This window comes from Ruditapes philippinarum, unplaced genomic scaffold (assembly GCF_026571515.1).
Source record: "Ruditapes philippinarum isolate M1 unplaced genomic scaffold, ASM2657151v2 ctg2283_1_1_1_1, whole genome shotgun sequence".
Classification (NCBI taxonomy): Eukaryota; Metazoa; Mollusca; class Bivalvia; order Venerida; family Veneridae; genus Ruditapes; species Ruditapes philippinarum.
Window position 1 is genome coordinate 1 of NW_026866577.1, and position 102,363 is coordinate 102,363.

General features: G+C 33.7%; 3 protein-coding genes across 3 annotated transcripts; all 3 read right to left on the reverse strand.

Annotated features, from left to right (window-relative positions):
* Positions 1-1,196: 1,196 nt before the first annotated feature.
* On the reverse strand, positions 1,197-11,135 carry LOC132732960 (uncharacterized). Its single transcript, XM_060719500.1, has 10 exons — positions 11,011-11,135; positions 8,868-8,980; positions 8,156-8,255; positions 7,569-7,712; positions 6,535-6,689; positions 5,938-6,031; positions 4,173-4,316; positions 3,199-3,365; positions 1,762-1,861; positions 1,197-1,361 (listed from the first exon to the last, which is right to left on the reverse strand). Exons 1-10 carry the CDS (start codon positions 11,041-11,043, stop codon positions 1,212-1,214), a joined length of 1,200 nt encoding a protein of 399 aa, XP_060575483.1. The 5' UTR covers positions 11,044-11,135; the 3' UTR covers positions 1,197-1,211.
* Positions 11,136-15,651: 4,516 nt separating this feature from the next.
* Positions 15,652-40,361, reverse strand: LOC132732959 (26S proteasome regulatory subunit 7-like). The gene is made up of 11 exons (XM_060719499.1): positions 40,200-40,361; positions 27,916-27,953; positions 24,318-24,399; positions 23,200-23,274; positions 22,627-22,783; positions 21,655-21,823; positions 20,921-21,004; positions 19,971-20,058; positions 17,500-17,702; positions 17,048-17,144; positions 15,652-16,299 (listed from the first exon to the last, which is right to left on the reverse strand). The coding sequence occupies exons 1-11, from the start codon at positions 40,267-40,269 to the stop codon at positions 16,142-16,144; spliced, it is 1,221 nt and encodes a 406-aa protein (XP_060575482.1). The 5' UTR covers positions 40,270-40,361; the 3' UTR covers positions 15,652-16,141.
* Positions 40,362-59,758: 19,397 nt separating this feature from the next.
* LOC132732961 (uncharacterized) lies at positions 59,759-92,829 on the reverse strand (the record flags this gene model as incomplete). Its single annotated transcript, XM_060719501.1, is given in 6 exon segments — positions 59,759-63,746; positions 63,928-64,640; positions 76,666-76,789; positions 80,350-80,466; positions 85,825-85,894; positions 92,713-92,829. Coding segments are annotated over 6 exon segments (1,338 nt in total), but the record flags the coding sequence as incomplete, so codon positions are not given.
* Between the last annotated feature and the right edge of the window lie 9,534 nt (positions 92,830-102,363).

The following is a 102,363-nucleotide window of genomic DNA, read 5'->3' on the forward strand; positions in this document are numbered from 1 at the left end:
TCCCCATTTACCGAAGAAAATGTGTTACGATTCATCTGAAATACTACAAGCTTATTGCACAAAAAATAATTTCAAACACAGAGTTTTAAGTGACATTATGCTCATATTTTTTGTTAAGCTGAATTGACTATACTTTTCAAAGGATTGCCTGTTATAACGCTGACTGACCCAACAGTTGATATTGGAAAATGTTTAGGATAAAATATATAACTGCCTAAAATATAAAAAAGACTGCCCCACTCTTTTTATAAATTGAACGTTACAGGTATATTCCAACGAATATTTACAGAAATTTCTTTTGCAATGTGAGTTATTTATCGTTCACTCAAAGTAAATTATAAAATGGAAGGGAATTATGGCAAAATGTAAACTTATTTTGACTTTCATTTGTTCATGTTTGTGGATGGGCATATCACTTTAAGTAACAAATATATTTTTATTTATAACTTCAAATAAGTACTCATCTACCATTATGTATTATTTAATGTAAACAGGCATCTGAGTAGAACCATTGACTTATCACAAGCTACCTTAATTGTATTCAATATCAAAGGTGGAATTCATACCTTCAGTTAAGTAAGATTACAAAAGCTAAAAGTCAGTGATCTTAAGCATAATATAACAGAGACCCCATCAAATAATATACAAAACATTGACATGTAGGTAATTAGAGTAAAATATAGCAAAAACAGACTTTGTAAACTGCTTTGACCCTTTCTTTGTGGCTAGAAAGAGTCATTACACATACTTATAATATGCAGCATACAGCATATACAACTTTTCAAGATTTACAACTCTATATATTTAGTACAGGCAATTCTTGAACATGGAAAAAGTATATCCTAAATGACAGCTTGTTGGTCTTTGTTTTAAACAACATCTTATCATTTCAACAAACATACACACATATATTGACATACAATATTTAACTTTAATCTGCTGTAACCAAAAATGTCTGGCCTTTGCCACAAGTAAAGATCAACACCAGTCTGCACATCTATGCAGTCTAACCAGGCTCTATACTGTTGGGTGACTGTCTACAGTTTGTTTTTGATAACCCCAAAGTTGATTTTGGACTGTTCCAAAAATGAAAGCTGAACAAGTCTATAAATGAAATTTAGTTGGTTAAGGGTTCATACATTCATGAACAATCCAGAACTGAATAATCTCCTACTTGATCCTTACATAATCATGCTTAGTTAAACTAAATATTACCCATGATCCTCTGCCACAGCATGTCTGTTTTCATCACTCTGACATATGGTGTATAATGCTCGTGCTGATTCTTGAATAACTCGTGCACTGTTAGAGTGAAGAAGTGATGTCAAATTACGTACCCCACCTACTTCAACAAAGTTGTCCTGAAAATACAGTGATAAAAGATAATTATGAATTGTCAAAAATCATGTAGGATTATTAATCATATATTAGGATATGTATAGAATAGATGAAGCAAACTGAATGGTAGAATCAAATATTAGAATTTTGACTGTGCATTTATCAAACAATACTGTAAGTTTCTGCCATTTTTCTATCATTAAATAGCAAAGTACGACATAGGAATGAAAACATAAAATAAAACTTTTTAGCCACAGAGGCATCTTATATATTTTTTTTGCAAGACTATTATCATTCTTGGTGGCTATAGGCAAGTGATTTTCATCAACAAACTTATGTTGTCATTGATTTATATTTACCTACTTTTTTGTCACAAAAAGGCACAGATTTATTATGATTATACTAATTATCTGACAGGTATACCTGAATGGATTGTATGGTGATAAGTTCAGACAAGGCTTCCACAGCATACTCCTGAGTAGGTTCATCATTGGAGATGATCATGGCTATTAATACATCTAACCTGTAATGTATGGTCTTAAAATCATTACATCTAAACTGTAATGTATGGTCTTAAAATCATTACATCTAAACTGTAATGTATGGTCTTAAAATCATTACATCTTACCTGTAATGTATAGTCTTAAAATCATTACATCTAAACTGTAATGTATGGTCTTAAAATCATTACATCTTACCTATAATATATTGTCTTAAAATCATTACATGTATCCTGTAATGTATGGTCTTAAAATCAATACACCTAACCTGTAATGTATGGTCTTAAAATCATTACATCTAAACTGTAATGTATGGTCTTAAAATCATTACATCTAAACTGTAATGTATGGTCTTAAAATCATTACATCTTACCTGTAATATATTGTCTTAAAATCATTACATGTATCCTGTAATGTATGGTCTTAAAATCATTAAATCTAACCTGTAATGTATGGTCTTAAAATCAATACATCTAAACTGTAATGTATGGTCTTAAAATCAATACATCTAAACTGTAATGTATGGTTTTAAAATCATTACATATAACCTGTAATGTATGGTCTTAAAATCATTACATATAACCTGTAATGTATGGTCTTAAAATCATTACATCTAACCTGTAATGTATGGTCTTAAAATCATAACATGTAATCTGTAATGTTTGGTCTTAAAATCATTACATCTAACCTGTAATGTATGGTCTTAAAATCAATACATCTAAACTGTAATGTATGGTTTTAAAATCATTACATATAACCTGTAATGTATGGTCTTAAAATCATTACATCTAACCTGTAATGTATGGTCTTAAAATCATAACATGTAATCTGTAATGTTTGGTCTTAAAATCATTACATCTAACCTGTAATGTATGGTCTTAAAATCAATACATCTAAACTGTAATGTATGGTTTTAAAATCATTACATATAACCTGTAATGTATGGTCTTAAAATCATTACATCTAACCTGCAATGTATGGTCTTAAAATCATAACATGTAATCTGTAATGTTTGGTCTTAAAATCATTACATTTAACCTGTAATGTATGGTCTTTAAATCAATGTGTACATTTTTCAAGTTGTGTTTGTTCTTCTTTAGATTAATTCTTTTATCAGTTTGTACATGACATAATTTAATTGAGTTTTAACAATAATTCTAAAATCAGAATTTTTTTTAAAGGAAGCTGATTTGGAAATCTTACAGCTGAACCGGCGGTGCGAAGTAGGAAAATGTACATTCCGTGTAAGTTGTACTGTATCTATCTAAATTTTTCACTGATGCTATCATTATACAATCATGAGATTTTAAATTAGAGTAAAGGAAATCAACAAATTTCTTAGCAAATCAGTTCGACATACCCTCCTTCTGCAACAATTCTGAACTTGTTGTCATCACCTGATGCGGCCATTGTGGCCATCTCATATGCTGCAGTCCGCTTGTCCTTCAGTTTAGAACTGCGAGCAAGTTTCATCACATCCTCAATATCACGTTCTTGTACTAGATAACGCTCTATAACATCTCCAACCTTTAACATAATACGTTAACAGTTACTATAGTAACATTCCAAACTTAACATAAGATTAGTAATCATGAACATTTTTACTTTCATGTACATGTATTTCTTCTGGATACTTTGCTTAATGACTATAATGCCTATTCTATAATACTAAAAACATTTGTGAATTTACTTGTAAATTTATTGCATTAAACATATAAACTTGTTTATTGCAAATATATGTTCCATCAAAAATTATAGACTACACATTATACACTATAGACAGGGGAGGCTACAGTACTCGTATATAATTAACACATAGGTTTGTTAGTAACAGTGAAAATATAATCCTGAGGTAAATACTGTTACCTGAAAGTATTTTTACAAGGGATGATATTTTTGATGCTACTCACTAACCTGTGTGTTATTTACTTTATAACCCTAAACAAATACTTCATTGGGACACTGTTTCTATTGGTTTTCAGTTTTCAGATTTTTACTGTGAAAAAGTGCTATTACTTATTGTTTCAGTACAAAATTTTTAGTCACATATTACACTGGAATTAACAGTAAGAATATGGGAAACTAAAATTGCAAAAATAATGAGGTGAAATAATGCAGATTGGTCAACACTATGTTAGTTTATTCTGTCACATCTCGAAAATTTAGCATACAAACATATAAAAGATAAATTAAAGATCATGATTTTCATAAAAACCAAACATATCACTGGAAAGAAAACTATCAATATTGAATTTGAATCTAATGTGGGATCGTAAAAGGTAACCAAAGTATAAAATGAACTAAAATTAAATTACATAATAATGTTATACATACCTCTATTCTGAAGCTGTACAATACAAGCCCACATGTAATGTTAGAAGCCAGTAGGATGAGAGCATGTATTCCAAAAATAAATGTTGAGTAGATATTTTGTCTGGAACATCCGTTTGTAAACTCTCCATTTGTACAACCATCACTCTGTAAAATATTCAATATCAATACCACTGACTTTGTATTTATGGTAAGAAAAAGATATGTATAGAAAAGCGACATTCACAGAATGCAGAATAAGGCACTCTTTTTCATTGTGAAGTGTTGAGCAGAATGAAGAAAATTATCGAATTTCTTGTGAAAAAAAATCTAAATTTTTTTCTTTTTGCTTAATCTCTCAAAATTTTCACTGCAATTAAAATTTTCAGGATATGCCATTTATCTATAATTTTATATATGATCAATAAATGATATTTCATATTTCCAAATTCACACAATAAATAATTGTTTTCATAATTATAGGCTGTACAGATCAAAATATTTTAGTTTCCTTTGATAAAACATAACTGGTGCAATTTAGTATCAAATACAAGACAACTTAAGCTTTTTTACTTATCAAAATCATCAGACTATATTCAAGAAAGGAAATCCAAATTTAAAATAAACTTTGAAACTTAATTTAATTTACCATTTTAGGTACAATATGAAAGCTTGAAAGATATTTAATTAAAATATCAAAACAAAGACAACTATGGTCCATAACAAACAGTATCTCTAATGGAATAACAGGGGCAACCATGTAACAATCAATGGAAACATTCCCTTCACTTGTGGATTCCATTCTTTCAAGTTTGTGGTTATTCTTGGATACTATTCAATACCTTTGATAAAATTGGAAAGTCACCATTTATTTCATGCTTTCCAGTGTTTTATTGTAATATATCAGATGATTATATTCTGATAAACCACTAGTGAAATTTATAAAATATAATTTTCACTGTAGCCGGACTATATCTGAATGCGGATGAACAGATAATCATAACTAAATGGAATAACAGGCAGAAATAAATGCCGTCATACGTAAATTTTGCTTCTTTAGGAAAAGAAAGTCCATGTCATCATACATCATGTTAGAAATTTAACAAAATTAGAGAAATTTAACGGAACTAGATTTCAAAACTGATGATGTGACGTCATGATAATAATGACGTCACAAAGGAGATGCGAGACGTTACGCGGCAAAATCAGTAAAAAATAGCTTAAAATCACTTAAAAAGCATAAAATAAAAAGAAAATTTATTTGTTTTACATATAAGATTGAAATATATTTCATTCGTGAACACCAGCTATTATATTTTCACTCGTGGCTACGCCACTCGTGAAAATATTGCATCTGGTGTTCACTCAGTGAAATTATATTTCAATCTTACATGCAAAACAAACAAATATCCTCTATATAATCAATTACAGTGTTGAAGTGATATACAACCCTATAAAAATTCACTTTTATGTCTAAGTCTTTGTCCTACATCTTTCATCCTCATAAGAAACCCTTAATTGGAATATTTCTGACTTTCCATATACCTAAAACTGTCTTTATTAGGGTTTATTTATCCATTTAAACGCTGTGTCAATTTGGATAAATTGTGTGCATCTGCAAAAAGTAGGTACAATGGCTGAGTAAGTTAGAAGTTGATAAGAATAAAATACATGTACATTGTAAATGCTTTACACAGCTATAGTTGGTCACTCTACTTCTCCTAATAGCTATTTAAATTGTTTATTTTATCCTTCTTATTATATAATATACAGCAAAATTAATACTGACCGCAATGTCCGTGATGATGTCAACAGTAAGAAATATTGCCACACTCATTATTGCCAATCCTATGATTCCCACAATTCCACAAAACCAGAAACGCCTGATAAAAATATATATAAAGTCTTTGTCATCCATCAATGGCTGACTATACTTTAAACATGAAAAACTGTTCATTCTGTTACAAATACCTACTATTTTACAGTTCTTAATGATCATAACTTAATTTTCTGCTTTAGCATTTGTAGTGCATTGTTTTTAATTAATACAGGTCAAGTAACAGCAAAATGACTTTTGCAAGACTTCTGTAAGACGTTCTTTATATACAGGTATTCATATGGTATGATGAAAATTAAGTGATTAAAGACACCATTAATATTCAAAGATTTTATTTTCTTAAAAAAAAACTGGTTTCTACAATCTCACAAATATTTATAAAAATATTGTCAGAGAAAATAATGTTAACATAAATTACAGTGGCCTATATACCTGTATTCATACACATATTGGGCTTTTACTGAAGATAATATGTGTTGAATGATAGGTGTAACAAAGTTACATCAACATATGACCTATTTTGACCCTGAAACATACATTCATACTGACCTGTGAAAAGTATTTCCAATATAGCCACCAATACGAGTAAAGCCGGGTACAAGGTACCAATATGGTAACAGGTAAGCCAATAACCAGAAAATCGAGTACCAGTGTGATGTCAAAAGATACAGGAACAGTGCCAGTGAGTGCATGTACAGTAAAGTCTACAAAATATTGAGAAAAAAACTGTCAAAAACATCCAGTCTTACACTGCAATCTTAAATAATATTAAACAAGGAACATGGCAATGCCACAAAACCAGGTTTTCAACAAGAGCAATCACAAACTAGTGCCATGTTCTCTACTTTTATTGTTTTGATTACAAATGATGCTTTATTGGTTTTAGGTTATTTAACGGTTAAACCATTTTTCTTCTTTTAGTAACAGTGACCTTGACCCTTTTGGAGCCAAAACAAACTGTAAGCAAAGTCTAAAAAAGGCTTGCATTACAGCTGCTTTGATTACAAAAGTCAATCTGAACTCTAGTTTTGACCCTAAAACAAAAACCATATGTTTGAGGCTGCCGGCTTGACCAAACACCATGCCATACCCCAATCTAATAACAAGGATTTTCAAAAATAACAACAGGATTGTGACACTAAGTATTAGATTAAGCTCAATCCACACTTGCCTGAAGTCTGACAATACTCTATATTGTTGGCTGGATTTTGATCTTATCTATAAAATCCTTTGGTAAAATAATGGACTGTTAAAAATTCAAAACACAATCAACTAAATCAAATAAAAAGGCATTTAAATCAGGCCTTTAAAGTAGGTTTCGCAATGATTTTGTGAAGGATGAACCTAGTTCATGAGGAATTTACAAACATAGGTCTTTCAGTTCAGGTACTTTTATACTTCAGGATAATTCTGATGAGAATACAAACAAATACACCTCCCATTACAGATTTATACCCATTAATATCCTTATCATGATAAAACTTACAATATGTGAGCTGTTGAAAGCAATACATATATAATCTATATAAATAATTTCAAGTTTAAACATAGATAAATTCTGTTAAGATTAACCTTCTACATACATGCATATCCCTCACAAGACGTTCCCTCCAGTTCAGGTGCTTTATTTCATAGTAGAGGGCAGATTTCACAGATGGTATCTTTTCTTTCTCAGGGTCAAAGTTCATGGTCAAACTGCTGGACATTGACCTCAAATCTGACATGTCCTAGAAATGTAAAATTATCACAACTACAAAACCAATTAATTTAGTGCCACTAAATGCTGCTATGATTAGTTAAAAAATCCAGGAACTTGGGTAATATTTTTACACATTACATCCAGATAATGCTTGTGTCATTGAAAATGTATAAGGCAGAATTAAAATGAACATTAAAATGTAGCACTGAACCATATAAGACAATAGGCAATGACCCCAAAACCATTTTATACTGTCTACTATTCTTCCAAAAAAAAAGTCCAATGTTTTTTCAAAAGAAGTTTGTTTTTTTTTAAATATATACACAATATTTTTTTGTTAAGAAATGCATCAATGATTTTTTCTAGTTTTCTGTTAATTTAGACAATTGCAAAAATATTAATACAACTTTTCTGCAATGAACATGAGGAAATAGTTTAAATCTGCATTAAATGTGTCTATAATTTACTCACGTCTCTGCTTTCTGAAAGAGGAACCATTTGCACCACTGAGTTGGGTACCAGCTTGTAATCTGTAAGACTGAACACATCCCTGAGATATTGGCCATTATACCTGCAAAAATATCAAATCTATAACTGATCTCTTCAGAACGTACTTGCAAAACTATATACTTCATTGCATGATTTAAATATTGAAAGATGTAGATACATACTGTGACAAAGTCATGTAGAGAGATCTGAGCGTTTATGTAATGTATGTAAGGTTTCTGTAGGAACAGAGTATCATTTTGTGATGGTATGTACAGCCTGTGAAAATTTAAGAATAAAATATGTACCAAGCAAATTTTTTCGTTTAAACATAATTTTTCTTGTACTATATTTAATGTATGTAAATGTATTGATATCTCTATTTTGTTTTGGGCTAGAGGCCTTCTATCAATAAACATTTTGTCATTGTCAGAACTGATACTTTCATAAGCCTATGATTGTGTAACCAGACTGTAAGCTGTTTAAAATATTATCCCTCAACCTGCTGGAAACAAATTGACTTTGCATCATCTGTAATCTGACATGGCTCCATACCATTTACTGAGTAAATTAAATTTTCAACATAATATCCCAAAAATTGATAATTGACAGTTCCAAAAAGAAGCTGGACGAGTCCATTTAAGATACTTGGTAGGTTAAGGGTTAAATAAGTTACAATAACATTCTGATTTTTTACCTCAGTCTAAACTGAAAATCTTCTCTGCCAATCTCATACAGTATGTGGAGCATTTGAGCTCGCACCCTGGCAACCTTGTCATCTGGCTTCACCACAGTGATGAACGACTTGTACTGAAAATAAAGAAAATTAGTGGGGAAATAATGAATATAATATGTAACAGAGGACATCTTAATTTTACTGTCAGTTGTTTTTTTTAAAATGATGTTCATTTTCAACTTCACAAACATTTATATGCAGAAAATATGTTCTTCCAGTGAGAGTATTTCTCGTTTTCCAAAAAGGATTGACTTGCATTAAATAAAAGAGTGTAAAGCAAAACTCCTTCAGACTTGTTTTAATTTCATGAAAATATGAATTTTAGTAAAATATTGTCAACAATACAAATTTGATTATGTATAGTCATTTCCGGTTGCAGTATCAACTTGGTAGTATCGTGGTAGTCCCCTTTCATATGCAATTTTTTCAATAGCTTCCTGCTGAGGTTGCAGAGGTGACTTTTATTGGAACTACAGTTGCTTTTTTTTGTTAACAAACACAAATTGTAAAACATCAATATGCGGTCAGGTCTTTGTCGAGTTACACTTGTGGTGACTTCGAGATTACAGTTATCTTCTTTAAACTTGAAATGATTGTAATGACAGCTTTAATTCCTTTAAGAGTAATCAATTCCCTACCATTTGGTACCAAGATATTGAAAATTGGTGAAAAAATGTTGGAGTTATGGAGTTCATATTAAGACAAGTGCTGAAAAATGAGCTGCAAGTCGCGGTACAAGTCAACCCGGCCCCAAGTCAACCCGTCCCCAAATTGGTCAACCCGGCCCCAAACCAATGTTATTTCTGGTCAACCCGGCCCCATTTTTTTTATTATTTATTTTGCTTTAAATATAAACACTTATATTTTACAAAGTATTATTTTTATTATTTTTTCTTTGATACGATGTTTTAGAATAATAAAATGATTTTATATGCAAAATATCGTTAAATTTTGTCCATAAATAAAAAAGTTATAATTAAGTTATATTCGAATTACGTTCTATAAATTCATATTCGTAGCGGACAGAAGATACCGAATATGACTATTATTTTTGTAAATTGATTATTTTTTTATTAACTTTTCTTGATACGATGTTCTATAATAATAAAATGACATAACATGCAAAAATCCTTAAATTTGGTCCATAAATAAAAAAGTTATAAGTTATATTTGTTTGCGTTTTTTTTATATAAAAATCATATCCGTGAAGAACAGAAGATATCAAATATCATTATATGACTTATATTTTATAAAGTAAATGGTTTTTTTTGTGTCTGGATTACAGTGAAATAACATGCAAATAATCGTTAAATTTGGTACAATTAATAATAAATCATTTTTATTCCATCATACAACAAGATGACTTAAATAATTTTCTTTGAAAATATATATTTTGGGGCCGGAATGACCGATTTTGGAGCCGCATTGACCAATTTTGGGGCCGCATTGACCAAATAAAAATACTGTGGGGCCGGATTGACCAATTTTGGGGCCGGGTTGACCAATTTTGAGGCCGGGTTGACTTGGGGCCGGGTTAACTTGGGGCCGGGTTGACTGTAATTCGCAAGTCGCATACCTTTACTAAATATATATAATTATATCATTTTTTATTTTTTTGTGGGAGATATAGGTAATTGAATAAAAAGCATATAACAATTATTAAAACATATTTAAAATGAAAAATACTGCATTTTACATGGTTTTGAGAGGTAGGGGGGTTGAAGAGTAGGTGAGAGGGGATTTGGGCCGAGGGTAGTGGCCAATCAACGCGCCAAACACCTATTTGGGATATACATGTGTGTCCTGTAATTCAGAAAAAAGGGAATTAATTCTTCTTGCTGAAAGATGACAAGTTATTTTTATTCTAATTTGTATATATAATGACCAGTATCAACCAACTTAAATGAAAAGTCTGAATTATTTTCATGAAATATTAAAGTATATTGGAAGAAGACTATTCGGGCACTTTGCCAATTAATTTCCAATTACGAACCAGAGGAAAATATATTTATAAATTATATGGTGTAACGCGCATTATACTTTTGAAACAAGTATATATATTGAAAGAAATATATAAAATAATATAACATCTTTATTAATTTACATGGAATTCCTTGCTTTCGACGTAAATAATCATTTTTCCAGATTTTTTGTTAATTTACAACTTGGTAACAATGGACGCCATTTTACGTCATATCCGCCTAAATAATATATTGACCTACATGTAAATCGCTGTCGTCTACAAAAAAAACAACACTGTAGGTTGGACACTATCTGAATCTGAATGTGTACACTGCAGAACCTTCCGGTATATACGCAGCGGGAGAGAGGAGCTAAGTAATTTAGTAGCACTGTTGGAGAGCTGTTTTAAAGCTCTGTACTGTATCTGCGCACACAACGGCACTATCTAAGTTATTCCAATCACTAATAGTCTTAGGAAAGAATGATTGTTCAAATTGGTCACTTTTTGAGATAATAGGTTTATAGCACTTATGATGGTTTATAGCTTGTTTTTCTACAATGTTTTTAGTTATATAATTGTCTAGTTTCTTAGGTTTAATTAGGCGTTTACCACGAATAGGGGTCAGATAGGTATCGGTGGGCATGGCTGGCACCAGCCCCTCAGCCACCTTGAAGAAGAATGTCAATCGTGCCATTTTCCTTCTGTCTTGTAATGGAGATAGCTCAAGTTGCTTCAACATCCTGGTAACGCAGCCTTGATCTCTTGATTTGTAATCCCCAGAAATAAATCTAGCAGCCTTCCGTTGGATCGACTCAAGCTTGTCTATATCTTTCTGTAGGAATGGGTCCCATACAATTGAGCTGTATTCAAGAGTGGATCTAACAAGGGATAAGAAGGCTGTTTTCCTGCAGAGTAGTGGGCAGTGTTTAAGGTTTCTCTTGAGGAATCCGAGAGTAGAGCTGGCTTTGTTGGTAATCTTCGTGATGTGGGTACCAAATTTTAGATTGTCTGTAAAAGTGACACCAAGGTATGGATTTTCATCAACTTTTTGTAGGATATGATTGTCTAGTTGGTAAAAATTAGTGGATCTGTTGTTGATACTCATAACATAACATTTTTTGGCATTGAATTTCATACCCCAAGTAGATGCCCAAGTTTCCAGTGATTTCAGGTCTGTTTGTAGTTGGAGATGGTCTTTTCTGGTTTTAATTTGCCGGTATAGGAGACAGTCATCGGCGAAGAGACGGACAGTTGATTTAACGCAGTCTGGTAAGTCATTTATATGGCAGAGGAAGGCTAGTGGTCCGAGGACAGTACCTTGCGGAACTCCTGAGTCTACTGTGACTGGTTCGGATGCTTCACCGTCTACCACTACTCTCATGGTTCTGTTGGTGAGAAAGTCTCGAAGCCACCGGTTAATGTTTCCGTCAATACCATATAATGACATCTTGTGAAGTAAGCTTTCATGAGGGACGGTATCGAATAACCGCCGTATGAACACATCTGCGGATGTTTCTAAATTCAAAATTTTACTATTTCATGTTTAAATGTTGAATTCTGCTTAAGCCGGTGCTAGGGGGCGTGGACGGTAACTTGCACTTTCCAGTACCGTCCATGAACAGGCTCAATCAAACCGAGCCTGCAACATTTTCAATTTTGCCGTGTTGGGCTTTCTTTAGGGATTCTTTATTTATCTATTTTATGATCACATCCGTGTTATTTGTGCCGTGTGGCGGCTGTAAAAAGTCTCCCCGTACATTTAATCAATGATGTTATATTTTCGATCCTTGAAGATCGTTCAGCACGACATTATTGTTGTGCTTGTAGTATTTTTAGTTTCAACTTTTCGGCATTTTCTAGTTGGGTGGTTCCAATATTCCTACTTGAATAATGTTGAATCACCCTTAGGATATGTTGCCTGCTTTTTAAATTTGTCTTTTGACGTCTTATCTGTGATACGCAGGCTTCATAACCTCTGATCCCCTTTCAAAATTCCATTTTATTTAGTTCCGCCCATTGTTTTCTCGTTTAGGGCACACGCTTTTTATTACTTGGGGACCATACGCCGCTTTTCATGGAATGGCACGGAAGTGTCACATTGAAGGTTCCATGATAACCGCCGTATGAACACATCTGCGGATGTTTCTAAATTCAAAATTTTACTATTTCATGTTTAAATGTTGAATTCTGCTTAAGCCGGTGCTAGGGGGCGTGGACGGTAACTTGCACTTTCCAGTACCGTCCATGAACAGGCTCAATCAAACCGAGCCTGCAACATTTTCAATTTTGCCGTGTTGGGCTTTCTTTAGGGATTCTTTATTTATCTATTTTAGAGAAGTCCAGTATCATGATATCTATCTGAGATTTATTGTCATGGTGTTGTAGTAAATCATGAACTGTGGTGAGGAGCTGGGTTTCACATGAGTAGCCTGATCTGAAGCCGTGGTTTAGTGAGGTGAGGATGTTGTTTTGTTCAAGGTGGTCAAGGATGTGCTTGCAGATTATATGTTCTAGTAGTTTACAGGAGACTGATGTGAGTGAAACAGGACGATAGTTTTCGGCAAGGTGTGAGTCGCCCTTCTTGAAGACAGGGGATATGTTTGCGCTTCGCCAATCTGAGGGTAGTTTACCACTGTCAATTGATGTTTGGAAAATATGTCGTAAAGTTGGTGCAAGGGTCTTGGCACAGGTTTTAAGGACAATGTTTGGAATTCCATCTGGACCTATGGCTTTGCTGGTTTCTATATTGTTAAGTAGTTTCTCTATGCCTTTATTTTCAGTGGAGGTATTGGTGCTTTAGCTCTTAATCTTGTCGATGGTTTATTGTTGTTTCCTTTGGTAAAGACGGATCTGAATTGTTCTATAAGTATTTCTGCTTTTTCTTTGCTGCTATTGAATAGTTGTCCTTTTTTCTTTAGTGGTTGTACGCCAATATTGTCTTGTCTTCTTGATTTAATTAGCCGCCAGAAAGGTTTACTGTTTTTTTCTTCTAATCCTTTGATGATAGTACTGTTTATGTGTCCGATTTCAGCCTTCTTGAATTCTTTTTTACATTCACGTTGAAAGGTTTTAAAATGAGTCCAGTTTCCAGTCTTCTTAGCATTATTGTATAAGCGGGATTTTCTTTTGACCATACGTTTAAGTTTATGATTGAACCATAAATATACTACTAAATATTTTTCTTCTTTCTTTACGTACATAACAAATATGTCGAAGTACTGCCAACCCTTCTCGCGAGTTTTATTGGCAGGAATAGTGCGCATCGGATGTGTTAGTGAAAGGTGTGAGAGGAAGAAAAAAACCTGAAAATGAACTTTATCAGCACAGTGAGAGACACTGAAAACTTCAAGTTATTGTTCAAATGTTTTTATTAGTAAGGGTGACAAGTAAAAACACAACAGGTCAACTAATACTGTATCTTAATCACTGCCTGTTTGTATTAGTTTAGATCAGGCAGGATGACAATGTTCCTTTGGAGTTGGTTCCAAAGTGTGATACAGTGGCAGGGGTGGGGGACGAGAGCTTATGTTAATCTCATGTAACCTGTATTTTCCGTAGAATAAGCTTTAAGACAAGGTAGATTAGATTTTAACAGCTACATGTACCAACCCAACAACTGATTTCTGATTATGACTGGGTTGTGCTCATTGTTGTAAAACTGTTTTTATTAAAAGTGATCTATGTAAAAGTAAAACGTAGAAATACAGTACTCAGTTAACAGATCTAAACAATGATAAATTTGCACTGCTAGTAAATTTTTCTGAGACTTGTGCTGATCTGATTGACCGTGTTTAAAAGTTACAAAAGTCTTATAGTCATTTGAAATGAATTACAATGATTGTTGGTTTGGTATTGGGAAATGTTCTATTTCAGGTTTCTGGTGGGGATAAGTTGGCTATAACACATTGTGTTACTAAGTCTCTGATATTGTAGAAGAGTATAAGGGAATTTCGTAACCTAAATTATTGTACCCAATTCCATTCTAGGATATTTAGCATGTAAGTAACCCTACTCCTGTACATGTAACTATATTCTGACAGGTTATACCATGCTACTGATCTTTGGATTTCTTGATACTCTCCGAGAATATTTTGCTAGGGATGCCAGGCACACAACTAGATGAGTATTCTCTAGTTGAGGACATACATGTACAGGTATAGGAGTGGTAGACTGCAGTTTTGACATATATGTTTATTCTAAAATTTTGTTGAAAGAACCAGATAGTGGGTGTCCCTTTTTAGGTAGTATGTGTTTTTACACCAGTTCAGATATGGGAGAGATGATGACACTTTTAAATAACATTTCAGCTGCAGACAAGCACCTGGATAGATCCACTGATCTCCCATATTTTACAGTTGCATGTGGCTGTAACAGTCATATGACAACTGTCATGGTTCACAGAGAGGTCTCAGCTTCTAATTTGCATTACTTATAGAAAAGTGGAAACCAGAGTAGACCATTGACCTTCCATTAGCCTGGCAAATAGCTTCTTCATATGTTAATTTTGGGATTTAAACCAACAGTGTTATCACAACATGTCAACCAGAGGCTCCAATCATTAGCATATAGCCTTGTCAGATAGCAGAATAGTCATTTAGATGCCATTGTAAGCAATTTAATGTCTGCTAGGACAGAATACACACAAGACGACATAGTAATTAAAAGTACACAGGAAAAGGACAATACTGTTGAAATCAGTCCAATTTTAATCTTCACATTATCTATTCCATTGTGTCCAATATACAGTATCAAAATTATAAAACTAAGCAAGAATACAGACAATTGAGTTTAAATAAGCTTTTATTTCATTTTATTAAATGAACAATGATAACTTTTCAATCAATTAAAGAAGAAGCACTATGTTAATTTCAATCCAATAACACTCTCAAATAAGATTTGTGATATCCATCTTTTTTGTTACTTTACCAGAGATTCTATTCATCACTGAAGTTATTTTAAATGTAATTTTGTATGAAAGTATATTTTCTGGCTCATGTAACTGAAGCCAATATGAGTCAGAACATGATGATGATGAATGAAATATAAACTGGCGATGAAATAAACCTTTTTATCATTTCAATGTATACTGCATTATATGTTTTCTTTTTAGTTAACTTCTAAATTATGTCTAACTCCAAAATCTTGTACACTACTGTTTCTTTTGACATTTGTATTAGCTTTTAAAAAGAGATAAATATAAATTGTATTATAAAGTTCAGAATGAGAACTCGCTTTGATGCAGCATATTATATAGAATGTTTCCCGAATCCTCTCAGTTGTAGGTCATGTATCTAGGTGTTGAACTAAATTTAGCATAAGCCTTGATAACTTTGTTAACTGCTTCTAAAAAGTCTTTTTCTGTCGCCATTTTCCTACGAGCCCTGATAGCAAACATTCCAGCTTCAGTACACACACTACGAATCTCAGCACCTGAAAATGACATAAAATTCATTTTTTGGATGTATTTTTACCACTATTTTGCACTTAAGTGTCAACCTTTGACCCTCTATAAATAAAGTTACATTCTTTTAAAGAGATCGCATTGCTTTTGTTTTCAATATGAACTTATCATTTACATAAAACTGTTAACTCTGTAAGTGATATCAAAGTACCAAAGTTCAGCATCAAACAATTTAGTCTAGTCCAGAACGAAGAAAGTGCCTGCAGGGCTAGTGATATTCTAGAGGCACATGCCCTATATCATTGCCTTAAGGTCACAAACTTTTCCATTTTAAGAGCAGAAATGTCAATACAAAAATTATTATTTAACCTAAGAAAATAACTTTGTTCAGTAGCTGTTACATCACCTTTGAACAGAAGTAAATTTCTTAATATACACCTATATTTTCAAGTCATAATTTTCTCCTAAAAAAATACCCAGTTATATACACAAATATGGCCTAACAATGGCAAATTACTCAAATACTTAACTCAATCAAGTGTGTTATACAGAAGTCTAGCTTTTTTACAATTAAGCAACAGTTAACCTTAACAGTTAACCTACTTAATCTGTGTAATGAATTTGTCCTGCTTTGAATTTGAAACAACATATTTAAGTTTGTTCAGATTGCATGTAAGCCTGGCCCTATACTGGTGGCGAAGGCTAATCACCTTTTGTTTCAGCAGGTGAAGGGTTAAGAAGGTAAATGTTTATTTCAAAGTTTTTCAAGAATCATACCTGTACTGTTAGGACACAATCTAGCAAGAAGCTCGTATCTGATGTCTTTTTCAACACTCATAGAGCGTGCATGGATCTTGAATATATGTGCTCTACCCTGTAAAAAATGATTGGTTCATGAATACATGATTCATTATCTAGACAAGAAATTACTTTACACAACTATGACAACAAATATGTCAGTTTGTAAACCAAACAAATCTTTAATAAAACAATAACTGGTTCCTATAAAACATTTGCTTCACATGAAAAGGTTCATTTTATAAAGAGGCAATCACAAACACCCCACACCACTTCCGTGACAAATTTTAAAAGGTTAACTTTTGTATGAAAAATATTTTAGTTGAATAGCTCAGATGTTCATTTGAGTCCAAATAAAAGGTTAATTACAATGGACCAAAAAGTAACAGAAATAAACAGTGTTTTAAACAGCCTTAGAATATATAAATTACTTCTAGATCAGGCAGACCAAACTCAATCTTTCTATCTAGACGACCAGGTCTCATGAGGGCGGGATCAAGAGTATCTGGTCTGTTTGTTGCCATGAGAACCTTGATGTTACCACGAGGATCAAACCCATCTAGCTGGTTGATAAGTTCTAACATGGTCCTCTGTACCTCATTATCACCACCAGCACCGTCATCAAACCGAGCACCTGTATCATAAATTGTTAAATAATTCCTGGCCAAAAAGTTTAAAAGTTCATTTATATTATGTCATCATATCGTAGAACTAGTATCGTTTGTTTGTTTCATTTTACGCCTTTTCCCAACAGAATTTTAGTCATATAGGCGGATAGTTTCCTAACCATCATTCCTGGAGAGTTACACCAGTACTAGACTACCTTCCTCCTAGCTAAACTACCAAAGCATCTCCCGGGGATCGAACCCATGCCAACGAGGTAACTGGATTAGAAGTCACTGACTCTAACCCCTCGACCACGGAGGCGGTAACTAGTATCGTAAACAAGAGCTGTCGGTAGGACAGCACGCTCGACTATTCTAAGTGCTTGATAGTAAAAGAGCCTTGATAATGTTAAATTTTTTAAGATCACAAAAGGTCTAATTTTTTTTTAATAAATTCATGTTATAGGCCTTAGAGAGTCTAATTATACAGTATTGGCTTGACTATTCGGAAGGTAATGTCACAAGGTTGTTTTATTGAGTATAATAATACTAATTACCTATGAATACATAAATTTGACAGAAAAGGTACAAAGGCTTCTAATTAAGATGTTTTATCAAGTAAATCACTGCTTTATTATTATGAATGCATAAAATTGTCCCAAAAAAAGGCACAAACCCTTCAGTAGTAATTGAGATAACAGCTTACAAGCAAAACTTTACCATGAAATTTCTAAGTTGAAAAAGGGGAGAAAAATCAGCCTAAATGCAAGATAGAATTATGGATCTTTGTCAGTGACCTACAATTATGACCCTAAATTCATATGTGAAGTTTTAAAATAAATATCTTTAATAGTTATTGAGATATGTAAAACTTGCATGTAAACATTAACCAAGAGACTAAGTAGAAAAGGGGATATGAATCAGCCTTAATGCAAGATAGAGTTTATGGAACTTGGTCAGTGACATACAATTATGACCCTCCAATTAATGACCCTAAGTGCATGTGTAAAGTTTCAAGTAAATATCTTTGAAGACCTTTAACCTTTAACCAAAATTTCTAAGTTTCAAAGGGGCAAATAATTCTTCAAATTTTGCAGGCAGAGTTATGCAATTTTGCAAATGATGTACATTGTTACTATAAAAAAGTTATTTTTAAATTTCAATTGAATATCTCAAGCAATAATTGAGATATTTGGCTTTACAAAAAAACTTTAACCAAATTTCTAAGTTAAAAAGGGGCATAATTCTGTCAATATTGTAGGCAGAGTTATCTAACTTGTCAATCTGATGTACCTTGTTACTTATAATAAGTATTGTAAGTTTCAATTGAATATCTCAAGTAATTATTGAGATATTTGACTTTACAAAAAACTTTAACCAAAATTTCTAAGTTAAAAAGGGGCATAATTCTGTCAATATTGTAGGCAGAGTTATCCAACTTGTCAATCTGATGTACCTTGTTACTATAAATAATTGTTGTAAGTTTCAATTGAATATCTCAAGTAATGATTGAGATATTTGACTTTACAAAAAACTTTAACCAACGCAGACGCCGACGCCGGGGCGACTACAATAGCTCTCATATTCTTCGAATAGTCGAGCTAAAAATGCAAAGTTTATAAAAGGAAGCTTTCAAATTAAGAAATTTAACCCTTGATAATAATGCTGCTTCTTAGATTTTATTTTCTTTGTGTGTTTAAATTTTCTTAATGTTTGTTATTTGGTGATTATATATTATTCAAAGATTATTTGTGTAATATTTATGTAAACTATATGTCTTGACCATATTTAGTATGTGTAAATGGTCAAAGTCATTTGAAATGCTGATTTACCAATAAATGAAATGAAATGTTGATCTAGATGATATTTCTTCAACTAAAATAGAACTAACATGCTCATTTTGATAAAACTTCAATTAATATCATTTGGAAAAGGTTTAAAACCTATTAATGAGAGCTTTGTTGAAATAATAACCTTCAAAAACAATAATAATATCTAATCTTAGCATATTTCACTGATTATCTTCTACTTCTTGTTTCTATATTGCATATTGTTAATAATACATGAAAGGCAAAACCTTTCAAGTCAATGCTGATTATTTTATGCCTTATTTTATGCCTTTTTATATTTTGTTGTGGATTTAAATTATTCAGTATTAAATTGACTCCACTGAGGTTTTTTGATGTGTTAGGACTCGAAATATTTGAACAAATTAATGGAGATCTGGCCCAATAACTTGTGTATCAATTTTCAGGTTAAATATGGCCATAAATAAAACTCCAAAAAACTTGACCTACCTCCAACAGCATCAATTTCATCAAAGAAAATAATACAAGCTTTCTTGTTCCTAGCCATCTCAAACAGTTCACGCACCATTCTTGCTCCCTAAAATATATGATATAATTTTTTCAGAACTCATACATCTTTACAGGTTATAAATTTGAATCCTGCCAGAGAAAAGTGCATTGGGGATATCCATCTTGTATGGACAAAGTTGGTGGTTATACTCATGGGTGAAGGGGAATGTGGAGTTTTCATCCACTTATGAATACTGTGATTTATAATGACCTATTCAATATCTATGTGACTTCAAAAGTAAGAAGATTAAGAATAAGTTCTGTATACAATTAAATTAAAATATAGAGTGTTACACTGATATTTTACACTGATCGTCAAAAGAATATTTCATTATAATAACTGACTTTCCTCTTAATCTGTAATTGAGCATAATGTTGATTTCCTTTAAAATTATATATAACTGACATTATAACAGACTGACAGTAACTCAATGTTTATAGTAAGTAATCAGTGCCCAACCAGGATACTTGATACAAATGTAAAGTTTTGTTTTAGTGTATATAATCTAGAGATTTATCCTAAGGACCAGTTTGTTCTAGTTCTTCGGACCTGCAAACATGTACACTCCAGTCCTTATGTATCTACATTTCATATCCTGAAGTCAATCTCATAATTACTTTCTAGAGTTTCTTCTAGAGCCATTTATTGAACACAGAAACCAAATGAAGACACAAAATGTACCAGCAACAACCTCCAGAAGACTCGTATATAAACCAACTTAAAAATTACATATGGCAGGCATAATAAAAAGTCTCGGGTAAATTGTTTTTTTTATTTTAAAATTCAAAATATGAATATTTGTATACCTCCCAACATAATTTTTGGGCCCAACCCCCGGATCCATAAATCTGATAAAAGGGGATTTGGTTTTTGTTTTTTACAGTCGGGCACACAACGTCTTGCCAGTACCCGGTGGTCCAAATAATAAAACCCCTTTAGGAGGCTCAATACCAAGATTCACAAATTTTTCAGGCTGTAAAAAAACAAAACAAGAAAAATATATATTAAATCAGTATCAGATCAGTGATGTTATGAGCATATAAAAAGAAAACACATATAAATTTATACTCTACAGAAATTTATTTATTCATATTATCTATTTACAAGAAAAGTTTTTTTTGTAAGTCAAATTCTTGCAAGGCAAATGAAAAGAAAGCAAGATAATACATGCCTTTTCCCAAATAAATTTTCATGAACTTATAGAAATAATGCTTAACATAATTGTTTGTTTCATTTTACGCCTTTTATCAACAGTATTTCAGTCATATAGGCGGGTATTTTCCTAACCATCGTTCCTGTAGAGTTACACAAGTACTAGACTAACCCATCTCCACCTAAACTACCAAAAATCTCCCGGGGGGTCAAACACACGCCAAAAGGGGTAAAATTGATTTAAAAAAAGTTTCGATCAACCCTTTAACCCCAAAAAGGCTTAAAACTCTTGCCCAAAATAGGTCGGGAAAGGCATTTTTTTGTAGGGGTAAATTTTAATTTTTTTTTAAAATTTTTTTTTTTACTCTCAGTAAACAAAAATTTTTTTATAAGGTGAACCCTCGATTGTAAAAATTAACCAATCACTTCTAAAAATATAACAAAAACAACAGAAAATATCTCCCAACTTACATGAAGCAATGGTGTTTCTACAACTTCTCTTAATTTTTCAATCTGTTCCTTACACCCACCAACATCACTGTAAGTTACATCTGGTTTCTCCTCTACCTGCATCATTGTTACTGATGGATCAATCTTTGGTGGCAACGGAATGTGAATCTGATACTTGTTTCTGTCAACTCTGTCAAGTAACAAGAAAATTTTAGATTTCAAAATCAAAAATGTTATGGAATAAATAGAAAAATAGAGGGAGATAGTGTAATTAGCAATGACCAATGGTGCAAAGATATGCTTAAAGGCAAATTATGCCTCAGAAATGCTTTAATTTTTATTTTTCAAAACAATTTTAATTTTGTTTTACTTTTACGGTATCCAAAAAGTTACTCATTGCCAGAATCCTCTTTTTCATCTGTTGCCTTTTGGCAATAAGTACAGTTAAAGTAAATTAGTATTTTGAATGAAAATGAAAATAATACTTTGTTAACTTAAATTTGGCTGCTTTTATGATAAATTATTTGACATTTTATCATTATTTTTTTCAGGTAACAAGCTCTAACATTTCTCTAAAACCAATTTTTAAACATTTTAAAATTCATGTTTGCCTTTTGTAAAGAACTAAAAATGTATTTTTGTTGAGGCATAATGTGCCTTTAACAAAGGAACATGTACTATTCAAACAAGAAGCCTAACATTTCTTTTTTGCACCTGAACATTAATCAACTCAATTTTTCTGTTCTGTATATTTAATTTCATCTCTTAATAATCCAATCTTGAAAACATTAAGAACATTTCTTCTGAGTGTGTGATGTTGTCCAAAAAGTTGATCAATTCTTAAAATATGCTTAAATTAAGAATTCTCCAGCTTGTGTACACTGAATATTAGAAGGGTTTCAGCATTTTTATCAGGGCAAATAATAGTTCCAAATTCAATGTCTATGATATAACTCAGCAAAACGTTAAAAACAGAATTCTTCAACAACTTACCCCACTCTCATTCCTTCTTCTATGTCAGTTGGAGCCACTTGATCCCCCAAGTCCACAACAAATTTAGCAAACTGTTTCACATTGATAATGTATTTTGGGTCATCAGAATCGGCATTTATGATTTTTGTACATCTTGCTACCTGTAGTGGTTGCTCACCTGCAGAAATGGGAACAAATTACAGCAATTTAGTTACTACGTAATAAAGTTACTTGTAACAAGTACATGACTCAAAGCCAAATGTAAAATGTAACATACATGTATAATCGAATGCCTGATTAACAAACCATGGTTCTATATACTGTACATGCATGAACATACTAGATTTATTGGGATCAGAATGTTAACATCAGCATAAACCCGTAACCTGCTCAAAACAGAAAGTTACTGACCTTTGCCACCAGTATAAAGCCAGGCCAGCTTGCACATCCCTGGGGCTCTATACTGTTGACTTCTTTATTTAAAACTTTCATCTAAATATCCCAAAAATTGATAATTCCAAAAATAGAAGACTGACAAGCCTATTTAAGAAATTCAGCAAACTACAGGATCAGAATTTTACAAAACAAACTTACTCTGTAAGGTCTGCTTGTCGGCAGCTAAATCCCATAATGCAGGTGGTCCCAAACCTGTGTCTGACTCTTTGATACCTTAAATGACAAATAGAATACTGGATATACTATGAACTTAAAAAATAAAACCCAGAATATTAATACAGTGTTTTCTTAAGAAATTTTGTGATTTTTCAATTCTGATATATTTCAATTCTGATATATCTCAATTCCGATATATTTCAATTCTGATATATCTCAATTCTGATATATCTCAATTCTGATATATTTCAATTCTGATATATCTCAATTCTGATATATCTCAATTCTGATATATTTCAATTCTGATATATTTCAATTCTGATATATCTCAATTCTGATATATTTCAATTCTGATATACATGTACACTGTATAAGGTTGAATACCTCATATGACTTTGCCTATTTTATGGACAAAATTTTATGTATTATTTGCCAATCAGTAATATCAACCAAAGAAATTACCTTTTAACCTATGTTTGGGTATTAAAAATAGACTGACATTTTAATATTAAACTTGCATCTCAAAAATAGGGAAATTACATTTCTTTGTCAAATAAACACCGGTATGTTGAAAAAAAAACTCACTTCAAGAACTTACAAAATTACTGTTATATCAAGTTATTAAAATCCAACTATTTCTCCTCTTATCATATCAGGTTACTATAATACGAAATTAAACTTGATAACAGGAAGTGCCGCAATGCAACAAAAACCAGGTTTTCAACCACCAAGAATTGATATGACAGGATTTAGGAATGAAATATGACAGTGAAGACAACATGATGTTGTTATTTGTACCAACACAGACAACTGGGTTCAGAAGTTCAAAAATATAACTATACTGGATACCAGAGTATCAATTCTCATCGAAATTGATGAGAATTTCGTCAAATAAAATTAAATTTTCATTTTTTTAGAGATTTCTATCAATTCCACAGCTACAAGCTATCTTATTCAAATCTATATAAAATATTCAAATACTTGTTATCATAAAATTTACCAATTTAATGTAAGAACATACATTTATATTTATGTAAATGATTAATCTATAAACTGTATGCTTTCAATAAAAAAACAAAAAAACAACAACAATTTATTACCTGCAAGTTCATTGACTTTCTTGAGACAGTTTTGAATGTCCTCCTCCACCTGTTTGATGGATTTACTGTACTGTCCTACACCCTGTATAATAGACAAAATAATTAGCATTGTTATACTGTCCTCTCCCATGTATCTCGTAACCACAGAAACATTGTCAATCAGAAAATGAAGTAAACATCCTATCTTCTTTTTGTCATTACATTTTCACAATCTTAGAACAGTTTTACTTGAATTAATAAGAAAATTAAAACAAGTGTAAAAAGTAAAGTCAAATCCCAGCATATAGTTTAAAATAGTAATTTTTATATAAAGAACTCAATTCTGGTAGTCAGGGTGATGCAATTCACATGCATATAACTCTTTCTTATCTGTGTGGAGATAAACAATACAAAACAAGCAATTATCATAGTATTGCAAGCAATCCATAAGTCCCCTACCGATAAGAGCCCAAGCAACATTCTGAAGGGCCATTGGCCATTCACTTAGGTTCCTATTTTAAGTAAATTTGTTGAAAAAGTTCTTTAAAAGTGATCACAGGAAACAGTTTTTATGTACAGACAGACAGACTGAAGGACACTCTAAAGTTATTTTTTAAACATCCCTGTTATCAAAATATAACATTTTTAAAATCCTATCATGATTGAAGAAGTTGGAGTAAAAATTACCAATTTCTCAAGTTCAAAAGGGGCATAATTCTGGAAATAGTCTTGCTAGAGTATTGAACACTCACAAATGTTGAGTGATAATAAGAAACATTTATATGAAGTTTGAAGTAGATACATTCAGAAAAAGAAGTTATTAAAACAAGAGCTGTCGGTAGGACAGCAACGCTCGACTATTCTTAGTGCTTGATAGTAAAAGAGCCTTGATAATGTAAAATTTTCAGAGTTAATAACAAAAGGACAAAATTTTTCTTTAAATCCATGTTAAAGTTATAGGCCTTGGACAGAGTCCTATTATGTTCTCAAAGTATAAAATATCAACTTGTTTCAATAGAATATGAAAATATCTGAGGTGGAATGCAAACCTAAAAGTAAATTCTTAGTTGAAAAAGGGGTATAATTCTGTCAAAATGCCTGACACAGTTACCTCCTCCTGTCTACAGGTTGGGGTTATAATGGTGAACAAGTGTTCAAAGTTTCAAAGCCATATGTCAATGGACTTTGAAAATATTTGAGGTATTACAAAAACTTAAAACATAAATTCTAAGTCGAAAAAGGTGCATAATTCTGTCAAAATGCTGGATACAGTTACCTCCTCCTGTCTAAAGGTTGGGGTCATGATGGGGAACATGTGTGCAAAGTTTCAAAGCCATATGTCAATTGACTTTGAAAATATTTGAGATATTACAAAAACTTTAACATAAATTCTAAGTCAAAAAGGGGCATAATTCTGTCAATATTGTAGGCAGAGTTATCCAACTTGTCAATCTGATGTACCTTGTTACTATAAATAAGTATTGTAAGTTTCAATTGAATATCTCAAGCAATAATTGAGATAATTGACTTTACAAAAAACTTTAACCAAAATTTCTAAGTTAAAAAGGGGCATAATTCTGTCAATAATGTAGGTAGAGTTATCGAACTTGTCAATCTGATGTACCTAGTTACTATAAATAAGTATTGTAAGTTTCAATTGAATATCTCAAGCAATAATTGAGATATTTGACTTTACAAAAAACTTTAACCAACGCAGACGCTGACGCCAACGCCGGGGCGACTACAATAGCTCTCATATTCTTCGAATAGTCGAGCTAAAAACATGTTTTTTTCATGAAAATTTTAAGTTCAAGGGAGGTTATTCTAATAAATTTTGTGCTAGAGTTGTAAACCTTGTCACATATGATGTGGTTGATGACAAGCAATTTATATTTAAAGTTTGAAGAAAATACCTTAAGAAATAAAGAACTTATAGTGAAAAAACTTAAAAACTAGAATCAGAAATCTTGAAATTCAGTCTATTTGCCATAGCAACCAGAATTTTCAACATAGGAAGATAAGAAAAGGATGTGCATAATTTCCATACTGCCATCTACCCATATGACAAATTTCAAAAAAATATTTTCAGTACTTTTTGTGTTATCACTGGATCCAGGTTATGTGTAAAATTTGCCATATTTTCAGTCTATTTGTTGCCATAGCAACCAGAATTTTCAACATAGGAAGAAAAGAAAAAGACGTGCATAATCTCCATACTGCCATTATCCATATATCAAGTTTCATAAAAATATTTTCAGTACTTTTTGCGTTATCACGGGATCCAGGTTATGTGTAAAATTTGCCATATTTTCAGTCTATTTGTTGCCATAGCAACCAGAATTTTCAACATAGGAAGAAAAGAAAAAGACGTGCATAATCTCCATACTGCCATCTATCCATATACCAAGTTTCATTAAAATATTTCAGACTTCCGGAAAGTTGAAAAAAACTGTCAGACATTCGGTCTGACAAACCATGAAAATCTGACGGACCGAAAAGAAATCTGTCGGACCAAATAAAATTGATCAAAATCAAAGATTAACTTGTGTTTGTATTTCTAAGACACTTTTTGTTTTTAATTTTTTCGCTGTAAAATCGGCACATTCCTTACAACGCATTTTCATCTCCTCCCTATCATACACCAACGATTCACTGTCTTGCTTCTATTTTTCATTAAATTTTGTCTCATGTCTATTCTTTTTATCCTTTTACTGCTGTTCTGCGCGTTCCTCTGACGTAGATTTTTGATTTTTCCCAGGTTTGGCACCTTTAGCGACGTCATTTTGTATACATGCTGCTTGGATAAAAGCCGGACAGTCGGACCGATCCGTAATAAAAACTGGTCAGACCTGATCAAAATTTATCGGACATGTCCGTCGGACCGACATATTTCGGGAAGTCTGATATTTTAAGTACTTTTTGCGTTATCGCGGGATCCAGTTTTGTGGACAGACGGACGGACTGACGGACGGACAGACAGACGGACAGACTGACGGAGGGTAAACCTAAAGTCCCCTCCGGTAAACGGGTAGGGGACTAAAAAGGTCCAGGTAGTGTTTTCCTCTTTAATTTTTTAGATGTTTCATTATTCTATATGTAATAAAGTATTGTAGTAAGTAAGCATGTTTCTTACGGATAATCATCATTTTACTTGTAAAAAAATAAAATTGTTCAAAAATGAAAAAAATACCAATATTTACTCAGAAAACATTTTATGCATTGTTCACTAAATAGAATAAACAGATAAATTGTCTATTCAATGATAAAGAGGACTGATATAATGATATTGGCATAATATAATTATGTTGGGTTATATTTTGTGTACTGGAACTGGCCTGCTTCGTATAACAGAATGGATAACAGTATTTTGATGCTGCTTCTAGCGCCTATCTGTAAAAACAGGTTTAACTGCATGGCTAAAAATTGGAAAATCCGATAAGGAAAGCGAAATATTTACTGTGGTCATCAAATCTACATGGAAGAATAAGGTATATCTGAACTTCAGTGAGATTGCACCTTGTCATGACTACATGGAAGAGTTAGCTGGCCTAACTTTACACTGATGTTATAGGCCAACTACTATTGCTGATAGTAAAAGGTTAAAATGCTGATTACTTACATAAGTTTTCAGTAAAGCAATATCTCCCTCATCAAGAGCTGAAATAAATAAAACAGTAATACTGTATCACATGAATTTATAATTAAGTCTCTGGAAGAAAGTTAAGATAGTGGTTAGAACAAGGGCTGTCATTGATATGATATATTTCAAGCTTAATATCAACTATATTGATATAGCAATTGCATAGCTCTCATCAGACAAAAATGATATGTGTAAAATATGGCAGAAATGGGTTTTAATGTGTACCAGTGTTCCAAATTATGAATCAAATGTTGAATATAAATGACATTAACAATATTAGATAATTCAATGAATGACAGCCCTAGTTAGAACCAATGCTGACTGGACTGAGATAAACAGATACTAAAGTACAGAGTTATTGCCATATCATTGTGGTGGTTATATACAATATAGACCCAATCAAGCAATCTTCAGATAGCTGTTTTCATACAACACATATGTAAACTATGCATACACAACATGTATTTAGTTATTAACGTGAATTATGTTGGAAAAAATTCTAAAAATAGCAACAATTTCTAAAAATAGCAACAATGACGCAATTTCTAAAAATAGAAAAAAATGACGCAATTTCTCAAAATAGAAAAAAAATGACGCAATTTCTAAACATAGAAAAAATGACGCAATTTCTAAAAATAGAAAAAAATGACGCAATTTCTAAAAATAGAAACAATGATGCAATTTCTAAAAATAGAAAAAAAATTATGGAATTTTCTAAAAATAGAAAAAATGACGCAATATAATATATGTACACACACACACACATTTATATATATATATATATATATATATATATATATATATATAATATATATATATATAATACATATACTATACATGATATATATATATATATTATATATACACACACACAATAAATGCACAAATCTGAGAAAATTCAGTAATATAACCTTCAAGGTCAAGGTCATTAAAGAGCCCAACCAAATTTGGGTTTGATAAACAACAAGGTCTGGTCCTTAAGAATGTTCTGTTATAATATGAAGTAGGGCTGGGGCGAGTATCCGAGTACTCGAATAATCTCGAATCAAAGTGAAAAATCGAGTTTGAATATTCGTAAGCCCAGAGATCGTTGATCGCGATCTAATTTGTTTATATACATTCACTGTTTCTCACATTCTTTAAATCGAAAATAATACGATATGAGTATAAATTATATGAAGTTAACCTAAATACAATTTGCCGGTTAAAGACCATGTACCATGATGCTGAGCTAGGAAGTAATTGGTTTCAAAAAGACAAAACAAAAATACTCATCCAAAGAATAAAAACATAAACCTAGTTTATATTTTATATGTTTAATGTTTAGTATTGTAGTTGTTTTTAAATATACATGTTTTTATATCTAATGTACATGTTTTATGGGTGTCTTGATAACAAAATATTTGTGGTTCGATTTGTGAATCGTAAGTGCGGAATCGAGGTTTGGATCGGATCGTACGTCACTTATCCGACGATCCACACCCCTAATATGAAGTTTATCCCTTCAAAAATAGCAAAGTTACAGTTAGTTACCGCCAAAACAATGAAAATTTCAATAATTTGACCTTCAAAGACAATGTCATTAATGAGTGAAGGTCAAGGTCTTTCGGTATATTTTTAACAGTTATCTTTGAAGATTATTATGTTCAAGTTTCAAGACAATCCATTCAAAAATAACAAAGTTACAGCCAATTATAGCCAAAAAAATGAAAATTTCAATCATTTGACCTTCAAAGTCAAGGTCATTTATGAGTGAAGGTCAAGGTCTGACTGGTTATTTTTAAGGGATATCCTTGAAGATTATTATGTTTAAGTTTGAAGACAATCCATTCAAAAATAACAAAGTTACAGCCAATAACAGCATGAACAAGCAAAAATTGGACTTTTAACCTTGAAGGTCAAGGTCATTTATGGATGAAGGTCAAGGTTAGTGTGGTCTACTGAAAGGTCTTGTCCCAAGGGTTGTTGTGGCCAAGTATGAAGACAATACACCAAGAAATAAAAAAGTTATGATCCAGGTACAAGTTTTCGGACGGCAACGGCAACGCCGACCTGACTATAACAATACCTCTACTTTTTTTTCAAAAAAAAAAAGTCGAGCTAAAAATTATAGCAGCATCTGCTTTTGCAATAATATTCCGAGTATTTTTTTGAAAGCTACCACGAAGAGGAATTGGAATAAGTATTGTTTTACTTGTTTTCCAATCCAGTCTGAATTACATTATTGTGCAATGTTTGTAAATGCCATTTTATGAACAATTTATTGAATAAATAAAGTTCTAACTAAAGCTATGACGGTCATTTTAAAACAAATATGGTATATAATACATGTACGTCATAAAAACATTTATAAATAAATACACAGTACTGTACATAGTGCATTTTGCTACACATGAAAGTAGAAACCTAACTTTATTGCATATACTTATAAGTTCAGTCTAACCAGTATTCAAATATACACAGTTTCAACATTTCAAACAAGAGCTGTCGGTAGGACAGCAACGCTCGACTATTCTTAGTGCTTGATAGTAAGAAAGCCTTGATAATGTAAAATTTCCTAAGTTAACAAAAGGGCAAATTTTTTTCTTTAAATCCATGTTACAGTTATAGGCATTGGAGAGTCCTATTATGCTCTCAAAAAGTATAAAATTTTATCTTGTTTCAAAGCCATATGTCAATGGACTTTTTTTTTAGGTATTACAAAAACTTTAATGAAAATTCTAAGTCAAAAAAGGGGCATAATTCTGATAGAGTCACCTTCTCCTGTCTACAGGTTGGGGTCATGATGGTGAACAAATGTGCAAAGTTCCAAAGCCATATGTCAATGGACTTTGAAAATATTTGAGGTATTACAAAAACTTTAACATAAATTCTAAGTAAAAAAGGGGCATAATTCTGTCAAAATGCTTGATACAGTTACCGCCACCTGTCTACAGTTTGGGGTCATGATTGTGAACAAGTGTGCAAAGTTTCAAAGCCATATGTCAATGGACTTTGAAAATATTTGAGGTATTACAAAAACTTTAACGTAAATTCTAAGTCAAAAAGGGGCATAATTCTGTCAAAAGGCTTGATACTGTTACCTCCACCTGTCTACATTTTGGGGTCATAATGGTGAACAAGTGTGCAAAGTTTCAAAGCCATATGTCAATGGACTTTGAAAATATTTGAGGTATTACAAAAACTTTAACACAAGTGGTTACCAAACGCTCGGGTGACTACAATAGCTCTACTTATTCTTATCGAATAGTCGAGCTAAAAACTAACATCACCAAAGAAGTCAATTAGATATAATATACATATATACAAACAATATACATTTATAAAGACTCTCTACATTGAATCTCTTAGTCTATCAAGCAGACTTGAATGCATTGGTGCTTCAGTAACATAGACACATGAACATGAGCAATAAATCAGACACACATTGACATTTGCACATTTTTTAAAGTTTACTTCCTTCTCTTTTTCATTTGGCAGAATTTTACAACTGCAGGCACAGGGTTGAATGCCTCAACCTCAGGGCCCTCTTCAATGACTCTCATTAACTTTGTAACTGTGTTGTGGTTGAGACAACTACGTCCCTTTGTCTTTATTTTGTTATGGACACTGAATCCACGTTCACAGGCAACAGATGTTACAGGGGATACAAGGACAATACTAGCCAGCTTAACAAAGTCAGGAAAAACATCACTATAATTACACAAAATGTAAGAACAAGCATCTGCAAGTGACATAGTCAAGGATTTCAAAATGACTTTCACCTGAAAGTAATCTGAAACAGCTCTATCATTGTCGATAAATCCAGACTCACCACCATACAAGTCACAAAGTTTTTTCAATTCTGTTTGGCCATGGCTTTCCAAGTCAGTTACATTTTTAGGAATTTTACTAGGACACAACACTGTGTTAAGAAGCTGTAGACTTTTCATTGATTCTTCATCAAACCTACTCTCTATGTTCTCTGTTATTTTGTTTAGATACAGAGATGTTGTATTTTGAAACTGCATCCTCAACTGTTCTCTGTCAGTCAATTTCACATTGCAGTACATACCATTGTCACTGATACCATTGTATGTCTTCTCTAATTCTGGTCCATTTGAATTTTTTAATTGCTGTTGACTCTACCATGAAATTTACAGTCTCTACATCAACACTGTCTGACAGTCTCTCTGAAAGATCTTAGACAATTTGCACACTACAGACAAAACATCTTTCAAGAAGGCTGACACAAGGACAAATGTCACATTTCTCACCTTAGCTAACAGACCCTTGGTGTCAGCATTACCCTTGACGGCTTCATGTTCCAGAGTATTGTAAACAGAAGAAAAGTCTATGATAGCAAGAACTGCACCTTCAAATGAGAGCCATTGGAAACTGGCTGGTTCTTTCAATGTGAGATACAACATATCTTCATCTTCTAATATCTGTGACATAGCATGAAGCTCATTGTATCTCACTGCTGAATTATTGAAGATTTGTAAATAAGTTTCAGTATGCATGCACAAGTCCGTCAAACAATCAATTATTGAGAATCATCACATATGTCTTATGACTTCAAACGGTCAATATAATCAACACAGCAATTTCCTCTGATTGACTATGCTGTGTTTGTCGCATGCCCAAAGATCATAAACACGCGACCTCTACTTCAATCAATTAGATTATTGGAAAAACTTGCGTCCTGATTGGCTGTGCATGCATTGTATTTGACACTGGTAAAGCCCCACCTAAAAACTTACACATTAGCTGCGGTATATTGCATATTAGAAGGACGCAATGACACGCTGATTTGGAATTATATGCATATCTTTAAGCGTTCTTTTGCAAAAATTATGCGTAACAATACCCTCAAATAAGTGTTTCCGAGAGCCCTACATGCAAAGCTCATGTGTCTCATTGTTTACATTGTCACTATTTGGGCTTCTGTAAATTCCACCAATCAACATTTTCTCTTTTTCATTTAGTCATTTTTCGCACCAAGAAGATTCTTTCATAGGTATCTCATTTAAGTTTTCAAACTTTTCAGCCGACATAAAATCTTTCATCATAATCGACAAATCGTCATGACGTCTTGTTGCAACAGTATGTTTTAATTAATTTGAATAGAAAAAATCAATCTTTCAATCTGTTATCTAAGTGTGAGATTAACTTTTGGCCAGATATACTAGGGCAATATCAAGTATGCCTTGTTCTCATATTTTCGGGGGTTCTCATATTTTCGTGGCGTCATTTCCGGTCGTGAATGACAGCTTGTGCATTTGTTTCGACTCTCCAAAAAGCAGTCAAATTTTCGCCGACACTTATTTCTATCAATTACTACTGTTAAATAAATGTTGAATGTCAAAAGATTTTCATGTTCTCTGTCAATGTCATCAGGGCTTGAATTTAACTTTTTTGGCCACTAGCAATTTTTTGCTAGTGGACAAATTTTTAACTAGCAAAAACTGAATTCAACTAGCACTTTTTACAACAATGATTTTTTAATTCCAAAATTTTTTAAAATTTTAATTTTTTTGGATGAGTTCGAACCACAGGGACCCAGCGCAGTGTTGGGATAGTGTAAAAAAGTAATTTTAGAAAAAAAAAATATACTGTATATATAATATATAGACAAGGGGTTGAACTCGCCAAATCGGCCGAATGTCACTAGTCCAGTATAAGTCAAAATTGCAAAGTCATTTTTACGTAAATCATATAAAGCTATATATCAAATTGCAGCTAAATGACATCACTAGACGTTGACAATAACATAAATGTCCCCACTTATACCGTTTTTGAACAACAAACCGATATTTCGGATAGAATATCGTATTTTTGCTAGGTCGGACACGATCGCGTAACCTGTCCCTACGCGATTTTCTACGTGTAAAAACACAATTTTAAACCATGTCATTGTACCAACCCGCAATAAATCGATAAAACAAATTCAAAGAAACAACTTACTGCTGGAAATTGTTCCAAAACCAATCAAGTATAGCAAAAATTCAGTTCTTTTTTATTACTCTTCCGTTAATTTTTTTTTGAAGCCATGATACATAATCGGCTCCGGTTGTAAGACGCCGTTTGATTAGACGATACTGTGACCCAGGTCAGCTTCGTATTTTAATCAACCAATGAAATAATCCGTTTCAAATCGTTCACGTGATAGCCAATGGATGCTGATTTCAACTTTCATTTTCACATTCAGAAATTTGTTGTTTACAGATGTAATAAAACATTTTAAAAATCCATTTCCGGCGGTAAGTTGTTTCTTTGAATTTGTTTTATCGATTTATTGCGGGTTGGTACAATGACATGGTTTGAAATTGTGTTTTTACACGTAGAAAATCGTGTAGGGACAGGTTACACGGTCGTGTCCGACCTAGCAAAAATACGATATTCTATCCGAAATATCGGTTTGTTGTTCAAAAACGGTATAAGTGGGGACATTAATGTTATTGTCAACGTCTAGTGATGTCATTTAGCTGCAATTTGATATATAGCTTTATATGATTTACGTAAAAATGACTTTGCAATTTTGACTTATACTGGACTAGTGGCATTCGGCCGATTTGGCGAGTTCAACCCCTTGTCTATATATTATATATACAGTATATATTTTTTTCTAGAATTACTTTTTTACACTATCCCAACACTGTGCTGGGTCCCTGTGGTTCGAACTGCCCGGGGTACGAATCAGCAACGTTACTTTCTACTCAAAAACTTGATTTAGGGGACAGGGATTCTTATCAAATGTCAATCTACATGTAAAAAAATAAAAATGCAATATTGTCGCCATACCGACGATGTCTGGTCTGGATTATGGGCACAACAATCGGCGCAAACTATTTTGGCAACATTTCCATCGTCATCTAGTTCGTACGTAAGACTGACGTGCAGTTCTTTCTCCCAATTTTTAACCATTTTAACTGAAGGTCTGATTGACTTTCTTTTGATAGACTGTGAATCATCTTCTGTACTCAAGTATTGTTATCGGAAGACACATTTGGCCAAAATAAAAAATATGTCTGGTTCAGGGAACCCGACCGACCCCATTTTTTTAACGCCGACCCTAAACTTTTTTTTGATTTTGGGTACGAAAATTTTTGGGTACGAAAATTACAAATGTGAAAATTTTGTTTTACGATGCCTGTTGAAATAGCCGGTGAGTAACAATCTTAAAATAATCAAAACATATTTAATCTTATATGATCAAAATCAACAACAAGTAGAATTGTGAATGTTTCTGCAGGAAACAGACAAATTTTCAATTGTCTCATATTTTCGCGATGCCGCTTTTTATAATTAAAAAAAAATGTAACCAAAAGGAAGATATGTTTTGTTAAAATGTGTGTAATAACACTTAAAATATACTTTAGGAATTTAATTTAAAAGATATTGTTTACATTAGTTGAGATGGAGCCATTACCAGTATGTGTTTGTACCATACAATGAACATTTTCCTTTTTAAGGGAGGGGGGTGTAAGAAAACAGCATAATGGTCTGATGATGTATGTTTTTGAAATTATATTTCAAATCTTTTCAATCACTTTTATGGTACAGTGTTTTCCATTTGGGGCATATTACCATTTTCCTGAATAAGCTTTTTCTCTGTTCAAACTCTGACTCCCCAACCCCTTTATAGTAACTCTGCTATACATCATATTTGCCAACTGCATATAAGTGCAGCAAAGATGGCTTTACATATTCGATGTGATCTGGAACTCCTACTTTTTTGAGCTTGGGAGTACCAAGACTCCTTCTTTGTGTGAACCCTGCAACTGTTGGCACCAGTTGCACATCATATATCTATAGACTTGCGCCCCCTGAAGACCATTTGAATATGTTTAATATTAAAATTATATATAGCTGTGTTATTTTGGTCCCCGGAATAGTGCATATCAGATGCTCTAAGCTTATAATACAGCATTATTATTAACTTGTTACAGAGGTGACCCTTGATCTTTTAATTGTCAGACCTGTCAGATGCAGGTTAGCATAGTACAGCGGGTGATTCAAAGGGAAAGGGTACATAATAAGCAGAATAGAAAGCAAATTAGTATGAGAATACAGGTGCTACATGGTTAAATGACTACATACAAGAAATAAACAACACAATATCACATGCTGATAGTTTATTACAAAATGGTGTTTGCATTGATTGGTTACAATCTTTGTTTAAGTAGGTTAAGAAAGCAACACATCTATATACTGATAAGACATTATCCTAAGCAAAAAAAAAAAAAAAAAAAATCCCTACCCTCCTAATTTTTTGGACCAATGTTTCCTGAACCAGACATATTTTATTATTTGGCCTTTGCTTCATTAAGTGGGAAGAAGTTCGTATTTTTCTTTTAGACATTTTATTCCGATCACGCTTGATTTACACGGACAAAATGACATTTGGACTGGTTTAAATTTGTGTACTTTTTTAAGCGAGGTTAAGGTATAGAAAATGTAAACCAGACAGCAAGTGCGTGCATAGTTTATAACTCGGCTTCCTGCGAATATTACGCCCCATTTATATTTCGGATTTTCCTGACAAGCGTATTCCATTTTTTCTTCAACTCGCAAAAAATTGCGAGTAGTCATAAATCTAACTCGCAAAATCATTTTTCAACTAGCATTTTGCGAGTTTGCGAGTGTTAAATTCGAGCCCTGGTCATTTCAATTATAACAAGCAATTATCATAGTATTGCAAGCAATACATAAGTCCCCTACCGGTAAGAGCCCAAGCAACATTCTGAAGGGCCATTGGCCATTCACTTAGGTTCCTATGTTAAGTGTTGAAAAAGTTCTTTAAAAGTGATCACACGAAACAGTTTTTATGTACAGACAGATGGACTGAAGGACACTCTAAAGTTATTTTTTAAACATCCCTGTTATCAAAATATAACATTTTTAAAATCCTATCATGATTGAAGAAGTTGGAGTAAAAATTACCAATTTCTCAAAAAAAAGTCTAAGTTCAAAAGGGGCATAATTCTGGAAATAGTCTTGCTAGAGTATTGAACACTCACAAATGTTGAGTGATAATAAGAAACATTTATATGAAGTTTGAAGTAGATACATTCAGAAAAAGGAAGTTATTAAAAAAAACAATGTTTTTTTTCATGAAAATTTTAAGTTCAAGGGAGGTAATTCTGATAAATTTTGTGCTAGAGTTGTAAACCTTGTCACATATGATGTGGTTGATGACAAGCAATTTATCCTTAAAGTTTGAAGAAAATACCTTAAGAAATAAATAACTTATAGTGAAAAAACTTAAAAACTTGAATCAGAAATCTTGAAATTCAGTCTATTTGTTGCCATAGCAACCAGAATTTTCAACATAGGAAGATAAGAAAAGAATGTGCATAATTTCTATACTGCCATCTACCCATATGTCAAGTTTCATAAACATATTTTCAGTACTTTTTGTGTTATCACTGGATCCAGGTTATGTGTAAAATCTGCCATATTTTCAGTCTATTTGTTGCCATAGCAACCAGAATTTTCAACATAGGAAGGGAAGAAAAAGACGTGCATAATCTCCATACTGCAATCTATCCATATATCAAGTTTCATAAAAATATTTTCAGTACTTTTTGCGTTATCGCGGGATCCAGGTTATGTGTAAAATTTGCCATATTTTCAGTCTATTTGTTGCCATAGCAACCAGAATTTTTAACATAGGAAGAAAAGAAAAAGACGTGCATAATCTCCATACTGCCATCTATCCATATATCAAGTTTCATTAAAATATTTTGAGTACTTTTTGCGTTATCGCGGGATCCAGTTTTGTGGACGGACGGACTGACAGACAGACAGACGGACGGACTGACGGACAGACAGACGGACGGAGGGTAAACCTAAAGTCCCCTCCGGTAAACCGGTAGGGGACTAATTATTTCTTTTCTCATCTTTATACATTATTTTCAACTACACAGCAACAAAAAAGAACCTGAAAACGTATCTTCGCCTAAAAATTCATCCCCGCACTTATGCCTAACTTAAACCAATGTCCCGAAATATTTTGAGTGCAGTATAGAATTTGAGCGCGTGCAACGTAACTACCGAAACGAGGCCATCCAATCAAAATCCCCGAAAATATGAGACAGCTTCTGAGCAACACAGACTACCCAAAGTGAAAGTAGAAAGATTAGGATTTATTATTAAAATACATCTACATGTTACTCCCGAACAATCAATTCTGGCTATGACTGGGAGCAGAGGTTTATTCAAGCGGACGCCCGCTTGCCCGCGTCGGGTAGAAATCGCTGCGGGCAAGTGAAATTTGAAAGCAAATTGCCCGGTGGGCAAGTGAATTTTCATTATGCATTCTATTAGCTTTGATATCTTTTGCCGATAATACTTTTCTTTCCGTTCATATTACAGTCAAACAAGTGTATTTTTAACTGTTTCTGATTGTAGTTAGACTCCTATCAACCAATCAAATAACGTAAAAAAACTTTTTCCATTTTGCTTTTTTTCAAAATGGCGGGCGGCGCCGAAAGTTTTTCCATTTTTAAAAGGAAAAAGTCTACAGCAATTAAAGAAAAAGCCACGGCAAAGAAAACATCTGATTTTCTGAATAAATAGCATAAAATCACAAAAATTCAAGATGAGTTATGTCAATAAAGACTGACACATCTGCAAGGTTCAAGAAAGAGCAGAAAAATCAGGCCGTAAAAATCTACTCCTTTGAATCCTGTACGCTATTTTTTTCTTCGTACGGTCATTCTTTAACTAACTGGCGTCGTCAACTCATTTGCAATAGGCTTATAGAATTTTTTTAAAATTCGTCACCAGTAATCTTTTTTACACAAATCTTGACGAAAAATCATAATAGTCTTGAACTGTTGTTAATTTATTTTCCTTTCTCCCCTACAGCAATGTTTACAAATATTCTAGATCTATTAATAAACAGAATAAAATAATCCATATAATGTTTAAAATCCTTTTTGGTAAATCACAGCATATTGTGTAACTATAAGTCATCTGAGGTCAATCTAGGTCATGCCTAATTTATGACCAAAACAGAAAAAACCTCCTTAGGTGAAACATACAGCAAATGACGTATATTTCGTCTGACAGTTCTTTGAACCAGTCAGTGCTCTGAACTGTATGATTACTGCATGCGATGAGTCCCTTTGATGTGACATAGGTTAAAACTTCAAATAAATTTCAATACACACAGGGAGGATAGGAATCAGACAGATCAATTTAAATTGAGTATAACACATCCTGTCATGGACTTGGAGCAACTTGTTGTTTTTAAAAATGAAATAAATTTGAAAGGTACATAGCTAGTTTGGTAATGCAAACAAAGCAAACATATTTTTGATATTTTACATTGTTTGAAATCAACAATAAACATTTAAATCCTATCACAATTTTCAACAATCAATGTACTGTTTCCTTTTTAAAGTTGTAATAGGGAATAAATATTTTTAAGGTGATAGCATCTGAATGTTAATGTATTTTAAAAGTCACCTGGAATAGGGCCTAATTATTACCTGTAATTTTTATAAGCCTTAACAGATCACGACTATTGTTAATCTTCATTTTCATTTTACTATTTTGATGTGAGGAATCCCTGACATTTAGGAGTTTTTCTAAATTTAATCTCAGGGATTTCTATTGAATCCCTGGCAAAGACAGTTGTGTTGACAAGCAATAAAACATAATATTTTATACAGTAGGGAATTTAGGACTATTTTACTATCTGAGGCATAAGTTGATAGGATCTGCAATAAATCTTATTTTTACCCATAATTTTTGCTTTGATTATTAACAATCTTCACATTTAAGATCGGGCGACCTGTTTTTCTTGGGGGCAAGTAGATTTTCAAAGTTACTTGCCCTTCGGGCAAGTGAAAGTCAAAACCTTAAGTAAACCCCTGTGGGAGGCTTAATGTTATAAATAGATTATTTTCTTATTTTAAACGTTCCTTTTTTGTTTGTCATAGTTTTAACTTACTCTTGATATTTTTTGTCTTCCACTTACTATTAATTTAAAAACGGTGACTTCAATTTAAAACGTTAACCCCCCGAAAATATGGGTCAAAAGACAAAACTTTGACTTATCCTGGATTAGACCCCGGGGTCTAAACCAGGAGTATATATATAAGGTTCATTCCGTTTTCTTTAGTGTATTATATACAAGTTTTACTCCTGAAAAATACATAGGGGTCTAAACAAGGAGATTGCCGACTTTTGTCAATACCCCACCCACCTCTCTGAAACATAAAGTGAGTAAGCACAAAGATTGTATACATATTCTAACAATGTACAATTACCTTGTATCGGTTTATCTTCTTTATTTTCTTCTTTAACTTTTCTTTGATCAGAACCTAAATGGTCTGGCATGATTCAGAACTTGCAAAAGGCGATTAATATTCTTAAAAGAAAAGGACCAAGAAAACCGGTGAACAAGCGTATTTTTTTCAAGCGTCTTATTACAGAGATTTTTAAAGGGTCGGTCTAAAACGCAGACGCTTATGCAGACAATATAGGATATATAGTAAAACGCAGACAATATCCATAGATATAGAGTGTTTTTACAAAACGCAGACAATATAGAATAAGAAGGTGTAAATTAGACACTAAAAAGATGTTTAGAATTGTATGTTTAAGATTAAAATTTTAAGATATTAGAGATTTGTAGGTATGAATATTTGATAATAAATTAGAATTCAAAAAAAAAAAAAAAAAAAAAAAAAAAAAATTATGATTTTTTATTAAGATGATAGATCTATCAATTAATAAAAAATAAATAGTGATATAAAAAAAGTTTTTTTGACATACCATGCTTGATTTGAATAAACTTTAATGAATTTAAGATAAATTGTCTAATATAAGTTTTGTTAAATTTAATAAGAAAAATTTTAATGGGGACACTAAAGTAAATTACAAAACAAATTTAAACAAAACAGAACATATTTTTATTTCATTTTTATAAATAGTCCATCTACAAAGAAATCATTAAATAGATAATAAAAGAATGTTATAAAGAATTTATAATTATTAAAAAAAAACATTGTCATGTAAAAATATAAATATAATTATCATTAAAAAAACGTGTTTATCATATCAAATCAATACATATCTATATTGTCTGCGTTTCTTTGCAAGTACTATATACTCTATATTGTCTGCATTTTACTATATGTTCTATACTGTTAATAAAAGAAATACATTTCTGCAAATTCATCTTCACTATATATCTATATTGTCTGCGTTTCTTGCAATTACTATATACTCTATATTGTCTGCATTTTACTTTTTGGTAATTTACTATTTGGTTATGCTTGTACTGTGATATTGCTTTTCGCTTAGCTTGTTTATACCTTCTTCTGTCAATAAGCAAACATTTTCAGATGTTTTATCATATCTATATTTTCTATTAGCCAACCTCATTTCGCATCGAGCATTTTCACAGTCTTAATTAAACCACGAGCTTTGAAATCCCCTTTCACTCTTTCTATCTGCATCTTTATCATATATGTTTACAGTATTAAAACCAAAAATAGAAAAGGCTATATTGTCAAGAATACTTGACTCAAGAATACTTGACAAGTCACCAGTTCCACTATCTTGGCCAATATCTGAATGACGAAAATATTAACAAGAACGTGTATTTCTTTTAACATAATATTTTTTTTTTATAATTTAGCAACATTTCTTCTTTAAAACGTATATATACAAACATTTGCACTAAGAACATTATTACACATAACATTTTCACAAAATACACCAAAACTTATCTGTAAAGACTCATGTATAAACATTGTGAACATTAGTTTCAGAAATAAAGGGAAATAAACCTTAAGAGCATATAACGTAATCAATCAAACTATTTTCATTTGGCATTGCTATTCGTATTGGTAAAACCACCAATCCCAGCATCGTCACCACATCGCCCTTAATAAGCGAGCTACTTCTAGTTATATCTAACAATTTTATATCCTAGCTATTGACAGTTTAATACGTAGAAAATGTATATCTTAAATACAATATTCATTTTCATCTAACACATGTATAAATCTTTGAAAATCGGTACAGTTTTGTATAATATGAGACCTTTTTCCGAACCTTGAATTCAAATCGCCAATTATCGACAATGTGCCTAATTCTGTATATTTTCGAATGTTTAATCTTGCGACTCGATCAAACAATATAATTTCATGCAAATTGTAATACATATACAAAGTTACAAGAACCTGAATGCTGTAACCATTTATACTTACGTGTCAGTACCCACTTTTATTGTATTGCAACTGTTCCATTTATTTATTTACATTTGTAAAATTTTGTCAGCCTTAATTCATCCGCTCAAGTTACGGTAAACTTACACTAAAATTAAATAACATGAAAATTACCTGACATTTTCTGCATGTTTTGATATAAATAAAAACAAGAAAATTCGAATGACACATATGCCACCCTTTCTAGCCCTTGACTCATGCTATTTGTAATTTTGTTATCGAAACATGCTATAAATGGGTACATGGAAATGTTCAGTTATGGAAATGAATAATGACCAACATATGACCTGAAACTGAATGAAAGCTATCATAAATAAGTTATACAAGCTGGAGGGTAGCTGGAACTTAAAAATCCTTAGCCACTCCAAAAACTTCTTGTCGGCGGTATTCATAGATGATCTGACTCTAATAAATAATACTTGCGACTCTCGGAAGAAAGTGTTCACAGCGCTTTCTCTGTACACACATTTAATACAATTGTTGCAGGTGATTTCAATATCAATACTTAGATATCAACCTCAAATAAGATGACTAGACTATTATATGATAGCACAGTTTTAAAACTTCACAGAGTCATTATTCTTTGTTATTCTTTAAATGTAAGTTAGCAAGACATTACTGTTTGGTGAAGTTGAAGACATTTCAACTTACTAATAAAAGTTTATCAAATATATATAAAAGATCTTGATCCTGTGAGCCCAAATCCACCAAAATTTAAAGGACCACCCGATATGTGCGTGGACATAAGTAAAGAATATAAGGCTGTATAAGAAAAAGTGTAGTCTATTGCTAGCACAGTGTCCTTGTGACATCCAACACTGGTATGTCCCTTCCAAATATGAAACAAGATCGCTCCCCTGACCCATCAACTACATCTGAGCAATGTCTTAGACAAGCAGCCTGACCAAGTTTGATGACAATTGAGTCAAAATATGACTTCTAGTGTGTAAAAAAGTTTTTTCCACATTTTGGCAGTTTGACATAGCTTTTAACCCCAGGTGACCCATATTCGAAGATGACCTAGAAATCATAAAAAAAACTTGCAGATCAATTTCCAGGATATTTGGATCAAAACTGCCCACACTAAAGTGCTAACAAGATTTTTCTATTTTTAGCTCCTGTGACCTAGTTTTTGACAAGAGACGACCTATATTCATACTTGACCCAGAAATAAACAAAACAATCTTCCTGACAAATTTTCAAAATATTTGGACCAAAACTGCAGCAACTAGTTTGTTATCAAGATTTTTTCTATTTTTAGCTCCTGCGACCTAGTTTTTGACTGGAGATGACCCAAACTACACATAGCAATCATCAAAGCAACCTTTCTGACCAATTTCCAGGATACGTGGATAAAAACTGCAGCCACTAGAGTGTGAACAAGATTTTTCTATTTTTAGACATTGTGACCCAGATTTTGACCGGAGATGACCCATATTCACACTTGACCTAGATATATTCACAACAATTTTCCTGACAAACTTCCAAAATAGTTGGATAAAAACTGCAGCCACTAGAGTGTTAATAAGATTTTTCTATTTTTAGCTCCTGCGACCTTACTTTTGACCGGAGATGACACACATTCGAACTTGACCTAGAAATTATCAAAACAACGTTCCTGACCAATTTCAATGATACTTGGATCAAAACTGCAGCCACTAGAGTGTTAACAAGCTTTTTATTTTTTAGATCCTGTGACCTAGTTTTTGACCATGACGACCCATATTCATACTTGCCCTAGAATGATCAAAACAACCTTCCTGATAAATTTCCAGAATATTTGGATAAAAACTGCAGCTACTAGAATGTAAACAAGATTTTTTTATTTTTAGCCCCTGTGACCTATTTTTGGACCGGAGATGACCCATATTCGAACTTAACCTAGAAACCATCAAAACAGCCTTTCTGACTGATTTTCATGATTTTTTTTATCAAAACTGCAGCCACTAGAGTGTTAACAAGCTTTTACTTTTTTTTAGCTCCTGTGACCTAGTTTTTGACCAGAGATGACCAATATTAGAACTTGACCTACAAATCATCAAAACAACCTTCCTGACAAATATCCAAGAAATTTGTTTCAAACTGCAGCCGCTAGAGTGTTAACAAGCTTTTTCTATCATCATCATCATCTTCAGTAATCGCCTCACTCTTCATAGAGCATGATCGCGATGAAACTAAAACTATGTACATGCGCAGCAATTGGTTTCCTCTTTACAGTTAAAAATTGTCTATTTACATCTTTTTAAAAACTGGTAAAAACTGGCAATGTGTCTAGTTGGTGGTTGTGTGTTTCATCAGCGCCGACTTGAACCCCCCCCCCCCCCAAGGTTGGTTTCTCAACAACTTGTATGGGTAGGCGATTCCAGAGGATGATGGTGGCCGGAAAGAAGCTGTTCTGGTACACAGATTTTTTACAAGTGAGCTGGCTGAGTTGTTGTGGGTTGCCTCTTGATGTTCTTGCATTACGTAGCGGGGGATCTGGTGTGACATCTACAAGGTCATGCTTGATCTTGTAGAGCATGGTGACTGTTGCCATGTCCCGTCTCTTCTGTAAAGTGGTCCAGTGTAGTGAGTTTACCATCTCTGTGACACTGCTCTGGCGTGAGTAGTCGTTCTTGACAAACCGTGCTGCTCTTCTTTGTACCATCTCTAGTTGGTTGATGTGGCTGTCAGCAGCAGGTGACCATACAGAGGAGGCATACTCAACGCTTGGCCGTACGTAGGTGTTGTAGGCTTTGGCTTTGGCATCTGGTGGGCTTGACCGGATGTTTCGGCGCAGGAAAGCTAGGGTTGAGTTGGCTTTTTTCGTTATGTTGTCGATGTGGCATTTCCAAGATAGGTCTAGTGTGATGGTAACTCCAAGATACTTGGCCTGGTTGGTTACTATTTTTAGCTCCTGTGACCTAGTTTTTGACCGAGATAACCCGACTTCGAACTTGATACGTATTTCATTGAGACAAACGTTCTGACAAAGTTTGGTAATGATCCAATCAAAACTGTGACTGCTACTACACTGTTAACAACCCAATAATTGACGTCGAATGACGCACAGCGCACGACGACGGACATAGCCCCATCACTGTACCTCATCTTGACCACTTTGTGGTCAGGTGAGCTTAAAATATCAGTCAGTAATTAAAGGTTGTATAAGCAAATGTGTAGAAATCTATTTTTACACCCTTGAACTTGATCCACTGACCCTCACTTAATGTAAAGAAAGAAGACCATGCAAGTTATCTTCCAACCAGATATGAAAAACGTCAGTCAATAAAGAAATGCTGTATATGCAAAAATGTACTATCTATTATTGTAATACTTGCACCCTCGACCTTGATCAAAAGACCAAGTCTAAACGAAGGCCATGCAAGTGAGCTCCCTACCAAATATAGAAAAAAATCTGTCAATACTTGAGCAGAAAGTATAAAAAAATACTATTTTTAGCACTGGTAACCTTAATTTTAATTGACCAAAAGGTAGTAAACTTCTTCAGTTAGTTCCTACCTAACTTAAATTACATCTGTCAATAGCTAAAGGTTACACATGTAAAAGTGTAAATATCATTTTTTTGCATTGGTGATCTTACCTTACTACCTCGGATGGAAAAGGACCCCCGAGACATGTCCGTATCAAACATGAAATACATTACATTATTTTTAAAACAAAAGCCGTATGGGAAAAAATTATAAAACTAGAAATGTGTCCAAAAGACACGGGTGCACCAACACTCAACTGTTCCGTCAATCTTATGACTCTAGGTCAACTATTTTTTGGACTACATGTGCCACAAGTTGAAAACTAAAACTCTTTTACTAAGTCAAGGGAAATAACTCTACAAATACTGGATAAATCTATAAGCGAAACCCAAGGTGCACAACTACACATGCTGACAAACAATCCTGTTAAGTTTCATGACTCTAGGTTAAATACATTTTTAGCTACGCACCACACAATTGAAATTGCAAGTCAAGGGCAATAACTCTGACAAAACAGGTTCACAACTTCGAATGCTGATCAACATTTCCGTAAAGTTTCATGACCCTATGTCAAATACTTTTTGAGCTATGTGTTATACATGTTGAAAATTGCAAATTTTTACTAAGTCAAGGACAATAACTCTATAAATACTGAATACCTTTTGAGCTACATGCGACACAAGTTGAAAATTGCAAATGTTTATTAAGTCAAGGGAATAACTCTAAAAATACTAAATAAATCCACATGAAAATACCCAGGTGCACAACTACACATGGTGATCAACATTCCTGTAACGTTTCATTACTCTAGGTCAAATACTTTTAGAGTTACGTGCGACACAAGTTGATGATTGCAAATTTTCATTAAGTCAAGGGCAACAACTCTAAAAATACTAAATAAATCAACATGAAAATACCCAGCTGCACAACTACACATGCTGATCAACATTCCTGTAAAGTTTCATTAGTCTAGGTCAAATACTTTTGAGCTACGTGCGACACAAAAGAGAACGGACGGACGGACGGAAGGACGGAAGGAAAGACGGATGGACGGACGGACAAGGGTAAATCCCTAAAGTGGGGGCACAAAAATATTTTTAACACCAGTTACCTTGATCTTGACCCAAGTGACCCATTACTCCACAAAGAGTTAGAGGGCTATTAAAGTTATCCACCTACGAAATATAGAAGATATCTATGAAGTAAATGAAGTTTTAAGGAGAAATTTAAGATAATTCCAACCTGTCGGAATAGGTTATAGGTTAACCAAACTTGGCCCTATTTTAAGTGAAAAAAAGGGAAATAACTGGGACAAAAGGATTACACAGTTATGTAACTTGACATGTGCTTTGTATATGAGAAGTAAGTTATGAAATAATGAAGCTACAGACAGAAGATATACCCATCTTGCCGGTGTAGGTTAACCATATCCTTTTTCAAAGTGCTGAAACAGGTAATAATTTTGAAAAAGTGAAAGCCATAGTTCTGTAACTTACCTATACATATACTTTCTATTGATTAGTATGTAGCCGTTGATACAGGAAGCACATAAGATCCTCCAAATTGCCTTTTAAGGTGAACTTTTTGGACAAACGAACAGTTCTCTTACATTATGCCCGGGGCTTAAAAAACAACCTGAATACCTTCACACAAATCATGTGCTGATAATCTTATCACATGATTGTGTCAAGATGGCGGATACGCTAAAGAATCGTTGACCAATATCTGTATAAATCGCGACATTAAAACTTGAGTTCTGGTGTAAAGTCTGTCGAAATGATTGAAAAAAATATCATTTTTGTTAAGTGTAGAATCGAAATTATTAATTACGTGAATGATTTTTCTTTTGAAAGCGGACACTGTTTTGGAAATAAATGGTGCGATATTAAAAATTATTCTCATAATATTAATGTTTAATTAATTAATAATATTAATGTTTATTATATACTTATAAATGAAATATTGAGAAATATTGATGAAATAAAATGCGTATTTTCATTTTCCGTATTTTCACTGTAAAAATTTATTTTTCACTGCAGTGAAACATATTTTCCGTATTTTCACTGGTGTCTTGCCGGACTACTTTCTTTTAAATTCTGCCAGTACACAAAATTTAAGGAAAACTCTTTCAAATTTTATCGCAAAAAAAGAGAAAAATGTATATAATAAACAGAAAATTCAAGTTTTTTCTATAAATACATGATTTATTTTCATCTTGTGGCATGAAAATTACCATATTTCACTCGTGGCTACCGCCACTCATGAAATAATTATTTTCATACCACTCGATGGAAATAAATCATGTATTTATAGAAAAAACTTGAATATCCCCTATTTCCGAAATCATTTTTTATTTGAGTTCACATCCAACACCTTACGGTATTGAAACATTAGCAAAACCATGTTACTTCTTTAAATAAATATCAAAATTGAATAAATTCATATCGTCAAAAATATTGACGAAAATGTTGTGAAGGCTGTAAGCGGAGATCACGGCTTGGGAGAATGTGAGTTTACTTGGAACGCGGGTTCAAGTCTTACTTGGGGCCATTTTTTCCTTTGTCTTTTTACTTATTATCCTTTTTGTTATGACAGATTACAGTTTTCTTTTTATATTTTTTAAAAACTCTTAATTTAAGAAATATTTACAAATTTCAATGTGTTTTATCTAATGTTAATAAAACAGAGTGAAAATAAAGCAGTATTACAAATACATTTAAATGCTTGTATTTTCAAATATTGATGGTAAATTTTCCTTATTTCTTGCACAAATGTTAAGATTTGTATCCAGATGAGAAGTACATGAAGATATAAGGACGCTCAACTAATGACCTATTTCTGAACCAACACTCTTTCTGTTTATAAAATTCTACATACCTGGATCAATTAAACCTCATTTTTTCACATATGCTTTTCTTTAGTTTTGTTCATTTTTACTTCAAAGCCATGGTTGTTTCTTGCCACTTTTAAATTAAGATTAAATATAATAAGTAAAACTCATCTTTAACTGATGATTACATGTATATTGCTGTTCTACATAACTGAAACGTTTGTCTTTAATCGACAATATATTTCAATCATGATGGCAAACTTTAAGAGGGAAAGAAAAAAAGCGAGCTGACGATATGATTGAAAAAAAAATCTTAACATAACTTTTAGCAGAGTTCTCAAACTCATTTCAATGATTTCGGCCTAGTGATTCCAGATGTATTTTCAGTTTTGTCTAATATGTTAACTACGTGACCCAGGAAAGTCAAACTTGAACCTAGGGGCATGATTTGTGTAACTAATCAGACGACTACAAGTTGATATCTCACCTTTTTTAAACAACATCTATGCTTAAATATTACATTCACGTTTAAGATTTACGTCACTTTGAAATACATTTAAAATTACTTTTATTTCAAATGCAATATATTTTTATAAACATCATCAATTAAGCATACATAGTTAATCTATTTCAGAACTTAAGTAAAAAACATATTTACATGTTTAATATTATTTTAGATAGAACCTTACTTGATCTTATTAAAAGGAGATAACTAAGCCAGAATTAAATCTGAGATCTGAAAAATTTGGTTAGATTAACAAAGTATTTTTTTCCAAAGAATTCATAATATGAGCTGCTCTGTTTATGTCATGGGTGTGAAAATTGAAGTTTGTCCGGGACTCGAACCTTGGACCACTTGAACACCATACATGGCTCTAACGACAAACACATCTTCTCTCCTGTTAAAAAAGTATTGTTTTATACAGTTAAAAACTCCCCTAATCCCGCAATTTGTTCTCAATTCTTAAATATGCCAACAATGTGAAATTGGACTCAAAGCTTTATACCATCATGGTTCAATGAAGGTCGCAAAATGTCACAAGGTGAAAAAAAACTTTAACCATGTATCCGTGGAATACCGTACTGTGGGTACACGAATTGAGCTATCTAGCAACTTACACATCTTCTTCCCTATTTGTTAACAGTTCTTTGCCATTAGATATTGACCATCATACTTTTATGCATACGAATCGCTGATTGTACAAATTAACATTTTGAAATGAATTAAATTTATGTGATCAGGGGTATGAAATTAATCATAGATTTAAGTATGGAAGATATTAAAACCCGATGTGTTAATCGTAATAAATTAGTGAATGAAATCCCTCCAGAAAATGAATCAGCCTCAGGTCATTACTGTCACACAATACACTAATTGCCTTATACTAAAAACAATTACAAAAATTTTAAGATTTTAATTACGCAAGTGATTATCACAAACATAAATAATGTTAATAATGAAAATGATACTCATCACCGTTTTTATGGCACAGAGACAAATAATAATGTTGATGAATCATAGCAACAAAGTTTTGGTTATTGAATATATTAGTTCGTAAGATATAGGTTTGAAACAATGTGAAAACTTGTCTCCCTTTCCGTAATTAGTAATTTTTCTAATTATATTTTTATGTTGTGTGTGAAAATACATTAGTATGATGCCTCGATTATAATTTGTTTTGAGTCAACAGATTAAACGCGTTGCATTTGACAATATACATGTACATGTATATAATTTGTACAGTACATAATTTATAAACTTATTATCTTGGTTATAGAGACAGAAAGTAAAAAATGTATTACTGTTGACATTAATTAGATCTGTTTATAATTGTATATTAATGGGCGTTTAAATTAATTATGACTGACAGGCATATTTTCGATCGTAATTGAAAACAAGAGGGCCATGATGACCCTGAGGTCGCTCACCTGTATAAAGGCACCCGGAGCGGGCCCAGTTTAAACCCCAGGGCTTTTATTTGAACAAACTTGGCAGACACCCATTTGAAGATGTTTCACGATGTTAAGTTTTTACTACACACATATAATGAAAAACAACGATCTACCTCCCCCCTCCTTCCGCCCCCCATAGGGCCAATTTTAACCCAAGGGCTTTTATTTGAACAAACTTGGTAGACACCCATAAGAAGATGTTTCATGCTAAACATCTAAGCGCTAGCTCATTGGTTTTTTTTTTAAAGAAGATTTTTAAGTTTTTACTATACAATATAGTTAAAACCAATGACACCCCTGGGGCGGGGCCAATTTTGACCCCAGGGCTTTTATTTGAACAAACTTTGTAGACAATTACTAGAAGATGTTTCATGCTTAATATCTAAACTCTAGCTATTTAGGTTTTTTCCAAAAAGAAGATTTTTCAGTTTTTGCTATACCAAATATAAGGAAAATCAATAAAACCCGGGGGGGGGGCAATTTGACTCCAGGGCTTTTTATTTGAACAAACTTTGTAACACTCACTAGAAGATGTTTCATGCTTAATATCTAAAAACTCCAGCTATTTGGGTTTTTTCAAAGAAGATTTTTTAAGTTTTTGCTTTATACATATAAGGAAAATCAATTGACCCCCTGGGCGGGGCCAATTTTTGAGAGACCCCTAGGCTTTTATTTGAACAAAAACTTGGTAGACACCAAATAAGAACATGTTTCATGCTAAAATATCTTAGCTCTAGCTCTTTGAGTTCTTTAAAAGAAGATTGTTTAAGATTTTAACTACATATGCATATAGGGAAAATCAATGACCCCCGGGGGCGGGGCCAATTTTGACCCCAGGGCTTTTATTTGAACAAACTTGGTAACAACTCACTTAGAATATGTTTCATGCTAAATATCTTAGCTCTAGCTCTGTTGGGTCCTTTAAAAGAAATTTTTTAAGTTTTTAACTATATGCATATAGGGAAAATCAAAGACCCCCTGGGGCGGGGCCAATTTTGACCAAGGGCTTTTATTTGAACAAACAATTTGGTAGACACTCATTAGAAGATGTTTTTATGCTTAATATCTGTACTCTAGCCTATTTGGGTTTTTTTCAAAGAAGATTTTTTAAGTTTTTGCTATACACGTACAAGGAAAATCAATGACCCCGGGGCGGGGCCAATTTTGACTCCAGGGCTTTTATTTGAACAAACTTGGTAGACACCCATTAGAACATGTTTCATGCTAAAGATCTTAGCTCAAGCTCTTGAGTTCTTTAAAAAGAAGATTTTTTAAAGTTTTTACTATATGCATATAGGGAAAATCCAATGACCCCCTGGGGGGGGGCCAATTTTGACCCCAGGGCTTTTTATTTGTACAACTTGGTAGACACCTCATTAGAAGATGTTTCATGCCAAATATCTAAGCCTCTAGCCTCTTAGGGTTTTTTAAAAGAAGATATTTAACCACCTTTTTTTTCTTTCTGTTTGCCATTGCCAAACCAGTTGTTCTGCATGGAATTAAATTCTTTGAACAATTTTTAAAGGTGACCACCAAAAGGAACATTCCTGTGAGTTTGGATGAAATTGGCTTAGTGGTTTATGAGGAGATGTCATTTAAAGTAAAAGTTACCGACGGACGGACGACGGACGGACGGACGCCGGACGTAAAATGACCACAAAAGCTCACCCTGTCACTTTGTGACAGGTGAGCTAAAAACCATTAATTTCCTTTCAATTGTCAAATATACACACTGTTAATATTTATATTATTCAAAGACTTACACCATTTGTTTCTGTTTACATCTGATAACTGTATAGGGCTACTTTCAATCTGTATTAATTCCAAAATTATCATTAGCAATTATCAAGGTTATCCGATTGTTAATCTTTCATGTCATGCCCTCTGATTGCAGCTTGGCAGGCAATGTCACACGGCGATTCCATAGTGGTTGTACTTAAGTAACTACCCACATTCTCGTTTGAGGAAACTTAACGAAATCTCTATAAAACTAATAAACCGATGCTCAGTATAAAAAGGCCCCCAAGTGTGAAAACAAAAATCTCAGTCAACATGGAATACAAATGTACAAACATTTAATTATGTATAAAAATTTGTTGGATTATCTAGTAAGATACAACAACAGAATTCATTTGTTCAAAATACATTTTATTATATTTACATTATATGCAATACAAAATATAATTTCATTACACTATCAAAATTATTATACACAATTTAAACAAAACAAGGTTAGTGTCATTAAAAAAAGAAAATGTTATTTTACTCCTTTTTAATAATATACTTGAGATATTATAACGGTTTATTACACAAAACAAAACGAGACCATTCCAAAAAAATACACAATTAGTATTTACATATACTTTTCTATACATTATTTTCAAAAATATACAGAATTTTCTTACTATCCACTTCTTTTAATTAATAGTCAAACTTTAACATACATGTATCTGGATTCTTTTAAGTAAATTTCAGATGTTGATCCAGACAAACTTCTTTTTTTATTCAAGGGCAATAACTCATCCAAAATCATTTAAAGCGATAAAAACGTGTGTATTATGCACAAGAATTTGACCTACCAATCAATCCTGTAAAGTTTCATCGATTATTGCATTAATGGTATAATTTGAGTAGACCGGACAAAACTTTATTAACACCTTTTTCATTCAAGGGCCAGAAATTGCATTAGTGGTATAAGCTACAGGAGTAGCCCGGACAAATTAAAAAAAATAAAAAATATTAATTAACTCGGACAAAATCATTGAACCGGAAAATGCTGATGATATGCCACAACTAGACTTGGTACTGATCATTCCTGTTAAAATTTGGATGAAATCATAGACGGGCGGACAGACGAACAGACAGACAGACAGACGATGGATAAGTGAACCTTATATATCGCACTACTCCTTAGGGGAGACAAAAGTATTTTTTCATGTTAGTGATTTGTAAGATTAAATTTTAAATAAACGTATGAACATGTGTCATTCTCTGCTAATCATTTCACTGAACAATGATCTATAATTGATGCAAAAATAACAAAAGAACATAAAACTATCTATCACGAGAAAAGTCAAAACACTACCGTATAATAGATGAACGGGTAACTATTATGACTTTATGGAACAATGAGGTTTTACATTCTTGAATACTGAATTCAATTATACGAGTACACAGCTACAAAACCTATATTTGAAGAGGTGCTTCCATACTGAATACCACTTGTACATATACGACCACCACTTCGAAATTGAATACCTCAAGCTCTCAAATCAAATAATGCGAAACGTATCTACAAAACTACATCACTATAATGATACATTGTCCAAAACCACAAACAATAATTATAACATAACTCTAAGATAGGGATATATGTCATTAACATTCAACAAGATATATTTTATGCATTGAAATAATGTCTAATAAAAGCCACCGACCAGCTGGGCCACCTTTACTTTTTCTGATTTCTAAAATGAAAATATTGTAGGAAAGGGTTATTTAAGAAAACATCATTTTCCATCATTTTCATATTTCATTTCAGAAAATTACTCACTGGCCAGTAAAAAAATAAATCGTCCTTCCAATGAGATTGCCTAAGATACTTTTTAAGATTTTATCAAATCCGTCATGAACAAGCAATGATCAAAGTATTTCAAGCAATACAAAAGTCCCCTTCCAGTTAAAACCCCATTAACATTCTGAAGGAGCATGACCATTCAATTATGCCGTCGAGGAAGACATGAATAAACGTTCTTAGTGTATCTGTATCATAGTAATGTGTTAAGTTTCCATGCTTAATAATTATTGAAAACAAACAACACTTTTTAAATGAAAATTCTTAGTTCAAGGATGATAATTCTGATAATATAGGTACTAGAATTGAATTATAAAACGTTCCGCTTCCGATGTGGGTCTGTGATGATAACAAACTTACATTTCAAATTTGAAAAATTCTACATTTAAACTCTTTTAGTTTCTGTGCTAGAGTTGTAAACCTTGTCGCATATGATGTGGTTGATGATAAGAAACATGTATTTCAAGTTTTAAGAAAAAAAAGAATTTCTATTGAAAATTTTACTGCGTTAGTCTGTAAAAAGTTTAATGGAATTAAAAACCTTGACAAGGTCGCAGACCTTGGGTGAGTAGGACAGCTGGCATTATACGCCCTACAGTCGAGCTTAGAATAATGTACTTAATTTCCATACTGCCATCTAAATATATTTCAAGTTTCATAAAAAAATTACAGTACTTTTTGAGTTAACACAAATATTTTTCTTTTTGCAATATTTTGAGTTTAGTTGTTACCATAGCAACCACAGTTTTCAATATAGGATGATAAAAGATGTGCATAATCTCAATACTGCCATCTACCCTTATTCCTAGTTTTATGAAACTATTTTTAGTACTTTTTGCATTATCATTTGCATTTTGCCATATTTTAAGTCTCTTTGTTGCCATAGCAACCAAAGTTTTCAACATAGAAAAAAAAAAGAAGTGTGCATAACCTCCAGACTGCCATATACCCACATTTTAAGTTTCATAAGAAATCAGTACTTGTTGTGTTATCACGGGACCCAGTTTTGTGAACTGACGGTCTAACAAAAAAGACGAACGTTGTAACGAGACACTAATTATGTGGTCACTATATTGTTCTTTTTAGCCACATAAAGGAAACTAGCCACGTAAATGCCTTACGGAATGAATGACTTCAAAGAAAAGCTACAGTTACTTATTGTACCTCTAACCACATAAGTATTCAAATGTAAGCTCGGACGGACAGACAGAGGGACGACGGTTTTACCGATAGGGAACTTATATTTAATATTTGAACGAACAAATATTATTCAAAATGAAACAAAACTGAACAAGACCTTATTTGTAATATATAATGCCACCGCATTTTAAAGCCATATATTTATAGCCCCAAAAGCTGGTAATTTGGTCATAATCAAGTTCAAAGTTAAGGAATTCCATGGAATGTATTATAGCTTACACGTCCAAATGACATAGCTGTAGCTAAAAACACAACAAAGTAGGAAGCTAGGCAAGTGGTTGCGGAGATGTCGGTCTTTCTATTTTTTGCTCTAGCAGCCATCTAGTTCACCAGAATTGAACCATCTGAGCAAATCTGTTTAATCCCTCTGGCAGGTACCTTGTTAAGCGGAGCGATTCTATTTGAGCATTTTATAGAGGACAAACTCAAGAATCATTCCTGTGTAGTTTCATCACTATTGGCAAGAGGTTTAGCAGGAGATGATGTCAAGGTAAAAATGATAGACCATTTGTTCAAGTTTAATCAAATTAATTCTACTTTGCAATTTTAGAAGAAATGTGCATGTATATTTGTAATTAAATGAGGCCTATTGAAGGCTGTACAGATTTTGAAACAGGTGCCTTAAAAATGTCACTTGGTCAAAATCTAGGTCAACTGATATCAGATAACAAATCTCCACCAGAGCAATCTGAAAATGTGGTTGTAGTTCAATTTTCAATGTTACTTCTGATAATTTCATTACAAAGATGTAAATCATAGTTAAGTTTAAATTTTACATCCGGAACTGTGTATATAATTTAAAATTAATTTTAGATAGAAACAAGGACAACATTGACGCTAAATACGTGCTAAATACGTCCGTCATGAAAGTTTTTGTCAGAGATATGAGCATCATATATATATGCATATAGGAGATATGCTTTGGGCCAATATCTGGATATTTTATCACACTCTAGTGACCGTTACCTCGCAAATATAAACCTTACATGTGTCACACTTGTAGTCATGATAGTTATCATTTGTGTTACAATCCATCTATGACTAAATGGTCCCCTTACACAAACTTTGACTATCTCTATATGACCTTGACTTTGCTAGCAGGGACTTGGATTATGCGCACAATACTTAGCTTTACAATGGAAGTCATGATAATGTCCATTCAGGTTTCAATCTCTCAATAAATGATAACTAAATGGTCCGATACACATTTTCATCTGAACTTTGAAATATCTTAGCTCTAGCTCTTTGAGTTCTTTAAAAGAAGATTGTTTAAGATTTTAACTACATATGCATATAGGGAAAATCAATGACCCCCTGGGGCGGGGCCAATTTTGACCCCAGGGCTTTTATTTGAACAAACTTGGTAGACACTCATTAGAATATGTTTCATGCTAAATATCTTAGCTCTAGCTCTTTGGGTCCTTTAAAAGAAGATATTTTAAGTTTTTACTATATGCATATAGGGAAAATCAAAGACCCCCTGGGGCGGGGCCAATTTTGACCCAAGGGCTTTTATTTGAACAAACTTGGTAGACACTCATTAGAAGATGTTTCATGCTTAATATCTGTACTCTAGCTATTTGGGTTTTTTTCAAAGAAGATTTTTTAAGTTTTTGCTATACACGTACAAGGAAAATCAATGACCCCCGGGGCGGGGCCAATTTTGACTCCAGGGCTTTTATTTGAACAAACTTGGTAGACACCCATTAGAACATGTTTCATGCTAAAGATCTTAGCTCAAGCTCTTTGAGTTCTTTAAAAGAAGATTTTTTAATTTTTACTATATGCATATAGGGAAAATCAATGACCCCCTGGGGCGGGGCCAATTTTGACCCCAGGGCTTTTATTTGTACAAACTTGGTAGACACTCATTAGAAGATGTTTCATGCCAAATATCTAAGCTCTAGCTCTTAGGGTTTTTTAAAAGAAGATATTTAAACCTTTTTCTTTCTGTTGCCATTGCAACCAGTGTTCTGCATGGAATTAAATTCTTTGAACAATTTTTAAAGGTGACCACCAAAGGAACATTCCTGTGAAGTTTGGATGAAATTGGCTTAGTGGTTTATGAGGAGATGTCATTTAAAGTAAAAGTTACCGACGGACGGACGACGGACGGACGGACGCCGGACGTAAAATGACCACAAAAGCTCACCCTGTCACTTTGTGACAGGTGAGCTAAAACCCATTAATTTCCTTTCATTGTCAAATATACACACTGTTAATATTTATATTATTCAAAGATTACACCATTTGTTTCTGTTTACATCTGATAACTGTATAGGGCTACTTTCAATCTGTATTAATTCCAAAATTATCATTAGCAATTATCAAGGTTATCCGATTGTTAATCTTTCATGTCATGCCCTCTGATGCAGCTTGGCAGGCAATGTCACACGGCGATTCCATAGTGGTTGTACTTAAGTAACTACCCACATTCTCGTTTTGAGCGAAATTAACGAAATCTCTATAAACTAATAAACCGATGCTCAGTATAAAAAGGCCCCCAAGGTGAAACAAAAATCTCAGTCAACATGGAATACAAATGTACAAACATTTAATTATGTATAAAAATTTGTTGGATTATCTAGTAAGATACAACAACAGAATTCATTTGTTCAAAATACATTTTATTATTTACATTATATGCAATACAAAATATAATTTCATACACTATCAAAAATTATACACAATTTAAACAAAACAAGGTTAGTGTCATTAAAAAAGAAAATGTTATTTTACTCCTTTTTAATAATATACTTGAGATATTATAACGGTTTATTACACAAAACAAAACGAGACCATTCCAAAAGAAATACACAATTAGTATTTACATATACTTTTCTATACATTATTTTCAAAAATATACAGAATTTCTTACTATCCACTTCTTTAATTAATAGTCAAACTTTAACATACATGTATCTGGATTCTTTAAGTAAATTTCAGATGTTGATCCAGACAAACTTCTTTTTTATTCAAGGGCAATAACTCATCCAAAATCATTAAAGCGAAAAACGTGTGTATTATGCACAAGAATTTGACCTACCAATCAATCCTGTAAAGTTTCATCGATATTGCATTAATGGTATAATATGAGTAGACCGGACAAACTTTATTAACACCTTTTTCATTCAAGGGCCAGAAATTGCATTAGTGGTATAAGCTACAGGAGTAGCCCGGACAAATTAAAAAAAATAAAAATTATTAATTAACTCGGACAAAATCATTGAACCGGAAAATGCTGATGATATGCACAACTAGACTTGGTACTGATCATTCCTGTAAAATTTGGATGAAATCATAGACGGGCGGACAGACGAACAGACAGTCAGACAGACGATGGATAAGTGAACCTTATATATCGCACTACTCCTTAGGGGAGACAAAGTATTTTTTCATGTTAGTGATTTGTAAGATTAAATTTTAAATAACGTATGAACATGTGTCATTCTCTGCTAATCATTTCACTGAACAATGATCTATAATTGATGCAAAAATAACAAAAGAACATAAAACTATCTATCACGAGAAAAGTCAAAACACTACCGTATAATAGATGAACGGGTAACTATTATGACTTTATGGAACAATGAGGTTTTACATTCTTGAATACTGAATTCAATTATACGAGTACACAGCTACAAAACCTATATTTGAAGAGGTGCTTCCATACTGAATACCACTTGTACATATACGACCACCACTTCGAAATTGAATACCTCAAGCTCTCAAATCAAATAATGCGAAACGTATCTACAAAACTACATCACTATAATGATACATTGTCCAAAACCACAAACAATAATTATAACATAACTCTAAGATAGGGATATATGTCATTAACATTCAACAAGATATTTTTATGCATTGAAATAATGTCTAATAAAAGCCACCGACCAGCTGGGCCACCTTTACTTTTCTGATTTCTAAAATGAAAATATTGTAGGAAAGGGTTATTTAAGAAAACATCATTTTCCATCATTTTCATATTTCATTTCAGAAAATTACTCACTGGCCAGTAAAAAAAATAATCGTCCTTCCAATGAGATTGCCTAAGATACTTTTTAAGATTTTATCAAATCCGTCATGAACAAGCAATGATCAAAGTATTTCAAGCAATACAAAAGTCCCCTTCCAGTTAAAACCCCATTAACATTCTGAAGGAGCATGACCATTCAATTATGCCGTCGAGGAAGACATGAATAAACGTTCTTAGTGTATCTGTATCATAGTAATGTGTTAAGTTTCCATGCTTAATAATTATTTGAAAACAAAACAACACTTTTTAAATGAAAATTCTTAGTTCAAGGATGATAATTCTGATAATATAGGTACTAGAATTGAATTATAAAACGTTCCGCTTCCGATGTGGGTCTGTGATGATAACAAACTTACATTTCAAATTTTGAAAAATTCTACATTTAAACTCTTTTAGTTTCTGTGCTAGAGTTGTAAACCTTGTCGCATATGATGTGGTTGATGATAAGAAACATGTATTTCAAGTTTTTAAGAAAAAAAAAGAATTTCTATGAAAATTTTACTGCGTTAGTCCTGTAAAAAGTTTAATGGAATTAAAAACCTTGACAAGGTCGCAGACCTTGGGTGAGTAGGACAGCTGGCATTATACGCCCTACAGTCGAGCTTAGAATAATGTACTTAATTTCCATACTGCCATCTAAATATATTTCAAGTTTCATAAAAAAATTACAGTACTTTTTGAGTTAACACAAATATTTTTCTTTTTGCAATATTTTGAGTTTAGTTGTTACCATAGCAACCACAGTTTTCAATATAGGATGATAAAAGATGTGCATAATCTCAATACTGCCATCTACCCTTATTCCTAGTTTTATGAAACTATTTTTAGTACTTTTTGCATTATCATTTGCATTTTGCCATATTTTAAGTCTCTTTGTTGCCATAGCAACCAAAGTTTTCAACATAGAAAAAAAAAAGAAGTGTGCATAACCTCCAGACTGCCATATACCCACATTTTAAGTTTCATAAGAAATCAGTACTTGTTGTGTTATCACGGGACCCAGTTTTGTGAACTGACGGTCTAACAAAAAAGACGAACGTTGTAACGAGACACTAATTATGTGGTCACTATATTGTTCTTTTAGCCACATAAAGGAAACTAGCCACGTAAATGCCTTACGGAATGAATGACTTCAAAGAAAAGCTACAGTTACTTATTGTACCTCTAACCACATAAGTATTCAAATGTAAGCTCGGACGGACAGACAGAGGGACGACGGTTTTACCGATAGGGAACTTATATTTAATATTTGAACGAACAAATATTATTCAAAATGAAACAAAACTGAACAAGACCTTATTTGTAATATATAATGCCACCGCATTTTAAAGCCATATATTTATAGCCCCAAAAGCTGGTAATTTGGTCATAATCAAGTTCAAAGTTAAGGAATTCCATGGAATGTATTATAGCTTACACGTCCAAATGACATAGCTGTAGCTAAAAACACAACAAAGTAGGAAGCTAGGCAAGTGGTTGCGGAGATGTCGGTCTTTCTATTTTTTGCTCTAGCAGCCATCTAGTTCACCAGAATTGAACCATCTGAGCAAATCTGTTTAATCCCTCTGGCAGGTACCTTGTTAAGCGGAGCGATTCTATTTGAGCATTTTATAGAGGACAACTCAAGAATCATTCCTGTGTAGTTTCATCACTATTGGCAAGAGGTTTAGCAGGAGATGATGTCAAGGTAAAAATGATAGACCATTTGTTCAAGTTTAATCAAATTAATTCTACTTTGCAATTTTAGAAGAAATGTGCATGTATATTTGTAATTAAATGAGGCCTATTGAAGGCTGTACAGATTTTGAAACAGGTGCCTTAAAAATGTCACTTGGTCAAAATCTAGGTCAACTGATATCAGATAACAAATCTCCACCAGAGCATCTGAAAATGTGGTTGTAGTTCAATTTTCAATGTTACTTCTGATAATTTCATTACAAAGATGTAAATCATAGTTAAGTTTAAATTTTACATCCGGAACTGTGTATATAATTTAAAATTAATTTTAGATAGAAACAAGGACAACATTGACGCTAAATACGTGCTAAATACGTCCGTCATGAAAGTTTTTGTCAGAGATATGAGCATCATATATATATGCATATAGGAGATATGCTTTGGGCAATATCTGGATATTTTATCACCTCTAGTGACCGTTACCTCGCAAATATAAACCTTACATGTGTCACACTTGTAGTCATGATAGTTATCATTTGTGTTACAATCCATCTATGACTAAATGGTCCCCTTACACAAACTTTGACTATCTCTATATGACCTTGACTTTGCTAGCAGGGACTTGGATTATGCGCACAATACTTAGCTTTACAATGGAAGTCATGATAATGTCCATTCAGGTTTCAATCTCTCAATAAATGATAACTAAATGGTCCGATACACATTTTCATCTGAACTTTGACCACTATGTGTGACCTTGACCTTGGCCACAGGGACCTAAATTTTGCATGCGATACTCTGCCTTACAATGGTGAACATTTGTGCCAAGTTATATTGAAATACCCATATGCATATGAAGTTTTGTTCTGGACAAGCGTTTTTCAATGCCCTCTTAGTGTTGCCTTGACTTGTAACCTAGAGACCTTGTTCATGCACACTACACTGCTTTCATAGTGGTAAACAATTCATTTCTATGAAGTTTCATTTGAATCCATCCATATGTGTAGGAGATATGCTCAGTACAAAATCCCTATATTTTATCATCTTAAGTGAGCTTGAACTTGCATATATTAACCTTAATTACCTGTATCATACCCGTAATCATGATAATAATCATTTGTGTTTCAATCCCTCATTCAATGATGACTAAATGGTCCGAATACACATTTTTATCTTAACTTTGACTCCTATGTGTGACATTGACCTTGGCCAAAAGGTCCTAAATTTTACATGTGACACTTAGTCGGCCACACAATGGTGAACAATTGTGCCAAGTTATATTGAAATCCCACTATATATGTAGAAGTTTTGCTCTGGACAAGCATTTTTTAAATGAACTCTAAGCGTGACCTTGACCTTTGACCTAGAGACCTGGTTCATGCGCAAGAGACTGCTTCTAATAGTGGTGAACATTTCATTTCTATGAAGTTTCATTAGAATCCTTCCATATGTGTAGGAGATATGCTCTGGACAAAATCGCTATATTTTATCACCTTGCATATATTAACCTAAATTACATGTTTTACACCTCTAATCATGATTATGATTTGTGATTCAATTCCCTAAGAAATGATGTCTAAAAGGTCCGAATACACATTTTCGTATTTCTCTCTGAACCATGAATTTTGCACGTGAATCAGCCCCACAATGGTGAACATTTGTGGCAAGTTATATTGGAATCCCTCTATGCATGTAGAAGTTTTGCTCCGGAAAAGTGTTTTTTAATGACCTCTAATGTGACCTTGACCTGAAGACCTGTTTCATGTGCATTACACAGCTTCTCATAGTGGTGAACATTTCTATGAAGTTTCATAAAAAATTCCTCAATGCGTGAAAGAGATATGCTCCAGACAAAAAATTGGACACTGCACAACCATCTGCCCGTCTGCCTTGGGGAAAACTATAAAACATCCCGTTTTTCAAACAGGGGTCATTTGCTTAAGCTTTAGATCAACTAAAATCAAAGTTTAAAATCTACACATGAAACTGCATGTAGTCCGAATTTCATAACTGTATGCTGTATAACGCTTGTCTGTTAATAATAACGATCTCACAGTTAAAACAAGTGCATAAATCCCTAAAGAATTGCTTCGGAATAGTAACATCTGTTCAACCACCTGCTCCTCGGCATGATAAGCAAGTGTTTTTTGAATAGAGAAACTATGTTAGTGGCTGATAACCACTGAAGCATAATAATTTTTACCCAAGGGCTTAAAATTAAACAAAGGACAGGTCCACTAGACAGTGTGCAAAGCCTTTGTGGGTTCAGAAGAAAATGGTTTACTATTTACAAATAAAAAAAGCCGCTAAATCAACAGTTTCAATTGTACGATTGGATGATGTTAGCTGGGACAGACGGCAACAATTACCACATCTTCCATCGTCTTTTCAGCTTGGGATAAAAACCTGATGAATCGGCTAAACCCATTTAAGAATTTCAATGGTAGAGACACATTGTGTTTTGTAGAAAAAGAAGGAATATTTGAATATCTTTAATAAAGATATTGACCTATATGAATCAATATTTAGCAAATAAACATTTCAAATCGATACAGGTGGAAATTCGAAAATGCCATGCTTCATATCAATAAAAGTGCTATGTGATCATACAGGCTATTTCAATCAATATTCATCTTTTATGTTCTGCTGTATAAAATATCTACGTCTTCATCACCTTCTTCCATTTGTTCATTCTTTGGATGAAAAGCCACCTGAAGGGGCTGTCTGGTTTCCCAAGCTAGAACAACTTCTTTAAACGTTTTACAAGGCTCCATTCCTATATCCGTTCTAAAAGTCATCTTTTGTATGGCAACAGTGTAGGAATCTTTATCCTCTGAAAAGGAAACTAAATCATGAATCATGAGTTTTATGAATTAATTTGATATGCTTGATCTTTTGTTACAAATAAAAAAATATATTGATAGAAAAAATACAACACTGCCATACTATAAATTTGAAAGATATTCATTCTTAAAACTTGTTAAAGTGCCCATCTGAATGTAAAATAAACTTACTTTGTGACTTTTCAAGAAGTTGAGCTTCAATCTGACACATATCTGAAGAAAAGTCAAGTATAAGGCTTTGCGTTTCTGTATCAGAATCATCATGTACAGTGAACTCTATGCATTCCTGCTCTTCTGTGTAGTAAGCTAATACAAAATCATCAGAGCTGCCGTTGAATAAAAGTTGAGGCTCCTGTATGTGTTTAATGTGATTGTGTATATAACCAAACAAGTTCTCAACGGTCACATAATCTTTGCGATAGTTCCAATACGTCTTACAATGAGTGCAGTCCTTTGTCCCACATGGCGCATTTTCAGTATTTGCTTTCAAACCTTGTATCAGAAACTTTGAGAAGTAACTTGTCTCCTGAGTAGGGGCCCATGACCTTTGTGTTTCTTTAGATGAGTTAATTTGAATAATCTTTTCTGTCTCGATACCTTTGATATTTATTTTTCGAGGAAAGCAACAGTCACAAAACAAAATGATTTTGATGAAGTCATTATTAGAGTCTTTATAATTCTCTAATTCTTCTTCTAATGTTGTCAACAAAAGTGTGTCTGATGCTGACAAATGAAACGAGAAGGGGTCTTCGCGTGAGCCTTGGCATGAGATGTTAATCACAAGAGTCTTGAGATCTTTTGGTAAATTCTCAATGGCATCCACAATTCTCTGAGACTGCCTTGTCTTTGATTTGTCTGGCAATACCATCTGAATGCTGCTTTCACTGAAAAGAAAAAAAAGGGTCCATTGGTCTCAAAGTGATCACCTGAGGACAGAATAGTGTTACATTCTCTTTACTTGGACACGGATGTAGTTGTAAAGGCCAGTCAGATCTTATGGGTCATCCATAACCTCTAAACCAAATCTTAGAAAAGTTTAAGAGAAAGTACATGAAGTACATGAAGGGAAAACCTTACGGGATATCGGCAAGTTTGACCCGAAATTAATATTATGATCAATCTTAGTGAAGGTAAACTAGAAGAACACTTTATACAAAGTGTTTCAATTCAAGCAATCTTGCAAATAGAGGAGCAGGATTTTGAAAGTTAATTCAAGCCGTTTTGCAAGTAGAGGAAAAGAATTTTAAAAGTTATATTGAATGTAGATAAGGAAAAACGAATGTTTCCTTGGACAGGACCTTTTTAGCAATCTTGGATAATGATTCATGCCAAATATTAAAACGCTTGCCCTTGGGGATTCAGAAAAGAGTATTTTTTAAGTTTTTATTAATTACCAGGGAGGGATTTGTCGTATTATTAGGGCAAGCTTATATAAATCTGATCCAATCCGCACTTTGGGAAAAATTGAAATGCTGACTTGCCTAGGTCAATATTCAAATTAGAATGTGACAAAAGCAAAAAAAACGTGTTTTCACCCCCCCCCCCCAATTATTAATGGAAGGGGGAATGAAGTGTTACCCTGTCCGCGACTGTGTGCATGAGTGCATCCTAAACATGTAAAGGTCCATAGCTCTGTCATGCATCAAGTGATTTTAGAATAAGTTGGCTCAAATGAGTAGCATGAGAAGAGACAGAGTGTCATGCACACGAGCTAGATCCCTAGCTTCAAAGTTTAGGTCACACTTTAAGGTTTTAAGTCAAAAGTAAGAAAATATTGTCCCGCCAATAGCTCTGTCATGCATCAAATGATTTTGTAATAAATTAGCTCAAATGTGCAGGGTGAGACATTGTGTCTTGCGCAAGACCAAGGTCCTTAGTCCCAAGGTCAAGGTCACACTTAGCGGTCAAAGGTCAGCAGTTAGAAATTCTTGCTCGGTTTCATGATTTAAAAGTGATTTTAAATTCCGTTTGCAGACGAGTTGAGCATAATGTGTCATTGTAATCCTGGCAATTGTGATAATAAATTCTTCATTTTGACACTACTGACCTTCATTTTATGCTCCTTACAAATATCATCCGTGTCTTTCAGACACATTTCTAGTTTTTAATACATTGTTTCAGTTGATCAGGAAAAATGTTTTAAAATTTTAACAATACATGAAATTTATTTAATCATAGAACACACAATATTTCCAGAAATGATCCATCTAATGATCCTTAAAATGAATGCGAACAGCTGTATTTGGAGTTGAAAATTCAAAACTAATTATATACCTTTGGGACAATAAATGTGAAAATATTAAAAGAAATATACTGATAAACAATTTTGAGAAAGGTGGTTTAAACATGACCAACATCGAAATGTTTGTCACCATGCTCCAAATCAAATGGGTAAATTCTCTACTTTTTAAATGAACAGCAAGCTGGAAAGTTATTCCAGTTATTTCTTAAGCAAATTTGGCAAGAATTTTCTTCTTTTTAACATGAATCTAAAATCAGTCTCAAGTTTACCAAACCACTATTATAACTGATTTCTATAAAGGGCTTATAAGAAAATTTCTTTATATGTACAAACAGAAAATCTATTAGCTCAGTGCATATGCCAATTTTGACGGGGTCACCTTGTACTTTCAGACAAGAAGATTTTTAAATTTGCATGTTTTGAGAATTCTCTCTGATCTATGACCTTTTTATGCGGTAAACTGGAACCATTTGAACATCTATAAAGGGGACCACGAAAGGATCATTCTTTAAAATACTCAGTGAAATCTATCTACTATCAAAGTTTTCAGTTGATATCTTTAATAATTATCAAATTATGTCCCGGACAAAAAGTTCAGTGTCAAAATGAACAATGGCAATAACTCCAAAGGGAGGGTTAGGGTTCTTATGCACTGCACTTCTATTCAGTGAGATCTATCTACCTACAAAGTTTCAAGTTGATACTTTTTATATTTATCAAGTTATTTCAAGGACAAAATTCAAAGTGTAAAAATGAACAAAGGGTAATATTTCCAAAATTAGGGAAGGCGGGAGGTGTTACGGTTCATCTGCATTGCGTTTCTAGTCATTCATATGTATCTACCTACAAAGTTTCAAGTTGATAGCCTTTACATTTTCTATGTTTATCCCGGACAAAGTTTAAAGTGTAAACATTAAACAAGAGGGCCATGATGGCCCTGAAGTCGCTCACCTGTATATAGGCCCATCGAGCGGGGCCAGTTTAAACCCCCAGGGCTTTTATTTAAAAACAAACTTGGTAGACACCAATTAAAAGATGTTTCATGCTAAACATCTAAGGTCTAGCTCATTGGGATTTTTAAAAGAAGATTTTTTAAGTTTTTACTATACACATATTGTTAAAAACAAAGGCCAGTTTTGACCCCAGGGCTTTTATTTGAACAATCTTTGTAGACACTTACTAGAAAAAGTTTCATGCATTATATCTTAACTCTAGCTATTCGGGTTATTTCAAGTTTTTGCAATACACATATAAGGAAATCAAGGTCCCCCGAGGCGGGGCCAATTTTGACCCCAGGTCTTTTATTTGAACAAACTTTGTAGACACTCTAGCAAACTGAGTTTTTTCAAAGAAGAATTTTTAAGTTTTTGCAATACACATATAAGGAAAATGAATGACCCCCGGGGCTGGGCCAATTTTGACCCCAGGGCTTTTATTTGAACAAACTTTGTAGACACCCAGTAGATGATGTTTCATGCTTAGTATCTAAACTCTAGCTATTTGTTTTTTTTTTTTTTTTTTTCAAAAAAGATTTTTTAAAGTTTTTATTATACACATATATGGAAAATCAATGACCCCCAGGGCGGGGCCAATTTTGACCCAAGGACTCTTATTTGAACAAACTTGGTAGACATTCATTAGAGGATGATTCATGCTAAATATCTTAGCTCTATCTCTTTGGGTTCTTTAAAAGAAGATTTTAAGTTTTTACTATATACATATAGGAATGATCAATGATCCCCTGGGACGAAGCAGTTTTTGACCCCAGGACTTTTATCTGAACAAACTTGGTAGACATTCACTAGAAGATGTTTCATGCCAAATATCTTAGCTCTAGCTCTTTGGTTTTTTAAGAAGAAGATATGTTAAGTTTTTTTTTGGTTGCCATGGCAACCAGATTTCTGCATGGAATTAAATTCTTTGAACACTTTTAAAAGGTGACCACCAAAGGAACATTCCTGTGAAGTTTGGATGAAATTGGCTTAGTGGTTTATGAGGAGATGTCATTTAAAGTAAAAGTTTACGGACGACGGACGGACGGACGCTTGACGGACGCCGGACGAAAAGCGATCACAAAAACTTACCCTGTCACAAAGTGACAGATGAGCTAAAAATGAGAAAGATTAGTGCCAGATGGATACCCCATCTTCTTACACATTAACCAGTTAATGCCAATTTTACAAAGGCAAGGTATTACTTCAAAAACCGTCGACCAGCAACTGGCATCCGTAGTCTCTGGTTATTGCATGACATTGCTTTGTCACACAAAGTGGCTATTTTACGAGAATATCTGAAACAGAGAGATTGTCGAGCTTCCTCACAGATCTTACCCCTTATGACATTTTCCCATTTCTGAGGCTCAAAAAACCTTGCTGGAAGAAAATCGCGAAAAAATATCAGTTCGGCTATTTTCCAGTGCCTGAATAGTATACCTCGAAAAGATCATGAAAACACTTTTAAAAATTGGACTGAAACATAAAAACTTTCTATATCACATGGTGGTGAGTATTCTAAGGGATTGAGATAATCATTTAAGCACTGTTAAGCACTTCTGACAATTGACCCAGTTGCATTCATATTTGTACACCCCAGACTTAAATGGTGTTTCTTGCCAAATATCTTAGCTCTAGCTCTTTGGTTTTTTAAGAAGAAGATATGTAAAGTTTTTTTTTTGGTTGCCATGGCAACCAGATTTCTGCATGGAATTAAATTCTTTGAACACTTTTCAAAGGTGACCACCAAAGGAACATTCCTGTGAAGTTTGGATGAAATTGGCTTAGTGGTTTATGAGGAGATGTCATTTAAAGTAAAAGTTTACGGACGACGGACGGACGGACGCTTGACGGACGCCGGACGAAAAGCGATCACAAAAGCCTACCCTGTCACAAAGTGACAGATGAGCTAAAAATGAGAAAGATTAGTGCCAGATGGATACCCCATCTTCTTACACATTAACCAGTTAATGCCAATTTTACAAAGGCAAGGTATTACTTCAAAAACCGTCGACCAGCAACTGGCATCCGTAGTCTCTGGTTATTGCATGACATTGCTTTGTCACACAAAGTGGCTATTTTACGAGAATATCTGAAACAGAGAGACTGTCGAGCTTCCTCACAGATCTTACCCCTTATGACATTTTCCCATTTCTGAGGCTCAAAAAACCTTGCTGGAAGAAAATCGCGAAAAAATATCAGTTCGGCTATTTTCCAGTGCCTGAATAGTATACCTCGAAAAGATCATGAAAACACTTTTAAAAATTGGACTGAAACATAAAAACTTTCTATATCACATGGTGGTGAGTATTCTAAGGGATTGAGATAATAATTTAAGCACTGTTAAGCACTTCTGACAATTGACCCAGTTGCATTCATATTTGTACACCCCAGACTTAAATGGTGTTTCTTGCCAAATATCTACTAGTAAGCTCTATTTCTTCACACTCCAGAGAAGATTTGTGCATGAACAATATTTAATTCTTTAGAAGGGGCAAACATGGTTTTATTATTGATTTTAGAGCATGTAAAACGGTTATTACCTTAAGAAAGTAACGCTGAATGAGAAACGATTTGTCATAAAAGTAGACAATGTAAAATGTCACCAGAACTGTACTTATTCCCATTAATTAAAAAAAAAAACATGTTATTTTTAGCCAATGAGTAACCTTTAGAAACAAAAACAAGACACAAAAAATACCTTAGGGCCAAGATGGCCCTGTGTTGCTCACCTGAGAAATAGATCAAAAGGTCCAGCCAAGAAGCCCGATTTGAAAGCAAGGCACAGTTTAATCTAAACAATATTTGTACACTGTCACCAAAGAATTCTTTTTGTATTTTTTTTCTTCAAAAATTGGCAGTGGTTTAGATGTTGTTTAAATATGTTACTTTTCTAATTTAAGAGGACAACTAGATGACCTTACATATCAAATGTCCAAGCACTTTGTCTTTTGATTTTTGAGAAGAAGAACTTTTAAGATTGTTTGATTGTTTAATTGGGTTTTATGTCACACCGACACATTAAAGAATCTAAAGTCCCTGTCAGGATCCGAACCCACAGCGGAGAGGGGCAAGTGGTTTGAAGTCAACGACCTTAACCACTCGGCCATGGACACCCCTCAATTTTTTAAGATAATCATAAATAACTCTAAATACAGCTAATAAGGCCCTTGGTCGAACCCTTTTGATCTCAGGCAAATTATTTGAACAGTTTTCACAAAGGACTACTAGATGATGATATAGCCGGAATATCAAAGCTCTAGACCTAAATAACGTAAAGTAAAATCGATTTTGGGTATAATTTGAAAAATCTTTGTAAAGGACCACTAGATGACGCTACATACCACAGGCCTTGTACATTTTGACAAGATTTTAAAGATTTTCATATCTTACTAAGCTCCCTGGCATGGCCCCTTTTGAACCTAGGGCTATAATTTGAACAATCGTTGTAGAGGACCACTAGATCATGTTACATACCAAATATCAAGGCTATAGGCCTTGGGAATTTTGACAAGAAGTTTCTTTAAGATTTTCATATTTAACAAGAGGGTCACAATGGCCCTGAAATCGCTCAACTGTATATAGGCCCCCGGAGAGGGGCCAGTGTAAACCCCAGGGCTTTTATTTGAACAAAATTGGTAGACACCCATTAGAAGAAGTTTCATGCTAAACATCTAAAGTCTAGCTGGTCAAGTTTTTTTCTTTACACATATTGTTAAAAACAATGACACACCTGGGGCAGGGCCAGTTTTGACCCAAGGGCTTTTATTTGAACAATCTTTGTAGACACTTATTAGAAAATGTTTCATGCTTAATATCTAAACTCTAGCTATTCGTTTTTTTCCAAAGAAGATTTTTAAGTTTTTGCTATACACATAGAAGGAAAATCAATGTCCCCCGGGGGCGATTTTGACCCCAGGGCTTTTATTTGATCAAACTTTGTAGACACTGACTAGAAAATGCTTTGTGCTTAATATCTAAACTCTAGCTATTTGAGTTATTTCAAAGAAGATTTTTAAGTTTTTGTTATACACATATAAAGAAAATGAATGACCCCCGAGGTGGGACCAATTTTGACCCCAGGGCTTTTATTAGAAGTAACTTGGTAGACACTCACTAGAAGATGTTTCATGATTAGTATCTAAACTCTAGCTATTTGTTTTTTTTTTCAAAGAAGATTTTTTAAGTTTTTGCTATACACATATTAGGAAAATCAATGACCCCCAGGGGATGGGCCAATTTTGACCCCAGGGCTCTTATTTTAACAGACTTGGTTGACATCTATTAGAATATGTTTCATGCTAAATATCTTAGCTCTACCTCTTTGGGTTCTTTAAAAGAAGAATTTTTAAGTTTTTACTATATGCATATAGGGAAAATCAAATACCCCCTGTAGCGGGGCCAATTTTGACACCAGGGCTTTAATTTGAACAAACTTGGTAGACACCCGTTAGAGGATGTTTCATGCTAAATATCTTAGCTCTAGCTCTTTGGGTTCTTTAAAAGAAGATTTTTAAGTTTTTACTATATGCATATAGGGAAAATCAATGACCCCTGGGGCGGGGCCAATTTTGACCCCAGGGCTTTTATTTGAACAAACTTGGTATACGCTCACTAGAAGATGTTTCATGCCAAATATCTCTAGCTCTTTGGGTTGTTTAAAAGAAGATATTAAAGTTTTTTTCTTTTGGTTGCCATGGCAACCAGAGTTCTGCATGGAATGGAATTATTTAAACAACTTTGTTAAGGCTTTACACAAGGAACATCCCTGTGAAGTTTCATTATGATCTGCCTTATGGTTTCAGAGGAGATGTCGTTTTAAAAGTGTGAACGGACGACGGACGACGGACGAAGAGTGATCCTAAAAGCTCAACCTGAGCATATGCTCAGGTGAGCTAAAAATCGATGAGCCCTCTAGCTGGCCCCTTTTCATCATAAGGTCATAATTTGAAAATCTTAGTAGAGGACAAATAGATCATGTTACATATCAAATATCAATGTTCTGCGCCTTGTTGATTTTGACAATAAGATGGTTTTAAGATTTCCCTTTATTATTTTAAAAAACTGATGAGCCCCCTAGCGGGGCTTCTTTTGACCTTTGGGGCAAAATTTGAACAATCTTTGTAGAGGACCACTAAATGATGTTACATACCAAATATCAAAGTTTTAAATCTTGTGGTTTTTGACAAGAGGATTTTTTAAGATTTTTTTTTTTAAAAAAATCTCTCGGTTGCCATGGCATCCAAAGTTCTTCAATGAATTTAATTCTTTAAACAACTTTGGTAGAGCTTCATGAAAAAAACACCCCTGCAAAGTTTCCAAAAATTTGGCCAAGTGGTTTAGGAGTTGTTTGAAGAAATTGTTCACGGACACACAATGGTCGACGGACAATCGGCCATCACAAAAGATCACCTGGAGGACATTATCCTCAGGTGAGCTAAAAAATCTTTTGAGAAACAAGTAGGGCCATGAAAAATCCTGAAAACGCTATTTTGTATAAAACCCCCGGGAGGGGCCCCAATTTTTAACCCAAAAAGGGGTTTTATTTGAAAAAAAACTTGGGAGACCCCCTATTTGAAGATGTTTATGATAAATATCTAAAACTCTATTTTTTGGGTTTTTTTAAAAAAAATTTTTTTTTAAATTTTAACCTAACCATAAAAGGGGAAAAATAATGACCCCAAATTTTTACCCCAGGGCTATTATTTGAAAAAAAATTGGTGGGTCTCCTAAAAGAAGTTTTTAGGCTTAGAAAGATCTAAACACTTTGCTCTTTGGGGTTTTTTAAAAAAAAAGATTTTTAAATTGTTACTTAAACATATAAAGGGCAATCAAAGAACCCCGGGAACGAGGCCAAATTTTTTACCCAAAAGGGGCCTTTAAATTTTAACAAACTTTGGGAGACATTTATTAGAAGGATGTTTCATGCTAAATATCTTAGCTCCAGCTCATTATGGGTTATTTAAAGAAGATTTTTTAAGTTTTTACTATATGCATATAGGGAAAATCAATTGACCCCCGGGGCGGGGCAATTTTGACACCAGGGCTTTCATTTTGAACCAAACTTGTAGACACTTACTAGATGATGTTTCATGCTAAATATCTTAGCTCTAGCTCCATGGGTTCTTTAAAAAGAAGATTTTTAAGTTTTTACTATTATGTATATATAGGGAAAATCATTGACCCCCTGGGGCAGGGCCAATTTTGACCCCAGGGCTTTTATTTGAACAAACTTGGTAGACACTTACTAGAAGATGTTTCATGTCAAATATCTAAGCTCTAGCTCCTCTTTGGGTTTTTTAAAAGAAGATATTTAAAGTTTTTTCTTTCGGTTGCCATGGCAACCAGAGTTCTGCATGGAATTAAATTCTTTGAACGATTTTTAAAGGTGACCACCAAAGGAACAACGTGTGAAGTTTGGATGAAATTGGCTTAGTGGTTTATGAGGAGATGTGTCATTTAAAGTAAAAGTTTACGGACGGACGACGGACAGACGCCGGCGCGACCGGACGAAAAAGCGATTCAACCAAAAGCTCACCCTGTCACTTTTGTGACAGGTGAGCTAAAAAAAAAACATTTTTTTTGGCATATTTGGCTTTTTAAAGTTTTAACTAAATGTATATACAAACAAGGAACCCAACAAATCATTTAATGGTGGTGAACATTTCTATAAAGTATCATAAGAATTCTTCCATGCATGTGGGAGATATCCAGATATTTCATCATCTTTATATGGTCAATTAATGCACAAATCAGTGAAAATTCAATAATTTAAACTTCAAGGTCAAGGTCAAAAAAGAGCCAAGGTCAATTTGAATTTGATAAACATGCAGGTCTTGTCCTTAAAAATGTTTTGTTACAATATGAAGTCAATCCATTCAAATATAGAAAAGTCACAGCCAGGTACAGCCAAAAAAATGTAAAATTCAATAATTTGACATTCAAAGTCAAGGTCATGTACGAGTGAGTCAAGTTCTGTCTGGTTATGTTAAAGGACTATCCTTGAAGATTATTATGTTAAAGTTTGAAGATAATCTATTAAAAAATATCAAAGTTACAGCCAATAATAGCAAGAACAAGCAAAATTTGGACATTTGAATTTAAAGGTCAAGGTCATTCATGGATGAATGTCAAGGTTGGTATGGTCTACTTAAAGGTCTTATCCAAAGGGTTTGGTGGCGAAGTATGAAAAACAAAACACCAAGAACTAAAAAAAGTTATGATCCTGGTACAAGTTTGCAGACGACAATGCCGCCAGGACTATTACAATACTTCTACTTTTTTTCCAAAAAAAAAAATGTCGATCTAATGAATGATGATTAAATTGTCCCTAAACACATTTTTAATTTTTAATCTTAACTTTGACCCCTATAATTGACCTAGACCAAAGGGATATGAATTTGTTACAGCAAACTCTGCCTTACAATAATAAATATCTGTGCCAAGTTAAATTGAAATACCCCAATGCATGTAGAAATTTTGCTCCGGACAAACAATTTTAAATGACCTCTTAGAGTGACCTTGATCTTTGATCTACAGACCTGGTGTCATGCACGCGACACAGCTTCTCATAGATGTGAACATTTTATTAAAACTAGAAATGTGTCCATAGGACACGGATGCCCCCACACGCCACTGTTCTGTCAATCTTATGACTCTAGGTCAAATATTTTTTGGACTACATGTGCCACAAGTTGAAAACTAAATATCAACAAAGGGCCATAATTCTGTTAAATTTGGTCGCAGCAAAAATTCCTTCCTTTACTACCATCTACACATTAAGGTTGTTCATCTCTGGCAGTTTAAGCAAAATGTGCTATCTGGTTTAAGAAAAGTTGCGTTCACAAAATTTTTACATACATGTAGTATATAGTGAAAAAATCAACAAAGGGCCATAATTCTGTTAAATTTGGTCGCAGCAAAAATTCCTTCCTTTACTACTATCTACACATTAAGGTTGTTCATCCCTGGAAGTTTAAGCAAAATCTGCCATCCGGTTTAAGAGGAGTTGCGTTCACAAAATTTCTACATAGTATATAGTGAAAAAATCAACAAAGGGCCATAATTCTGTTAAATTTGGTCGCAGCAAAAATTCCTTCCTTGACTACCATCTACACATTAAGGTTGTTCATCCCTGGAAGTTTAAGCAAAATGTGCCATCCGGTTTAAGAGGACTTGCGTTCACAAAATTTCTAACATAGTATATAGTGAAAAAACTCAACAAAGAGCCCTAATTTCTGTTAAATTTGGTCGCAGCAAAAATTCCTTCCTTTACTAACCATCTACACATTAAGGTTGTTCATCCCTGGAAGTTAAAGCAAAATCTGCCATCCGGTTTTAAGAGAAGTTGCGTTCACAAAATTTCTACATAGTATATAGTGAAAAAATCAACAAAGGGCCATAATTCTGTAAAAATTTTTAATCGCAGCTAAAATTCCTTCCTTTTTACTACCATCTGCACACATTTTAACGGTTGTTCATCTCCCTGGAAGTTTTTAAGCAAAATCTTTGTGCCTAATCTTCGGTTTAAAGAGGAGTTTTGTCGTTCACCCAAATTTCGGGACGTAACAGGACAGATTAGGACGGCAGGGACAGTCAAAACGTCTAACGGACGGACGGACATCAGGATCGGACAAGTCAACGCTAATATGCCTCCCACTTCTGTGGGGGCATAAAAATCCCTCCATGTGTGTTGGAGATATGCTCTGGACAAATCTCAAAGTTTCATTACATTCAGACATCTTGACCTTGCATATATTGACCTATTAGCAATTTTCACAGATGCCGTCATGATATTGACCGTTTGTGTTACAATCCCTCAATAAATTATGACTAAATGGTCCCTACACATTTTCATATTTTTTATTTGAATTTTGACCCTGAGTCAATATGTGACCTTGACCGTAGCCGCTGGGACCTGAATTTTGCACGCAACGGTCTACATCAAAATGGTGCGAAATAACATTGAAATCCGTCTATGCATGTTAGTTTTGCTCCAAGCATTTTTGAAAGACCTTAATTTGTGACCTGAACCTTTGGATCATGCCCGTGACAGGGTTTCTCGTAGTCGTGAACATTTCTATGAAGCTTCGTCAAATCCCCCAAATGCGTGTATGAGATATGCTCCAGCCAAAAGGTTTAATAACAGGCGTATAAAAATTGATTAAGGTTCAATGATATGCCTGTGATAGAGAAAGTGTCGTACACTTTTCAGACTGTCCATGTCCTGACACAATCAAACCAATCCTGTAGCACTTTTCACTTTTTTACATTTCTCTGTTTTACTATATACATATAACTAAAACCATTGACTTCTCCTGGACGGGATCAGTACTGCTAATAGAACAATAAATATGAATACAAATATAGTAAGTTTCATGCCAAAAAGCTAAGTTATACCCCACAACTTTCAAAGAGGATGTTTTTAAAGGTTACAGTTTGTACATCATTGAAATCAAATGACAACCCAACCCCCAAAGTAGGACCAATTTTGACCCAAGAGATATAATTGCAACTTGTATATCACATACCATGTATCAATTAATAAATAAACATAGCATAGCAGAAAACACTTGTATGAAACAACAATGATTACATTACTTCAAGGGCTAAGTTTGTTTGAATTTATATATTAGGATAAAATTCTACAATACAAAATTAGAATAAATACTACACCTTATTCCCATTATAAGTGGAGCTCTTGATGTAATAACTTCTTTGAAGGAGATAACATTTTCAGTAAAATCATAAGAACCTTCTGTATCTTCTCCTGCCACTAGCAATGCGCCCCATTTATATCCTGAACATATATTAAATGGTAAAACTGTACTCTTCATATATCGAACATTTTGGAAATACTTATTTTATGATTAAGACTAAAATTGCTGATGACAATGAAATGAAACATGTGCAACTATCAAGCGGGAGCCATTCTAAACCCATTTCTTATTTCTAAATAAAAAACAAGGAAGATTATTGAAGTAAACAAAACACCAAGAAAGCATCATTTTTTGAATAAATATAATTGAATTTCATATCTGACCTTGACAGTAAATTATATTTAGAGATCAAGTTCAAATTAAATTTATTAATGTTGTTTTGTCATAGTATAAATCAAATCTGTCCAACATAATAAAAGAGCTATAAGTGATCACATGTTTTGCCTGGAAATAGCCAATAACATTTTGCTGGAAATGTATTGACTGTATGGGTATTTGAGTGTTTTCTGTATGGAGAAATTAAGAATTATCAATAAAATTATCAATGTTCCTTAATGTATTTTTTATTTAAAGACAATACCTCAGCAAAACAAAAACCCGTTTAATATGTGCAAGTTATTGAGATATCCTTTACATTTCAAATAACGTCAGTGATATAAGAGCAGCCTGGACAAACTTTAACACAGAAGATAATTAAAGGGCCATAACTCTGACGAAAACAAGATATGTTTGTAAAACATGTCTTTCCCCTATCGGCAGCCAATTAGTCATGTGATCAGGTAATTATGACTGACTTTTGACCTAGTGAACAAACTAGAAATGTGTCGGACAAAGGTGCCCCCACACTCCATCAATTTGTCAATCTTATGTCTCTAGGTCAAATAATCTTTTGGCTACATGTGCCCAAGTTGAAAACTAAAAATCTTTTATTAAGTAAAGGGCAAATACTCCAAAGACTGAATAAATCCACAAGAAAACCCCAAGGTGCATAAGTACACATGCTGACCAACATTTTTGTAAACTTTCAGGCATACAGGTCATAAACTTATTGAGTAACATGCAACAAAAGTTAAATATTGTAAATTTTTACTAAGTCAATGGCATTAACTCCAAAAATACTAAAATTATCCACATGAAAATATCCAGGTGCACAACTACACATGCTGAGCAACATTCCTGTAAGGTTTCAATACAGTTTTAGTAACGTGCGACACAAGTTGAAAAATTGTAAATTTTTATTAATTCAAGGGCAATAACTCTAAAAATACTATAAATATTCACACGAAAATACCCAGGTGCACAACTTCACATGCTGAGCAACATTCCTCAAAGGTTTCATGACTCTAGGTCAATTACTTTTTGAGACATGTGCGACACAAAATGGGAACGGACGGACGGATGTACGGACGGACAAGGGTAAATATAAATGCCCACCTATAGTGGGGACACAAAAATCAATAAGGGTAATCCACTGGTCATGACTAGTCACTAGGTTATAATCATTCTGACCACATAGATTGTGTGCAGAAATTTTATGACAAAGTTATTACCAATCTTATCAAATAACATATGCATAAATTTTATGAATCATGTAGGCCTCATTAATGACAGCAAGTCGTTACATTACATAAATACCTTCAAATCTGTAAACGAAAAACATTTTTAGTTTAATATAAAGATATCACCCAAGGCAACTTGAGTTAGTTGAGTTATTGGTCAGACACCGTCTTTAAGTACAATGTCAATATGACACTGACCCCCTGACCACAAAATCAATAGGGGTCATCTACTGGCCAAGACCAATGCACCTACAAAGTTTGAGGGCCAGCAGCTATGAGCTTGTCAAGTTATTGATCGAAAACCGTTTTCACATACAAGGTCAATATTGACCTTCACCTTTTACATCTTGACCCGAAAATCAATATGGATCATCTAATTGTTAGGTCAAATGCACTTACGAAGTTTTAGGGCTCATGGGTTGTCAAGTTATTGATCGTCAACTTTTTTTCCAACAACAAGATAAATATGACCTTGACCTTTGACCCACTGACCCCAAAATCATTAGGAGTCATGTTTTGGTCAAGAGCAATCATCATACCAAGTAAGAAGTTCCTAGGCCTAAGCGTTTTTTAGTTATTGATCCGAACCTCCAAGGTGAATATGACCTTGACCTTTGACTCCTTGACCCGAAAACAATAGGGGTCATCGCCTGGTCATGAACAATCATCAAACATGATTAAAGTTGTTAGGCCTTAGAGTTCTTTAGTTATTGATCAGTAACCGTTTTTAGCTACAAGGTCAATGTGACTTTGACCTTTGACTTTTGACCCAAAAATCAATAGTGGTCATCTAATGGTCATGATTTATCATCATGCCAAGTTTGAAGTTCCTAGGCCAAAGCGTTCTTTAGATATTGATTGGAAACCGTTTTTACCAACAAGGTCTATGTGACCTTGACCTTTGTTCCCTTGACCCGAAAAACAATAGGGGTCATCTACTGGTCATGAGTAATCATCATACCAAGATTTTGAAGTTTTTAGGCCTAAGGGTTCTTAAGTTATCACTCGCAAACCCAATTGGACTGACCAACATACAGAAAAATGCAAAGCAATATACCACCGCTTCTTTGAAGTGGGGGCATGATCATTGACTAGAAAATGCAGACATGTACATCTAGATTTGACACTGTGTGTGTGTTTGGGTTTGTTTACCCTCGCCACCGGAAAGAGACCATATGGGCGAGCATTTTTGACACTGATCATTCCTGTAAAGTTTTGATGAAATTCCTGACATATTTTGTGACAGACGGACGGTCAGACAGACGGACAGACATACATATGAGGGATTAGTGATCCCTATATATGTCCTTGCTTCTTTGTAGCATGTGGCAGCTTCTGTGTTATAGTCAAGTTTAAAAAAAATAAAATGACCTTAAATATCATGCATTAGTAACCGTCAATTAGTCTACTTAAAGGAATGTTATTTCAAAGTTTTAAAACTATCCAGTCATAGATATAATGTGCCAGTTATACCAAATAGCAAGCAGAATTAAAAAAATATACCTTGAAGGTCAAGGTCATTAATGAGCCAAGGCCATTATGTCTATGTATGGAGAAAATACAATCAGAAATAAAATATTCGAATTACCAAAACTTCTGCATTGAAGGTAGAAGTAAACAAGATTGCATTTTTGACAGCTATGTAAACGCAATAATACAATACTAAATAGTAGGAGCAGATGTAGATTTTTGTTGTTGCTTCTGATGAACCATAAGGCAGAAGTAACAAGTAGTATATTCATTGGTCAATGATTATATTCCAGCATGTCAAATAAAGGAAATGTGCAGATGTGTCAATTTTTAGATACAAAGGCCGTAACATAATTATATTTGATTGAAAATAAAAGTTTTCTTACTTGTTAATAATTTTGATATCATGGCAAACAAGATTTCTACATAAAATCAAATTCTTTGAGTAACTTTGGAAGCCTTTCACCAAAGGAATAATCCTGGCTAATTTGGTTCATTTTTGGACTAGTGGTCTTTTACAAGAAGGTGGTTTTTAACAAGAATTTTTTTAAGATAACACATAAAATTAAAGGGACTTTTTTGACAGGTGATTTACAACCAAATGTACTTACCAATCCTAGGTTGTATTTCATTGCCACAATGGCATCTTATTGGATTCAGAAAACTAGTTTTTTCGCAGGATACACAAACATTAATGCAGTGATGGTTAGCAACTTTTACATCTCCAGCTGAATTTAAAAAAAGTGTGTCAATATAAAATAAATTTCCTTTTAAGTACCGGTATTAATCAAGCAAAAATATTATTGTATTTCTAATTGAATAAATGCATCTGCAAATCTAATGGTTTCTGCTTTTACTTCTTGTTATATGTCCGGACAAAAAATGGTGTATATTGCCATGCACCTGGTCATTCTGTATCTTTTAAATCCATGGAAGGAAATTGAAACTAACTGGCAGAAATGTTAATCGTAATGAGATTATGAGCAGATCCCAGGTTTGACCTTCTTCAGATCAAGGCCACAGTTATTTTGTATTAATGTCAAAATTAAGTATCCGCTCTGTATCTATTTAACCTAAAGAAATAAATGAACACTTTAAAGCAGAAACAGTACTTATAGACTATTTGTATAACACAGACTTGGTCTTCCTGATAACAAAATCGGCCCACCCTCGAAATAACTTGATATAATGGACTAAATTTAATATAGGAAATGTATTTTTTGAACCCATGGAAGGAAATTGAAACCTCTTGGCCGAAATGTTAATCATAATGAAGAAAACTAATGGGCAGAACACAGGTTTTTACTTCCTCATGTCAAGGTCAAGATCACAAAGTCATTTTGTATTTATTTCAAATTTATCATATAACTTATAATGAGACGATATGCAGGACACATATTTTTTTAAAATCAAAATTAGCCTCACACCGGAATCACTCCATCTATAAAGACATACATAGGAAAACACATTTATGTTTTATTGTGTGAAACTACAATGTTTATAGCTTAGATGTTTAGCATAATTACATTAACTTAGTGACCTTTACAAAAATTATACGAATCATGCCCCTTGGTTCAATATTGACCCCACCCAAGGGGCTCACCTGAATATTTATACTTCCGAAGACAAGGAACAAGTAATATTGTAAAATATAAACAAAAGCAAATATAAAATCTAAATCTTCATTTGTATCTGAGTTATTGCACATGTAAAAACATGACTGGATGCTTTTGCTAAGGAAAAACAACAGTTACATAAGAAGTCACTGATTGCTGTATGAATGAAATGGTTTCCTTAGAAGTCAGTCAGTGCCTGCTTTGAAATTCAATTTAAAAAAGATGATAATTGCTATGGAAATCATTGGTTGCTATGAATATTTACAGTTCTATAAAGTAAATGGCTGCTATGAAGTCACTGGCTGCTATGGTAACTAAGCTTTAACTTCTGAAGATTTAGAGATATTTTTACATTTTAAAGTTTTTAAAATATACATAAATAGAAAGTTTATGTTCCCCGGGGCAGGGCCAACTTTGACCTGAGGTCTATTATTTGAAAAAGAATTTTAGAGGTCCACTGTACAAAGAGGTCATATGAGCATAAGATCATTATAAAATTTGGGTTACATGGTTTAAACATAGGGCATAACTGCAGTTTATATTGCATTTATAGAAGTAACACAACATAAATTATAAAATTACAGATAGCTTGGACTTATCAGCATTTAATGTGGTCAAGATGTGTATTCCTAAATTCACCATAGTGAATTACGATAGCAGCCATGTGTTAGTTTATACTTTGTGAAATATCCTTTGCAGTTCAAGTGCCACATGTGCTTACATAGTGGTGGTGTTTGTAGTTTTCACTCTGGATCACAACAGTAAGCAACATTTAATTCACCAGAGCACAGTTCAACCACCGCATCGTTCCTGGGCAAGCTGTCAAGCAGATTACCAGTATTTGTTGCTTTCACTTTTATAAGGAATACATGCCAGAGCAGAGGTACAGTGCAAATGACGGTAGAAAGGATTTCATGATCAATCACAACAAGCCGAGGCCGCATCTGGGAATCAAATCAAACCCACGTCACCCTGAGAAACAAATCAAACCCAGGTCACCCAAACCCAGGTCACAGTCCAACTTAACAGTCCATTGCTCTACGTACCTATTGAGCTATCTGGACTGTTTGGATTGGACTTACATTGAGATTTTCTTACAGTTATTGCAGTTATTTGTACAGATGATTGTGATCAAGAAGATATATTTTTATTAGATAAATATTTTCTTCTATCTAAATAACCATAAATACAAAAGTTATAATTAAAAAATCTTATTCATTTTCTTCGTATCAATGCAAAACTTTACTTAATATTATTAAAAGGGAGGAAATCAAGCCATAATGGAATGTACTGAAATGCCTATATGCATATAGTCAATATAAAATGATTGATCCTATTTAAGCAGTTTTTGGTCTCAAGGCCTTTAGTTGAACAAACTTGGTTGATACCCAGTAAAACATGATTCATTCTAATTATCTTAACTTTAGCTCCTTATCTTATTTTATAGATTTTTTTTATAGTTTTTACTATATACATATAAGGAAAATCAATGACCCACTGGGTCGAGGCAAATTTTGACCCTAGATCTTTAATTTGAGCAAACTTGGTAGACATCCCCAAGAAGGTTTTTCATGCCATTTATCTAAGCCCTAGCGTTTTTTACAAGAAGATGTTTTAAGTTGTTATTTTTTTAGGACAGAATGAAATTTTTTGAACAATTTCAAAAGGGCTTCATGCAAGGAACAATGCTGCTCAGTTTTTAACTTTTTATTGGTATAAGAGTTGTTGTTTTAAAAGTATAATTTCAATACTATAGTCCTTCCAATTCCAGCGTTTGGTCAGATAGTAAATTAGTTTATTATCTCTGTACTTTGACAGCGTTATATACAATTAACAAAATTTGAACAATTCTTCCTGTAGACCTTAAACGCGTGTCTTTCGTTAGTCAGAATGAATAATTTAATATGGTAACAAAAATGGACGTCAAAAAATTCAACACGGGGTGCATAAATTGTTGTGTCTATTCTAGGAGGGGGGATGGGGGGGATTCACCCATATTTTTGAGAATTCCCCCCTTTTTTTCAGAGGCAGGGGGGAATTTTACCTAAAGAAAGAAGGGAAACAATCAACAAATGTAATAAACTCTCATTTTTCGACAAAAAATTCTCATTTTTCAAATCCTAGAATACACACTGAAATGGGCTGGCCGTCTGCCATTTTTTTGTCGGGTTACAATTGTACGTACAATTGAAAAATAGTATCAATGATTATGTACGATATCAAAGTATGATCTCAGTGGCAGGTCACTGCAGTGATGGCAGATAGCTGAAATTTACCGCTCGGTATAGGTAGGTTATAAATTTGGTTGGTATTATTATATAACACAAATACGGCCCATTTCATGGCTATGAAAGTATTGTCCATTGACTGGAGATACTATTAGGTAATTTTGGACTCGTTTTTCCTGTTTTTAGACTATTTTGAGCGGGATAAAAAGTGACAGCTTCGGAAAAATCCACGAAAATGTCCTTTTTTTTGTTCAAAATGTCTCAAGTTTTAACTAAATGGCAGGATTTCGTGTTATTAATATAGACGTTTATCCATTGGGGTCACGCAAGCCAAATATCGACCCCGTGAGTCTTTTCTTGAAAATTTTAGAGACGTTCAATCTGGTCCGGTCGAAGAAAAAATGCTGCCGTTGTAAGCAGATACTTATTTTAAATGCTGCCTTCGATGGCAGAAAAACCATGAAAGTGGCTAACATTCTGACAGAAAATCAAAGTCAATCTTTTATCAATTCCTCTATTTCTTGTGCCCTTTTAGTCGGAATTGAGACGTTAAACTATCATTTCTAATATTTTTTCAAGATAGAAAAGTTATTAATGCGGTATGTGCATCGAAAAAGATTTTTTTAGCAACACGTAGATACAATACAAAATGTGATGATTCAGTACGACCAAATTGCACTATAAATAGAGCAATTAAGATGAAGAAATTCATTTTTCTATATTCATGAATGTGTGCCTGATCTGTTGTGTCTGTCAGTTACATTGCATACACTACCATATGTATCTTAAGTTTAGCAGCGCATAATTCACTGCCTTTTCAAGACATAACGTTAACGCCATTTGCATATTACAGCTGTAACTTCAGTAAGTGGATATTCATTAGCTAGCATATGACATTATTTTCTCGAGGTTCATCGCTTTATGACAAATAGCGCCGACTAAGTAAATTTAAGATTTTATATGTCATAAAGCGATTGCATTATTACCTAGAGAAAATAATGTCATATGCAAGCAAATGAATATACACTTACTAAAGTTACAGCTGTAATATGCAAATGGCGCTATGTCTTGAAAAGGCAGTGAATTATGCGCTGCTAAACTTAAGATACATATGGTATTGTAAGCATAAAACTGACAGACACAACGAGCAAGCACACATGCATGAATATAGAAAACTGAATTTCTTCATATCAATTGCTCTTTTTATAGTGCAATTTGGTCGTTCTGAATCATCACATTTTGTATTTTATCTGCGTGTTGCTAAAAAGCTTTTTCGATGCACATACCGCATTAATTACTTTTCTTTCACGAGAAAATATTAGAGATGATAGTTTAACGTCTCAATTCCAACTATTTTGTTTGTTTCATTTTACGCCTTTTCCCAACAGTATTTCAGTCATATAGGCGGGTAGTTTCCTAACCATCATTCCTGGAGAGTTGCACCAGTACTAGACTACCTTCCTCCGTGCTTAACTACCAAAGCATCTCCCGGGGATCGAACCCACGCCAGAGAGGTAACTGGATTAGAAGTCATCGACTCTTACCCGTCGACCACGGAGGCGGTCTCAATTCCGACTAAACGGGCGCAAAGAATGGAGGAATTGATAAAAGATTGACTTTGATTTTCTGTCAGAATGTTAGCCACTTTCATGGTATTTCTGCCATCGACGGCAGCATTTAAAATAAGTATCTGCCTACAACGGCAGCATTTTTTCTTCAACCGGACCAGATTGAACGTCTGTAAAACTTTCAAGATAAGACTCACGGGATAGATATTTGGCTTGCGTGACCCCAATGGATGAACATTTATATTAATCACACGAAATCCTGCCATTTAGTTAAAACTTGAGATATTTTGAAAAAAAACAGACATTTTCACGGATTTTTCCGAAGCTGTCACTTTTATCCTGCTCAAAATAGTCTAAAAACAGGAAAAACGAGTCCAAAATTACCTAAAAGTATCTCCAGTCAATGGACAATACTTCCATAGCAATGAAATGGGCCGTATTTGTATAATATAATAATACCAACCAAATTCATAACCTACCTGTACCGAGCGGTTAATTTCAGCTATCTGCCATCACTGCAGTGATCTGCCATCACTGCCGCCTGTAATACGGTGTGTACCAGTCTGTAAGCTTCTGCAGAATAAATACAGCACATTGCATTCACTTTTGCTACATGTTATTTTTTATTAGAGAATATATCCAAAATAAGAATGCATTCTAAAGATCATCACTACCTTTAGGATTTACCATACATAGATGACACTTATCTGGATCTCTCTCCTCAGTAACATCTATATCAATCATCTGAAAAAAATATCATACTTGATTTTTTTGTGTACAAAAATATTTTACATATTCATTTGATTTAAGTGTATTGACAAGACTGGAAAACATGTATCAGGAATAACAAGATTTATTTGTGTAAAACTGATATCCCATTGCATTACACTAAAAAGCAGGAACAAATCATATTTTATTTGTTTCTATTTGATTGGACTTTGCCATTATGTAAAAGTTTCTGGTGCATTTCGGGGTCAATGTCATTTTTCAGCATTTCAAATGAAAGACAATGAGTAGATGTGTCAAATGATCATGCACAAAGACCATAGTATAATAAAGTAGAATCCCTACTTAAGACCACCCCGGCATTAAGACCGCCCCTTAATTAAGGCAATTTTTTAAAAGTACGGAATTTTGTTCTTTATGTCAATGGTTATATGGCCCAGAATTAAGACCACCTCGCTTATCCATTTTTAAGACCACAAGATTCAGTCCCAATTCTTTGTTTTGTTCTTTTTCTGACCCCACTATTGAGACCATTGATTTAAAGACAAAAGCTACCTATATCTTGAATTTATTGATATGTTGTTATTATCTGCTTGAATGCTCTTAAGCATGACACTTGATTTCAAAAGGTGTCAAAAACAAATGTAATTTGATATGCATTTGAAATAAAAAATAATAATAATGTGTTATATTATACTAAGATATATGAATATTACATGTATTTTAATCAATCCAATCTTGCCCAATAATTAAAGGTGGTAGAGTTTTGTCCACTATGTAAAATTGAAAGTGTGGGGTTTTGTCCACTCTGTAAAATTTAGGTGTGGGGTTTTGTCAACAACTCTATAAAACTTTGAGGTGTGGGGTTTTGACTGTTGGGGTTTCGTCCGTCTTCCGTCAAAACACCTTATATCATTGGGATATTGTATGAAATAAGGTGAGAAAGTAAATTTTAGAGTGGTTAAATGTTGCTTTAAGCACATTGATTATGCGAAGAATTAATTTCTAATTTGATGGATGAGTTATGTACATGTACATCATATAATATTTAATTATGAAATTAGACCAAATAGAATTTGATATTAAATTTCTTCCTTCCCATCAGATGTTAAATTATTACTTACTTTTATATTGTAGTTGTTGGTTAAGATTTGTTTGTTCATACAAAATAACTTCAATAGACCATGGTCAAAAAGTGTGTATGCAATGATAAGAATATTCACAATTAAGACCAACCTACAATTGATACCACTTTGGTCCAGTCCCGATGGTTGTCTTAATTGAGGGTTTTTACTGTAATTGATTCAAATAAAAACATTCCTTGATAAAAATTGTGGTATCTAAAATTGAAATACATTTCTTAAATACCATCTTTTCAATTAAGCATAACCAATGTCTGAAAACATAAAAAACGACATAATATTATACTCGTAAATGATTTTAAATCATCATTATATACACTGTGTTAACCATAATATCCTCATAATATGCTCAAATCATTTTATAAATATCCCTGCAAAGCAAACATCACTATCACTAGAGTTCATGACCTCAAAAAATTCCATGAAAGCAAACATCTTTCTTGCTAGATGTCATAACCTTTAACCCATTACCCGATATACATGCCTTTTCAACCCCACCCCCCTTCTGTTGTCTCAAATGGTAAAAAATTGCCTTATTTAGGCCCCCAATACTTGTTCTTGTTTAAAAAATATTGTATAAAAAGTGACCATTTTTTCGGCGCCGCCCCTATCCAAAAGATACATCAGGGGGTTGCCAGATGTGCTCCCTTCTGTTTGGGGGGTCTGAAGAGAGGCAACCCCCTCATCTCCAAGAAAAATTTTGGACTTGGGAGAGGCTAAAAATGACCCCAGGTTGATCATAAGGTAACGTATAACCAACATAGAAAAGTAGTTGACTCTATCTCAATCCATTGAAAAGTTTGATATCAATTTTGATGGGAAAAAAATCAGCGCATAATAGTGATTTTTGGCAGTTTTGAGATGTCCGCTCGTTGCCATGGTAACAGGAAATTTAAGACTGAGCATGTTGTTACAAAGGCAATGGTCCAAAAATGAAAGTGAAAAATTCCTTATTTAGGTCCCAAAACACTGATTTTTCGTTTGAGAAATGTTCTTGAAAAAGTGACCACTTTTCGGCACAGCCCCCCCCCCCCCATCAAAATGATACATAACAATGTATCAAAATGATACATCAGAGGGTTGCCAGAAGGGGGATCAGCCCCATTCTGTTTGGGGGGTTTGAAGGGGGCTGTAGTCCCCCTCATCGCCAAGAAAAGTTTGGACATGTGACAGGCTAAAAATGGCCTCAGGTCGATTTTAAGGAAACGCGTAACCCACGCTGAAAAGCCTTTTACTCTATCTCATTGCATTGAGAAGTTGCAGCACTTTAAAATCAGTTCTGATAGAAAAAAAAAACAAATGCAAAATTTTTCTTAATTTTGAGACGTACCCCCTTTGTCAGGGTAACAGGAAATTTTTATGATTAAGCATGTTTTACAGAGGTTATGGTTCAGTCAACATATGTGCCAATTTTCATCAGTTTTGAAGCATTTTTCATAGTTTTATAGCAGTTGGAACTTGTAACAGGAGGCTTTTCAATGAAAACGACCATTTTCACAATATGCTAATGGGGTAAAAGGTTAAACAAGAGGGCCATGATGGCCCTGAGGTCGCTCACCAGTATATAGGCCCCCCACCCCCGAGCCAATTTTGACCCAAGGGCTTTTATTTGTTTATTTGAACAGACTTGGTAGACACCCATAAGAAGATGTTTCATGCTAAACATCTAAGTTCTAGCTCATTGGCATTTTTAAAAGAAGATTTTTAAAGTTTTTACTATACACATATAGTTAAAAACAATGTCACCCCTGGGGCAGGGCCAGTTTTGACCCCCCGGCGTTTATTTTAACAAACTTTGTAGATATTTACTTAAAGATGTTTCATGCTTAATATCTAAACTCTAGGTATTTGGGTTTTTCCAAAGAAGATTTTTAAGTTTTTGTTTTATTTGAACATACTTGGTAGACACCCATTAGAACATGTTTCATGCTAAATATCTTAGCTCTAGCTCTTTGAGTTCTTTAAAAGAAGATTTTTAAGTTTTTACTATATGCATATAGGGAAAATCAATGACCCCCTGGGGCGGGGCCAATTTTGACCCCAGAGCTTTTATTTGAACAAACTTGGTAGACACTCATTAGAAGATGTTTCATGCTAAATATCTTAGCTCTAGCTCTTTGGGTTCTTTAAAAGAAGACTTTTTAAGTTTTTACTATATGCATATAGGGAAAATCTATGACCCCCTGGGGCAGGGTCAATTTTGACCCCAGGGCTTTTATTTGAACAAACTTGGTAGACATTCACTAGAAGATGTTTCATGCCAAATATCTAAGCTCTAGCTCTTATGGTTCTTTAAAAGAAGATTTTTTAAGTTTTTACCATATGCATATAGGGAAAATCAATGACCCCCTGGGGCGGGGCCAATTTTGACCCCAGGGCTTTAATTTGAACAAACTTGGTAGACACTCACTAGAAGATGTTTCATGCTTAATATCTTAGCTCTAGCTCTTTGGGTTCTTTAAAAAGAATTTTTTTAAAGTTTTTACTATATGCATATAGGGGAAATCTATGACCCCCTGGGGCGGGGTCAATTTTGACCCCAGGGCTTTTATTTGAACAAACTTGGTAGACATTCACTAGAAGATGTTTCATGCCAAATATCTAAGCTCTAGCTCTTATGGTTCTTTAAAAGAAGATTTTTTAAGTTTTTACTATATGCATATAGGGAAAATCAATGACCCCGGGGCGGGGCCAATTTTGACCCCAGGGCTTTAATTTGAACAAACTTGGTAGACACTCACTAGAAGATGTTTCATGCCAAATATCTTAGCTCTAGCTCTTTGGGTTCTTTAAAGGAAGATTTTTTAAATATTTACTATATGCATATAGGGAAAATCAATGAACCCCTGGGTCGGGGCCAATTTTGACCCCAGGGCTTTTATTTGAACAAACTTGGTAGACATTCACTAGAAGATGTTTCATGCCAAATATCTAAGCTCTAGCTCTTACGGTTCTTTAAAAGAAGATTTTTTTAAGTTTTTACTATATGCATATAGGGAAAATCAATGACCCCCCAGGGGCGGGGCCAATTTTGACCCCAGGGCTTTTATTTGAACAAACTTGGTAGACACTCACTAGAAGATGTTTCATGCCAAATATCTAAGCTCTAGCTCTTATGGTTTTTTAAAAGAAGATATTTAAAGTTTTTTCTTTTGGTTGCCATGGCAACCAGAGTTCTGCATGGAATTAAATTCTTTGAACAATTTTTAAAGGTGACCACCAAAGGAACATTCCTGTGAAGTTTGGATGAAATTGGCTCAGTGGTTTATGAGGAGATGTCATTTAAAGCAAAAGTTTACGGACGGACGGACGACGGACAGACGGACGGACGCCGGACGAAAAGCGATCACAAAAGCTCACCCTGTCACTTTGTGACAGGTGAGCTAAAAAGGCATAACATGTACAAGAGACCCTTATATTGCTCAACTGAATGTAAATACTCTTAATGACAAGGAACAAAATAATATTATAAACTATTAGCGAAAGCAGGTATAAAATCTAAATCTTATACTAATATTGAATAGAAGTTAATATGTGTATCTGAAATAGTATACCTGTAAAACATTACAAGTTGCTTTTGCTAAGGGAAATCAATAGTTACTAAAGATGTCACTAGTTGCCATACAAATTTAGTGGTTTTCTTGCAAGTCAGTGAATGCTATGAAATCAATGGTAGATTCACTGGTTGCTATGGAAGTCACTGGTTGCTATGTAAAGAGTCAATGCTTGTTATGAAAGTGACTGGTTGCTACGGAAATTTTACAGTTTGTTATGAAAAGACAATGGCTGCTTTGAAGTCATTAGTGCTATGGAAGCCAATGGTTTTTATGGAGAGCAAACAGTTGCTATGGGAGTCATCGGTTGCTATGGGCGTCAATGTTTCTTATGAAAAGTCAATGTTTGCTATTGAAAGTCGATGTTTTTTATCGAAAGTCACTAATTTGTACTTGAATTAACTGTTTGTCATGGAAGTCAAAAATTGCTGAAGAAAGTCATAGGTTCCCATAGAAGTCCATGGTCACTTTGAAAATTCTGTGGTTGCTATGGAAGTCAATGGTTGCTATTGAAAGTCAATGGTTGCAATAAAAGTCAGTCACTGGTTGCTATGAAAAGTCAATGGTTGCTATCGCCAGCCACTTGATGCTATTGAAAGGATGCTATGGAAGTTCAGTGGTTGCAGGAAGTTGGTGGCTAAATAAAATCAATGGTTGCAATAAGAGTTATTGGTTGCAATAGAGTGTCAATGATTGCTTTCGCAAGCCACTGGATGCTATTGAAATGTTGCTATGGAAATTCAATGGTTGCAGGAAGTTGGTGGCTAAATAAAACAAGAGGGCCATGATGGCCCTAGATTGCTCACTTGACCCATCAAACTCATCCAAACAATTACCTAGACAAGCATTCTGACCTAGTCTCATGACAGGCGAGTCAAAAATGTGACCACTACAGTGTTAACAAGGATTATCCATATTTGAGCAGTGTGACCTAGTTTTTTACCCAGGTGACCCATATTCAAATTTGACCTAGAAATCATCAAAACAAACTTTCAGACCAATTTCCAGGATACTTGGATCAAAACAGTAGCAACTAGAGTGTTAACAAGATTTTTCTATTTTTAGCTCAGGTGACCTAGTTTCACATGCGATTTCGAACTCATTCGAGCAATTACCTAGACAAGCATCCTGACCAAGTTTGATGATAATTGAGTAGAAAATGTGACCACTAGAATGTTAACAATGTTTTTCCAATTTTGGGCGGTGTGACCTAGTTTTTCATCCAAGATGACCCATGTTCGAACTTGACTTAGAAATCATCAAAACAAACTTTCAGACCAATTTACAGGATATTTGGATCAAAACAGAAGCCACTAGAGTGTTCACAAGATTTTTCCATTTTAAGCTCCTGTGACCTAGTTTCATCCGAGATGACCAATGTTCGAACTCATCCAAGCTATCACCTAGAAAAACATCCTGACCAAGTTTGATGATGATTGAGGCAAAATTGTGACCGCTAGAGTGTTAACAAGGTTTTTCTATTTTTAGCTCCGGTGACCTAGTTTTTCATCCAGGATTAGCTATGTTCGAACTCATCCAAGCTATCACCTAGATAAGCATATCCTGACCAAGTTTGATGATGATTAAGGCAAAAATGTGACCGCTAGAGTGTAAACAATGTTTTTCTACTTTTAGCTCCAGTGACCTACTTTTTCATCCGAGATGACCCTTGTTCGAACTCATCCGAGCTATCACTTAGACAAGCTTCCTGACAAAGTTTGATGATGATTGAGGCAAAAATGCGACTGCTAGAGTGTTAACAACAAAATGTGAACGGACGGACGACGGACGGACGAAGGACAATTATCGATCCTAAAAGCTCACCCTGAGCATGCTCAGGTGAGCTAACAATGGTTGCAATAAGAGTCATTGGTTGCAATAGAGAGTCAATGATTGCTTTCGCAAGCCACTGGATGCAATTGAAAGGTTGCTATGGAAGTTGGTTGCTAAAGATAGTCAATGGTTGCAGTTATAGTCACTGGTTGCTATAGAAAGCCAAGGGTTGCTTTCGCAAGTTCTATTTATCAGCTTGAAAAAAATACAGCCGTTATTTTAATAGCCACTTGACTGATCCTACTGACTTATATTCAAATATTTTTGTCAAAAGTTTAATGGTACATTTTTAAATAAAAATACTTACTAAATCTCTTAAGCCATTTTGCACTTTGCTTTTGTAGCCATCCACTTTCTTGTTTTTTAAACAAAAGTCTGCAATTGTGTTCAGTCGTTTAGTGATTGGGTTGTCTTTAAATGGTTTCTATAAATATATCAAATTCATGTTACCATGGCTAGACAGAAGCTAATTTTCAAAGAAAGATGCATTGGATTAATAGAATAGGAGAAAATAAAAACAATGTAACATTGTTTTACCACTTGAAATGCTAAAAGAGTAATTCTGCAAAAGAAGTACAAAATATTTACAACTTGGTAACCTGCAACAAAATTATGAGTTATAATATTTGAGTTTATATGATGACACTGTTTTCCCGTCATTTTAACAGGAACTTTATGTAAAGCATTGACCTACATTTTATGGAGGTAAATCAATTTAAGTGGACTGTTTTATCAAAGAACAACGTGTATCCGATTTCATTTACAGCCCTAATGTTTAAATTCTGAACCAGTACCGTGTGAAAATTGTTATAACCATTTTAGTAAGGTTATTCCTTCTAAAAATTGAAAGAATTAATAATATTTCGAACGAACCGGAACAATAATATCATACAATTTGATCTAATGATTGCAAAGTGTCCTGTCATTTACACTTCTTTTTCACTAGATTCACATTACTTTATGTTTATATTTCATTACATCAGTAAATAATCAGTGGTAACCATCTCATTTCCTTTAATCCAACCACACGCATATGTACTTTATTTAAGATTCCCAATTATTTTACCGTAAATTGTTTCATTAAACTTAGTTACGTTCACGAGACCAGATCGTGTTGCTCTTTCAAATACACTACCGGCAGGTATGCACTGCATACCTTGAGAAGGCCTAAATAAAATGCTACCTTGATGAATATCCTATAGCTGAAGGGGAAGTGTAACGACACAGAAATTCCATTTCATACGTTTTATTATGCCCCCGGCATAACATGGCTGGGGCATATAGTGTTACCCTGTTCCGTCCTTCGTCATTCCATCATCATAAGTTTCCGTTCATTATCTTAGTAAATGTTTCACACAAATTCAACTCAAATTTAACTTATTGATATATCATAAAAAATACAGGTCAAGTTCGAATTTGGTCATGGTCAATTGGTTTTTCACAGAGTTATTTCCCTTGATTAAATTTTCAGTTTCCTACATTATCTCCCTAACAGTTGTACATATTCGAATCAAATTTGGATATGTATTAACATTGAATGTTTTACGGGTTTTGAATTTAAAATGAAAAAAATGTTCGTCCAACAAATTTGGAAATAAATATTATAACATCTGAAATTTTGGCTGCATGCGGGGGCGTCCATAGTGTAACGACACATTTCTTGTTTGGATTTAACTCGATACAGTGTTGGGACTGTAACTCTAGACGTTTGCAGAAAAAATCAACACAAAAATGACAAATATGTTATATTTTTCGCCAATTCTTACAGTTTTTATTCGATATCGAATATGAATCGTTGTGAAGAGATAAATTTATACGTTTTAAAGTTCATTCTAAGATTATAGCATTTAATCATTCAAGCGCTTTTTCTGGTATATACCGCAATACAATATACTGGAATACAGAATGAGTGTGTAGCTCAAAACTTTTTTTTGTTTTGAATAACTTGTTCCGGTAAGGTGGTTTCCTGTTTCCAATTGTTAGTGCATGATTGAACGGGAAACCAGCTGCAATCGTGCCAATCACAACTTTTCGGCCTTTTCCGTCACTCTTCGGATTAATGATAGAAGCCGATGTAGTTCCGATTGCAATCGTGACAATTCGGGCGATTCCGTCATACTGCGGAATCAGACGAAGTAATATTAGGGAAATCTAAGCTATTTTAGTAACTTTGGTAAACCCAGTTTGTTGATATAAATAGGATTTCTATTTTCACTTGATTTATCGGATTAAACCGTAATAAATTATAAACAAAATTGTTCCGTTTCAATTATTTTTCAAGTTAGTTTCTTTCATAATTGTTTTTTGTCTGTATTAGTTTTATACAATAGAGAATGGTGACTGTAGAAGTATTCCCTCTTCAAAGGGTGGTCCTGCTTACCAAATCACGCATGATCGAGTTATATTTAGATCTACTGAACGCAATTCAGTCGTGAGGTAATCTAAAAATAGCCCATGCATATCATTAACTTTGCCACGTGCTGATGTACATATAGCGCATCGTATTTGTGATCGTGTAATATAGTTGATACATGCTTATTAATTGGTACCACGTAACGAAGTATTTTAGTGCATTTACTTGTCTATAAAGCAAACGAATGATTTCTCTGCGAAAAAGGGGAAATGAAATGTGCACACTTGTTTCCCTTCAGTATGATCTCCACGTTAGTATTTTTACGATTGATCATTTTCTTTACTAGTTTTATACAATAGAGAATAGATTTCAAATCGTTTTGACAAAAAATATTCGTTTCTCCAAAAAAAAAAACAACAACTAAATAAACCCTTTATGATATACAAATATCGTAATTCAAAAAAATGTGAAAATAAATTGAAACCAAAAAAAAAAAAAAAAAAAAAAAATAAAGGGTTGGGATGAAGGCACATCTGTGCAAGCCTTTCTTTTAAAAGGAAACTTTATTTAAATCTCAGTCTTATTATTTTGTGGCAGGACGGGTACGCATAAGTAATAATTGTGCCAAATTCATTAAATTCTTACTGAATATGTCTAATTTGAATAAAATGATGAACAAACTATGTGTTGGAAGCTGTGTTCCCTATTACAGGTTAAGTAGAATTAATTCCTTTTTGAATGACACTATAATTTATATTCATAATATATAGGGTGTGGAACTTCAAACATAATATTTCTACTTCGCATGAAGTCAAAACATGTTGATCTATAAGAAATAAACAAGACTGCATTTGTGAAACAAGAAATGTCAAAAAACACATATGCGCCCCTTTCCACCCCTTGACTACCCCTGACTCACATTATTGGTAATTTTGTTATAGAAACTTGTCATAAATGGGTACATGAAAGTGTTCAGAAATGGAAAAAAGAACAAGAGGGCCATGATGGCCCTATATCACTCACCTGACCTAACAAACTTTCAGACCAATTTACAGGATATTTGGATCAATACAGTAGCCACTAGTTAACAAGATTTTTCTCATTAGCTCTGGTGACCTAGTTTTTCATGTTCAAACTTATCTGCGCAATTACATAGACAAGCATCTTGACCAAGTTTGATGACAATTGTGTCATAAATGTGACCACTAGAGTGTTAACAATATTTTCCTATTTTTAGCTCCTGTGACCTAGTTTTTCATCAGAGATGACCCATATTTGAACTCATCTGTGCAATAACCTAGACCAGCATCCTGACCAAGTTTGATGACACTTGAGTCAAAAATGTGACCGTTAGAGCGTTAACAATGTTTTTCTATTTTGAGCTCCGGTGACCTAGTTTTTTTCATCCGAGATGACCCATGTTCGAACTCATTGGAGCTATAATCTAAGCAAGTATCCTAACCAAGCTTGATATGATCGAGGCAAAAATGTGACCATTAGAGTGTTAACGAACAAGTGTGGACGAACGACAGACGAAGGACATTCAACGATCCTAAAAGCTCACCCTGAGCAAGCTCAGGTGAGTCAAAAATTAATGACCTACTAATTATAACCATCCAATAAGTAAAATATAAAGACATAAACCATTGAACTAGTGACCCCAGTATGACTAATAAATATGTAAAATATAAAGACTTTGAGATAAAAAGTTTTAAAAGTAATAAGCTGAAACAATGTTTACATTTAAGGCCCCTGTGACCATGACCATTGAACAAGTGATCCAAAAGCAGAAACCATTCTAACATTTAAGGCCCCTGTGACCTTGACCTTGGACCTAGTAACCCCAAAATCAAAGGGGTTATATACTAGAGATGACCAATCACTATGTGAAGAATTTGTGACGAATACTTTTTAAGATAATCATCAGAAACCATTTTGACATTTAAGGTGCCTGTGACGTTGACCTAGTGACCCCAAAATGAATATGGGTCATCTACTAGTTATGACCAATCAGTATGTAAAATATGAAGACTTTGTGATGAATATCTTTCAAAATGATTTAGCTGAAACCATTTTAACATTTAAGGCCCCTGTGACCTTGACCTTGGACCTAGCAACCCCAAAATCAAAGGGGTTATCTACTAATGATGACCAATCACTATGTGAAATATGAAAACTTTGTGATGAATTGTTTTTAAGATAATCAGCCAAAACCATTTTGACATTTAAGGCCCCTGTGACCTTGCCCTAGTTACCCCAACATGAGTATTGGTCATCTTCTAGTTATGACCAATCAGTATGTGATATATGAAGACTTTGTGATGAATAGTTTTCAAGATAATCAGCGGAAACCATTCTAACATTTAAGGCTCCTGTGACCTTAAACTTTGAACTAGTGGCCTTATTTTTTTATCATTTCTTTGATTAAAACATGGCAAAATGTTAACATGGTTGGAGAAATAAGATGACCTGTTAACTATCCTAATATCTTTGTATATCAGAATGATTCAACTACGTTAAGATTATTGTTTGAGACGTTTTACACCAACTTGAGCAACACAATAACAGGGACACCAACTTGAGCAACACAATAACAGGGAGAGGCAATTTACCTTCATATTCTTTCTCTTATTTTAATTATACATTTAACTGTAAGATCAGAAAAACAAAATTTTAAGAAAAACATGCCTGATAACACTATTACATTATGTTACAAAAATGTTTACATGTTTTCCTCTTATGTACTCTGTGATATAAGAATGAATTTTGTTAATCATTTATTTTGTACTGTATTTTCTTTTTTATTTGTTTGATGTATATAATGTTTATAAAAGTTAATTTATAAGCATATTCTTTAATCTTTAACATTTGTGTTCAACAAATATCCTTGTAAGTGTTAGGATTAGTATTACTCTTTTATGTTTCTTTCCAATGTAATTATATATTGATAAAAGGTTGTTAACACCCTATAGGTAATTTAATTTGTTGTTCTGTAACATGTTGGTTCATTGCTGTCTAAGTATGTTGCTATGGTCATCATAGAAACCAAGCTTGACAACCAAAGCACATGTAAGGGTAAATCTGGGGCAGTTTTTTTATATTTGCCCGCCCGCATTGCTCAATCGGGTAGAGCGCCAGACTGGTAATCTCGACATTGTAGGTTCGATTCCCGGGCTGGCCAACTAAAATTTCTAATCTGTCTTTCGGAAGAGACTTTAAATCGAGGTCCCGTGTATGAGTGGTAAAACACTTGGCATGTCAAAGAACCAGGGGAAGCTTCTGTTATTGGGGCATCTTTCCGTATCTGTATCTTGCACTAATTCCTCCAAATAGAAATGACTAACACTCTTCTGGAGGACTCGCCCATATGGGCAACCGGTGGCGAGTATTAACAAGAGGGCCATGATGGCCCTGAGGTCGCTCACCTGTATATAGCCCCCCCGGCCAATTTTTACCCAAGGGCTTTTATTTGAACAGACTTGGTAGACACCCATAAGAAGAAGTTTCATGCTAATTATCTAAGTTCTAGCTCATTGGGTTTTTTAAAAGAAGATTTTTTAACTTTTTACTATACACATATAGTTAAAAACAATGACACCCCTGGGGCAGGGCCAGTTTTGACCCCCGGACTTTTATTTGAACAAACTTTGTAGATATTTACTTAAAAATGTTTCATGTATAATATCTAAACTCAAGCTATTTGGGTTTTTTCAAAGAAGATTTTTAAGTTTTTGCTATACACATATAAGGAAAATCAATGACCCCAGGGGCGGGCCACTTTTGACCCCAGGGCTTTTATTTGAACATACTTGGTAGACACCCATTAGAACATGTTTCATGCTAAATATCTTAGCTCTAGCTCCTTGAGTTCTTTTAAAGAAGATTTTTTAAGTTTTTACTATATGCATATAGGGAAAATCAATGACCCCCTGGGGCGGGGCCAATTTTGACCCCAGGGCTTTTATTTGAACAAACTTGGTAGACACTCATAAGAAGATGTTTCATGCTAAATATCTTAGCTCTAGCCCTTTGGGTTCTTTAAAAGAAGATTTTTTAAGTGTTTACTTTATGCATATAGGGAAAATCTATGACCCCCTGAGACGGGGCCAATTTTGACCCCAGGGCTTTTATTTGAACAAACTTGGTAGGCATTCACTAGAAGATGTTTCATGTCAAATATCTAAGCTCTAGCTCTTACGGTTCTTTAAAAGAAGATTTTTTAAGTTTTTACTATATGCATATAGGGAAAATCAATGACCCCCCGGGCCGGGGCCAATTTTGACCATAGGGCTTTTATTTGAACAAACTTGGTAGACACTCACTAGAAGATATTTCATGTCAAATATCTTAGCTCTAGCTCTTTGGGTTCTTTAAAAGAAGATTTTTAAGTTTTTACTATATGCATATAGGGAAAATCTATGACACCCTGGGGCAGGGCCAATTTTGACCTCAGGGCTTTTATTTGAACAAACTTGGTAGACACTCATTAGAAGATGTTTCATGCTAAATATCTTAGCTCTAGCTCTTCGGGTTCTTTAAAAGAAGATTTTTTAAGTTTTTACTATATGCATATAGGGAAAATCAATGACCCCCTGGGGCGGGGCCAATTTTGACCCCAGGGCTTTTATTTGAACAAACTTGGTAGACATTCACTAGAAGATGTTTCATGCCAAATATCTAAGCTTTAGCTTTTACAGTTCTTTAAAAGAAGATTTTTTAAGTTTTTACTATATGCATATAGGGAAAATCAATGACCCCCCGGGCCGGGCCAATTTTGACCCCAGGGCTTTTATTTTAACAAACTTGGTAGACACTCACTAGAAGATGTTTCATGCCAAATATCTTAGCTCTAGCTCTTTGGGTTCTTTAAAAGAAGATTTTTTAAGTTTTTACTATATGCATATAGGGAAAATCAATGACCCCCTGGGGCCGGGCCAATTTTGACCCTAGGGCTTTTATTTGAACAAACTTGGTAGACATTCACTAGAAGATGTTTCATGCCAAATATCTAAGCTCTAGCTCTTACGGTTCTTTAAAAGAAGATTTTTTAAGTTTTTACTATATGCATATAGGGAAAATCTATGACCCCCTGGGGCAGGGCCAATTTTGACCTCAGGGCTTTTATTTGAACAAACTTGGTAGACACTTATTAGAAGATGTTTCATGCTAAATATCTTAGCTCTAGCTCTTTGTGTTCTTTAAAAGAAGATTTTTTAAGTTTTTACTATATGCATATAGGGAAAATCAATGACCCCCTGGGGCGGGGCCAATTTTGACCCCAGGGCTTTTATTTGAACAAACTTGGTAGACATTCACTAGAAGATGTTTCATGCCAAATATCTAAGCTCTAGATTTTACAGTTCTTTAAAAGAAGATTTTTTAAGTTTTTACTATATGCATAAAGGGAAAATCAATGACCCCCCGGGCCGGGGCCAATTTTGACCTCAGGGCTTTTATTTGAACAAACTTGGTAGACACTCACTAGAAGATGTTTCATGCCAAATTTCTTAGCTCTAGCTCTTTGGGTTCTTTAAAAGAAGATTTTTTAAGTTTTTACTATATGCATATAGGGAAAATCAATGACCCCCTGGGGCCGGGCCAATTTTGACCCTAGGGCTTTTATTTGAACAAACTTGGTAGACACTCATTAGAAGATGTTTCATGCCAAATATCTAAGCTCTAGCTCTTACGGTTCTTTAAAAGAAGATATTTAAAGATTTTTCTTTCGGTTGCCATGGCAACCAGAGTTCTGCATGAAATGGAATTCTTTGAACAATCTTGATAGAGCTTCATACAAAGAGTATTCCTGCCAAGTTTCATTAACATTGGCCTTGCGGTACCATAGAAGATGTCCTTAGAATATTTAAAATGTGGACGGACGACAGACGACGGACGCCATTTGGTTGGCCATCCTAAAAGCTCACCTGCACTTTGTGCAAGGTGAGCTAATAAACTCAAATACACACATATACATTTTTATATATGTTTTGCTTGGACAATAAATTTATATAGTTTAACCAACTTTTGTTGCAGGTAAGAAATTCATTTATTTTCATATTTATAAGTTTTGCTGTTTGCTAAGATTACAAATAAGTTTGTACAATATTTTCTTCTTAATAAGATTCTGTATAATGTTTTCAATATTACAATATTTCTCTAAAATGTTCTGTAATGTTTTATGTACACTGTTCAAATATTTCTATCTAAATGTATTAACAGAAAATCTTTAAATAATTTTAATTTTCTAGTTACATACTTTATAAAGCTATTCAATTCCCTTGTCCTCTCATTTACATAAGCAAGTATAATTCACTTACATTAAATCTTTCTTGTATTATTATGATGATTGTAAATAGATATATATATATATATATGATTGCTTGCATAATAAATTTATATAGTTGAACCAATTTTTGTTGCAGCTTTGTTATTTGAAAAATAAAGAACAGACTCTAAGAAATTTATTTCGAGAAAATTAAAACAAAAGAAACAAGAGGGCCATGATGGCCATGAATCGCTCACCAGAAACAACCGTTTTTCAGTGATTATAGAATTTTTTTTTTTTCAAATAAACTTGTAGAAAGACAAGTCCAGGTCAACTTCAACATGCCTCTCTAGTTATAAGGTTTCCCGACTCTGATTTTTCTTTTTTCTTATAGTAAAAATGAAAGGAACCAAGTTTGGTGATCATCCATCCATTAAATGGTGATAAAACTTGCCAATGACTGTTTTTCAAAATTGTGATCTTTCTTCTTTTTTTTTTAATTATCTAAAAATTAGATACTTATATAATCTCAGTATTTAGTTATACATGTATACTGTTTGTCAGGATGACACCACCGATCAATATTTATTTAAGATAACATAGGTATACTAGTCAACTTGACCAGAAAGTTAACATTTCAGGTTAATTATCTTACACTCTAATAGAAATTGGATAAATTGTATCTTTAACTACATAGAGGAAAGAGGCAAAAGGTTGTTTTGATGAAATGTATTCAGTGAACATGAAAACAACTTTACATACATTGTATGAAACGGTGCATAATTACTTTCAACAAGTGATAACCAAGTTTGCAAAATGTGATTCTGAATAGAAATAATTGAAACTGATACTAAAATAACACAAAGAATAAACAAGAGCCAACGCCAGGTAGGGGCAACGCTCAACTTTTTACTTTTTTCTTTTAGCAAACAATGAAATGTTTGAACAAATCTTAACATTTGCTTTCTATAATTTAATCGGTATGTCTCATCACATTAGTTTTGTCTATATATTTTGAATATCTAAATATGCTTTATATATATAAATGCGTATGGTGGTGGTCCGCATGGTTGGAGTGGTGATCCGCATGGTGCTGGTGGTCCGCCTGGTGGTGGTGGTCTGCAGGGTGGTGGACCGCATGTTGGCCATGGTCCACATGTAGGCCGTGGTCCACATGGTAGCCATGGTGATCTGCATGGTGGAGGTGGTCTGCATGGTTGTGGTGGTCCGCATAGTGATGGCAGTGGCAAGTTGACGTGGTGTGCATAGTGGTGGCCGTCCGCATGGTGTGTTGGCGGTTCGCATGTTGTGTTTGTGGACCGCATGGTGGTGATGGTCCG

Excerpts from the sequence above, each read along its gene's own strand:
- LOC132732960 (XM_060719500.1), bottom strand. The coding sequence starts at position 11,043 with ATGATTATTTACGTCGAAAGCAAGGAATTCCAT. Across the intron at positions 7,713-8,155 it reads CTCTTTCAGAAAGCAGAGAC|GACATGTCAGATTTGAGGTC; the intron begins GTGAGTAAATTA and ends TTACATTTCTAG. Across the intron at positions 6,690-7,568 it reads GTCTTGTGAGGGATATGCAT|ACTTTACTGTACATGCACTC; the intron begins GTATGTAGAAGG and ends AATATTTTGTAG.
- LOC132732959 (XM_060719499.1), bottom strand. The coding sequence starts at position 40,269 with ATGCCAGACCATTTAGGTTCTGATCAAAGAAAAGTTAAAGAAGAAAAT. Across the intron at positions 24,400-27,915 it reads TTGCTTTACTGAAAACTTAT|GGTGTAGGACAGTACAGTAA; the intron begins GTAAGTAATCAG and ends TCTATTATACAG. Across the intron at positions 23,275-24,317 it reads GAAAGTCAATGAACTTGCAG|GTATCAAAGAGTCAGACACA; the intron begins GTAATAAATTGT and ends TTGTCATTTAAG.